The 144,179-nt window shown below is 41.4% G+C and overlaps 2 protein-coding genes and 1 long non-coding RNA gene across 13 annotated transcripts; 1 reads left to right on the forward strand and 2 right to left on the reverse strand.

Moving 5' to 3' along the window:
• Window positions 1–13,274: 13,274 nt before the first annotated feature.
• On the reverse strand, window positions 13,275–26,574 carry LOC135363812 (uncharacterized). Its single transcript, XR_010409922.1, has 3 exons — window positions 25,670–26,574; window positions 21,779–21,862; window positions 13,275–13,491 (listed from the first exon to the last, which is right to left on the reverse strand). It is a non-coding gene; the product is annotated as an uncharacterized LOC135363812 (long non-coding RNA).
• On the forward strand, window positions 24,445–34,612 carry METTL21C (methyltransferase 21C, AARS1 lysine). 2 transcript variants are annotated; one of them, XM_045869682.3, is made up of 5 exons: window positions 24,445–24,507; window positions 26,613–26,744; window positions 29,776–29,927; window positions 32,748–32,865; window positions 33,868–34,612. In XM_045869682.3, the coding sequence occupies exons 2-5, from the start codon at window positions 26,624–26,626 to the stop codon at window positions 34,260–34,262; spliced, it is 786 nt and encodes a 261-aa protein (XP_045725638.1). In that variant the 5' UTR covers window positions 24,445–24,507; window positions 26,613–26,623; the 3' UTR covers window positions 34,263–34,612. The 2 variants fall into 2 exon arrangements, with proteins under 2 accessions (XP_045725638.1, XP_045725637.1); XM_045869681.2 differs by lacking the exon at window positions 24,445–24,507 and adding an exon at window positions 24,598–25,203.
• Window positions 34,613–40,480: 5,868 nt separating this feature from the next.
• Window positions 40,481–110,748, reverse strand: TPP2 (tripeptidyl peptidase 2). 10 transcript variants are annotated; one of them, XR_010409920.1, is made up of 31 exons: window positions 110,494–110,746; window positions 103,175–103,303; window positions 94,282–94,377; window positions 92,416–92,520; window positions 89,477–89,601; window positions 86,074–86,237; window positions 82,880–83,034; window positions 82,167–82,243; window positions 79,740–79,867; window positions 77,580–77,679; window positions 73,716–73,864; window positions 71,798–71,913; window positions 71,084–71,252; window positions 70,222–70,379; window positions 69,634–69,710; window positions 67,823–67,929; window positions 66,005–66,159; window positions 64,764–64,880; window positions 64,423–64,523; window positions 63,709–63,805; window positions 62,771–62,908; window positions 60,776–61,020; window positions 60,440–60,518; window positions 58,056–58,094; window positions 52,475–52,626; window positions 50,278–50,374; window positions 48,930–49,071; window positions 45,144–45,351; window positions 44,979–45,050; window positions 43,226–43,345; window positions 40,481–41,422 (listed from the first exon to the last, which is right to left on the reverse strand). XR_010409920.1 is itself a non-coding variant. In XM_045869675.3 (31 exons), the coding sequence occupies exons 1-31, from the start codon at window positions 110,656–110,658 to the stop codon at window positions 41,333–41,335; spliced, it is 3,861 nt and encodes a 1,286-aa protein (XP_045725631.2). In that variant the 5' UTR covers window positions 110,659–110,746; the 3' UTR covers window positions 40,481–41,332. The 10 variants fall into 10 exon arrangements, 7 of the variants coding, with proteins under 7 accessions (XP_045725631.2, XP_054362379.2, XP_045725632.2 ...); XM_045869675.3 differs by having other exon boundaries at window positions 48,941–49,071; XR_010409919.1 differs by lacking the exon at window positions 44,979–45,050 and having other exon boundaries at window positions 110,494–110,745.
• Window positions 110,749–144,179: the final 33,431 nt, after the last annotated feature.

Consider the following 144,179-nt stretch of genomic DNA (forward strand, 5'->3'; position numbering starts at 1 on the left):
CCAACTTTTTTTTTTTGGCTACACACTCTTTGATCACTTCTTTGAAAAACAGTTTTATAATTTTTCATATAGAGATCAAAGGTAAACCAATCTTCTAGTGGTTGATCAAAATTTATTATTTATTACTGAAAATGTAGAAAATGCAGGCACTTTTGTTGACTCAGTGGCCATTTTTCATACCATTTCATCTGGAACCACCAGACTTCATTAGAACACGATACATCAAATCTATAAGATGCAAGCTGACAAGCCAAGATGTGTAAGGTGTGTTACATTACACACAGATGTCCTTGCTGTTCGTGGTACTGGTATTGGTTCGTACCACAACAGCAAACGGTGGTAAACTCTGTATCATGCAATCCCCATGAAAAAAGAAAGTATGCTAAATGTATTCTATGTTCTCTGCTCTTTTGAGTATATTCTTGTCAGAAAAGAATATCCTTTTTGACTAGGTGTTATAGAGAATGATTCATCAGCTTATATTTTTACATACCTGGTGGAAGATTTTCTATAGACCAGTTTCCTATACCTCCCCTCCTTGTCCCATTTTTCCTCTATAATGGACATTCCTCCTGCATGGGGCACTGTAGGAGGCTTTCACATGACCTTACCCCTGACTTCATGTCTCAACCTGGGATGTGTCCTCCACAGTGGGCAGAAGGATTCCCGGTACCCATTTCTACACTGGGATGGCTAGCATAACTATAGACAAAAGTGAATGTCAATCACAACATTTAGCTCCCCGAACCCAACCTAAATGCATCCTAACTCCACTTGCCCGGAGATGGATCCCAAAAATGTTTACAGCCTCTCTGATCTCACCAAACATGAAATCAAATATGATTGATGGTAAGGCAAAGTAGAAAGAGATAATATTTTTAACTAATTACAATTAAAATACCTCAAATATTTATAAATCTTTGGGGGCCCTATAGCTTAAGCTTCTTGAGTTTTTATGGTACATCTGCTTATGCAAATTAGATAACAGGAATTCATTAATTAATATCCATATTCTAACATCAAACATTTATTCAGTGTCTGCCATGGGCCAGGCCTTGTCCTGGGTGCTGAACTTAACAAAAATGAAGAAAGCACAGTCTTGACCTGGGAAGCTCACAGTTACGGATCAAGAAGAGATGATATTTGCAGAGCCCTATAACAGGCTCATACACGCACACATACATAAACACAGTTTAGTGGCAGCTCATTTCCCCAACACACAAGTATTTGTTCCTGCATCTTTGCTGGAGAAAACAGAAGCAGTTCTGAGGCCACAGTTACTTGGCCTAAGCCATCTATCAAGAACTACCCATTTGCAGTGGATGTTGGCAAAACGATTAACATCCAAGGCAAGTCTTCTGGTGACCCACGTGGCCTGGTTTCTTTTAGATACACAAGACTCTGGGGGAGCTGAGAGTCCTGTGTTTCCTTTTGGCTTTAAATACCTGAGTTATAACAGATGCTGATGGTGCAGCCAAGTGCCATTAAAACTGGGAAGAGAGATTTCCAAAGTTTCAAGGTAATGAGGGAGGGAGGATTTTTCATAAGCTATCTCATGCAAGACTTAGATTTAGGTGTGAGAATTTCCTAGTCCTACTGCACACAACTACATCCTTCAAGGGCCTTGACCCATTACTTGGAAGAAACAGAGGAAACAACAGGAATTCATCCTCAAATCAGAGGTTCCCAAACTTTCTCAGTGCCTTTAGTGTCTCCGATTACACCCCTAGACCAAAATAAATAGCTAATAATTCTTCATATTAAGTAGCTTAGGTCTAAACAACCTCATTATTACTCGTATCTTAACAACTTAGAAGTTGTTTGAAAAAACAATATAAATTAAAAATTTTTTGATTTTATTCTTAGATAACCACAATTACTTGCTGTTGGGCACTGCACAACTTTTCAAACTTTAGAATCAGATTGGACACTCCAACTGATTTTTGTGCAGTGTTTTATTTCAGCAAAAGCTAGAAAACTCAGCTTCACAAATAAACTGAGGAATGGACAGGAATGTAGAACCATCTAGTAACGAAAGTGTGAACTACATTGAGCTAGTAGTTCACACAGTGTCCAACAGATGTCGCTGCGTTTCCCTCACAATTTAAAAAATACTCCATGTGGCCACAGGGGGACATGTTTGGTACTGCCAACTTAAGTTTGTTGCAATGCTCTATTTTTGTAGTTTGTTCAAGAACAGGTCTTCAAGAATAATAGGACAATGAAGGTGATGTGAGTGGGGCAAAGGGATAGATTAGTGAGAGACTAAAGCTGGATGGATTCATTTCTTTCTCCAAGCAGATTACCCTACACACACATAGTCACTCTAATTTGTGTCCTCTTACTTTTGCAACAACAAAACTGGTGGGCCTTAGTACATTTCCATAATCCATTCACTCCCAGTTCTCCTGGCTGACTATTTTATACCTTTACTTCTCTCCTCACACCTCTAATTCCTACCCCATCCTCACAAGCAGATGACCTTGCTTTGTAGTTCACTAAGAAGGGAGGATAATTTTCAGACTCTCTTCCCACCTGCACCTACCATGGATGAACGATCCCTGCTGCTATCTCAAGCCAATGCCTCTGCACATTAGATCCCATTCCTTCCCATTTACTCAAGGGATCATTTTAACATTTTCCCCTCTCTGTACTATATCCTTGTTTTTTCTCTTTCTACTGGATCAGTCCCAACAGCATATATGCTATTATTTCTTCATCTAAAAACAAAACAACAACAACAACAAAACGGGTCACCTGGGGGTTCAGTCGGTTGAGCATCCAACTCTTGGTTTCAGCTCAGGTCATGATCTCGAAGTGGTGGGATTGAGCCCCATGTTAGGCTCCACACTCAGTGTGGAGTCTGCTTCAGATTCTCTCTCCCTCTCCTTCCTGCTCTCTCTTCTTTCTCAAATAAATAAATAATCTTTAAACAAATAAATAAATAAAATAAATAAAAACAAAAAAAACCCAAGAGATCAAAGCTCCCAAATCATCTCTTAACCTTTCTTCTGCTGCCAGCTACTTCCCCATTTAGTTTCTTCTCTTAGCAAGAAAAGTCCTCAAAAGAATTCTTCACTCATTATTCCATTCCTCTATTCCACTGTCTTATAAATCCACACCAATCATGTTTTCCTCACCACTCCACTTAAATTTTTCTTATGAAAGCCATGAGCAACCTCTGCATTGTGAAATTTAATGCTTTAAATCCAAATTACAAAACCTCTTCCATTAGCAATATCTGACCCAGGACCGAGGTGAGCTCTCCCTTTCTCTTGAAACAGTTTTCTTCAATTGGTTTCCATGATACCACAGACTTTTGGTTTTCCTCCTGCCTCACTAGCTCCCTCTTCTCATTTGCATCTGCTCATTCGTCTTCTTTTCCCTCATCTCTTAAGGTACTTGGTTTCCTTCCCACTCCCTCAGTGATCTCATTCAGCCCATGGCTTGAAAGATCTATATGTTTGATTACGCCAAATTTATATCACCTACTCAAACTCTCCCCTAAACCCTAGACTTAGTTGTCTAATTGCCCTTTCAATTTCTCCACTTGTTTGAGGAATAGATGTTTCAAACTCATATAACTAACACTGAAGTCCTGATCTTCATGTACAAACTTGATCTGTCCATAGCCTTCATCTCAGCTGATGTCGACTCTAATCTTCTAGTTGTTCAGATCAAAAACCTAGGGTTTGTGTCTTCTGGTTCCGGAGAAGATGGAATAACACATGCTGCCCTACTTCTTCCTTTAACTATAGCTAAAAACTCTGGACAAAATACACAAAACAAATACCAGAAGACTCTGAAAGGTGGCAAAATTAAGGCAAATTAGCCAGGGACTTTAGGACTCAAAAAAGGGTATGGAGGTCAGTTCTCGGTCTTATTTTTCCACCAACATATCCTGCTCTGGGGACTAGAGAATGTCAGAACCCAGAAACACAAGGAGCAGACAAAATAAAGACCTCAAGAAACAAGTTCTCCCTGTAACCTAAGGACCAGGAAAGGGGAAGCTGAGCAAGACAGAACCCTTTTGACCACACCTGTCCTACTCTTCACAGATATCACAAACTATACCCTTTCCTCTCTCTGCTAAGTATTCTAGCCAGCACTGGTACTGTGGGCCGAGCCCTAATTCCCTCCTTGTCCTCTAGTAATGAGGTGACACATCTTCCCCTTCCTACCAGCCTGTGGGTAAGGTTTCCATGGAGACTGTGGGTGGCACCCAGACTTCACTTCCACCATGCGGGAATGAGGTGGCATCAAGTGGGGAAATGATTACTTAGAGAAAAGAATTCCTTACATATGCCTATGAAGTACTGGGAGACTCTCAATCAACCTATTCATGAAATGTGCCAGAATCAAGCAGCAAAAGGTTTTAGAAGTGAATTCCCATGTGAAATGCTAACTGGGATTCAGACTTAGTCCTCTAAGTAGCACACAAATGGGGCAGACTAAAATAACAATGCAAAACCTTTGAAAATTCAGTTGACATTTCAACAAAAATGGAAGAAAGAAAAACAAAGCAAAAATGGGCCAGGATGTATGTTCTAAAGCCAGATAGGGTAGCTACCTGCCAAATTAGAAGAGTTAAAGAACTAGAGTCTCACAATACCCGAAAAGTCCAGAACACAATCAAATATTAGTTACAATACCAAGATCCAGGAACATCTGACCTCAGTGAGAAAAGCAAAATCTGTCAAAGATTTTAAAGCAATCATCGCAGAAATGCTCCAATAAGCAATTAGAAACAAATAAAAAAAAATGAAGTGTCAGAAAAGAAATAGAAGATATAATCAATTGAAATTTTTTAAACTGAAAAATAAAATTAACAAGCTCATTGAATGGGCTCAGTAGCAGAATGGAAATGACAAAGGAAACAGCCTGCGAACATGAAGGTAGATCAGGAATCTGAGGAATTCCTAAAGAAATTCATGCCAAGATATATCATCATAACGTTTTTGAAAACAAAAGACAAAGAGAAACATTGAAAGTATTCAGAGAAACGAAACTTTTTCTATAGGGGAAAAACAATTGGAGTAACAGTGTATTTCTCATCAGAAACCAAGAAGCCTGAAGAAAATGGCACCACATTTCCTAAGTGCTGGAAAAAAAAGAGCTTTTAATAGAGAATTCTGTATTCAACAATATCTTTTTAAAAAAAAAGATTTTACTTACTTATTTGAGAGAAGGGAGGGGCAGAAGGAGAAGCAGACTCCCCGCTGAGCAAGGAATCTGATGCAGGGCTTGATCACAGGACCCCAGGATCATGACCTGAGCTGAAGGCAGATGCTTAACTAACTGAACAATCCAGGCACCCCAACATGGGACTTGATCTCATGACCTGAGCCAAAATCAAGAGTCAGATACTTAACCAACTGAGTCACCCAGGTGACCCCTAAATGGTAAGGTTTCTATATTCTGCTATTAACTACTATTTAAATATGTTTGTGAAGTTCTAGGGAGACTCTCAAATGACTAAAGCATGAAACCAACCAGAATCAACCCAAAAAGTTTTGGAAGTGAACTTCAATGTTGCAAACACCCAGAATCAGATCCTGAAGTGTGTGTGTGCTATATATATATGTGTTTTTATTAAATATATTTTATTTTATTAATTTATATATAATATATTATAATTAATAATATATTTATTAATATAAAATATGTCAAGTATATTTTATTAAATATAAATTAAAATATATATTTTAAAATTATATATACCATAATGTATTTTAAGTTATATATATGAATACACACACATATATGATATGTTCAAAATAATCTTCAGAGAAATCAAAATTGATTACCAAATATCTTTCAAGTAATTCCCCAGAGGAATGCAGGAAAAGGGAAACGAACAAAACACAGAGGAAACATTTACAAAATACAATAAAATGGTAGAAGTAAGTCCTAACATATTATTTCAGCCATAAAAAAGAATGAAATCTTATTGTTTGTGACAACATGAATGGACCTTGAGGGCATTATGCTAAGTGAAATAAGTCGACAGACCAAGATAAATACTGGATGGCCTCACTTATATGTGGAATCTAAAAACAAACAAACAAAAGCCAAAAAAAGGAGCTCACAGATACAGAGAACAGGTTGGTGGTTGTCTGAGGCATGGGGTGGAGGTCGCTGATATGGGTGGAGGGGGTCAAAAGAAATCCGAAAGGGGGAGGAAGATGCCGGGAGAGCAACTGTGTTTCTTGCAGCATCCAGTGATAGCTCTATGCAATTTAACATTCCATTTCTTCTAAAATTCCCTACCACCAAAGCTAGATTCCTATATTTTTCCCAATTTCATTTTAAGACGCATACAAATTTCGTATTTAAGATGTTTGCTGGTTTTCTTAAAATACTGTCAAATATCTATTCCCAATCCCTTCTGCACAACATATAAACAATTCCGTGGCTTTTCCAGCAACTCAGATATGCTCCTTAAATATCCAGAAAAGCAGAATACCACATCTCGGCCAACTCATTAGTAGATTTAGAACATGCATATCATCATAGGATTACTAGGATTATTACAAAATAAGCCATATCACTTCTCCTTGCTGACAAAAATAGACTGGAACTCTGGAAAGGAAAGCTTGCCCTTCTTCCAAGAATCTCAACTGATTGTGAGCTACCGCATGCTGCATTTACCAGGCCTCAGCATTACTCTGTGTTCATTCTAAGTCAGTGTGTCATCAATTCTTCAAAACTCAGCTGTTGTGGGCATATCATTTTCTAAAGGGAGTAAATAAGTTGCAACATACATTCTAAACACTAAATAATACCATCCTGATGTACAAAGCAAAGCCATGGGACCAGCCACCATACCATGAGTGGCCATTTCATTAGGGAAATGCTGGCCCCACACATGAGCCAGGGAGAGCTCATCAGCTGACACGTATTAAGGACAAGGCACGCCAGAAACACATTATAGCATTTACTCTTCACACAGACCTAGTATTACTACCCTTTCCATTTTACAGATGTGGAAATTGAGGCTCAAAGTTTCAATGATTTGCCCAAAGCCACTGGTTAAGGGACAGCCCTCAACTTGTACCCTCAGTCTAATTTCAAAGGCTCATTAAAGAAAAATACGATTCACATTACCTTTAAAGATCAGGTATGAGATTTCAAAGGTGGCTACTTCAAGCTAGTTCGTCTCTGCTTAGAAAAGTTTGGGGAGCTCTGGTCTCCTCTCTGTCGCTCCCTGAACCCGGCCCTCCGACCTCCACACTCTTGTTTGTCCAAACCTGCTGCTCCTTCCAGGCCAGTGGAAGCTAATGGCTGTGTGGGGAAGCATGGAGCTGACCGCCAGGAGCCTTGGGTCGGCCCAGTTCTGCTACCATATGCTGAACCTCCCTGGGCTCTCCTTTATAAAATAAACACACTGTACTCGATTTGTGATCTCCCCTATCTATATCCAAGAGCCTCAAAAAAGATGCTTGACTTTTTAGTTAGCCTAATCTCAGCTGTCTCCTTTCAGCTTAATCATGATTTGCAGTGAATTCTCACAAAGCGTTTCTCGACAGCTCACACCAGCCCAAGTGATTTCTTTCTTCTCTGAATTCATGGCTCATCATTTGCCATGTAGAATGCTGTCCTGACATTATTCTTGCCCCAGGACCCAGGAGGAATACAAAAGGAGACCCACATACCATTTGTCTAAATATGTAAAACTTATAAATCAAACTAACAAGCTGTTATAAAAAATGTTCTATCCTTCTGCTGTGACAAATCAATCTTCATAATACCCTGGAAGCCCAGGCTCAAATTCAGAATTCTCAGACTTCTTGGAGATCTGCTCTGGAAAGTGACAGTGCAGAGAGGGCTACTCTTGATCCAGGATGCTGGCTCGCAACCCACCCCCCTTCCTTCCCAACCTGGCTCCGTTCCCACAAGGAAGGGGAACATCATGCTTATGGGTGTGGACACACGAGCACACACAGGCAAGCTTCATCAGCCTTACCCAAACACATACACACACACACACACACACACACAGGAGTCCCTTGCCCACCACTGGGTTCTGCCTTGTGTGTTCTTCCCATCGATAACAGACTTGGGAAGAAGCACATTCACTCAGGTCTGTTTGGACAAGGTATAGTGTAGTCCCAGGAACCTAGAGCACAGTTCAGAAGAAAGTGGGTGGTCATGACCCTTTCTCCCCACCTCCCATCACACACCCTGGATACTCCTTGCCTGGAAGGTGAGCTCTGCATGGAAGAAAGTTGGGTGCTCTAAGACCTGGGTGCAGAGCAGGGGACCCTCTTGTGGGTATCTCTGGGTGGTACTAACTTTGTGACATTCTTTTTATCCTTTCTTACTTTTATCTCTATTTCTTCTTGTGAGATAAAATCTTCAGATAGCTTTGCTTCCTGTGGGTCCCAGACCTTTCCTAACCATCATTTAGGTAAGATAATTGGATATTTTACTTCCAACCTACTGACAGGGTTTTCTTTGCACAATGCCTTTTCTATTACAAGATTCCCTATTTAGCACTTATACAGAATTCTAGAAACCTAAACAATCTATCATCAACCATTTGGAGTTAACCATGTATCCCTAGAGTCATAGCTCAAAAGTATTCTCCACTTCATATTTTTCCATCTTGAAGTTGATTTTCTAATTCATTATCATTTATTGTACCTAGCGTTCTGTAGTCTGTTCACCACATGGAGTGTGAGTGACACAGCCCGGAAACCACGTGTGCCCCCATCTGTGTTTCTGTTGCCACCTGGTTAGGTGCTACTTTGGCTGGATATGGAATCTTGGGTTGCAACCATTTTTAGCTGCAGTTCATAAATACTATCTGTTTCCTAGCCTCAAGTGATGACAGAGGAGACATTCAATAGTATTCTCAATCTTTTTTTTCAGTAAGTTTATTTTTTAGTGTGGAAGCTCTTCAGTTTTGCCTTTATCCTTGGAGTTCAGAGCTTTTCTGGGACTTGCCCGCATTTAGGTCTGCAGGCTTCCGTGGAGTAGGATAGTCCTCTCAATTCACAATTGGGGTCTCTCTCTTGTTTAAGGGTCTCAGTGTATATTCTGTTATTGCGCCTCTCTTTGCTCTTTGTCTCCTCTGGAAAACCTAATATTTGCACAGAAGGTCTTTTAGATGTGTCTCCCACGGTTCTCATCCTTCCCTTCATGCTTTAGACCTGTTTTTGAGACTATCTTCCACTTGATCTCCTGGGCTACAAATGTGTGTCTTAGCAATGAATAGCCTCTGATTCAATGCATCCACTTTTATGTGTTTTTTTAAAGGAATGGTTATTTTTATTGGTGGATTTTACAACATTTTTTTTTAAGATTTTATTTATTTGACAGAGAGAGACACAGCGAGAAAGGGAACACAAGCAGGGGGAGTGGGAGAGGGAGAAGCAGGCTTCCCGCCGAGCAGGGAGCCCGATGCGGGGCTCGATCCCAGGACCCTGGGATCATGACCTGAGCCGAAGGCAGTCGCTTAACCGACTGAGCCACCCAGGCGCCCCAGTATCAGTCTTTTAAATTTTACCCATTATCATAAGTGTTTAATGGTATTTCTTGGCTTGAATTTATGTTTAATTAATGACAAGTGATTTTGATCAGATTTTCATGTGCTTATTTGCTATCAGTATATCTTCTTTGGTAAACTGTGTTCAAGTCTTTTGTGCATTTTTTACTTTGTTGTTTTCTTATTACTGAGTTTTGAGAGTTGCATTTTGTAGAACATTTTGTAGAACTGGATATAAGTCTTTTATCAGATATTTGTTTTGCTAATATGTTCTTTCGTTCCAGGCTTGTATTTAATTATTCTAGTGTCTTACAAAGAACAGAACACCAATAGTCCCACCACTTAAAATTTTAACTTTGCCTTGATCATATTTGCTCCCAGGTTTTCTTCCAGATAGAGATACACTTAAAGGTCTCTTTCCACAGATGTAGTATGCCAATCTTGGACTTCCTGCCTCTCAGCTCCAAATTCACCATTTCTTGACTGCTCTGAAAATGTATGTGACTCCTCTATAAATTTTTCCTTTGTCCGCTGGACTGGTACTGAGCTTTGTCAGTAGAGAGTGCAGGAGGAAAGGGTTTTGCCCCCTCATTCAGGTGTGGCCCAGCAGTCTGGCAGACTTCCCTGGGGCCCAGCTCCCACGGAGCCTGCAGCTTCTCTGTGCTCTGCATGCAGTGCACATACTGGGGGGTCTGGCGCCAGCCATACCCAGCAGCAGCTGCCCCCAGAACCCTTGGGTAGTTTTGTAGCTCAGTCCTTCCCTCCCAACAGCCTTCTGCGGCACCCTCTAGGGCAGATTTCCAACGAGTATGACCAGCAGAACAACACTTGGACAAGTCTTCTGCCATCCAGCAAACCACAGCCAGCCGTGTCTTCTCATACAAATCTGGACCTCAGCCCTATCGGTTCATGGGTGAGGAGCATGGCAGGGAGTCTTATCCCAGCTCTCAGTGTCAGGGCTGCTCCTTATATTTGCTATTTCTATATTCATCAGAGTTCTCTTCTTACTAGCCAGTGCCTTATTATTCCAATCCCCTGCCACAGTTATAATTCCTTCCATTTCGCTTTCTTTGTTAAATTACTGTGTGGTTTCTTTCTCTTTATTGGACCCAAGCAGAAATAGGTACCAGCAAATGTCCCTTTCAACAAGTATCTTAAATTTATATTTTTCTAATAAGGTATAAAGTTAATTAATACTGCTGATGTAGCTGCTTTTACATCCGGGTGTTTGGTAGGGTGTTTACATTCTATGCTTGTGTTTCCCATCCCATAAGTGCCAAAGGGGATGGTTCTGATCAGGAAGAGCAGATATAGAGAAGTGACAGTACTCTTAGGGACTCACCCTCCCAATTCCTCTGAGCTGTATATCACTGTGACTAATGGATATGTCCAATGGGCAGAGGGACACAGCCTCCACCTCAATGCACAAACTAGGGGGGTGGGACTTGTGACTTCCCTGGTGTGACCACCAAGCACACCCCTTTTGAAAACTGCTATTGACTTGCTCTTGGGCTTTGAAACTGCACGCCTGACTCATGGAGACCATGTGACCTGATAGTCCCATCATGGGGAGGGGCAGGGGGGGTAAACCCAGACTCAGTGATGAACAGGACGGGAAGGACCCAACGAGTCTCGCTCAAAAAATGGCATCCAGCCAGCCTGGCCTGAGCAACATGTCAGCTTTATGGGAAAAGGTAGCTTCTAGCCCCCTGAGGGAAATGTTATTCCCACTTCACCACTGAAGCAAGCCTTCTGGCTCCATGGGGCCCTCAACTCACAAAGGGGCACAATTGGGGAATAAGAAACTTATAATCATTCAGTTCATTTAATGAGTTGAATATATGAGAGAGATACAGAGAGAGACCCAGCTTATTGGACATCACGGGAAGTACCAGGACACCAATTTCTTCCTCTGAAAATTGGCAATTAAAAGGAAAGAATTAAGCACTCGTCTTGCCTTTCAGGATAATCAAATAGCCCCAGTTGAAGAGAGAAAGTTCTTACTTACAGAGGAATTCCAGCTAATAATTGTGTAAGGAATGATGGAATCAGAAAATCACCACTTTGTCACCCCTAATGAAATAATTGAGTCATGCAACAATCATCAAAAGATAGTATTACTTGATCAATATTTGGTGGAAAGCTATAGTGGAGAGATCAGGGCTGTCACCACCCGAACCCTTTGATCAATCTTAGCATCACTAAAAATAGAAACCAGATGCCTCCTGATGTAATTCAATATGAAGAACACAGCACCAACTGTAACATATTCTTGCCAAAAAAAAAAAAAAGTTAAACCTGCTCTAGTCAATTCTCCCGGGTGAGCTAGAGGAAATACAGGGGATGGAGAAGAAAGTTAAGTAAAATCACAAGGAAGCAAAGAAACGAATCAGAACGTGGGACATTCTATGGGACAACTCATCTAACTTACTGAAGAAGCCGTGGCAGGAGAAAGGGCGGGGGGGATTCCATTTGATTAAAAGGGACTAAAAAAGCAAAACAACCAAGTGTAATGAGTGAACCTTGATTCCAACCTAATTTGAATAAACAATCTGTATAGATATTTTTCATACATTTGGGAGAATTTGATCATGGTCTGATTTTAAAATGATTCTGAAGAATTATTGCTGATTTCATTAAGTGTGATAATAACATTGGGTTAAGGAAGATAAAGTTCTTACATGTTAGAGGCTGAAATATGTGGGAGGGAAATGACACAATGTCTAGGATTTTCTTGAAAATAACAAAGGAAAAGGAAAATGGAAATGATAACATGAAACAAATGTGGGAAATCTCAGTGACTGTTGAACCTGGGCAAATGGTATGTGGGGATTCATTGTACTATTCTCTGCAGTTTGTGCATATTTTATGGTAAAATGATTCAAAGCCTTTTAGACCCTAGATTAAATAATATAACAAAATAGAAATTAGAAACCATGAAAATGAACAGCAAGGGAACCACATGTCAAAAATTGGGGGGAGGTGGAAAAAATATTCATAGGAAACCTTGTAGCCTTAAATGTTGCGATTATGAAAAAAATAGAGTGAAAAAATTAATAAGCATTTAAATGAAAAACTTAGGAAAAGTTATTCTTCTGCTGCTGGCCAAGACGGGGTAGCAAGGGGCTGGGTTTACCCTTCTGCCTGAAACAACAAGAGTGGCTCCCAAAATACTGAGCATCAGGCCACAAAAGAAAGTAATCCCAGAGAGACACCAAAGACGTGAGCACCCCGATTAACGCAGCTCACTTCCTGCATCAGACTTCTGGGCCATGAGTTGAAGAGACAGATATCGTTGTTGGAGAAAAGGCAGCCAAAGCTCAAAGAGCAGAGACACAGAGAGAAGAGAGAGCGGCATGGAGCTGGCAGGGGACAAATAGATAAAGGACCCACCTCCGTTCTTAAACAGAACAGGCAAAAATGGGTGAACTTGGAGCCAAGAGGCAGAAAGTCCATGATCTGCACAAGGTATCTGTTGAAAGGGACCTTTACTTGTATCTTTAACTTGAAAAGTGCCCAGGAACAAATATGATAAAAGGTTAACATTCTAAGTGGTGGGACTTTTGGTGTTTGTGACATGAGCTTTGTAACTTTCTGTATATTTCAAGTTAAGCAAAGAAGTCTTGGTGAAAAAAAGGGACTGATACATTCTTTAAGCTCGAGAAAAGTTGAGCTAGTAGTTCAATCCCCCTACATCTACAGAAAGTGATCTACCTCAACTTTTTACACTTTTGTGATCTGAAATGTGTTGAAGAAATAAAAAAGTTGTTCCCAATGCTCACTCATACATTCATTTACTCATCGAACATGTAATGAGTATCTTCTCGATGCCAGTAACCAGACCAAGTACAGGCTCTCTACCCTCAAGTTCCTCACAGTCCAGTGGGCAAGACGCAAACCTCAGACAGTTAAACTGGACCATAACCGAAGAGAATGCAAGCGGACTATTTACCAGGAAGAGGTTCTAGAAGTCTTCCCCGTGCAGGGATTTCTGAGCTGTGCTGAAGGAGAGAAGTAACGAGAGACAGGAAAGATTTTTCAGAGACAACAACTGTTTGAAAAAATAAAAAGTCTAGTTCAGTTTTCACCTATAAAATAATTAAACCAAGAGAATGGAAGAAATTAGACTCTACATAAGAAATGTCTGTAAGGAAGAGCTATCTTCTAAATAAAATAATAATTTTGATGGTGTTAAGGCATTTATAAACAATCTGTAATCCTACGGCTCTCATTGTGCCCACAGAGTTTTAAAAAAGGCTGTACTGGGGGTACAGTTAATTTTCTGGTTATCTGCGATGCTGAAGGTTTTAAGCGGTTGGGATAACTGAGCATGCATTTCAGACTGCAATCAACATATTCTGGGATAGGTGACACAGATATCATTCATGAAGTGTGCATTTTAGCACATTCATCTTCTCCTAAGTGAAAGTAGTATGACCTTTGCGTGTTCTCTCCTGCTTATCCTGGGTTTTGCGAAGAAATACTGCAAGTAAGATTGCTGTTTTCCATGTATGTGTAACTGAGAGTATTTCCGATCTCATTGTCTATGAGTTAAGGCATGCTGCATTCCTCTCCTTTGGGAGAAGTCACTGTGTTGTTGTTGTTCCAATACCTGAAGTGATTCACACGTCTGGAATGAAAAGATGATCCCATATCGGTGCCGCTGATAAAGCCATCGTTATTGCTGTGCTGGGCAGACAACCAAGGCAGTAACTAAATCAGCTGATCTTTGACACGTGTAAAGCACTTAAGCTACCCTGCAATTCAGGGTTTCAACTTGCACTGACCTGACGATTGAATTCTGATTTCCACTCAGGGCTTTCTATTAACACTGTGAGAAGCGATTGTAAAAGATTGACTCGTTAAATGTTTTCTCACAAAACTAACATGGAACCCACCCTAGTGATTGCGATTAAAGTCTCCTTAACTCACGAGAAATCTGGAGGACTTCTGTTGCCATTTACTTCTGTTAATTAGTACTTTCATTTGGGGGGTAGTTTTAGGTTCACAGCAAAATTGAGCCGCAAGTACATGGAGTTCCCATATACTCCCTGTCCCCACAGGTGCGTTGACTCCCCTACTAGCCCACAGAGGGGTACATCTGTTACAACGGATGAGCCGACATCGACCCATCGCCGCTACTGCCCAAAGTCCCCGGTTTACACGCTTGGCGTTGCACATCCTGTGGGTTTCGACCAACGTATCATGACATGTCCATTTTTTTACTGTGTCTATGGTTTTGCCTTTTCCAGAATGTCATGTAGTGGGAATTATATGGTAGGTAGCCTTTTCAGACTGGCTTCTTTTACTTAATAACCTGCATTTAAGGTTCCTTCATGGGCTTTTTATGGCTTGGTTGACAGTTCATTTCTCTTTATTGCTGAACAATATTCCATTGTCAGGATGTTTCTTTGCCCATTTACCTACTGAAGGACATCTAGGTTGCTTCGGAATATTGGCAATAATGAGTTTATGAGTAAAGCTGCGATATGTGCGTGCAGGTTTTGTGTGGACACGTGTTCAACTCCTTTGGGTAAATACCAAGGAGCACTAACTGCTGGAGAGCATGGTAAGAATATGTTTTGTAAGAAATGCCACACTGTCTTCCAAAGCGGCTGGACCCTTACGCATTCCCAGAGTTCCTGTTGTTGCACCGTCTGTCCAGCATGTGGCGTCATCACTGCTCTGGATTTTGGCCATTCTCATCGATGCGTAGTGATATCCCATGTGCAGTGTTTCTAGTGATCATTTCCCTGATGACATTCGGCGTGGAGCATCTTGTCATGTGCTTATTTGCCATCTATTTATCTTCTTTAGTGAGGTGACTGTTTAAGGTCTTTGGCTCATTTTTAATCAGGTTGGTTTTTTGTTGTTTGTTGAGTTTTAAGAGGTTTTTTTTTTTTTAATATTTTGGATAACAGTCCTTTATCAGATATGTCTTTTGCAAGTATTTACTTCAGTCTATGGCCTGTCGTATCTTTTGGCATATATTTTCTTTTGCAGAGTAGACGTTTTTAATTTTAATGAAGTCCAGCTTATTAGTTATTTCCTTCATGTTTGAATTTGTTTTTATTTGACTCATTATTTTCCTTTTTACTCTGATAAAGATTACTGTCCTATAAGCATCCTGCTGCCCTCGAAGAGATGACTAACTGAAACTTTCCTCCTCTTCATTCCCCTGGTATCCATGCTGATGCCTTTTCTGCAGATCTCACAAAATTGCTCTTAGCATTAAATGAGATCATGTTTATGAGTAGATTCTGAAAACCGACAGCAGCTGTATACATCGGGTGGCATGAGCGGTCTCTTGAAAACGCACGCACACTGACACACAGGCACACTTTTTTTCTTTCAGGACACCAGTTTAGATTTTTTTTTTTTTTTGACAGAGAGAGATACAGCAAGAGAGGGAACACAAGCAGGGGGAGCGGGAGAGGGAGAAGCAGGCTTCCCGCTGAGCAGGGAGCCGATGTGGGGCTCGATCCCAGGACCCTGGGACCATGACCTGAGCGGAAGGCAGACGCTTAACGACTGAGCCACCCAGGCGCCCCCAGGACACCGGTTTAAAAGAAACTGACTTCTCACTACAATTGACAGCAGTCTTTGGAATCTAAGAGATAAGAAGTGGCAAATGTCATTTTTGATCCCCGAAGTTGTCGACCTTCACTATATTAGGGAGACTGTGGGTCTTTTCCAGTGCTTTTGTCTCTGCAAGCACCAAGAATTATTCTGTGGTTTTGCAAGGTTTCCCCAATTTATGTTCATCTCCTGCTTCAGGTTTTTCTCTCCACTTGTTTTGATATGACTAAATAAAACTGCAGTGAACTTTGAATAATTGAAAACAACAAAAGAAAACAGAAATAGGGTGAGGGGATGGGGGGAGGAACAGAGGGAAGGGGTGAGGGAGAGAGGAAAGGAGAGTTTTCTTGCTGCCGATCTAGTTAACAACTCTAGAAAGGAAGGTGTCATTCTTGGCAAATGTCCTAACCAGGCGGTTTGTGATCCGTTCATGTCACCTCTATCCCATCAATTGTGGCAGTTTTGTTTAAGGTCAAAGCCAGCATTTCCGGGAAATTGGGACAGTTTAAACCTTGGTTAAGTGACTAAGTACTTGGTCTGGGGTGTTTTGGAACTGTGGCCACAATCTGTTTTTCCTTTAACAACATCTCCGTTTCCAGTATTTATACTGGTGTGTTCTCTCTCTCCATACATGTGAATGCGTGTGCGTGTGTGCCCCTGGTCCTTTGTCCCTTGTCACACATGTCCCCATAAGTGCATTAATGTTTTCTTTGTCTGCTTCTTGGAGTCCAAGTCCACAGTACCTGGGGCTCAAGTACTTAGACATAATGCTGCTACCACTTAACAAAAAGGAATAGATAATATGAAGAGATTGAGAAAAGAGATTAAACTTCTGTTTCACATGAAATACAGACACTGAAGAAGACAAAAATAAAACTTACAACCCATTACAGGGACCGGGGCATTGATCACATCCAGTGGGTAAGGGCCGCCAATTCAAACAATATTTATGATTCATCTATTAATAAGAAAAAATTACTTATTTTTTAAAAGATTTTCTTTACTTATTTGACACAGAGAGAGAGAGAGAGCACAAGCAGGGGGAGTAGCAGAAGGAGAAGCAGACTCCCCACTGAGCAAGGAGCCCAACATGGGGCTGGATCCCAGGAAAAGCCACTTATGGATCATGACCTGAGCTGAAGGCAGACGCTTAACCGACTGAGCCACCCAGGCGCCCCAGTAAGAAAAATTTAAATGCCTTGTGATCTTACAACTCATATAAGAGAAAAGCAAATTTGACAACAATCCTGAAAAGTCACGCGACATTGCCAGTTACGGGTTGTAAAGATAAAAGAAACTTTATCAGAGTATCACTAATTAAAATAAATTTAAATTAACCATGACATTAGAAAAAAAACTTCATTGATGGTTTATCTTTCCTACAGAAGTAGGATAATATATTGGTATCATATAAAGTAATGAAAAAATAGGGAGCCAGAATTTTAGGAAATAATATTTTAAAGCATTGCAGAAAGTTAATTGATATAACATCTAAAATACTATTATATCATAATTATTATATTGTTATAATTCTTATGTGATACGGTTATAAAATTATTTGGTAATATATTATTAGCATTATTTTAAAAATACTTTGTTATTTTTCATCTTTTAAAATTTTATTTTTGATGATTTCTCATCTTAAATATTACTTTTGTATCCAATTCTGTATTTGTAATTTTAATTTTTTTCTTTAAAGAGGATACTCCCTGCAGGTTTATATAAATTTCAGGCTTCCCAAAATGTAGATTTACTCTGGCCCCAGATCTCATGTCCTGTCAACCCAAGGACATACCTTTTGTCCCCCAAGTGCATCAAAACCCCAAAGTCTTTGGATTCCAGAGCCTACACACAAATCTGATATACACCCCAGGCTTGTGGTGGCATGAACTCATTCACTCACTAATGTGTCTCTAATTCTCTCCTTTTATGCTATTTAAGGCCTTCCCTCCTTTCAAGGTTGGACATGCATTTTTTTTGTTTTGTTTATGACAATCTATTTTTTATTATTAACATATAATGTACTATTTGTTTCAGGGGTACAGGTCTGTGATTCATCATTCTTACACAACACACAGTGCTCACCACAACACATACCCTCCCCAGTGTCCATCACCCAGCCACCCCATCCCTCCCACCCCCCGCACTCCAGCAACCCTCAGTTTATTTCCTGAGATTAGAAGTCTCTTATGGTTTGTTTGTCTCCCTCTCTGGTTTTGTCTTGTTTCATTTTTTCTCTCTTCCCCTATGATCCTCTGCCTTGTTTCTCAAATTCCTCATATCAGTGAGATCATATGATACTTGTCTTTCTCTGATTGACTTATTTCACTTCACATAATACCTTCTGGTTCCATCCACATCATTGCAAATGGCAAGATTTCATTTTTTTGATGGTTGCGTAATAGTCCATTGTATATATGAACCACATCTTCTTTATCTATTCATCTGTTGATGGACATCTAGGCTCTTTCCATAGTTTGGCTATTGTGGACACTGCTGCTATGAACGCTGGGGTGCAGGTGCCCCTTCGGATCACTACCTTTGTATCTTTGGGGTAATACCCAGTAGTGCAATTGCTGGGTTCAACTTTTTGAGGAACCTCCATACTGTTTTCCAGAGTAGCTGCACGAGCTTGCATTCCCACCAACAGTGTAGGAGGGTTCCCCTTTCTCCGCATCCCCGCCAACATCTGTCCATTCCTGTCTTGTTAATTTTAGTCATCCTGACTGGTGTGAGGTGGTATCTCATTGTGGTTTTGATTTGTATTTCCCTGATGCCAAGTGATGTTGAGCACTTTTTCATGTGTCTGTTGGCCATTTGGATGTCTTCTTTGGAGAAATGTCTGTTCATGTCTTCTGCCCTTTTCTTGTCTGGATTATTTGTTCTTTGGGTGTTGAGTTTGATAAGTTCTTTATAGATTTTTGGATACTAGCCCTTCATCTGATAAGACATTTGCAAATATCTTCTCACGTTCTGGACATGCATTTTTAAAGCATATTTGAAAACACTTTACCCAGTACCTTATGTGTTCAGAGTGGGAAGGAATGTGTCTATCAGCTTTGTCAGCTAACATGACTGGAGTGAACTTTTATTTTCTTCTGTAACTTTATGGATGCACACATATCCTAGGGTCCAAATTCCTCTCGAATGAACTAATGATAATCCCGACATAGTCCCTGTAATGTCCAAAAGTGTTTCATATGCTCTGCCTCACTTGACCTGTAAGAGAACCCGGGGCATGGTAGAGCTGTTCTCACCCCAAACAGACGGGGCAACAGAGCCTGGAGATGTGGCTTCCCTGCGATCGATCCCCCAGCTGGAGCCCAGGAGCTGCCCCGTCCTCCCTGCTGCTTTCCATCTGGACTGAGACTCAGATACCTCCGCCTGTTTCCCCCGAACCATGACAACACAGCTGCAGATGAAAACATGCCTTTCTCAGATCCAGTCCGCCCTGGAATGGGGGGAAAGAATGAAAGGAATTCCCCTTTTGTGCCACATCCCAGAATAGGGCCACCAGGTAAACATTCTTTCCTAATAGAAATCTGTTGGGAAAACATTATTACCTTCCTGAACGCTAGTCAACTGCTGTTGCTAAAATCGGAGCATGATTCATGACCACTAAGTCCCTCTAAAAAGTGCCATTTCCAAGCAGCTGTTGGCCATGTGGAAGGAACGGCTGGCTTTGGAGATGTCTGCCTCTGGGGGAGGGCGGCTGTCAGGCTCGTCACGGTCACGGTCACAGGAGCCTGGTGGTGCTGACAGGAACCCTGGAACTGAGGGGTGGCCTCTCACCCTCACTCTCCAAGTTCAATCACTGTGAGAGAGTTTTTTCCTTACTGATAGATTCATTTGGTTCCATAAGCCATTATTTACTAAATTGTATTGTATTTAAAAAAAATTTTTTTTAAGATGTATTTATTTGATAGACAACGGGAGAGAGAGTGAGAGAAAGCACAAGCAGGGGGAGCAGCAGAGGGAGAGGGAGAAGCACACTCCCCACCGAGCAGGGAGCCCAATACGGGGCTTGATCTCAGGACCCCGGGATCATGACCTGAGCCGAAGGCAGACTCCCAACCAACTGAGCCACCCAGGCGCCCCTATTTACTAAATTTTAAATTAGGAGGACTGTTGTTATTACCCAACAGACCCCAAATTCCTAGACATTTCAATGTCAGAATCTCCTATCTAAACCCGTTTCCCAAGCGTGACATCCCTCCCTGTAATTAATATCACAGGCGTATGGCTCAGCTCCAAGCGTTCTTGGCCGTGTGGATGACATGACCCCTGGCTATTACCAATTGTGATTTACACACTGTTGCAGGGGAAGATGCTTCTAAAATAAAAGAGAATTTCTTTGAGGGCGAAATCTGTCTTAAGACCTGGCTTGGGGAAAAATTAAAATAGCGACCAACAGCTCAGTGCATCTCCTCTCCAAAATGCTCCCAAGGCCGTCGAGGCTGCTCCTGGGCATCTGGTGAGAGCCGCTCTCTAAGGCCGATGATTTAGGCTCCTTTCCTTGTGGTGGGTGTGGGGGGCAGCCATGCGCTATTTTTAAGATAAAATGACTATAACTTCACTTGCCGTTTCCAAACGGATTGGATTCTTTCACTCGTATTCTCCTCCCTTGCTGGTAACATGATGTAGATTTGAAATGACACAGAAGGAAATTCTTCCATGTCCACCAACTATAAAATTTCTGATGGTGGTCTTTCTTCAGCGGGAGGAGGAAGCCATCGTGCTCATGCCCCAGGCAAACCCCGACAAGAAGAGTCGCATTCCTGTCCTGCCGCCTTGGCAGGATGTCCGTGGGTGGTGGCCGCACAGCTGGGTGCTCTGAATCCTTCCATCCTGCTGGCGGCGTTTTGGACCAACCCCCGCCCAGGCATTCAGGGGCTGCCCCCGATGGCTGGCAAACGAGTGGGCGTTGAAGCAGACCCTAAATCATTCGACAGAGAGGATTATGAACCCAGAGCCACTGTGTTGCCAGAGAGTTGAGGGACCATAAGTTATGGAATTACGTTTCACTCTGAGCAAACACACTGGAAACCCCACGCATCCCTGAGTGTTGGTTACCAGGTTGTTTCGAGAACATCAAGTTCTGCCATGACACCCCAGTGCCCTGGAAGGGGGAGTTCTTACACCGTCTCCCCTGTAAGTAAGTATGGTGGACATATCTTCTTTCGTCTGGTCAGCAACCCTTCCTTTGTAGAAATTTGGGGAAGGTCATGTGAAAAGCAGGGAGCCCCCACTTTGCATTCCCGGGGAGCAGCAATGCATCGTGAGCAGTGACGAAATAGCTCATCAGGTTCTTGTCCGTGGTCGCTGGGGAGCTCGTGCCCACTGAGGGAGAGGCAGGGAACCTCATCTGGAGGTTCTGAGTTAGGAACACCTCCGTTCCCTCCACAGGTGATAGCCAATGAGACTTAGACCATCCTCCGTCGTAGAGAGGATGGGTATCCATTTTGAAGTTGTATTTACGGAAATAAGAGAGAATGTACACACAGGGTGGCCAGGAAAGGGAAGAAGGCCATCCAGAACTCTTGCTTGTTGTGCAGCCAACAGCCCTCCTTTAGTTCCCAGTCCTACTCCTCATGATTTGCTGGGATGCTTCTCACATCATCCAGCCCTACCTCTAGGGCTAGCTTATGACAAAGTTAGACCAGTTGGAACCTTCTCCCCTGGATCTTGAAGCTGTTGGGCATCACTCACCTCTCTCAGACACATCTGCGTCCTCCAGCTGCTGGTTTCTGCATCCGTGCTGAGGTGTTGGAATCCTCCGGAAGCCCTCTGAACCTGGAATGGAATCGTTCTGAGCTGTGTATTTTTTTTTTAAGATTTATTTATTTATTTGAGAGAGCGAGAATGAGAGAGAGAGAGAGAGTACATGAGATGGGGGAGGGTTAGAGGGAGAAGCAGGCTCCTCGCCGAGCAGGGAGCCCGATGCGTGACTCATCCAGGGACTCCAGGATCATGACCTAAGCCGAAGGCAGTCGCTCAACCGAGCCACCCAGGCGTCCTTGAGCTGTGTATTTTGCCTCATCTCCCAGCCTTGCCCCAGGGGTGCAAGTGTTCTTGCCCCCTGCGGCAGCTGGCTGTGCAGAACACCCCTTCCCTGGATGATTCCCCCCCGCACCCCCAAATCCTTTCTCTCAAATCCTCATCTCCAGGTCTGCTCCCAGGAGAAATCTGATGGAGCCAGAGGGTGTGATGTTGGATCTCTCTATTGGACAGTCTGCAAATGCTAACCCACCCCATTTTATAGGCAAGGATACTGAGGCTGAGGAGGCAGGGATCACCCAGCTAGCAGACCGTGTCTGTAGGATGGAAATTAGAATTGACCCTGTGGCCCCCGGCTGGCTCAGGCAGTAGAGTATGAGACTCTTGATCTCGGGGTCATGAGTTTGAGCCCCATGTTGTAGGCAGAGTTTACTTAAAAAAAAAAAAAGTGTCCTGAGAATTCACCCTGCAACTCCGATCCCCCCCCCACAAGACAAGGGTTTCTCAGGCTTAGCCCTAGAGACATTTTGGGCAGGATCACTCTTTCCTGTGAAGGGTTATCCTGTGTAAAGCAGACCATTTGTCAACCCCCCCCCCCCCCGGCCTCTATGCACTAGATACCAATAGCTCCCCGCCCTAGCTGTGACGAACTACAAAATCTCCAAATTGCCAAGGGTCCCTGGGAGGAGGGGCGGATTCCTCCATGGTGAGGACCACTGGCTAAGAAAGTTAGGTTCAGTTGGAAAAACGCTGTGAGAGATCAGAGGTCTACACCGTTGAAGAAAGGCAGAGAGACCGCACACTCACGGCCTGTTTATTGACCCTGTATAAACCTCTGGTCCAATCTCGTGTGTTCTGACTCCAAGTCTGGCCCATTTTCCATTACGCTGGCTCCCTGAGATCAATTGTTCCATTGTTCTGCTTGTTAGAAAGTTCTTTCCTATTGAGACTAAATGTGCTTCCCAGGCACTTACTTCATCCGTGTGTCCTCCCAAGCCATGCCCCAAGCCTAATCCCTCGTCAGGGGCTGACATTTCAACTATGTGACAGTCAGTCATGAGTCCCCTCCCCTATAGATTGGCACTGGCCGGGCGCCAGGTGCTGAAAACACACAGAGACGGCTGTTGGACTTGGAACTCAAACGTCTGGAATTTCCAGGGGCCTGGAGTCTATGTGTTTTAAAGCTTCCAGGTAATTCTGATGTAGCCAGTATTTAGGGACACATTCATATACATTGCAATCAGTTTTTAAAAGTTATTTATACAATTGTAATGATGACCATCTTTTTGCTACTGCTTATATCTAGGGATGCTTACATAGCAGTGCTGACCCCTGGTGGAAACCAGTTACCCAACTGACACCATCAGAGACCTGGACCACTTGGGGAGTAGGCAGCATTCGAATGACACGTTTGAGCAAGGCTCCAGGTCACCTCCCCTAATTTAAGGGAATGGGAAAGCAAACCTAATGGTCATGGGACCACAGCACATCCAGATGAAGATCCTAACTTAAAAGAAATGCACATAAAGAAAAAAAAAGTGACAGCAGCGAAGAGAGTACCAAGGTGGGGTGAAAAAATTAAAATAGGCTCTTGTATGCACTCAAGCTCAATCACTATTCGCTCAGCCCCTCATAAACACGAGTGATTGTTTAAGTCCCATTGCCAAGGTTTTAATTTACATGCCCTATATTCTATTTTAAGGGTTCCCAGGCTTCCCAAATGAACACATGATTTTCCTCCTTCTTTTTTAACTGCCTTTTTTTTTTTTCAATGAAGGAAATTGCAATGGCTTGCTTTTTTCTTGGAAGAGTTTTTCCTGGTTTCCTGTTCATTGTTGCCCCAGCTAAATACTCCTCATGCAACCTTAAGCCTTTAACTCACGTCCCTTCTAGTTAGATGTTCTCCTGTCTTCTCTTGGTAGAGTCCTGTGTTATTTCCGCCTGCTCGGAGCAGGGTCCAGGACGGTTCACAGCAGGCACGACTCCTCCCTTCAGCCACAGCAGTTTGGCTGATGAGCACAGAGAAAGTCTGCACGTCTGTACAAAACCCTGACCAGCCCAACCCCCACTTCTTTTTAAAGTGAAATATGTCTACATTTCAAACTCCATCACAGCAACCGGATACCATGGAGGAGAGCCTCTGTCTTGCTGGAGGCATTTTCTGGATCTTTTGAGGGTGATTCCATTTCACATTGCAAGGATTGCATGTGGGTATGTAGGAAAGAGAGAAAGAGAACACTGAGAATTGAGAGAGGGAGAGAGAATGGATATTCTAGCAAAGTAATGTGTCGAGTCCTGGTGGGTCATGCTACCCTAAATAACTTGGGCTTGCACTGGCTGGCTTTTGTTCATAAAATGCTAATCCTTTCAGGTGCAGATCTATATAAAACATTGGGGAGTCAAGGGTGCACAGAAATCTCACCTCTCTTCTGCTACGTAAGGTAATGTTTAAGCTAACAGTTTGAAATGATTTTGAGGGGACTAACAAGACATTGTTTGAAAAACTTCCGGAATCTTTATCGAATACTAACACGTGCCATATGGCATATGTGATGTTAGACTAACAGCATCAGGTAGAGAGCACCGTCATTGTTTTCTAGATTGCCTTCCAGTGCACACATGTCAGGGAAAAAGTTAATTTCTCATGTCAACTATGATGATGGGGGAGGGGGTCGTTTCCTTTCATAAGGAAAAGCACACCTGGTATTGGAAAACAATTCTTTGCTTGCAGGCAAAATGAGGAAATGTCTTAAATGTAATGCCCAGAGTCCCCTGGTGCTGGATGGAGTGTGGCTTGAGTGACCGCCCTCCTCGCTTCGCACAGAGCGGTTGCTGTTGTTGTACGTGCAATGCTTTGCATGGCTTACCTCTCCTAATTCCCACAACCACCATAGGAGGTCGTATCCCCATTATCTGCATCTTCGATAAGGAACGTGCATGGCGGAGCTAAGATTCAGTGGAGGCTTCCTCCCTGAAGACGCAGTGTGTTCTCATCAGCAACCAGGCTGCCCTCAGTTTAGGGGAATAATTAACTTCCTGGAGTTGGGGAAACTTGAAAGGAATGCAGGAGGAAGTATCTGCAAGAGAAAGAACTTCCGGCGTGAAGCACAGACCCCCAGGGCACTCGGGCTGGTTTGGTGAGTTGGAGGAGTGGGACAAATATTTGGTTATTCAATTCTAGAGCCAATGAAAATGTTAAATTGCTTTCACAGAGATCTCATTTGTTTGCAATCCTGGTGCGCATTAACGTGAGGGACAAGCGACCTGCCCAGGTGTGCAGTGGAATGACATTTGCTTCAGGGGATGTGCTTTCTTGCATTTTGTCTGTTTGCTCACTGGAGTAAGCCAGTGCCCGAATGGCTCTTGGTCAGCTAGGCAGTGATGGTGTATGGCTGGCGAGTCTGGTTGCTATCCCCGGCTGGCTGGAACGATGGGATTGGGCAACTCGGAGACTTGGAGTGGTGGAGACTAACTCAGGGTGGTAAACAGCTTTTTGTAAAATAAATAAATAAACAAATAAAAGACTCGGAAACATCACTGTGGTAATTTCAGGGCAAAGTAGGCAACGGAACCCAAGGCTGAACAAGCCCACCCAAGGGGTACCTGCCGGGCAGTTAAAAGCGTAGATTCTGCAGCTGGACCTCCTGGGCTTGACTCCGCCTCTGCTCTTGGGCTGCTTTTCGAGCTCTCTGCGCCTGGATTGCTCGCATCTGAGAAGAGGCATAATAATAGCATCTACTTCATAGGAGCGATTGCTAGGACTAGATGAATCGATAGACGTAAAGCAGCAGAACAGGGTTTGGCCACGGTACACGCCCTGCGGTGATGTCCTGTGTTACTATTTTGATGCCGACCAGTGATCCCCACAGCCAGGTCTCCTTTTCTAAATCAGGTGGTTTTCTTCTCCGTACTTATCACTTTCACTCTCCTGTTTCCCACTGTGGCCCTGGGAAGTCAGCAGATACTATATTATCCCCTTTATGCTGATGAGGAAGTGGCGCGGGAGGGGATTATGTGAGTTGCCAGGTGCCCGGTCAGGCTCCTGGCTCAGTCCCCAGCACTTTCTACGATCTTGCAATAAAGTCTCAGAAGAGAAGGGAGCAGCCCTGTGTTTGGTCCAAATGCTGCCTTCTCATCCACGATATCATTAACCCCTCCATCCACATGGTGCCCCCGATGGTAGGATGTGCTGCTGGCTCAGAGTTTCTTCATTAAGGTTCATTTCCAAAAGCTATTAGAAAGACATTTTAGACCCCAGCCACATTGTGCCTGTCCTCCGGCGACACTTGCTCTGTTTTTGCATTTCTTGATGCAGAGAACAGGCGCGGTGATGGTTAATGGTCCCCCCTTCTCCTTTGCTTTGCAAAACTAGGAGGGCAGCTCCTTGGGTAGCTGCTTTGCTCACTGGGGGAAACGAAGCTGAAAAGCAGGGGTTCTTTTCGGCTCAGCAGATGCTAAGGCGATAAGCTGCACCTTTTAGAGCCTCCAGGAGGCTCAGCCAGCCTGGGCTGAGCTCGTGGGGCCTGTCTGGTTCTCTGCTCTCCAGTGGCTGCGGTTATGGACGTGTGTCTGAGCTCCGAGCTGCGGGAAGCACCGTGCACCCCAGATGGCTGCTTAGAGCCGGCGGCGGCGGCGGCGGGGTCTCTCCAGGAGGATGGCACCGGCGGACCCCCAGGAGGTAACCTCCTTCCTCACCGCCACACCGTGTCAGTTGCTTTCCTGGCCACGGCATTTCCCAGTTAACTTCAGTGACAAGAATTCCCATCCCCTTCTAATTCTAGATTGTTCCTATTAGTGAAGCTTAGTAGGAAAGTGCCTTTAGGCAAGCGTGAGCATAGCATTAAAAGTAACCTCTATTTTTTCATTCTTTACTTATCTAAATTTGTCTTGTGCTGTGTATAAATCTCAAATGGTCATATTTTTATCACAAGAACTTTTTAAAAAGAAACAAAATCTTGATTCGTGTCTGCTTTTCGCCAACATGTTCTCCTGGCACAGCTGGGTCACACGTGGGTTGCATTTCTGGACAGGGACTCGGTAGTAATAAATAATAGACCTAACAGGTAATGTCAGAAAAGCCGAGGTATGGCATTTCAAACATTTATAATCATTTAACATGGTAAAATTATGTTCCAACTCAACTAGGACGGGATGCTATTTATTTTTACTAAACTAGTTTACGTAAAAAGGCAATTCTGCCTCTAAAATCTGATCTCTCTAAACTCTCAGACTAGCATCGATACAATAAATGAAAACATTTAGTGTGCAATAAGCATACATTTCTTTATCTTTGTCGAAATAGAAGGGTCTTATGGGAGAATATTTATGTGCCCGCGTTTCTTTACGATGTTGGTTGGGAAAACATATCTATCAGCTCGTTCGCCTGTGAAATGATGAGCTGTTCCAATTCAGCCCATTGACTTTTTCTACCGTCTTGAGAGAAAAATAGGTCCCCAGCTGGTGAGACATGGGAGGAAGGGAAGAAGGACCTGCCTGAGCCACAGTGGGGAGGGAAGTCTGCAGGGGCTGGCATGGGTCCTGGCTGGTCTGGCTGCCCCCAGTCACCTACCCCAGGGACGAAACCTCAGAGGAAAAGGGGGCAGCCCTGTATTGACTCCTTGCCCCAACCGGCCTGTACCAGCCCCTGAATTTCAGGGATTTTTTTTGAGGGTTATTGTTAAACATGGCCATTATTGAAATTGAGTTATGAAAACTTACCACTAAATAGATGATATAAAAGCCAAAGATATATTAAAAAACCAAGGTAATGAATACTCACAACGCATCATGACTTACTTTACTACATTTTGAGATTATCTTTATGAGTACCTATGCTCTTCAGCTTCCTGGTGTCTGTTGCCCTGCCTGGTGGAAAGCACCCGTCTCAGTGGGCAGCGCACGTCCTTTCCTGGGGACGTCTGCGGAGAGTGTGGGAGCATTCCCACCGTGGTGACCATCAAACCCTACAGATCAGTGCTTCCTCCCCTCGCCCCAAGCTGATGGTTGAACATGTCCCAGCACACCTTTTTATCATCTCTCCAACAGTTCCATCAGCCTCTCAGCTCGAGGGGAGAGGCTAGGGCCTCTTTGGTCATTCACAGAAAATGAGCTGGTGGTGTTGGATGTTAGGAGCTTCCCCTAAGTGGTGGGTGCAGGCCATGTCTCCCTCCCGCCCCTCCTGCCTCCCCACAGCCCCTACCAGGACGATGTTTCTCGCCTTGGTCACTATTTATTAGCAGGTTCCTGCAAGCTCAGTGAAGTCCCAGGTCTCTGGAAGCTCCCCTTGCAGGTCAGGGCACAGAATTCTCCCCCCCGGGGGGTGGAACTCAGGCTACGTCAGACCCGGGGGCGGGGGAGGGAGGCGGTGGGGAGGGGGCAAGAGTAGCACCCTGGAGAGCTGTGGACATCCCTCATGCTCCTTGACAACCCAGTCACTGTGCTCAAAGACCATTTCTCAATCTGCTGCACACGGACACTTTTTGGGTAAAATAGAACAAAAATTCATTTCTAGAAAAACACAGTGAAAATACATGCGAAGATAAAACCCAAGCCCTGTGTTTGGATAAGGGGACGTGGTCACGTTGCTGGAAACATTTCTAAGAGCTGACTCCCAATGCCTGAGCTCTTCCGTGAGCGCGTTCGGGTTTGCAGACTAGCAGTACGGACGGCTCTGGTGCGGGTGCTCGTCGGTGACCCCCGGCGTCGCCTGCCTCTGAGGGGCGCGCTCCCGAGTGGGTTTCTCCAAACGCCCTCCACCCTCCACCCTCCACCCTGGATTCGCGCCCCGCCCCCGCCTCCTCTAACGCCTCGAGGGGACGTTCCTGATTAGAGCACCCCCAAGGTTAACGGCCCACTCGTTGCAGCTCTTTTCCGAAGCCCACATTCCACCTGCGGTTAGGAAGGTCCCGGGCGGATCTCGGGGAGCAGGGGCAGGTTTCACGCCGGCTCCCCGGCAGCTCCTCGCCGCTGATCCCCCCCCACCGCCGGTACCCGCCGCCTCTCTTCTGCGGGCGACCCCTAGTGCGAGTGCGCTCGGCGTCCCCACCCCTGACATTTCCCCACGCTGCTCGTGTTATCCTGGAGACTCAGCAGGATCGGCACAGTCTGTGCTTCTATGATGTCAGCCCCGGTCGGGTGCTCTTTCCTGCTCATTTTATATGACCTATGAGAGCGGCTCACGAGTTTAAAGGGTATTTAAAGCCGTTGTAACTTAATAGGCTGAGCTCATCTGGCCGCCTCCCCGGGCTGTGGAGCGAGCTCGTCTTTGGGTGACCGGTACCTTTTGAGGAGCAGCTGCAGGAAGGGTTTAAGGAACATGCTCCAGCCAACATGCGGGGATGTTGCTTCGCCTCAAGTCCTAAAAATAGCCAGGTCCGTGTGTGCCTAGGTCCTCATCTTGCCGTTCTGCGGTAAGCTGGCTTTCTCCGGCCACCAGAACAGAGGCTGGGGAGAGAGCTGTCCTCGGCTACGTCGCGGAACGGACCCAGGGCATCGCCGGGCGCTTGGGCATCTCACGGAAACACCGCGGCTGAACTCCGCGTCCCCAGCGCCCCGTGTCACTCGGCGTTGTGCCAGCTCGCGGCGGTCACTGCTGGCGTCAGCCCCTCTGGGGGAAAACCGCCCGGTCCGCTCCCATTTACCAGCGGCCTAGTGTGTGCTTGTTCGGCAGCAACAACTCACGGAACCTATTTTATTTTCTGCCCCCACAGATTCTAACAAGATAGAACCATCTCTGCATAGCCTCCAGAGATTTGTCCCTACAGATTACGCCAGCTACACGCAGGAGCATTACCTGTTTGCCGGCACAAAGATCGTCATCCAAGAATCCATAGAGAGCTATGGAGCGGTGGTGTGGCCCGGGGTGAGACAGCCATTACCCTCGGGATGTCGGGGCTGCTGGGGGCGACAGTTGCACCGTGGACAGGTCGCCGAGTGCGTTCACCTTCTGTGCTTCTGCAGGGGAGGACCATGTGTTGGCCCGGGGCCGGGGGTGCGCTTGGCTCCGCAAAAGCCCAGCATCTCTCCCAGAAGCATCATTTCCCTCTGTGCCATGTTTCCTGAAACATTATTTTTTACATCAGCTCAGCTTGAATATATCAGGAAGTAAGATGAAAAAATCATACGAATTTTGAGGAAAAAAACAATCGGAGCCGGGTGCTCGCTTCCCTTCCACGCCGTGGGTGTTCCCGCAGAAGCGGGTAGGAAGCCGCCCCCCTCTCCTCCCTGCAGCCCCCCATGCGAGGGGGGCATGGGAATGTGGGAGACGCTCTGAATTGCGAGCCAATCTGCTAGTTCCTGGCTGTTTGCTTCGCCTCCCCCACCTTCCCCCCCCACCCCCTGCACTGGGGAGGTTGGGCGGTGTGAGCACTTGTGGAAGCTGCGTGTCACGCCTGCCACCTGGGATTACCAACGCGCCACTGTTTGCACCTGCCAGTTGGGGAGGTGGGGGCTCAAAAAGTCGACTCATTTGGGAGAGCTGTGCCACCGGCTTTGGGACATTGGCCCTCCGATGCCCGCTGGGTTGTTCTTTGAGAGGCCTGGGCTCCAAGCTGCTCTGTCGCTGGCGGGGAATGGCCTGGGGTTTGTCTTCCAATGCAGACCTGGGACTCAGAGGTGCCGCCACTCCTGGGGGGGGGTGAGGGGGGCAGGCGCCTGCTCCAGGGACTGCAGCTGAGCATCAGGGGTGGAGGTGCCATGGAGCTCCCTGGGGCGGGGGCCTGGGTACCAGTGGCAGGTGACGGGGGACAAGGAGGCTGGACAAGGGGAGGGGCAGACAAAGGGCTCCAGGCTCCTAGAGCTGCCCACCCCCATCCCCTAGCTAAGGAAGCTCAGTGTTTCCCCCCATGCATGTTAAGTATGATTTCCTTCATAGGGAAATCCTCTTCTCTGGCTTAATAACAAGTTTGAAAACCACCAACCTGCTCCCCAGGTTAATAAATGTTACAAATTTATTGTAATAAATTTGGCAAATGGACAACCATAAGCAGGGCTACCAGGAGATCAGGAATGGAAGAGTATTTGTCCGCAGGACCCTTTTATTCCAAGGCCTCAACCTTCCGCGCACCAAACCCTGGCTTCTCCTGGCACCCCCATTTCCCGAAAGCTGCCAAGGAAGGGTTTACATACGTGCGAAAACACGCTTCCTCGTGGGACTCCAAGGGCCGCTGTCGGTGAAGGAGCTCACTCTTGCGCGTTTGCTGACGGGGCTGGGAAGCTGGGGGTGGCGCAGTGCCGGGCTTCCTGAGAAAAGCTTGGTCGCCAGGCTGCTCACCCGCCAGGGCACTGAGGGACGCTTGGAAAACCCCTCAAAGCACGTCTCTTTGGTGGCTCTAGGTGACACTCTTCCTCACAGGGAAACCCCTGCCATCACAAGTCACTGTCCTTCCTCTTCATCCAGAAGCTCCCTCCCCAGCGCCAGAGCTCTTGGCAATGCGCCGTGCGTGGCCGTTTCACCCGCCGCCCTCCGCTGGACACTCGGGGGGCTGGACACTCCCCATCCTTCAGCGCCTGGGGCACCCCCGCGCCCCCAGCGTGTGCCCCGTTGACGCCGCTCGCCCGTCTGAGTCGGCGCACAGGCCCCTTCCCAGCCCAGCCTGCGTCCCCTGGAGAGGAGCCGTGACCGCACGTTCGTCCGGGCGTGTGGCCTCTTCACTATGAACACAGGGCGGGGCGGGGCGGGGCGGGGCGGGGCGGGGGGCGACAGCAGCCCCTCCCCCCAAAACGTGGCGTCCCATCAAGTTCTGAGCAGCCACAGGAAGAGAAGAGCTGAGAGTGCACACAGACTAGAGCTCGGTTTGCTTTGTCATCTCAGGATTCACGTCCTCGTGCCGAACCCTCCCGATCTCTCACATCCGCGGCGCTGCTGAGACCCCACTGGCATAAAGGCGAACGCCTCATCAGTCAGTGCAAATCCGATACCCTTGATCTCTCCGTGGAAAGGTCAGGAGAAGGTGGAGGCAGAAGCGAATGAAGGGAGAAGGAAAGGAACGTTTGAGCTTCTGTCTACAAAGTTATCCCAATTCATTCACATGCTTTTTAGCATCTCCTCGCCGCTCCGCAAAGTGTGGTCCACGGACCAGCAGCACCGCCCTCGCCCGGTGCCCTGCAGAAACGCAGTCTGGAGACCCCCACCCCCGACCGCCCCAGAGTGTGCGCCCCTTAGAAGCACGGTATTGACAGTCTGTTTCTTAGATGACCGCTTAAAAAAATAAACTGCCCAGCCGTCCAGGGGAGCAGACAAAGTTCTAACCCACCCGAACTTCGAGAAAGGAGTCAGGAGGGAAGTGGGGAAGACGTACAGCAATGCTCTTGAAGCAGGTGGCGGCCGGCGGGACCAAACCAGAGCAAGAGGTCGCTGGTTTCAGGCCTCCTTCCCGGACTTGTAAGAGCCGAGGGGACCTTCCTCTTCCCGGACACTGACCCAGAGTCTTCAGATAGATAGAGGATAGAGGCGATTTAGCAAGTCTGTCTCCAGTTCCTCTGATGCGTGTCATACCTTTCATACTCCAGAGGTCCAAATAGGGCATTCAGTGCATATTTTGATTCTTCGGAGCCCCTCGATAAACTGCAACTATTAATAACATCTCTTGTAGTATTTCCCTTGGGGTAGGGAAGGGAGGTCGGGCCACCACTGTTTTCCAATGTTCCAATGCTCGGGTGACGCCTGCAAATGTTTTTTTAGGCTACGGCTTTGTGTCAGTATTTGGAGGAACATACAGAGGAACTGAATCTCCAAGATGCCAAGATACTTGAGATTGGTGCTGGACCAGGCCTTGTCTCCATTGTGGCCAGTATTTTAGGTTTGTCTGCTTATTCCTGACTTTGTTTCCAAAACACTTTGACAGCAATGATAGGGAGCGCTTTCTCTCTGGCCAGCTGTGACTCAGGTGCTTGGCCATGATTTCACTCACTGAATCTCCCAAAATATCATGAGCTAGGAATTAGTACTGTTGGCCCAGAAATAAGATAATCGCAGGTGAGAGAGAGGTTAGGGGACCTGCCTGGCCCACCGAGGACCGTGTGATGAAGCTGTAATTCTGGAGCTGTGACTCTCCTGTTGTAAACGGCTACGTTACGCTGTCTCCTGCTTTTCGTTGCGAATATTGTAACATTCTGAAGAAAAGTAAGTGAGTTAATCCAAGGTGGAGACAGGTTTATACACCAAATGCAGGTTGTGAGTTCCGGGCACTGAGCAAGAGGTGGGTACAGATGTGGCGTACTTCTGACTACACCATTACAGAGCTTCTTCTATTAAATCCAGTCTGGAAATGGGGTGGTCCACTTTGTGAACTCTTGTCACTAGCTTTAAAACGCCTAATGATTAATTTAAAAATTTAGGTTGGAGGCAGGCAGTCGTACAAAATAGATCAAATCTTCAGATAAGAGTTTTAGAAGGAAAACATGATTAAGCAGCTAATTATCCTGAAATCTCCCAACACCACACAACTATTTCTTAAAAAATGATACCATTATTCTATTTCAGTGGTTCTCAACCAAAGGTGATTTTGCCCCATAAAGGACACTTGGCCACTTCTAGAGACATTTTTGATCGCCAGGAGCTGGGGGTGGAGTCCGGGGGTAGAGACCTGGGACGCTGTGAAACAGTGGACAGTGCACAGGGCAGAGCTCCCCATGGGAAATTATCCAGCGGGATTGGGTCAAGTATGTCCAGTCCACGCGCAAATGTGGACAAAGCTGAGAAGCCCAGTTCCATTTCTTGTGTCTCCCTGAGTGTCTATGTCCACTGTGGCTGCCTGCATGTTTCCAGGTAATTGTTAAAATTTTTCTCTTTTATCTCTTAGGAGCTCAAGTCACAGCAACGGATTTGCCTGATGTCCTAGGAAACCTTCAATACAATCTTTTGAAGAACACATTAAAACGTGCAGCATATCTGCCGGAAGTGAGAGAGCTGGTTTGGGGAGAGAGCCTGGAGCAACACTTCCCCAAGTCGACGTTTTATTACGACTATGTTCTGGCCTCGGACGTGGTCTACCACCACTACTTCCTGGACAAGCTGCTCACCACCATGGCGTACCTTTGTCAGCCAGGGACGGTGTTGCTTTGGGCAAACAAATTCAGGTTCAGCACCGATTACGAATTCTTAGATAAATTCAAGCAAGTTTTTGACACAACACTCTTGGCTGAATTTCCAGAGTCATCAGTCAAAATTTTCAAAGGAATACTAAAATGGGATTAAATTAAACAGAATGCCTTTCGAAACATTAGTGTCTTTTGAGCAGTGTTGGAAACTGTATTGTCAATAAAAGACTTGTGAGATCGAGAAGGTAGTGCATAAAAACGACTTGTATGCCTAGATAAACATAATTTAATATTACAGCAGCTTTCTAAAATAACCTATTTAAGATTATCTGTTTAATCTAAATATCTACAAAGAGTAATATGAAAACTTAAAAGTAGCTGTGTTGGCTTCCAAAAAGTCTCAATTGTTTAACAAACTTTACGTGAATAAATTTGTAAACAAATGGATTTCCCCCTTGTTCTTTCTACTGCAAATCTGTCAATACTACACTTTGGTCACATGCTTTTTGAAACTGAGCTTGAAAGGGTCCTTCTTAGGGCGCCTGGGTGGCTCAGTTGGTTGGGCGACTGCCTTCAGCTCAGGTCATGATCCCGGAGTCCTGGGATCTAGTCCCACATCAGGCTCCCGGCTCGGCGGGGAGTCTGCTTCTCCCTCTGACCCTATCCCCTCTCATGCTGTTTCTCTCTCTCTCTCAAATAAATAAATAAAATCTTTAAAAAAAGAAAGGGTCCTTCTTAATTTTGAAGAATCTACTTATACAGATTTTAGCTGTAGCAAAAGAAGAGGCTACTGAGTGACAGTGTAAAACAGTAACATGGACTAAAAGTGAAAAATACGGGAATGGTACTAGAATAAGGAAATTGTCAAGGATGTTGTCTTAGGAACTTCCTAAGAGAATCCACTCTACGAATGCCCTGCTTCTGTGCCAATGAATTGCTGGGATCATTTCAAGTTAGATTTCTGGATTGTCTGTTTTCCCCCCACAAATTTATGATTAAAATTTCTAGAAAAGTAGAAAAGAATGGAATTTTTGTGTGTTCTGATAAAGGAAGGCTACAAAAATACCTAAAACATCATGATTATAAAATGTTAAAACAGCAGGGCGGCCTGGGTGGCTCAGTCTTTAAGCATCCGCCTTTGGCTCAGGTCATGAGCCCAGGGCCCTGGGATGGAGTCCCGCATCGGGCTCCCTGCTCGGCGGGAAGCCCGCTTCTCTCTCTCCCACTCCCCCTGCTTGTGTTCCCTCTCTTGCTGTGTCTCTCTCTGTCAAATAAATAAATAAAATCTTTAAAAAAAAATGTTAAAAGCTTCTTCTCTAATAGGGGAGAACAATAAAAAATCCAGCTACCACCATTTCTCAGCATTGTACTAGAGGCTTTAGCCAATGTGGGAAAGCAAGGGAATAAAACATGCACATTTAGAATGCAAGAAAAGGGCACTATTTGCGGATGATAACATTGTTTATGTAAGCCAGGGTCAGCAAACCTTTTCTGTAAAGGGCCAGCTAATAAGTATCTTCAGTCCACATACTGTTTCTACAGAATATGTGTATTATGTATATATTTACAGCCAATTACAAAAATTCAAGATCTACTCTTAGCTTGTTGACCCTGCAAAAAACAGGCTATGGGTTGGATTAAACATATAGGCCCTGGTTTGCTGACCCCTGGGACTATGGATAATCTACAGTGGAATTACTGGAATTCCTGAGTTTAGCAAAGTTGCCAAATATCAATATTTTATATAAAGCTCAGTGATGTTACAGCATGGGACCTGACCCTTAAATCTCTTCTTAGACTTATAAGTAGATTTCTTTCACATTTCCAGGACAAAAGGATATGATGATCATATGCTTATTTCATTATGTTCTAAATGGATACAGGTCTGCCCTTTTAGAAAAGCCAGACTGATCACAATTCTAAAGACTTTGTCTTCAAACTTCTATAGGAAAATTTAAATATATTAAAAGTAGACGAATCGTACACCTTAAACGTGCAGTTTATTGTGCAGCAACTATAATTCAATAATGCTGGTTAAATAAGTGGATGAAAGAATCATGACCTCCCCCCTCCCCAGCTGGCCGCCATGGATTTTCAATTCCTGGCAAATCTTGTTTTATCTGTACCTCCACCTACTTCTCCAATTCTGTATTAATTAGAAGGAAATAATAGATATCCGTTCTTCTGTAGATTTGGTTCATAAATACGATACACATAACCATAACTTTATCACCCTAAAAATATATTTTATGTAATATAAAATTTAAACTAAGTAATTTAGTATTATATATTTTGGAAAATCCAGGGTTCCAATTTCCATTTGTCTCCTAAATGCCATGACATTTATTTTTAGAGTTTGTCTGAACTGGGATCCAGATGAGGTCCACATTTGATTCACTGACTGGCTGGCATGTACCTGAAGTCTCTTTTGACCTGTAGCTTCTCCCTCCCTCTCGCTTTTTCCTCTGGCCATTTATCTGCTGAAGAATCTGAGTTGTCTGTCCGGTAGCATTTCTACCCGCTGCGTTATGTTGAACAGCATCATCAGAGTATCCTTCAAAATGTCCCTCCACCCTGTTCTTCCTGTAAATTGTACATTTTCATGACTCAGCTTTGGGACCACCCAGGCCAAGCGCAGCTTGGACCAAACTCCAGCCAAATTATACTCGTGAGTGAGAAGAAGTGGTTGTTAGAAGCCACCGAGTTTTGAGATGGCTTGGTAGACACATCAGTGAGGCATATAGGTTAGTACCTTTTAAAATCACACATAAGATGAAGATTATAGAAGATATTTCCGGCTGCTTTATATTCGACTCACATTTTGGATAGGACTTGGCATAGTCAGGTCCTAGAGCTTTCACGTCATGACTGGAAATGCAGGCAGTCCCGGACATCTGTCCCTGATCCTGGAACTGTAATTATTCATGTTTGACCCTTGAGAGCACATGGCTTCATAAATTAGACACTGGCTTGTTGAGTTTTTGAAATCCTCTCATAAAAGCAGGGCTTCTAAGCGACACTAACAAGACCTTTGCAGGAGGCGTGCAGCGAGCCTGTTGCCACACAGTGCACAGCGTCTAGACCGTCTCTGCCTCTTGCCTGGCCCGCCGCCCGCCGTGCACTCCGGGAAGGCCGCTCCTGCGGGTGAGACACCCTGGGGCCTTCACCGGAGAGCAGTACTTACACCTCCCGCTTCTTTCCTAGCTTCCTCCTTCAGTTAGGACTAATGCCGTTTTTTCCTCTTATTAACCATGTTCAGACTAATAACGTTCAGAGCTTATTCTTACTTTCTTATTCCTTAAGGAAGTCTCTGTTCAAGAGTTTTGAAGATTGAGGGAATGAAAAGGATCCCTCGTTTCCATCTCTATGCATGCTTCTCTGACTTAGATCCTACAGAGAAAGACAAAAACATACCTTTTAATGCTAGGCCACTGAGAGCACAGAGAATGAAATGCTGCAGAGGAAGACTCAAGTTAATTCAGATTCAATAAATTTTGAGTTGTAACAGACACACTGAATATACCGCCTGAATTTCTGGAATAGACCCATGGAGGTCTAGTGATGGGGCTCATCAGGGCCTGAGCCAGGACTAGAGAGCAGAGATCTGGGCTGGGATTCCAGCCATTCGGTCCAGACATCTCACTGTCAAGTGGGTAAGGAGGAGAGGGACCAAGTGGGAAGGAGGGGACCGGGCCGTGCTCTTCCAGGGTGATGACAAGTTATCCAAGGGAGGGGTGAGAAATCCCATGATGGCAAAGCTCCTACTGATGACAACTGGGGAGCTGTCACTGGAAAGGGGCCAGAGACCTGTGCTGAGCACATGCTCTGTACCATCTCTAATGTTTAAGAAGTACCTACCTCTTTCAGTTGTCTTCAGTGGACGTGGTACAAAAATTGGCTGCCATTACCTCAAACAGGAAAACTGTCCCTGGCTTTTTTTTAAGATTTTAGTTTATTTGAGAGAGAGAGCACACGCATAAGAGAGAGAACAGAGTCGGAGGGAGGGGCTGAGACAGAAGCAGGCTCCCCGCCCAGCAGGGAGCTGGAGATGTGGGCCTCCAACCCCGGAACCCGGGATCATGACCTGAGCTGAAGGCAGGCGCTTAAAAGACTGAGCCACCCAGGTGCCCCTGTCCCTGGCTTTTCTGAGTACTATTTTACATTCTACATTCACAGTAATGATTTTATTGAGGACACTTTCTTCTAGAGCTTATTCAGGTTCAGCTATCACCATGGAGGCAGTGTGATCAGGACAGAAAGCAGAGGCTGACAAGACAGCCACCAAGTCAGGGCCTCTCACCATTGGTTCCACAGATGGAGCTGATCTTTCTAGAAATCACAGTTCACAGCAGATTTTGCCAGTCTGTGGATGTATCTGCAACTCCCACAGCAAACTAACCAATCTTCATTTTAAAATTTTACATCTGTGGAAGACTTTAACCCCAATAGAAGAGGTAAGTTGGTAATTAGAGAAGTTTTTGTTACAACTGAGAACTTCCTAATGGCTTATAGAGCCTTAAAAAACAAAAAACAAAAAACCCCAAACTTGCCTGAAAATATTCATGCTTTACCGAATGTACTATTAAAAGCTCCATTATTTCACTACCTCCTTCTGAAAACACATAGCTCACTTGTTTGCTTTTCAGTACTGAAGAGAGGGAGGGTCAGGGGCCGCCGACTCACGACATCACATACAGCAGGCTGCCACTAACTGGCCTGCAGGGAGGGCCCAGCTGCTCCCTGTGCCTGGAGCTCCGCATTGTTCTTGAAAAGCGTATCCAAAATCCACCAGGGGCTGAATTCTTCTTCCACATTATAAAATATAGCACAAGGACCAAAACCTGAGAGAGAAAGTAAGAAATCAGGGAGCTCTGGATTGATGGTGTTTTTATATAAAAATAAGTCGTATTTGAAGGATCCTAGAATTAATTGTATCTTTACCTAACTCAGAAGATAGTCTTTCAAAATAAATGTACTACCAGAAAGTTTCTAACCTTAAATTTATATTAAAATTGGATGCTAAATTCATGTGCTTAAAAAAAAGTGTGATGTCCATGAAAATGGGGGACCCATTGTGTCAGTGAAAAAGCACTATTGTAAAGATTTGCTTTCTAAAGAGTAATGAGAAAACTGGCAAAAATTCTCAAAGGCAACTTTTTTCAGAAGTGTGGGAACTAACCAAAGGCCTGGAGCAAGCTGTGTGTTTTACTCAAGTAAGCTGGCCGAATCTCAGTAAGAACAGCATACTATGATGTTCCTAACTCTCCTGTTCCATCCCATCTCCAGCTCGACAAGTTACCTGGAAAACCAGCAGCCTGGGAATCACTGGAGGGAGCCCAACACGGGTGGGAGCTCTTCCCAAGCTTGTAGTGGTTGTTCCCTAGAAAACCGTCTTCATGAAGGCCATCTTCATTTTACTAGACTCAGCTCTCTCTCAGGCTGAGGGGTCTTTTCCTGAGGGGATGTTTGTCTAGATGATTACAGGCAATTGTGTAATTTTGTGGCTGCCTGAGATGGTGAACAGTTGGGGCTAATCCAAAGGCTTAAAAGGAAAAGCTGGGAAATGAGATGTTCACAGGGGCTTTGAAACCTGGTATCCAGAAGGCCATGCACATCCTAGGGCTGCACACATCCTCATGAAGAACCTGAGAAGGACCCAAGCTTTCACCTCTGGCTGCCCCTGGGGATCTATGCAAGCAGTCAGCACTCACTAGGAATGGCAAAACCTGCGTTATAAAACGGATTCTATAAAATAATCAACCAGTCAGTCACCCTACCCTTTCTGTGCCTCTCAATTTCTCCACTGGATGAACATGTATACATGGGAACCTGTATGACTGAGGATAAAAGTACGTGTTTGTGAGAGAATATACATGTGGTTGTTCGTGGACGGACTTTAAATTCTAGATGGCTCAGAAATTGTTTGCGTGCATATTTGTATTTTTTCATAAAGGCTCTTGTTTTTATCATATAAAAGGGTCAACTAACCCAGAAAACAGTTATGAGAGACTAGGTAAGATTAACTGGGAGGTCTTTTATAATAGCAAATTCTAAAAGAACGAGATTTGGAAACCACACACACACACACAAACACGTTTGCTGTCAGTGAGTAGAGGCTTTTCAATATTATCTATGTGTGTCTTTTTATTTTATGGAGGAAGGATGAGAGAAGCAAGTATAGTAGCCAGAAAGATAAAAATAATAAAAAGCCAAAAACATACACAAAAGTTAATCACGTAAGAATTGGCAATATATTCAAATAACTGCAAGCCTATAGGAAATATAAATTACTTCACGTTGAATTTTTTGTCTATTGATTTAATATATTATTTCTGTACTAACCCCAAACCTTATTTATGAAAAATTAAGACCAACTTTAAGAAGCTTCAATATTCACTTTTATTATTTATAAAAAAAATTAAGGTATCAGAATGCATATGGTATATACTGTGATCTTGGTTTTGCACATTTATTCACGTGTTTTACATTATTTCAACTTTAATGAACATACCATATGTGTATCTTTTACAATACCTGATAAAGATTTAGCTGTCTGGCACTTATACATGTATTATTAGTTCATTCTGATGCTCTGCATGTCAAGAGGATGTTAAAAATGATTGACCTGAAATAACGCCAAGATGAAGATGTAGATTTAGTGAAGCAGTTACGCTCCAGCAATTGCCACACATTTATTTGTGCCCGTTTTATTTTTTCCCCTTAATTGAGTGTAAACTTTTGCAAAAAGAAGAAATCTGGAAATGAAGTTGTGTTACTTTTTAGTCCAATAAATAATTTTAGCTACGCTTAATGTAGCTTTTTAAGGCCTTCATACAATTGAAAAAATTAAAGTTGAGCATGTTAAAACCCTGTTCATTTATAAAATAAAAAATAGAATTTTACAGGTTTGCAGTTAAAAGTCACTGTTCAAAACCGATCATGCATGTAATAGCTGCAACCCAACTGACAGTCCTCGGTGCTGGCAGTCAGGGCACAGCCCGCTGCCAGCAATGTGAGGCATTAAAAAAACACCATGATGTCAGAGGTCTAGGTTTACATGTATTAAGCCACACGCCAGCAAATTCTCTGATAAATACACATCATTTTAATAATCAGTATTTGATAGCGGATGAAAACATGCATTAGACTAAAAATGCCACAAATTTGTTTTTATATCCATTCACTATAAAACTTTCTTTTTTAAAATTTAAAGTCTTGGTTCCTATTTTAGAATACACAATAATCAGGAGGATACATGATGGGGAGCCAGTTTTCAGTAAAAGATGCACAATGGGTCCATCCAAGTAACTTCATCAGCTATAACAAAACACAAAAACATATTATTAAAGAACAGATTTTCTAAGCCCAATATTCAGGGTAAATTCTGTATTTAATAATAATGAAGGGTAGCATGCAGAACTTTCCTTCCCTCCAACCCACCCACCAACCACCCTTCCTACTAACTGATCTTCCTTACCATCAACTAACCTACCCACTTTCCTACCAACCAACCTCTACAGGCGATAATGACCATCCCGGCCAACCTTCCTTCCTTCCTGTCTTTCTACTAACCTTTCTGTCTTCCTTTCTTTCTTCATTCCGACTTACTTGCTCCCTTCCTTCCTACCAAACCAGTTGCCTATCTTTCTTAGTCTGACTGTAAGCCAAACACTGTTCTAGACATCGGGAAAACAGCACTGAATAAACTCACTTCCCACTTGCAGGAAAGTTGTGTTTGGAGTTTGGAGAACCAAAGAATAAATAAGCAAATCAATGAACAGATGAATAAATGAGTACGTACTTAAGCTGCATATATCAAGTATACAACAAAAATAAAACCTGATGAGATAACAGAGTGACTGGAAAATGAGATGGTCAAGAATGGGATCTCCGAGGAGGTGACATTTATGGGGAAATCTGAAGAAGAAACCTACTCTGAAAACCTGGGGAAGAGCTTTCCATACAGCTGAACTAGTTAGGTCCCCTGGCGGGAAGGGGCGGGAAGGGGCGGGAAGGGGCGTGGTCGCTGTTTCAGCCAAAAGCAGAGCCAATCCGGGAAGTGTGACAAGGGATGCGGCTGGGAAGGAAGGCAGGAACCAGATCACCTGGGGCCTTATGGGCCACAGGAAGGAGTCAGGATTTTATCCTAAATGTGATGGGGCTTCACCAGGAGGTGTCTAAAGCTATCTTTTCCAGCGGTGGTGTGGAGAACAGACAGTACGGGAGCAGAGTGGAGGGGACACAAGTTACAAATCCCCTGACGTGAACATGCAGGCCAGTCACTGGCTTTACCGATGCGGGAGCTCACAGATCATAGTCGACGTGGATGAGAATCACACTATACACATTAACGATTCGTTCCATAAAGAGTTCTCTTAACCTATTCAAAGATCTGAAGATGCTAATTTAAAATGTCTTACAATTTGGACTGACCAGTAAAGGTACACAGAAAAGGTCTAAGAGGGAAGATAACCTACAGTTTACTCTAATTATAAAAAATTTCCCCAGGAACTTACTGATTAGTTTTATATCCAAAGACTACCTTAAATATAGAGACCAGACCTTGGCCACATTTGGCATGACCAAGCTGCCCACCCAACCTCATACGCCCTTTAGGCACAAACCACCTGTGCGTGTCCACAGACAAGATGAGGCTACGACAACTTCTGAGAAGTTCATTAATTTTTACACTTGACAATTAACTTGTACAGGAGTTTTAAAAATTTAATAATAAGTTTAAAAAAGGTAAAGAGCTTACTGGCTGTCTCTCATGCTTTTTTTTTTTTTTTAATTTATTTATTTGAGAGAGAGAATGAGAGAGCACATGAGAGGGGGGAGGGTCAGAGGGAGAAGCAGGCTCCCCGCCGAGCAGGGAGCCCAATGCGGGACTCGATCCCGGGACTCCAGGATCACGACCTGAGCCGAAGGCAGTCGCTTATCCGACTGAGCCACCCAGGCGCCCCTCATGCTTTTATTTTATAGTTCACATTGCATGAATGAGAGCAGCAATCAGTCATGATAAAGTCAGTATCGCTAAATCACTACAATAAGGCTTTTAGCTATCTGATCACTATGTGATACTGAGGTGACACTTAACAGTGACAATTTAATACCACTTACTTGAATACAATTTTTCCAGTTTTCTTTTGTTGGTTTTTCTTCCACAAGTTTAGTTGCAAATTTAAGGCCTCTCCCATACAATTTATGTACTAATGCATGCTTGTATGCAAATGTTAAAACCTATAATGTAAAACAAGATAAGGCTTATCTGTGAAATATTTACATTTTATGGCTTATAGCTTTAATAATGAAAAAATTAAGGTCTTAACAGAAGTGTAGCTTTTAAAATGAACATTTTATACCAAGCAAATTTCAAAGATGTCTTAAAACAAAAGTTGAATATTCCACAAAAAAACTTATTTGGGGGTAAAAAATTAAACTGGGATAAATCACTAGCTCTTGGAATCTACATCAAAACACCTCTTCATGCAAAGGGGAGCTAACATAAATGATCACAAAAATGCAAATAAGGATAGCAGTACAAAACTATAAAGAGTCATTATAAATTACCAAAACTGCAAAAGGGGATGAAGTAAAAAAAATAAAAATAAAAAACTATATTGTATAAACGTACTCTTACTTTCAATTAATTCCTTTTGTGTAAGTTTGTACCTTCAATTAGTGCATCTGTCAATTATACTTGTAAGCACTTATTCATATTTTTGGTCTCCACTTTTAGAACGTAGAGGATGACCTCAAAGAAAGGAATCCTATCACGTTTATTTGTATTCTGGAGCCAAGCAAAGTGTAAACGGACAGGTAATACAACGCACGGCCCCTAGTTCGGTGCCGGTGTCACGGCAGACGGGGCTGCTGCGCGGTCCAGCGCTTACCCCGCCCCCGGCCCTCATTCCTGTGTTTCGCGCAGCAAGCCCAGCACTAGGCGAGCAGCAAACACGCCCCAGTCGTGTGTTAGTAACGACAGCAAATACTGCTCAGGTCAGTCCCTGTACTTAAGCCTCATTCACCAGAAACTGTGAGATGTCACTCTCCTCATTCATCAGGGAAGAAACGGAGGCATCAGAATTCAGTCACTTGCCCAGGGTCATACAGATAAAAATGGCAGAAGGGGGATTCGAACTCCAGGGTCTGATTCCAGATCCAAATTCTCACCCTCTGGTGCCACACTGACTCCTTCAGCTTCCTGACTCTAACTCCCTTCCTTCAGCATGAGCACGACTGCACTGTGGTGGGAAAACCTCAAGCATTTAGGAAACTTTTCCTCCTTTCTCATAGGTCTTCACTACAAATTATCGTAGTTTATCTAGAAAACAAGCATCTGTCCAGTAAAACAAAACTAATGGCTTGTGCTGGGTTAGGAGAATTCTACTGATTTCATTTACTTTATTTTTCTTTATCTTCAGAAGAAAGGAAGATTGACAAAAACTTGTAATTATATAATCCCTACTGTACGAATTATAGTAGAGAGCTATGAGATTTAACATGTTTTTATAGCCCAAATCCAAAAAGTTCGTCAATGTTACTTTTTCTTAACTGGGTCTTAAAACTGATGAGCTATAAATCCAGTTGATAATTATTTAAAAGTCAAAGAGCTTTGAGAAAAATAACATCTAAAGTAAACAGAATGCCCACCGCCCCGCCCCCCATCCCCGACAAATCAGTACATAAACAGATACGGGAAGGCATGAACACAATTTCTAGATGTTCTTAATTCTAGCTTCATACATAACTGGCTTAACCAAAAGGCACATTCTCAAACTGTTTTCCAAATTAGTTTGGCTAAAGAGCCACTGTGCAGATAGAGAAAATAAGTAAAATGGTTCTAAAACAGGTAAGACAAAGGAGGTCTCACTAAACACAATGTCTTCTTCAGAGCCCAGCTTAGCCACACTCCATATATTTTCTTCCTCTTCTGGCCAGGGAGCTGGGAAACAGTAAAGAGTAGGCAATGGGGCACAAGGGAGGTTTGTGAGGTAACCCCCAAGAACTGTGCCAGAGCAAGAAGCACAAAGATTACCTTATTGTCAAAAAGATCAGTCCATTTTGTAGTTTCCCAAAAAGTTTCCATCACAGAATCCAGAGTGTTTTCTCTTTCCTCCTCTCTTCCTTCGGTGTCGCTTGAGACAGCCCCGTCTTGATCTTGGGCGTGAAGAAGATGGTCGGCCAGGGCACAGCCTTTTCTACAAAGGGCATCCACGAGGGTAGATTTCTGTTTGTCCATATCACTGTGCGCCAAATCAAAAACAATGCACAGATCAGTAAAATTCCTTAAAAAGTACAGACTTGTCTGAAACTAATAAGCTCATGCATTCTTTGCGTCAGATTTACAATGCAGAAATTATTATACATCAAATAAGAGTCCTTATTTTTAATAAACATCAAAGAAGCCACTACATTGTACATACGGATTAAATGAGTTAGGAGAGCTGTCTTCGGTTGAAACAGAATACCATAAAGCAAAAGAAGTGAAAGGCTGTTCAGCTCTAAATTCCGCCAGCTTACATCAGAACAGCATCTTTTAGGTATTTAGATTTCTTGTAAATAGCAATCATCACACATTTATGCACCGAAGTACAGAAGTTCTTTCAGGGCTGAACCTAACTTTCATTTATAAATCGAGCACACCCTGTAAAATGCTTCCTCTATGCCAGCAAACTGCTTTAGCACTTTCACATATTAACTCATTTACAGTCAAAACAATTCTATAAGTAAGATACTATTAATTATCCCCATTTTGCAAAGGAGGAAACTGAGGCACATAGAGATTTGTTCAAGGTCCATCGGTTAGGAAGTAACAGATCCAGGACTTGAAGCTACTTAGGTCTGCTTCTAGAATCCCTGCTCTTAATCACTACGGTAAAATTGCCTTGCTGTATAGGGCAGGCATCTGGGTTGTTCTGATGTATTCCAAGTGCCCAGACAATGCCTGGCATAGGACAGGACAGAAACTCAATAAATCATTGCTGAATGAAATACAGTAACGACCTACACTCCAGGGGATAGTGGTAGTCTTTAGGATACTTGCTTATCTGAGGCATTTTGTCCAACTCATATCCCACATGTGTGAAGACAATGAGGATTAAAAGTGCTGAGAAGGTGCCCACAGGGCACTCAGACATGGAAACAGACTGTCTAACAGTAAGAACGATTCTGAAGGACTCAGGAGTGGAATGTGCAACATATGAAATCTGCTGGCGCCACGAAATCAACAATTAGTACAAAAGATAATGAAAATGAGAAAACAACAACTTGTTACAACCCAACAAAGTTACCCATCTTAATACGTTTGCAACAGATAAAATTAGGCCAAAAAAGATGCCTAGGACTTTCAGCAAAGAGTTTCAAAGCTTAAAAGAACTAACTTTCACTCTTTTTGGGGAAACGTGTCAGGGAACTGCTTGGTTACTTTGTGGACTCAGGAACAAAAGGATTTCTGAGTTGAAGGACATGTACATAGCTTCTCATTTACTAAGCGCCCCCCGCCCCCATCCCACCTTTTCTATGCCAGTCACCTTCTGAAATGTCTTACACCAGTATTTCATTTATGCTTTACAGGAGTCGGACACAATTATTGTCCTCATTTTGTGAAGAAGGGGGCCTTGGTACAGAACTGGATTGGCAAGGCGGGTTTGATCATCCATGGCAGTGCTGACTGATTGGTCCTAGCTGCCCAGAGAAGGGCTGGAAGGACGCAGAACTTAGGGGGTGACATAGGTGTGCTGTACGTGCCAGTCCTCGATTAAACTACCTGCCAGACCCAATAACCCAGTAACTCCACATATTTGGAATATTCCTTCCCTACCCTCATCTAACTCAGAACGGATCAGCTCAGATCAAATACTTTATCCACAAGGCTTTCTCCACTCCATTTCAAGTGAAATCAGCTCTCCTCCCTACAGGCTTTCACAGTTTAAAATATTCACTATAACTCTTAATCACATCCTAGCTAGTACCTTCACCTTCTGCATCAGAGGACTAATAAGATTGAAACACAGGTAGTCTTGGTCTGTGACTCACTTTAACCTGGAATTAAGAGTTTCCTCTGTGGAGAGGAAGACGTAGGAAAGACAGGCCAAACTACCAGCAGGGCTAAATGGACCTTCATATTTAAGTTTTAAACATTATTTCCTAGACACGTGAGTCTGAAGAGAGGACACCACTTTCACAAACTAAGAAATAACAGATGCTAGAAGGGACGGGGGCAGCTCCTAGCAGAGGCCACAGTGAGGTCAAGGCAGCCTCAGAGGGGCCACGGTTTCCCGCAATGAGTTTCTCATGGGCGATCCAGCCCAGACTCCTCTGGCAACAGGGTTAACATGGAATGGAATTCAGGAAGTAAGTGCAGTGTAGACTACTCCAGCCAGAAGCCAGGGGCCCCAGAGGGGACAGGAGACATCCGGATATGACTATTGGCTGAGGGGTGGACCCTGAAGACCAGGAGAAAAGGACTTGTCAGTGGAGGGCAGCTATGAAGGAAATGGAGGGGAGGATTCAGACCGAGACACAAAGGTCAGCCTCGGAGAGGGGTCCCTGCCCTCTCCGACACAGAAAGGAAGCATGAAGATGGGCAAGGCGGAGCTGATGCCCTATTTTTCTATGAGAAAGAAATGAGGCGTATGAATCTTCTCAAGATGGGCAGGAATGCAAGGGCTGCTTATCAAGAAATGGAAGACCTAGCTTGGGACAGACCCGGCGTGAATCTGGCTCTCCCGTTTCCAGCACTGGCACCCTAGGCCGGCCACGTATGCTCTGAGCCTGTTTGTTCTTCAGCAGATACGGGGTAAAAACGCCCGTGGTTGGCATGTTATTTAGAAGACTAAGTTTAAGTGAGATAATGTATTCAAAATATCTCAAATAATTCCTGGTACATAACTGGCACTTCACAAACGGACAATGACAACACAGCCATGTTTGAGATTATTCCTTTAGAAGGTGGGGAAGGGTGCAGATCATGCCAACAACCTAATTTGAGTAACTTTTATTCTGCTTGAAAACTACTGCTTGTAGACTTATAAGAGCTGTAGTATTAGTATAAACAACATAATATGCAGAGTTCTAGCAGTTTAGAATCAAGAACTTCAGAGAGAAAGAAGTGATCTGACTGAAGCTGCAGGAATCACTGTAACAGCTCTAAGAGGAGGCGATATTTCTACCCTCACAGGTAATGACCTCCGGGTGAAAATAAACCAAAGTGAGGGAGGGAAAGCTGGTATCGGAAGAGCTCCCACAAAACGGTCCTGAGAATTCACGGAAGGTGGAGGCTCCGGAGGCTGAGGGGCCATCACACTCCACACGCTCAGGTGCCACCAAGCGACGCCTGTTTCACGTGTTGCGCTGGGTTTCTTGAAGCGAAACCATTACCCCCTTCCCTTCACCCCACGTGATACCGTTATACCAGTTCCTAACTCAAGTTGCTAGGTGACAGTTTCAGCCTGACTTTATTTGTGTTACCAGGCATTACAAACTAAATCTGGGCTTTTCATGCTATTGGTCAATTAACATTTAGAAATTAATCTTTTTTGCCTTCTCCGTATGTCCAGTTCCCACAAATCCCCAAGTGGCGGGACTGTTTGATCACAGCTACTCAAGTCTCTCCACCACAACAGCACCTAACGGCAGCGAAAACAAACCCCTTTTCTTTTGCTTAATCTCAAACGACTGAAGAAAACTATTATGAAATATCTAAGGGTGGACTATCCAAATACTGATTAACTCCAGGGACGTAACAAATAGCAGAAAAGAAGAATATTCTCATTAATTTTAAAAAGTAACTAAGAAATGAGATGCAAGAAAGATTATTTACTGGTTAGGTACTTTTTTATAGTAGCTGCATCGGGCCTGGGGTCAGTCTTCATTGCCATATAAACTGCTAGGGCCGTTTGATCTATATGAGAAATAACAGCATCTGCAGCTTCAACAATTTCATTAAGTCTTTTCATCCGTTCCTAGGGAGGAAAAAAAAGAAATAAGGAATGGATGTATCAGCGAGTACACCAAAGTACCTTCATTTCTGTCGTCCTAACCGCGAGAGTCACAACTCCGGAGTGAGGGGGCTGGGCAGTCTCCTCGGAGCCCAGAGGGCTCTGTGCTGCCCGTGCTGTGATTTTGCCACGATGTCAGCATCGCGGACCTGAGCTCAGACGGGGAATACCCAAGACACATCCTCACTGCCGTTGGATGGTGAGGGTGGGCAAGATAAAGGGTTCACAGAAACGTAGTGCTTTCTACCAAGGCAACTCCTTTTCTGGGCATCTTAGAAACACGACTGGCTAGGTTACTCCAGTCACACACCACATGAAAACAGAATGGAAAAAAGCACCTGCTGATGAACATTCTTCCTAGTTTATTATTAAAACCACAAAGATGAGAGTAAACAAGAATAGACCCAACAGAGTCTAACTACAATCACCACGGTGCTCGTGGTGCTCTTAGTAATTTGCTCCTCTTGTGAGTCTTAGAGGTCTCCTTTCAACACCTTCAAGTTTAATCTGAACCCCGGATAATTTTTAATTGTTTATGGCTAGCACTTTCCTACTGGCAACATTAATCAACGAGAGCTGTTAAGACAGTTTGGAACGATGGCCAGTTCTTAAAAATTAGCATCAGTAACAAAGTTAATGCAAAGTAGGAGTTCTTTGTTTGCTGCAGGTCTTTAGATCTGCAGCAGGCCAGGACCTGTGCCCTGGAGGTGAATGTCAGAAAAGCAACCCTCAGGATATCTTACCTCCTTAGTCTTCCCACTGACCAAAAATATGAGCGGGAATTCTACGCTGAACTCAGAGTAATGGCTAAGTCCTGTAATTACCTTAATGAAAATAGTTAATATCTGAGAAACAAACTGAGGGTTCTAGAGGGGAAGGGGTGGAGGGATGGGTTAGCCGGGGGTGATGGGTATTAAAGAGGGCACGTATTGAATGGAGCAAACAATGAATCATGGAACACTACATCAAAAACTAATGATGTAATGTATGCCGATTAACATAACATAATAAAATAAAAAAAAGTTAACAGAACATGCAATTTGTAGAAACATGTTTTCATTTGGCAAGAACACAAGACAAATATAAGGCTGCATTTTTATTCAATGTATAAACTTTATCTAATGTTACAAACAAAATGAAATACTCATATTAAGAATGAACATGTCCAACCTTTTCAGCATCCAACTGATGAAGTCTTGCAACATACAGAGGAAGATAATTAGGATATGTTTCTTTCAATTCATTATAAATGTCACTAGAATCCAGCCTATGTATATAAGAAAGAGAGAAACATATTTTGTTTCTTTTAGAAAGAAAACAATTTCTGTCTTCCCTATTATTTAACACTGCTTTGAAGTTCCAGTCCATAACATAAGGCATCAATCTGAAACATGAGTATCATTACTGAGGATTATCATTATTTGCAGTAGTATAAATATGCTTAACCTAGAAAAACCAACTGTAAGAATCAAGTTTTCATACATGCTAGGTATAGATGTATAAAGAGGAGGAAAAAACATTCATATAGCAAGAAAGATGAAAAGATCTAGAAATGTCCAAAATGTATAAGAAAAATGTAAACTTTTCTGAAAAATCTGAAGTCTTGGATGAGTGAAGAGACATTCTGCGTTCTTGAATGGGGAAGCTGAATAAAGCTGACTAACTGGGTGATGAGGAGCAGTAGTCTGGGGTCTTCCTGGCTTGCCTTGCCTGCCCTGAAACCACCACTCCCTGGGCTGGGCTGGGGGGGCCCCAGTGTTCTCAGCAGCACCACCCTAAGGCAGGCCCTCTGTTCCGCGCCCCACCCCCGCCCCCCCACTGGCTCATCACTCCGCCTCAGCGCTTCTCCCAGGAGGAGAGTCCCCTGTCTGGGAGCTGAGGGGCGAGGGAGCCTGTATTCCTGGCTGCGAGTGGCCTGGATTCGAGGAGGCGTGTCCCTGAGCTGGCGGTGTGGAAGCAGGGAGTGGCCTGGGCTCAAGTACCACAGATTCTCACTTTTCTTCCCAAACTACAGATGTTCTTGAATAGGTGTTTCTTCATCCTTTGCTGTATGCCCTTACAATCATCTCCAGAGGTTTTAAAAGGCTGATTTTTTAAAAAGGATTTTCACTAGTTTCCGGGGGATTGGGTTCCTGGGACTCCTCACGCTTCTGTGCCAGAAGTCAATCTCTGCCGTTTCACTTTTGAAGGATTTACATTGTATTTTCAACTGTTTACAACATCTTACTATCAGCCAGAGACTGACTGACAGACAGACTTTGACTTCTGGTGGAGACGCAGTCTAGTTTTTAAGTGGAAAAGTTAAGTCTGAATGTAGACAGACCCTGTAACCGGTTCAATCCCTGGGAATTATTTTCACGATATGATGACGTCTGTTCTCTAGAAGAGCTCAAGACTGCAAGGATGCACACATGTTCAGCTAATGAGGACTCCCATGGAAAAGCAGTGGTCAGAGAAATACTGCATAACACAAATGGAAAAAGCAATCCATTTGATTAGAGAAAATAAATTTCTACTATGTAAAAAGTAAGCTAAAAGTAAAAAAATAAGCTGGGGGAAAAATGTGTACAAGTACAGCAAAGCATTAATATCTTTTATGTTAAAAAGTTAAAAGAAAAATCTGCTGTCCCAATAGAAAAACAGTACAGAATATGTTCAACTGACAGCACCTACACCAAGAATGCAATGACAGCATTTAAAAACCCCAAATGCAAACCAGCATTTCATAACTTAAGAAATGCAATTTAAGACCACGATAATGGCCTTTTCTTTTTTCGCCCTCTAGCAGCAAGGCTTTGTTTTCAATTCCACGGCGTAATAGGCTCCGCCATACACCACTAGAGGGAGTAGGAATTGTGACCTTCCCTCTAGAAGGCAATCTGGCAAAACACTTATCTAGGTGATTTTTTAAGTGTTAATAATACGGATTCAATAATTATACCTTTAAGATGCGATCTGATGGATATTTAAAGAAACTACATGTATAAAAATGTCCATCACGGCACCATAGAGAAAAGCTATAAATGTGGATGCCAAAAAGAGTATTTAAGTGGGTTATATTTCTTCAACAAGACCGCATACCACATAGTCATTAAAATGGCATTTTAAAGGACTATTAAATGACCTAAGAAACACCCAAAATCAAATAGTAATTAGAAAACTAGGACACAACATCATTTACACTGCTACATGCATAACTACAGAGAAAATAATAATAGGACAATGATTACCTTTGGAGAGTAGGCAAAAAATGGATTTTTATTTTTTTTCTTTTAATGCTTGTCAGTAAAATTCTCTTCCAAGAACAAATCAGAATTAAGTGGTTAAAATAAAAGCCCCTGTAACCTTACCACCCAGTTAAACTTACTTTGTCATCCACTGAATTTTAAGATCTCGTAATGCTTCAGTGAACTCTTCTTTTAAATCTTTCTCTTTTTCTGAATCTTTTTCTTTATCTTTGCTGCCATTCTTAGTCTTTGTTGGCGGAGGTATTAGGTAGTAATGAACAGGGATCACATCCTATGAATGTGGAGAGAGTCTCAGATTAACAGGCTTAATTTTACGTATTTCAAAATCATCTTCAGTACCTGAGTATCTCAGAACACGGGCTGCCCTGAGTTGTACTACAACATATTCCAGATCCTAAGGGCCACAAAACATAAAAAAATCCCAATCTGTGATCAAAGGAATCTTCTCCCAAACTTTAAATTACTGATGCTTCTGAATCTCCTTTAAAATAAAGATGCAAGGGGTGCCTGGCTGGCTCAGTCGGTGGAGCATGCGACTCTTAATCTTGGGTTGTGAGTTCAAGCCCCACATTGGGTGTAGAGATTACTTAAAAATAAAATCTTAAAAAAGTTAAAATAGAGGAGGTAAGAACAAACTTTCCTCCATTTGAGGGTATTTGGTATTCTTAGTTTAACTTGACAGACTGGATTACGGAAAATGCTAATTACCAAAGTCTACTGAGCTTTCATATCTTCTACTTGAAAAGGGAAGGAAATAACTTACAATTTTTAAAAAGATCCTCTTTTCTACATAAATTTAAAGAGAAATCTCTTCATTCCATCAAGAGGACTTACTGAGGCCCTGTGACGTGCTAGGTAATGCTCTAAGAGGTGAAGGGCAAAGCAGACAAGGCCCTCTCTTGCCCCCCGGGAACATATCCTAGTGGGGGAAGACAGACAACATATAGGCAGTGAATCGTTTCAGAAGACACCACATGATATGGAAAAAATGAAACAGAACGCAGGGACAGAGAGCGGCTGCCCGGTGAGGTGGGGAACAATGCGGGCAAATGGTGCTGGGAAGCCACTCTGAACAGGGAATATCCCATCTAAGTGAACGAACCTCTGTGGACCTAATTAACCAAACTGAGGTGAAGAAGAAGTGTCTGAAGACAGAAGACGGGCACATGCAAAGCCCGGAACTTGTGTACAGGGCAAGCGCAGCTGGAGACAGTGGACACGTGGGCAGCAACCACAGGGACTGGGGCTGATAGAAGGTAGTACCAAAATACAGATTTTATTCTAAATGCAACTGGAAGCCTACCAGGAGAGTTGTAGGCAAGGCAGTGAACACGATTCAAGATTTCTGCTTTTTGTTTCATAACTTCATGAAACATGTTCTTCCTACTATTTGGAGAATGGACGATAGAGGGCAGAAGTCGAGAAGGAAGAAGACAAGTTAGGAAGCGAGCCCAGACTCCCAGCACTGCTCTGATCTTTAGATCTGAAGAACAGGCTGTACAAGAGGAGGAAGTGGACGGATTTAGAAATTGTGACGGCAGAACCGACAGTACTTACTGATGGTGTTTAAAATGAGGGGCTAAATAAAACTGGGCAGGACTGGGGGAGGGGAAGAGGAAGCCCAGGCCTTGATCCAAGGCATTCTGCGGTCTCAAAGATGCCCAGCAGTGAAGGAGACAGACGCCAGACGGGCTCCGCGGAGGAGCCAATGGAAAGAAAGAGGAGAGGTCAACCAGTGGCAGTCGTGGAGGTGGTGCCAGGGAGAGGAGGGCGCGGCCACAGAACCGGGCAGCCGTGGCTGGTCCCCACGACAAGAGACGCGGTCTCTGTGCAGAGCGGGGGTGAGGGCTGACCGAGAAAGAGATGCAGAGAGAACAGGAAGTAAAGAAGCTTAGATAGTTCCTTTGAGAAGTTCTGCTTTGAAAAGAGCAGAGAAATGTGTAATTACATCTAATTACATCTATTTCCATCTATTCTGTTAAAGCACATAAGTCTCCACTTGCAAAAACTAACGCAGTATCTGGGAAATGAAATCCTGTTCAGACTCGCTAGATCTGGTTCTGGCACAATAACCAGGTATCCTTAATTAAATCGCGAAGTCAATTTCACCAATTCTAGCTTTAAGTTTACATTAAAAATGCTAAATTAAAACCTTTTTTGTTTTAATCAACAAAATTTCTAAAATCGGGGAAAAAAATACGTACCAAGACTTTTACTCTCCTAATCTCAGTAATTTCAGAAAAAAAACTTTACACAGGTTGAGACAAAAAAATAGTATTGTAAGCCCCCACCTTCCCCTAAATAGGATTTTTAGGTGTAAATACAGCATACTTATGCACATGTTAACAATTTTCACAACTAAATTTTATTTTGGGGTAAAATTATAATAGTAAATATAAGGAACTACTGTTGCAGTAGTTCTAACAGCATTCCAACATAAAACAGTACCTACTACTTCAGTATGACTCCTTTAACACACATAAAACCACTCATGTGACATAACCACACAAATCCGCTTTCAGCCATGTCAGTGCCATGCTCTGTCTGAGGCCAGGAGCCAGCGCCTGCAAGCCAAGGTCGCATGTGCAGTGTGGGATGGGGCAAAAGAAGCAGGGTTCTGCTTGGGCAAGCTCCTCAGGACCCTGCTACCCATCCTTCTTCCCTCCTCTTGAGTTCACTTTCCTAGGTGCTGGGGCGAAAAGTGTCTGCAAAATTGGGAGTTGCTAATTAATCACCAAGCTCTTATGGGAACAGATCATTTCCATATCATCTGTACAGCACAGATAATATACTGAAGAACTCGAGGGGCAGAGACAGCCCCCAACATTTACCCTCTGTTCATGTAGTCCTGTACTTCCACAGCACTAGAACAGGGACGACACTTGCCTGGAGGAGGAAACTCGGCAGTCCATGCTGATTCTAACCTAACGTGAGCCTCCCTTAGTCCCCCCATCCTCGACTGATTAGGGAGAGGGGCAACTTTCAGGATGGGAAGGAAGTCTCCGTTGCGAGGCAATTCCTCCACTGAAGCTCAAAGGTAAGGCATTTGCTATTATGTTTTAGTACAGAAGAGAGAAAACAGAATTGAATTTAAAATGAGCAATCCATTAAACTTAATTTATGATTAACAATAAACTCTAAGAAAGATCTATAAATAGAAAAAAACCCTGTACCATGGCAACCATAAACTGTCACTAAAAACTAAAAGCACAAGAGACAGGGAGAGTTTGTGATGAATGACCTTGTGTGTGCGGGGGCGGGGGGGGGGGTCAAGGTTTTGTGATCAGCATTTTGTATTTAATATATAAAATATGATATACTTAAATATATCAAATTAGCAATTATAAGTGTTACTATAATCCTAACAAAATATTTCAGGACAGTAATTTTTTATTATTAAAAATTACAAACATGGTAGTTTTAATTCCTAATCAAAAGAAAAATGGAGTTATTTTTTGTTTTATCATGTTCACCAGTTCTTTTTGTATTTTTTCAACTTGCTTCTTGAGGACTTAGTATAGGGTCAATTTAATAGAAATCATTTTGTACTATTAAGTCTTGAGAAACTTTGATTACGATTTAAAAAGATAGTCAACAGCAATCTTCAGAGCAGAAATGCTGAAGTTCTTTATAGTAGCTACTTAAGAGTAAGTTTTCTAGGGCGCCTGGGTGGCTCAGTTGGTTAAGCGACTGCCTTCGGCTCAGGTCATGATCCTGGAGTCCCTGGATCGAGTCCCGCATCAGGCTCCCTGCTCTGCGGGGAGTCTGCTTCTCCCTCTGACCCTCCCCCCTCTCATGTGCTCTCTCTCATTCTCTCTCTCTCAAATAAATAAATAAAATCTTTAAAAAAAAAAAAAAAAAAGTAAGTTTTCTAAAAAATCATATTATTTCTGCTAGTCACCGAGTATTCTGACAGTGTTTGGACAATATCCTTGAAAGTCAAATCTACCTGCAAAACTCATAATTATTCTTTGGATAACGTAACATACCGCCGTTTAAATTTTGGTTCAAAAATTACAATTTCCTTAAGTTCTTAAGTTATTAACAACTAAATTCAAAACTTTAATACCTTTACACAAACTAAAATAGTTATTTTAAAGATTAAAATCATACTGGAATGCTATTTATCATGTTAAAAGTAACTATACTCCTTCATATGATGATGAACTTAAAAAATGTAACCTGCATTTGCCAAATCGAAAGTCACTGAGACCCAAAGGACAAATCCATTGAGGATTATGCACCAAAAGCTAGTTGGTATTTTGTTCTGACAATAAATTAATATATAGATCTTTCTGGTAATGAGACTATAAAGCAGGGAGAACTGGGAAGAGGTAACTGTAGTTGCCCAAGTTCTTTATATATAAAGCTTTCCTAACCATCAAGTAATAATAACCTTCCTATTCACTTAATAGTTTCCTATCTTATACAATCTGATCCAAACAAAATCCACGAAAACTCCCAAAAGGTCAACCAAAATATACAACAGGAAGAAAAAACCCCAGCTATGCTTTTGTGATAAGCACCTTTTATTTTTAATGGGCTCCTAGAAGACCTTTTCCTCATTTTCTAAAGCAGTGGCTTTCAAGCTATTTTCAGGATGACCCAAAGATAAAAAATCTATAAATAAACAGAAATTTGTTTTATGAGTCTGATGAATGACATTTCCTACTTTATTGTTTTCATGTTAAAGCTGGTTATATTTCATGAATGTACACGGCCCACAAATGGGTCACAACGCTCAGCTGAGAAACACTGGCCTACGGTGAAGTAGATATTCCTTTAACTGGAGAGATGACTCCCAGTGGGGCATTTCGCTTGAACAAAGTGTTTACCGCTACATGACAATATAAAATTACAGAAGTCTTTTAAATAAAGGAACTTCATCTGTTCTAAAATGGTGATCCCCAGTTTCACATCACTGTGAATTAAGAAACAGAGTTATCTCTTATTTATACTTCAAAATAGAAATTCTCCTTGCAAAGCTTCCTGCCTGCAGAGGAGATCACTAACATGCTAAACGATGCCAGAGAGTGGAGTCTGTCTATCCCTTTCACTAAGTGCACTCGAAGTACAATTCTACTTTTTTTCGTTAAATTTGGCTCTAGCAGTCAATCAGAGATTGTCTAATAAGTTGTAGGAAGTTATGTTCTCAGTGTCAACTTTAACCCGGGGTGGACAGTCCTTGTGCCTGGGCCCCTGGCCACTGCTCTGTCTCTGCTCCCCCAGCACCACGACACAGAGCAGGGAATAAACTTTTTTTTCAAATTCCGTAGTAATATTTTAATAATCAAATCATCCAACTTAAGAATGTTTTTAGACTTTAAAAAGAATTGTTTTGGCTTATATAGCTAAGACAAAAAATTACATTCATTTCTCTGTAGGATTTTAGATATGCAAAATTTCAAATATTACTATTTGGTATCATATCTGTGACTAAGAGATGAAGAGCAATAATTTTTTTTTCTAGACACATGTAAAACAGGGGTCTTCCAGCGATTTATGGCAGGAAAAAAACGCTTCAGGAAAGCAGTATGTCAACACTGACAAGCTATAAGCACTATACTGCAGAACTTAAAGAAAGGAAACTAAGGGAGAGATTTTTTAAAAAAAGATTTATAATAGGTGACAGAAAAAAAAGTTTAACTAATATGCAAATAAGGCTTTAAGACATCTTTTTTAAGAACTGACAATCAGTACCTTTTTAAATTTTCCTTGTCGTTTTGCTGCAGACTGCCCCTGGGAGTTAGAAGGACATTCTGTAAGAAAACATGCACAATCTACACAGGATGGAGACACCACCTCTGTCTAATTGTCTTCCAGTTTACGTCCCACCTGTGTGTGTCTCCGTACTTAGAAGGGTCAGGTCTACAATCAAAATGGCAGGCTTTTAAAGAAAGCAACACTGCCACTTTCACTTTAATAAAAATGCAATCAAATAGGTTATTCCTAAGGGCAAATGTTTTTCAACTCTGTATTTGAAAACTGAGTACAGTAAAATCTATTAGTTATCAAAACACTTTTAAAAACATTAAATTTAGCTGACAGTCTAGAGTCGGATTTCAAGGACGTCACAACGATCACATATGCCCAGGCATCATCATTCAAGGTGACCGTGAGAGGCAGAAGTAAAACAACACTCACCTTCCCAACTACCAAACCGGTGAGAAATGCAAAACTATGAGATAAGATTAAACAAACAAGGTGCTGGCAAGTATAATTAACTCTATGCCTTTAGGTTTTTGCTCTCTCTCAAGAAAATCTATCCCATAAGTAATTACCTGGTAAGTAGTAACTCCAGTTAATCCCATACTTTTATAATTTATGCCTCTGAAAGAAGTAACTATCTCTGAATGGCTAAAAGTGCAGTTTTAATAACAATGCTTTTCTGTCATATCAATCCAAGGAAGCAGACACCTGAGAAGAGTTATCTGGGTGAGAATCCCATCTCCCCATCTAGGGAGCCCCACAATTGGAAGCAGCCCTGCTGCCCAGGAAGCGAAGCCTACAAAAAAAGACTAGGACTTCTTAAATCAGCGCATCTATGAATTCCAGTATCAGTGACTACTGATTCACTTCAAATGATACTAAAGTGTATATATAAATAAGTACAGTTGACCCCTGGACAACACGGGGGCTGGGGACACTACTTCACCCCCCAGCTGAAATTCCTTGTATAGACTCCCCCAAAACTTAATTACAAACAGCCTACTGTTGACTGGAAGCCTTAACGATAACATAAACAGTCAAATAACATATTATTTTGTATATATTCTTATGTTAACGTAAGCTAGAGAAAATGTTATTGAGAAAATCACAAGGAAGAGAAAATATATTTATAGTACTGTACTATATTTACTGGAAAAAAAACCCCACATATAAGTTGACCGCGCAGTTCAAACCCATGTTGTTCATGGGTCAACTGCAGTATCGACTGAAATGAGACTCAAGAAATGTCAGGGCAAACGATTTTTTCAAAGCACAGAATTCCTAAGTTATGCCTCTAAGACACCAGTAAGTGACTTCTGGTTCAACAGCGGCAAGAAGTAAGTATACTTGTTAAGATGCAAGAAATCCATTCAACTTGGTAATGGCATTTATGATTCCAGCATCAGGTAGTAGACCACTATGTAAGAACTGATGCTGAGGAGAAATGCAAAACTGTAAGAATGACAACTTTACTGGCATTGAACTAATATGATGACAGAAGGTGACAGATCCACATAAACACTATTCTCATAATAAATATATAATGAAAACAGATGGAAAAGTTAAAATAGGTACCTATCCAGTTGTAATGTTTATCTCTACAATGTAAAAACCAGAAACATGTTTTTAATAGCATGATTTTAAAACTATAAAATAAAAGGCAATGCCAAAAGAAATACTCCTAATTATCTACACAATTATGCAAAATTCCAACAAGAGAAAGGTCTGTACAAGTGAGGAAAAATACTGCTCGTTAGAAATGATATGACTAGTTTTCTAGAAGTAGCCCAAGAAGACCTGACTTATTTTTATATCCACAATATTATGTTGGTTAAAATCCTATAAAATGTTCTAATTTTAAACATCCCATTCACTTAAGCCAAGTTTAATCTGGACCTACATGTTTCAAGGGAAGTTCAAGTATATTAGTCATGAAAGGTAGGACCAGTTCAGGGCCAAGTACTTAGGTCTGGGGAAAAAGAATACTAAATATTTTAAAATACAATCAAATCTTAATTGACCTTTACTGGTAATTTGGGAAAAAACTACTCAATTTTTTTCCCCCAGGGAGAGCTTCTCTTTTACCCATTCTAAAGGGTTAGATTAATTCCCATCTTTTAAAGGAATGGAAATTTTGGAATAGGTAATTACAGTGTTTAAAAAAAAAAAAGAAAGGAGGGGGGCCTGGGTGGCTCAGTCGTTAAGCATCCGCCTTCGGCTCAGGTCATGATCCCAGGGTCCTGGGATCGAGCCCCGCACTGGGTTCCCTGCTCCACGGGAAGCCTGCTTCTCCCTCTCCCACTCCCCCTGCTTGCGTTCCCTCTCTTGGTTAAATAAATAAAATCTTTGGGGAAAAAAAAAAAAAGGATACTTACAGCTTTCTTCCCAAGTTCAGTCTTTGATAATGTTAAGGATCCTGCAAGGTAGCATCCAGGTCCTGCCCCTTTAGGTATTCTAGTAAGAAAGTTCAAAAGAGAAAAAAAGGAACTAAAGAGAAAGTCTCAGAAAGAAAATCAAGGGGCAAAACATCAAAACAATCGCATTCTGAAATAATTCCCACAGCTCAGATTTCCAAAATCAAAGGGAGAAATAATCTTAGTCTAAAATGGTAAGTGACAACATACCATAAATTTAGCCCAATGTAATGATCTCACATGAAAAGATTACAGTATTTAAGATACACATTAAGTGTAAGCAACACTGTCACTTACTTGTCATCAGGTAGGGAGGTAACAAAGAATGGTTGGTTATATTTGGGTGGTAATGTCAAATTACTTGATTTCTTCTTTCCTAGAAGTGCAAGGCTATGATTTTCATGAATATCTAAGCTCAAGGTATTAGACAACCTATGAGAAACAATGAATGGGAGATCTTTAAGACGTTCCAAATCGCTGATCTGCTCATGACGAATCTGTAGTCGAATTGTATAATCTCCTTTCTCCAGTTTCAAAGAATACTAAAAAAGACAAAGAACATTTGGAAAAAGGAAAGTTTAGCCAAGTCAACAGAAATTATAGTAAGAGGATAAAGAGGAACAGTTACTACATACAGAGTGCTTACACTGTGTGAGGAAGAGTGCATGAGAGTGTGCACGCCTACACACAAGGACCTGAGGGTGCAGGTGAGGAAGCAGGGCCAGGACATCCCGGGAATTGTCCAAGGCCACGTGCAGAGTAAAGGATAAGGGAGCTGAAGGCAGGTATGGCTCCAGAGCCCTCAATTTCCCACAATAAGCTATGCCCATAGTCTCAGCTAAATCTGTATCTGCTCAAGACTGATAAAAGCAATGATCTTCTAGTTCATGAGTCTTTAGAAACATGTATAAACCACCACCAAAACTAGCAAAATTGAGGTGCCATATAATATCTAAGACAAATATACACACACACGTGTATACACAACTGGTACTCTTTATGTTATAACCAAAATGCCACACCTCTTTATCACAGGAAAAATAGGGAGCCAGCAGAGACAAATCCACTCTGCTCCACCTAGTTAACCTGCTCAGGAGCATGGCACGCTGTATTCTGCATCAGCAGTATCTTCTGAGATTTTAAAAGCAACCAAGTAATGGCACTGCAATAATCCAGTCTGTACTGAGGAGATGTGACTTGGCTTGCTTTGAGGAAAAAAAAGAACTCATTCTCTGACTAGTTAACTGAAAAAAACCTGATGAATTATTTTCATTATTTGGCATAATATTATAGATGTTTACAGGAAATACCTCATTTCTTTGTAACAATATTTTATTCAGGGATAAAATTTCTACAAACCACTGATTAAGGGGCACCTGGGTGGCTCAGTCGGTTGAGCTGCTGCCTTTGGCTCACGTCACGATCCCAAGGTCCTGGGATGAAGCCCTGCTCAGTGGGGAGTCTGCTTTTCCCTCTTCCTCTCCCCCATTGCTTGTGCTCTCTCTCTCACTCACTCTAATAAATAAAATCTTAAAAACAAACAAACAACAAAACCCTGTATGATTAAGTTTTTCTCCCTTTAATACAACAGTGTGCCAAGCACAGTGATTGGCATACACCGTGTTGAGTACACAGCTGTCTCGGGAAGAAATAAATCTGAAGTTCTAATAAACACTTGGCACTGCTATATATAGTGCTTTTCGTCCAGTTCAGACCCGGGATCATTTCAAGGTGCTCATATTATCTTAGATGATTTGCTCCCAGCCATCAGATGTGTGGAAGCAGTGGGCAGGAAGAAGACATAATTAAAATAAAAAGCTACACTAGGGGTGCCTGGGTGGCACAGTCGGTGAGCGTCCGACACTTGGTTTCAGCTTGGGCCTGATCTCGGGGTCATGAGATCGAGCCCTGTGTTGGGCTCTGTGCTCAGCGTGTGGTTTGCTTGGGTTTCTCTCTCCCTCTGCTCCCTCCCCTTCAAATAAATCTTAAAAAAAAAAAAAAAAAAAAAAAGGCTACGCTGGCTAGGGTTCGCAAGCATCATCCATGCCCTCCTCTATCCCAAAACTTGATTTAGCAGATCTACATGGCTGAGAGGCTGTCATAGTCTGTTTTATAATAAGACAACTAACTGAGCTTCTAGTGGTATGTCAAAGAACTAAATACAAAACTATAGCGTTAAAAAAACTCCAAACAAACCCAGAAAAACAAAAATTACCATAAATAGCAAATCAGAGATTCATTAGTTCAGGAAACAGCCTCAGTTAATTCTGAAAATCACTGCCAATTTTATACCTGATGTGGATAGGCATCTCCTGAACCCATTTGTCTTTTGTTCTGGTCAAATATAATCCACAGTTGGCTGTCAAATTCTGATTCATATAATAGTTCACAAAGTAGTGGGCAGCTTGGAGTTACTTCCCCACTCTTGGGCTATAAAAAAAAGAATAATTACTTGATATAATTTATATGATTTCTAATGCAGATTTGTAATACTGCTGTTGATGAGATTTTTACATTACAAGTATTAAAAATATTTTCCTCTGGTAACCAATTTTAAAAATGCAGAACATCCAATATTTTGGCACTAATTAAAGGTATTTTTCTTTAACAAGTTTTTAAGAATACAAACCTAGCTATTTGTAAGCATTAATGAATACTATATATTCTTCAGTACCTCTAAGTACTTTATAAAACTGAAATTTGACAATTCATTGAAATCAATCATCTCCTGAACATTAAAACCAAATTCATATTATGCTTCAATAAGAGTTTCGCTGAAATCTTACTGATCCTACCTAAACTCTTAAGATTCTATATTTACAGTAGTCTCAACTACCTTTACTGCTCATTCAACCCAAGAGGTATTCTGACTTCTCATTGTTTTAACGCCTGCTTCAGAGAAAAGCAATCAGACCCGCTCTCATAATCAGACAGCATCTGGCGCTGATGAGACCTCTAACCACTGAACAGGTATCAATGAATACAGAAACTACGGCTCAAAGGCCAGGTCACCACTAAATTAGTTTATGACTTCGGACCCAAATAGTACTTGGACCATCAGAGATTATAATTTCCCAAAGAATAATTTCAAATTAACCAGTGTTAATCATTTGACTCTATTTCATACATATACACACACACATCTATACTAAACTGCTTGTCTTTCCGTTTTTCACTTTATGATTCATGAACAAAAAAGTTCATTTTGAGGTTATACTTTAAACACTTACCTGATGAAAGTTATAAGTCAGGATCATCTCATAAAGCTGACGATTATTTGGCAAAACATCTCGTGATCCTAAAGGTTTTGTTTTTGCACTCAGTGGGCTGTAATTAGACAAATGCGTAAGTAATTTGATTCAGGAGTTCATCTACTGAGAGAAAGGAAACTATAACCAAAAAAATCTATTACACAGTACAATAAAAGTGACAATAAGCATTCCTAAACTCTGTCCTTCTCAGTATATTTTATAACATTTTAATCATCAGCTTATAGAGTTCTTCACTGACTGACCCTTAGCAATACGTAGTGTTTAAAATTTGCAATATTATGGAAACATTTTCAAACGTAAACAAATAGTTCTTAACATAATCAGATCCCAATATTAGGGCAATAACTGCTAACAGTGTTAAGGACGGACAGGTTTTGACGTGCGCCCTCCTGTCCACAAACTGCAGATGGCAACGCACATGTCACAGGAGGGGTCCTGTAGGCGCCACACTGAGAGCTTCATCACATATGTTACTTAAGGCTCGAAGCTACTGCTGGGGCTGCCTCTTAAGAGAGCTGCCAGGATTGCTAGGCTGCGAAGTCAGAAACCGCATTTTCATCTCCAGCACTCAGATGATTTAAAAAGATGACTCTTTTCAAAGAGTGCAAGAGATGTCCCCACTCCCACCATGCCAATGCTCAACACCTGTAGCCCTGAAACACTAAATGATACCGGAGGGTCTGGACCCAGCTCTTCAAAGTTATGCAGGGAGCCAGATCTTCATACTTCAAGGAGGACTGAACATCAAAACGATTGATTCCTTCCGACGCATGCTACAAAGAATATTTATCAAATTAGGTTCTCAAGCTTTATTGATAATAAACCGTATTTTTAAACATTTGGACCTAAAATAAACTTGTCTAGTGCAAAGTTTATAAGCATCCATGAACAAAGACGACTGTTATTTTCAGAACCACAAGTAATCTGCCCATTAACACTTAAATCCAACCAGTGAATTATTTCTCAATAACACAAATAACTGACATTAAAAATGATGGAAAGGTGGAACTTACAATGTTTAACTGAGGAGCAGTACACACTATTCCATGGAAAGAAATGGTATAATCAATATTGACATCACTAAGACTTGCCCACCAACGAGCAATGCAAAACTCAATTGCTTTCCCACCCTGTAAAGAACAATAAAAATCACAAATGTGTAAATCCCTTTTCTCCTTTTCTTTCAAATTACTGAATATAAATAGTGTTTTAAAGCAATTCTGGCTTTTTGTACAGCCGTGTGTGGAGTTACAAAATTACAGTTGCAAAGACAGAGTACAGGCGTTTAAACACACGGTTATCCTCTCAGACTCCTACGGTGCTTGTCATAGAAGATCGGAGGCAGCTTTTGGGAGCACATACTACGAAATAATAGTGAAAACAAACTGGAATAAAAACTTCAGACCAAAGGAAAAATGGCAAGAACAATGATAAGAAAAGGGGTGGGACAGCTCCGTCAGGCAGAGTCAATACCCGCAGCTGAGTTTCAGGCTCAGAGCTGCCTGGCCATCAAAGCAAAATGAAATTATGGTCACTTACATCTTTCCCCCTCTTAAAAAAAAATTAAAAACAAACACCACTTTTAGTGCTGAGTTTTAAATTAGGTTTTCTAGTAACCAGTACGTTACGAAGTCTGTGGGGGGGTCAGAGGACACTAGCACAGACAAGAGCACCAGCCGGCATCGGAGACCCAAGAGACCCAGGAAGGCCGCTATCACCGCGTGAACACACGAGGCAGCAGGCTTAAGAAAGAGCATCAGTCCGCTCGGCTTCTGTGGAGGAAGAACCACAGCCCAGCGAGGGTGGGGACCTGCCACACGGAGGTCATTCCGGTGGAAAGCAGCAGCGGCCTCACCTTCACGGCAAAACAGCCTCCTGCAGTCTTCACGGCTGGGCATTAATAAAATAACAAGTAGAAAAATCTTAAATAAGGAAGTAATTTCCTGTGTGATGAGGAAACAATCCCAATCAAGCTCCACGGTATAAGCCATCAGAATCTAGCAGACCAGCACCTTCCTTTGACTACATTTATTGAAGAGTTCAAATGATTACTATTTACCTCCAACTTGGTCTCAAGTACCCCACTGAGACTACCCACCTTCCTACTTTGTTTATTTAGCGTTAATAAAATATTCAGCCCCAATACAGTCTGAATACAAACTATAAAATCAAATTCAAATACTGAGTCTTAGCCTATACCAAAAATAAAAAACGAAATCATTTTTGGGATTTCAAACCGGTAATTAAAACTTACTAAGACAGGAAAAGCTTCAGTCAGTGTTCCTTTTTCTGGAAGGGAACAAAACTTATAGAATTCATGACTTCGATACGCTCTTTGCTTCACAAGCTGCACCGCATGAAGAACAAACTTGGCTGACACCTCAGAAGAACACGAACACACAGTAACTTCTAAAATGAGAGGGGAGGAAGCCAAGTTTTAAACTGAGAGGATTTAAAACAGACATATGATTGTCTTAATACCAACTTTTTAGAAAACAACGTCTCAAGAAAAAAAAAAATGATCTATTCAAAGGAAATCTGCATATTTCCTTAAAAACAAAGAATCAACAGAATATTAATCAAGATGAAAGGGTAGGAAAATAAACAAATCAGTATTAAAATTAACAACTGCTATGCTGCAAACACCACGGAACAGCAAGCTGTCCATGGATGGACACAATTTTCCTAATCAGGTTATTTTCAAAACCCTTTGCCCCTCTGCTGCTATGAGGAAACTTGCTTTTATGAAAAACCAACCAATTCCTGATAAAGAGAATCTTAATTTTAGAAATTTCTATTTGTTATCATGCCTAAATTCCATTAGTGTCTACTTATTCAACTTCATTGATAACTTCCTAGTCTCTCCCTCCTGTCTACTTCTAGAAAGTATGACCATCAACTACACATCCTCAGCTTTATTCTGAGGCCGAGCTGGAGGCAAAACCAAAATCACCGTGAAGCAGAATCAGCATCTTATCTAATGCACACCCACTCTAATACAGAGAACTTAAAGCAAGGCTTACGTCTCTGGTTCACAAGGTCAAGTGGGCGCAGAGCTCTGTGAACCTAATCAATTGCTAAGAATAAAAAATCTAGTGTTAGGACAGTATTTCTAATTATTTGAAATAGGACACATCTGCAGTACATTTTTTTTTTTTTTGCTTTGATTCTTTATCACCCCCATTTTACTGACACGCAATTGACAAATAACATTGCATAAGTTTAAGGTGTACACTGTGAGGATTTGATATATACATATATACTGTAAAATCATTATCACAATAAGGTTAGTTAACACATCAATCACTTTACATTCACCAATTTTTTTTGGTAGTGAGACTATTTCAGATCTGACTTTTAACAAATTTCAAGTACGTAATACAGTAGAGTTAACTACAGTCAGCTTGCTGGACTTTAGATTCCTCGAACTTATTCACCTTATAAGTAAAAGTCTGTACTCTCTGACAACCATCTTCCCATTTCTTCCCCCTCCCCAGCACATTTCTAATCTAAGACTGCTGAATGCTCTGAGCTACTTCCATTCTGGATCATTCAATAAATTCCTATTTAAAAAAAACCTAATTATTTTCAATACCAACCAAGACAAATCATAATGAGAGCACTGTAATTACTGGCATTTACCGTTGAAAAGATACTAGATTCAATATTAATTAACCATAGATTTTCCTTCAGTATTATTAGTGTACATTTTATCAAAGCTCACTGTTCGACAACCCTATGGGGCCCTGTAAGAATTAGGTAGCCCAGAGTTGTTCAACAATACAATTCTGACTCTAATCATTAACAGATATGGTATTATTCTAAATTAAGTTAAAATCTTGAATGTTAAAACGTCTTAAGATAGCCTGAATGATCTGATGTGTCAACAGTGCAAAATAGTACGTGATCTTAACAATATTTCAAACCTAACAGCAAATCTAGGGTGTCAGATGTTGTACTGTTATGACAAAAGCGTGGATTAGAGACATACACACTTCCTGTGGTCACAATCCTAGCAGAGATAGAAGGTACATAAAGATAAGTGGTCAGGACAGACTCAAATGTTACTTACCAGCCCATGTTGCACCCTCAGGAACCTCAATAAAATGCCTTCGAATCTGACCAGGTTTAAAATGTACATCTGTCAAGGCTAGATCATAATGTGACGATTCGTTTACTCTGAAAATAAAAATAAATGGCCAAATGTGATGCTGTCACCCAGAGAGACTTTATATTATAAGCCCACTGGTACTCTAGATTTTAATAGTTCATCAGAAACAAACACAGGGATTTAAAAGTTGGTTACAAAACAATGTGCACAACATTATCTCATTTTTGCAACATGTCAGTGGTGGTAAGTTCCGGATAGCCCAGTGTAGATGATTTTTCTTTTTACTTGTCTATGCTACAATTTGTCTATAAGACACACATATACAGCTCCCTCATTCACAGGATTTCCCTATTATTAGAATCTGAACTATCATGAGTCCTAAATATTAAAATCAAAGGTGATGTTTTGTGTCACTGATTCGGTCTTATAGCTCTGAGACTGACTGGTATTAAACTCCTTGTATAGCTCCAAAATACCCCGCGCCATCATGACACAGGAAAGAAGAAAACTATTTCCATAGCATTTTTGTAAGAAACCAGTGACATATAAAGGTCAAATGTGTAATTTTCTACTATGGAGACCTAAAGAATATGCAAGGGACAAATTTTAGTCGGTATGACAAACACTTAATGAGCGCCCAGTATATATACGAGGTACTGTTGTTAAGAGCTACAAATACACTGAATACATTTTCCTTTGCCCTGGCCAATCTCAGGAGGACAGAAAAATCACCAGAAACATTTAACATAATATGCTCTGGGTGGACAGAAGTGTTAGTGGAAAAGACATAAAAGATAGGTGGTTCGTGGAAAAGCTTCCTGAAGGAGATGATGTCTCAGCTGATTCCTGAATCTTATAAATTATCTTGTCTAATTTCCTACTGGACTTCAGGGAAAATCTGAGAATTTAAGTGTTCTGCAATTTCTCCATGTGTGTGTCACTTTTTATCTCCTGAATCTCATCTTATGTTTCTTATGGGCTGAGACCTGCTGCATACTTATTATTTACCAGTTAACTAATTCAGTACAAACTATTAACTGAGAGCTCTCCGTTGTCTCCAGAATTCTCATCTCAATTTGTCCTTCATCTACTGAACAGTTTGTTTTGTTCTGAAGATACTGTATAATGGGCACCACAGAGGAACCTGTAGGGCACAGTCCCTGAGTCTTCAGTGGGCTCACAGTCAAATGGGGTAAACCAAAACTAACAACATCTTGGCTAAAGTCTGTACCGCAGACGGGGTGACAGGAAATGCTGGCTCTGAAGGACTGCTGTTTGCTATTTTAGAGAGCATGATTCTGGGCAGAGCCACCAACAGATCTTAAACAGGAAGCAGTACGACGGGAGCAGAGTTCCTCGGTTCTGGGATAAAAGACAAGAAGGGAAGGGAGAGTCTGGAAACAGTGACAGGAGAAGTGGAAGAACCAGAGAAAACAGTGATCCCACAGATGGGGTGCGACGGTGGAGGCGGGTGAGCGATGAAGAAGGGACGAAGTAATACTGTCCAATACTGCAGATGGATCAGACAGGGGCATTGTCATCCCAGTGGAATTTTGGCACAGGGAAAGGGCACGGGAGATGCCACCGGGGATTCTCACAGTCAACAAGCAATAGAAAGACCACATCGCACTTGAATTTTGTGAGCAAGAAGCAGAACTAAAGCCCAGTTACCTGATTCTGGTCTATTCATCCTTTAAAAGTTCACACTATTTCCATAAATAGCCATTAAAAAATTCCATGTAACAGTAAGCTGTTGGTAACTTGTTACTTACTTGGTTGCTATAACTGCAGTGATTGGAACTCTGAACAGAGGACCTGCATTAGGGGATGCTATATCATAGCCACATACCTTGAAAAAAGAGTTAAGTTTCAGTAACCATAAACTTTTACAAGAGAAAAAGAAAGAAAAAAAAAAGTGAAATCTATTCACAGAGTAAGTTAATCTAACATTAAAATGTAAATGTCTTGGGGTGCCTGGGTGGCTCAGTCGTTGTCTGCCTTCGGTGCAGGTCATGATCCCACGGTCCTGGGATCAAGCCCCACATCGGGCTCCCTGCTCCGCGGGAAGCCTGCTTCTCCCTCTCCCTCTCCCCCTGCTTGTGTTCCCTCTCTCGCTGTGTCTCTCTCTGTCAAATAAATAAATAAAATCTTAAAAAAAAAAAAAAAAAAGTGAAGATCTTAAACACAAGTTCACGCCAATTTTCTGACGTTGGGTCACATAATTAACAGCAAATAGCCTAAACAAATGCATGCATACCCACCCTTGACCACTTCAGACCAATGGGGAAAGAGACCACCACACAGGGCACTCTCACACATTTCAGAGTATTCAGAAAGTAGCACTGAAGATGCACCAATACCTCTGTATAATGTAATCCTTCTCTTAAGCCCCTGGGATCCACACGTATGTTTATGTGTCTACATTGATTCATGAGTTCCAAATGGCTGGGACACTGAACCCAAGATGAATTTGAAGTTAAAGCTAAATGAAGCTGAAGGGATATTTTTTCAGCGTTTTCTAGCATGAAAAAGACCAAAAATTAAAGATTAGTACTTTTTTCCTTTTCTTCCATTTTAAAAAGTTCTATCTTCTCATAAAATCTAGTAGATGAGTTTAATCAGCTGTAAAACACACTAGGGCCTGGGCTTCCAAAACACAGCTTAAATAAAGCAGTCACAGAACCTTCCCTATGTCTTAGGGCACTTGTGATCCATTCACACTTTTATCCAACATGGCTGTAACCTCAAAATAAGGCGTTTTCGTGAATATCTGTCATTACTGCATGCAGATAACAGCATCTGACTGAAAGGAAGGTGCCAAGTACACAGTGGTGACTACTTCATTTACACCTCCTTGAGCTGCGGTTTTCCCTGGCTGCTTCTACTTCCCATTCTCCAACCGAAACTCTCTCTTACACCCAAGTAGTAAGAGTGGTAAAGAAAAGGAACTGGATGCTTTACCATCCACAATTCGATAAAACCCTGGGTCACTGAAGGCCCAGGCTACTGCTTTCCTCAGTGGTCACCAGGCTGAGCTGCGACGATACTGGGATCCCTGCTTTGCTATCACATCCATCCCCCTTAAAATATATATGATTTAAAATAATATTGTTAACTCATGTTTTCTCTTTAGAACATTAACCCAAATGGCATTTCTCTCATACGACAGTATTCATTCAAACCACAAATGTGAGCCCTTCGGCTTACTGTCCAATTACTAACCGGTATTTTCCGGAAACACAGGTTCAACGCCAACGCCATGATCTGAAGGTGCAGCCACCTGAACAGGGTCTCGGAGGTAGATGCCGCGGTTATTTCCAACAGTAACAGTGAAACCTAATTTATTAGCAAATGATGTATTCTGAACGAGGTAGTCATAGGCTTTATCAACCTAATTAGAAGAATACAAACAGTAAAATATCAATGGTTCGGTCAAGAAAACATTTCGTTATAAATTACCAATTTGATTTCAGTTGTAAAAAAAGTACAGGCAAAAAGCTGGTTTCTACATTCACCTCTCTAAACTACGTGGTAACCCCACATGAGGGGGCAAGTCTACCTTTTCAGACAAAGCACCAGCCCGACCACTCACCTCCAACTCCGCTCTCTAGATTCACACAGCTCGTCCCAAGTAACCAAAATCAGGCACTCCTCCATACGCCATTAGATTCACAGGTTTTGCCCTCGCCATCTTCGCCTGGAATTTCTACCCTCTCTATGACTTAGGTTTACTGTATTTCTCTCTTACTAAAACAAATCTGTCTCAACTACAAAATCTGATTTCATATCCTCTTTGCTTACCAGTTCAGAAACTATTATGATCATATAACGAAAAATCAGATAAACTCAATCACTGTTACAACAGGAAATGTTATCCAGTAATAGCTAAGACCGTATCTTAATGATTAATCTATCTTTCGTAACAAACAACACTACCTGAATAATACCATGTCCTTGGGCAAATACTTCTATATTGTCAGCCTTTACTGCAGTATTTTCTAGAGCTCTTCTGACTGAATGAACCGTGTAGTTAACGTTATTAGCTTTCAGACCTGAAATGTGAAAAAGCAAAAGCAAGAAAGGAGTATTAGAGAGTTTGCTACTTGAAACCTTCTTCCCCTCACCAGTAGAGAGAACATGTACGTTCTCGGGCTTTAAGGTCCTGTGTTTCAACACTCGTTTCTTAATCTTTTTGAAAAAACTAAACTACAACAGCCTAGCTCAAACTGCTAGCATCACGCAAGGATCTCATTCAGTAAAAATCGAGGTGCGCCCGTTATGCAAGGGCACGAGTGTGCACTCTGCGAAGGTGATGCAAACGTGTGAAGCAGATACCTGAAGGCATTCGAATGACATTTTCTCTAAAACACTGCTGGTCAAGTGGGTACCCGGTTGGCTCAGATGGTAGAACACGTGACTCTTGATCTTGGGGTTGTAAGCTTGAGCCCCACGTTGGGTGTGGAGATTACTTAAATCTTAAAACACTGCTGGTCAAACGATATGGTCGCCAGGGATACTAATCAACCTGGCTGTGTTACAGAAACCAAGGGAACTTAACCAGCAAAAAAGATGCGCAGGCCTGACCACAGCTCAATTAATTCCGCATCTTTGAGACTGAATCCCAGGTACTGATACTGACTAAAAGCTTCCTGGGTGATGCCAGGAGTAGCCAGGCTGGGAATGACTGTTCTGTGGGAAGGGTATGGAAGCCACCAATTTGTCAACTTTGTGTTGAATACTGTTAGAGATAAAACAGTAATACCGCATTCCTGTCCACTCCAGAGTTCATCAAACGTATGCGCACTTACAATATGTTAAGAAACGAACAAAACAAACATGAAAGTATGCTGCTTTAGGAGTGAATCGAGAAAGGGGCGCCTGGGTGGCTCAGTCATGAAGCATCTGCCTTCAGCTCAGGTCATGATCCCAGGGTCCTGGGATCCAGCCCCGCACTGGGCTCCCTGCTCGGCGGGAGGCCTGCTTCTCCCTCTCCTACCCCCCCGCTTGTGTTCCTGCTCTCGCCATCTCTGTCAAATAAGTAAATAAAATCTTTAAGAGTGAATCAAGAAAGCGGCCAATTTTGTCAGTGAGAATCCAAAAGAAGGGGACGCTTTATGAGGGGAAGGAACAGGAGTCGAATCTTACCAGAATGTACGGGAATTTGCAAGGCCAAAAAATGGCACAAAAGAATTCTAGGCAGAGAGACTAAGCTGTACAAGGACGGGAGGCTGGAGCAACCCTGAGATGTGGTGAGGTTGAAGAGAACTAGAAATGAAGGCAGAGAGTCCTGGGACCTCATGAGAGGAACGCTCCTAAGGAGGAAGCTCTGTGACAACCTGGTGACGGTAACTGAGTCCCAGTCAATGCCAATGTCACCTGATCAATACCGTGAGCCTCGGGCGCACCACCCCAGAAACTCCCACCTCCCTTCCCACTTTAGTTATCCCCACAGCAATATTACCTTTTAATGTGTAATATAAACTAATTTTAAATTCTATTTAGTCTGTCTCCCACAGCTATGATAAATTCCACAGGGGCGGGTACTATTGAGCCAAAATAATGCTTGAGAGTCATTAACAGCAAATAAATGTATTTGTTGAATGAATGAATACACATTCAAATCCTTATTATCACACAATTATTCGCCATCTTAAACTTTACTTTGAGCCAGGACATGACCAATTCCACACATTTTCTCACCATGAGAACTTCAGAAAACACAAATATCTGTCTGCAATAAAGTAAGAGAAATGTATTCAGTTACTTTTTGTGACCACTGCCTGACTTCGTATTATGCTATAAACTGAAAACAAGAGTAAGTTAGACCAAGTAGAGCACTAAGCAATATCCTTACCCGAAAGTATCAGGGCGATGCCCCCACACGCATTGGGAGAAGACATGGATGTCCCGTTCATTAGCTGAGTTCCTCTCAACGTCCAGTTGGGAACAGAAGCAATGGCTCCTCCGGGCGCGCTGACACTTACTCCGAGGGCCCCATCAGCACTAAACGAAAAGCCATGAAAGTCTGCTTACGATGGTGAGAACTGGATCAACACGGGCATTCATAAGAAGGCCACTAGTCAAACAGATTAGAGCACAATACCATGGATAATTTGCAGTATTGGAATCAGTTGTAAAAAAAATACCCAGCACAGCTATTTCCCCGTTATGTAGCAATTATCTTCCTTAAAAGTGGGCAAAATCTGGTGTGTTTGTATGTATCTGGGATTATGTGCAAAAGGTATCGGGTATCTTTCTGGAGGGAAAATAAATTGTCATTGCTCAGACTCCTTGATGAATGCACTTTTTTCTTGTCTGCAACAAGTAGAAGCTTTGCCTTTATCTAAAGTTTAACATAGCATCGTCCAATAGAAATATGTGAGACACAGAGGGCATTTATTTATTTTTTAAATATTTAATTTATTTATTTGAGAGAGACAGCATACACGCTTGCATGTGCGCATGCTCAGTGGGGGGAAGGGCAGAGGAACAAGCAGACACCCCACTGAACTCTGAGCCCAACATGGGGCTCCATCCCAGGACCCTGAGATCATGACCTGAGCCCAAGGCAGCCGCTTAACCGACTGAGCCACCCAGGCACCCCCAGAGGGCATTTAAAACTTTCCAAAAGCTGCATTTAAAAAAAGCTAATGAGAAACTGGTGAAATTTCTTTTAATAATGTATTTTATTTAACCCAACATATCCAAAATATAATTTCAGTACGTTATTAGTAGAAATAAACGAGTTAATTTATATCCTTTCTTGTACTAGTCTTAAATATCTCATGTACATCTCACACTTAGAGCCTATCTCAATGCAGACTAACCTCACGTGACTCACAGCTGTCACACTGTATGGCTCAAGTCCATGGGCCCCCTCGTTGAGGGCTCTTGACTCCATAGGGTAATGAAATAATGTACACATAGTTCATCGCCATGTAGTCACCCAACACAAGCTCTGTCCCCGGCCCCAAGTAAAGGAATAACATGATGACACGCTAACTTCGTCTTCCCTGGAAGAGTGGCCGAAAGTTCCCCACAGAAGCTGTTGGCCCCTCCCTTCTACCACTCTTCTCCAACTGACTGGACTATTCTTATTACTGGCTAAGAATACTAGTGCACTTTGGTTTCAAATTTTCAGAGAGCTGAACTCAATGTAAATAAGATCCCCCTCCTGAAATGGGTTGGTGGCACCTCGTTTAGTGCTTATCTTAAAATAAACACTGTTAGATAAAGACATATTGAGCTGTAAAGACTTTCATACAGTATTATTGAGTGACAAAAGGTTACAAAGGTGCCTGAATACTGTGATCTCCCATTTATGGACACGACAATGACTAAAAGAATGTGCACCAAAATGTCACCCAAACACATCACAGACAATGAGATTTAGGGTAATTTTTACTTTCTTCTTTGCACCGTCTATATTGTCTACCAACATTCACAATGAGCACGTGGTATCTTGTAACCGGAAGAGTCATAAATTCTAACTGACTACCCCCTGTTGCTCTCTATTCATTTTACACTACTCTGTTAGTGATTAATCACAAAGCATTTACTAAGTGCTCTAAAAAAGGGTTCCATGACTCTGAGAAACAAACTGAGGGTTTTAAGAGGGGAGAGGGGTGGGGGAATGGGTTAGCCTGGTGATGGGTATTAAGGAAGGCACATACTGAATGGAGCACTGGGTGTTATATGCAAACAATGAATCAATGGAACACTACATCAAAAACTAATTATGTAAGGTATGATGATTAACATAAGGTAATAAATAAAATTAAAAAGAAAAAATAAAAAGGATTCCATGATATATAAATATAATTTTTATTAAAAAAAAAAACTGGGGGGTGCCTGGCTGGCTCAGTTGGTAGAGCTGTGTGTGACTCAATCTCAGGGCTGTGAGTTCAAGTCCCATGTTGGGCATGGAGCCTACTTAAAAAAAATAAAAAATATACAAATAAAGTAAAATTTTCTTTACATATAACTTTTATATTCCTTATTAAAAAACTTTACCTAAACATGATATAAGTTTCCTTAAAAAAGCTAGTGATGTTTTTCTTCTAAAATGCAGTATGTAATAAAAATTTAAAACATGCTTATGTAGACAGTATTTGGTAATCCGTCTTTAAGAAATATGCCATACTTGTAAACACCAGGAAGTCAAGTAAATTCTGTATGTCTGACAGTCTTTCCTGACAAAGAGGATTTTTCAAATAGTACACAGAATATGCCCCGTTCAGAGATCACTACTCAATGTTTTATACCCTAATAATTAAACAACATATTTGCAATAATATTCCATGTTTATAGCACAGTAAACATGAACAAATTCTCTCAATTCCTAGAATAACTGGTTTGCGAACCAAGCTTCCCCCGTAATTCATGAACTCATTTTTAAAGATTCTTTTTTTTTATTTATTCATTTGAGACACAAATATACACAGCGAGAGAGCACAAGCAGGGGGAGGGGGAGAGGGAGAAGCAGACTCCCGCTGAGCCAGGAGCTCGACGTGGGGCTCCATCCCAGGACCCCGGGATCATGACCTGAGCCGAAGGCAGACACTTAACAAACTGAGCCACCCAGGTGCCCATTCATGAACTCATTTTTCTTTCTTTTTTTTAAAGATTTTATTTATTTATTTGACAGAGAGAGACACAGCGAGAGAGGGAACACAAGCAGGGGGAGAGGGAGAAGCAGGCTTCCTGCCGAGCAGGGAGCCCGATGCGGGGCTCGATCCCAGGACCCCGGGATCATGACCTGAGCCGAAGGCAGACGCTTAACGACTGAGCCACCCAGGCGCCCCAATGAACTCATTTTTCTTGAAATAATTCTTTAAATGTTCTACGGGCAAATAAGACTAACAAAGGCTGGTTTAAACATTCTTTGTTACTTTGTGCTTATACTGACTGTACATAAAATATTTCAAAATCAATTTTAGAAGAGAATCAATAAGTTTAATAATTAGTACTTTTATTAACTGAATATAAAACATGTAAACCTTTGCCAACTTTGACTCTGAATCCTGGCCACTCTTATTCAGATGTGGAGTTTTAGGCCAATTAGTTGGGCTGATGTGGGCAGTATATGGTGATGATACAGGAAAGGCTTGATAATCCACATGGAGACCTATAGCCTGAGTGCTTTCACTAACAGTTATAGTAAACTACTGAAATAAGTTTATTTTTTAAGAAGAAATTATCTAGGAAAGAGTAGGAAGATATCTGTAATTCAGAGGATTAAATTTGGCATTACCACATTTGACCTGATTCCAACCAATTTTTCTCTTTTTTTTTTAAAAAGATTTTGTTTGTCTATTTGAGAGAGAGAGAGAGAGAGCACAAGCAGGAGGAGTGGTAGGCAGAGGGAGAGGGAGAAGCAGACTCCCCGCCGAGCAGGGAGCCCGATGCTGGGCTCGATCCCAGGACCCTGAGATCACGACCTGAGCCAAAGGCAAACACTAAACCAAATGGGCCACCCAGGTGTCCCCAATTTTGCTAATCTTATACTCAGAACAGTTATGTCATACATCTAACAATAAAAATATCTGTAATTTATTCCTTTAATTATGTTTCCCTGAAATTAGATTGTTCCTCAAAATGAAAAAGTTGAAAAGTAAAAACCAAAAAGTACCTGGTAAAGTTACCAAAACTTTGTCCCTTCCCACCATGTAGTTTAACAAAATAGTTGTAACAGACCCGTGTACTACTCTCAACCTACCTGGGGCCTCTTGAAGACCATGTGTACTGATTTGCTGGTAATTTCTCTCTCAGAGAATACTCAGCAACCATCATATCGGGAGAAACATATGCACCAACACCTGTGGGATGAAGTTCATCATGAACAAAAGGACATAAAATTAGATCCTAATTCTAAACCCACTGTTCACTCAGCTGTGTGACCGTGCGTAAATCACTCAATCACCCTGTACCACAGTCCTTGTTCATAAATGGAAAGAAAGAAAACTTAATAAGCAAGGAAAGTTTACTATGTACCAGACATTAAACTAGGTGCTTTGGTTTTGAATATAAAAACACCTACCAGGATTCTCATGTAGATTAAAGACAAAAATATACCTAAAACTGTGTGTAAAAGAAAAAGAGAAATTTGTTTTAAACTATAAAATATAACTTTAGGAAAATAACGGAATTAGTTTGCCTTCATTTTTAAATGACCATTGTATCCAAAATTCTACCCATAAAGTTGGCAGTATCCCTCTTCCACAAAATGGCTGTAAAAACGAGCAAACAGCAAAGACATTTAACATGCTGCAGTCTTCCAGATAAATATGTAAAGGCAGACTAGTCAAAAAGGCTCTAAATTCATAGACTTACAGGGATCAAACTCAGTTTCTTCATCCTAGAAATCTGGAAATGGCCTAGAAAGGGCTGAAAAAAATGTACTAAACGTATAGTGACTGGCAGAGAAAAGACTTAGAATCCAGGTCGGCCAGCTCCTAATTCTTTACAACATACATACATGCAGAATAGAAGACTGGATAAAATATGTGAGTTAAGAGGATTTAGGTTAACAGTGCTTGCCACTGTTATAAAAAAATTGTAATCACTTGTAAAATGTAGTTTAAATTTTTCAGTGAGTCTGGGGATAAGAAAATGCCAAAACACCGAGTACTGTGGCAGAGGGGTGGATTTTGATCTTTAAGTACCTTTCAGTTCTATTTTCTGTTTCATTTTAATTTGTGTATTTAAAATATCTAGAGAACCGAAATACAAAGGACAGATCACTGGTAGGCACTACTGTCTCAACACACGATTTAACAATTACTTCAGCAAGAGGTTTTAAATTACACAAAGCAAGCTACACCTTGCTTGAGATTTAGAAGCTATAAATAAAAGTATGCCCTATAAGCTAAGATCCCGGTTATTTAAATTTTTTAAAGGACCAGTTTCTAAACTTGGATACCCAAATATTATTATGTATCTGTAACATACAATATCTGTATGCCTTTAATAATAACTATAATATGTATACATTCAAGCGGTTAATGATGTATATATCAGAAAAATTATTTGGGACCAAACAGCATTTCTTGTCATGCAACCAATTACAAATGTTAAGAGGTATTAGCCTTATACTGATCTCAAATTTAAAAATAAAGGAAAAAATTCTAGGCATCAATTATGACCTATTTGTTCTCTGAGTTCATTATCCTCCTCATTCATGCCTTGTATTAAAAAACAGGGGTGGGTGTTACGCTTTGTGGGTGTTTTCGCACAAGTTGGGAGCTACAGCTAATTTTATCATTTTCATATTATGTATGAAACTCATTTTGATCTCCCTTAACTCTTGTTGAGGGGCATCTTCCCCATCGAGTGCAGTGAAACAGACACCACCACATCATACCCGACAGACCGAACGGTGGAAGAGAAGCCACGTTCATAGAATAAATGTGTTTCAGCTGCTTTTCTTCTCATTAATAAAGCTCCCTTTCTTGACATCTGATTCTCTCTGCATGACCCAAGAGAAATTAAAGGAGGAAACTATTCTATAAATAAGCAGTCATATACTATAAATAAAAAGTGAAGCAAGTCTCTGTGTTTATGTTGCTCACTTAGTCTGGAAAAGCCTTTCCTTGCTCATTTCTACCTATCGAAATCCTCACTGCCACGCTTCTTTCCGAAAGCCTCACCTGGATTCTTGAATCAGAAGTACCTGCACTTCTGCTAAGCCAGACTGCCCCTGTGCCTGCCTCACACCACTTCCTCCCACCCGCCTCAGGGTAGCAGCTCTCCGCCAGACTCTGCCTTCCTGAGGGCACACACTCAAGGTCCAGAGGGGCTTGCATACAGCAGAGATACAATTAACGTCAGATTCCCTGCTTGTTTTTAAATAAGTCTATTTCTCAAGCAGGAAGCTAACCTATGACACTGGATGTCGTTCCACCCGGACAGCCGACCGTAGAAAGACATGGACCGTTATTCCCAGCGCTTGAAACGTAAATGATGTTATGCTTCCACACTGCTTCACTGATTACTTCACAAATTCTCCTGAAACACAGAGAGAATTTCTTTGAGATAGAAAACAGTCCCATTTTTCAAGACATGTATTATTATACTGTGAAGAGATTTTTAAATACAGTTTTCATAAAAACCAAACTAAAAGATGGGTTCTTAGTAGTAGAACTCAAACAGCGGCTACAAGGAAGAGGTGTGCATTAGAAGCAAGGGACATTCGCAGACTATAAATGCTTAGCCTTATTCTCGGTGTGTATAATACCAAAATACTGTTAGAACGTGTGGTTGAGTAACTTTTGGCACATCCACCGTTGGTGGAACATGACAGCCAAGCCAAGCGACACACCTCCGCTGGATTTTAGTGTAAGGAAGGAGTCATGGGACCAAGGTCAATGTGGGAAGAATGCCAGATTCAACGTGGAATATAGGTAGGGCCCAAAAGCAAATACTGCAATAATAGAAGGGATTTGATTAGCTAGTGGGGAAACAGAGAGTTTGTCTTCCACCCTCCTCTTAATATAATGTATTTAGAAATGACTCCGCAGGGGATTCCTACATATATTTATGATTAGTGGCAAAGGTGAAGGGGAACTAAGGAAATAGGGAGAACTTCAGAGTAAGATTTAAAATACAGGGTCTCGTTAGAACTGGACAGCAAACAAGAAATGTACTGGTATTAAATAAAGGAGATGAAGTTAGACCATTGAGAAAATGCAGTCAATAGAAAAAAGGCATACGGCCAAGAACGCCACAATCCTGAGTGGGAAGGGAAGAACATTAGGGAAAGAGGACCTTAAAAGGATGAACGTCAAAGGAAGAAAGAAATACACTTAGGTAAAAAAAGGTACTGAGGCAAGAGAAGAGGGCAAGTTTATGTTCACAAAAGAAATGAGTGAGGATGGCAGGGTGATTGTCACAAGGGCAGGAAAGTGATGTGTCACAAGAAACCTAGTCCTGATTATCGGAGAAAACTGAGCTATTTGAAAACAGCAAACTATAGGGTCTGGCTTGGTAAAATTTTCATCTTGGCAGAGCTTTATTAAAGAGCTTCAGAAACTGGGTGACAGGTAGATATGGATGGCCTAGTGGGAATGGGGGAGAGGTGACCACTAAGTAAACACTCTAAATGAAGTCATTTCAAAGTTATTATTGTGAAGAAAAAAAAGGTGAAGTAACATGAGTTCAAGGCTGAGCCGCTGAATTTAGCAGGAGGACACCATGACACAAGAAGGCAGGGGGTCATGTGACACACATCAAACTGCACCAAGGAGCTTCAGCAACGGTGACTATACCAACCAACCACGCTCTGCTGGAGAAGTGAGGGAAAGCAGTGTGAAAGGAAGAGATCTGTCTGTCTGGGAGCAGTTTTTAAGGAGAGGAAATGGCAACCAGACAGCCAGTGCCTGAGTGACTTTTAACCCTGAGCACTTCATTTACTTTATTCATTTATTTTAATCTTTAAAGATTTTATCCAGTTATTTATTTGAGAGTGTGTGTGCATGCACGTGGGTGAGCACCAGATGGGGGAATAGGGATGGGAGGTGGGCAGAGGCGGAGGGAGAGAAAGAGGCATAAAATCTCAAGCAGACTCTGTGCTGAGCACAGTGCCCAACACGGGGCTCCATCCCATGACCCTGAGATCATGACCTGAGCTGAAACCAAGAGTTCGATGCTTAACCAACTGAGCCACACAGACGCCCCCGCAAGCACTTCATTTATTACACAAGAAGGGAAGGCAGAGAAGGTGGGGTCAGAGTAGGCTGTAGGAAGGTCAGGAGCCCCCTCTGAGGGCTTCTATCTTCTCTGGGAAAGAGGTAAGAACATTAGCTAAAGGAAGAAAGGACAGGTCGCTGAAGGTCTTCGAGGAGAAAAGAAGGTGTAAATGACCATACAGGAGTGAAAGAGTAAATGCAGATGATCGAAGGCAATGCTGAGTGACCATCTGAGATTCCTGCTCACGAACTTAAAATGCAATGTGAGTCTGAGTATCCAACTAATAATAAGTTCAGCAGGTCAGGTGGGATCACTGAAGAGATCAGCAGGTTGCAGCAAGTCTAGCATTCTGTCAGGTCAGTACACCTGGAAGAGCTCAGGCTGCTTGTCAACGAGGAGCTGTAATGAGGGATGGGGCGGTGAGTCTTCCTGGCTAGGAGGGAATCACGACATCACAGACAAGACCGTGGGAACAGGGGCCGGGGGTTTACGAGATACACACTATCATCTAACCATGGGACTGCTCGTTTTCAGTTGTGGTGTACGATCCAGTTATAAAAACACTCCGTACTCTCCATCAGCTAAAGTCTACGGCTCACAAGTATCCGAGAACACTCACCCAGAATTTGGCCAGTGAGTTGCTTCTCCATAGCTGTAGTTGACAAGATCACACTTATGATTTATGACTTCTATCATCTATTAAGGAGATGAAGAGTCTAGTTTAGGCAGCAATTTATACAAAGATCAGCCAGTAAAATAAAGGCATGGAATCCCAGTTTCTTAACCAATCATCTTCTATTTCAAATCCAAATGTATCTGTTACTTCCAACTTTTAAGTTGAAAAACTTAAAAAAACAAAAAAACGTAGGCAGAGACACAGAGTATAGTAAATAGTCAATAAAAAACACAACTAGCATGTGCAGAATGGAATGGTTCTTACTAAATTCTAAAATCACTGAAGTTAAAGTAAAATCTAATTCATACGTTAAAAGGAAACACAGACTGTAAATGAAATCCTTTCTAGACTGATGGAGCAAGCTGGATAAAAGGTCGGTGTGGGTTTTTTTTTAAAGTATCTCAAAATAGTGTGCTAGGGGACTTAATAGAAATGAGAAGTATAATATAATATTTTTGTATTTTCTAAAAAACTGCATCTTAATAATTTTTAATAAAAATAATTTAAAACTGCATTAACGTTTTAGCTTCCTCAAAGTCCTGTATACCAAATACAGTCCAACATTTCTCAGTAAAATCAAGAACAACTTATAAACCTAGACCTACCCACGGTCACCCATCCTTTTTCTTCTAAAGCAACACCTCCCCAATACTCACGGCGCGTATGAGGCCCGTGCCTGTTTCCATCGTGCTCAGTCGGGTATCACCGATCTTGATGGAAAGAATCTGAGCACCGGGAGCTACACCATTCCGTTCAGGTTCTTCTGGAAAATGCCCAGCGGCTATACTAGCTACGTGTGTTCCATGAGCTCCTAGAGGCAAAAAGAGGGGACCACGACGGAATATTTTCAGAGATTCTAAGTTTTAACCATTCAATTTACATATCACTAAGCATGATGAAATAAAAATATTCTCTCACTTTAACACCTAACTATATATTATTAAGTCTCATCAATAATTCACAAAAAATGAAACTTTTTCAACTACATACACTATTCTGCTACCCTGGATTCTATCCTGTTCATTGAAAGCAAAATGCAAGTTACAAAGGTGAGAAAGGATCTGCAACATACACAACTGACAAAGTGCTTATATCCAGATTATAAGCTTTCTGATCCAAGAGAGAACCCAGAAGAAAAATGGGTAAAACACTTGAAAGCATTTCACAGAAGGGGGATAACCAATGGCAAATAAATATATGAAAAGATGTTCAACTTCATTAGTCATCTGGGGAACACAAATCAAAGCCACAATGAGATAGCTCAGCGTACCTTTCAGAATGGCTACGCCTTTATGGCCGACAACAGCAACTGTGGAGGAGGACGTGCGCTCACTCCTACATTACTGGTGGGAGTAGAGACCGGCATTTTGGAAAGCTGAACACAGGGCATACCTACGATCCAGCAATTCCACTCCCAGCCTTACCCCCAACAGAAATGCGTGCACATGCATGCTAAAAGACACATGCAAAAACATTCATGGCAGCACCGCTTGCAAAATTCAGAAACTTGAAACAACACCAAGATCCATCAATAGTAAATGGATATATGGTGCATTCATGGGTTAAATATTATACAACAATAAATAGGAACTACTTCTAAACATTGTGAGATGAAGCACACAAAAATAAGGTTGATCTAAAGAATTCACACACAGAAGGATATATACTGAATAATCCCATGTATATAAATGGAAACACATCACCTTGGGTTGAACTATATGAAAGTGCCACTATTTAATAATTTCTGACCTATAAAAACAGCAATATTATTGGGTGGTTCAAACTAATGCAGTGATAGAAATCAGGACCGTAATTAACTCTGGGAGGACTGAGGGTAGATTACTGTTTAGGAAGAGACAAGATGGGGCTTTGACAATGTTTTATTTCTTGACCTGGTTACACAAAAGTATCCACTTTGTGAGAATTCAATGTGTATACAATTTGTGATTTGCATACTTTTCCATAGTATGTCATATTATCAATAAAGCAAAAGCAAAACAAAACAGCTAGGGTTTCTTTTTTTAAGTGAAAAATTTTCTTAAAAGACATGGGTAGAGAGAAATCTCCCACTACTGTCAGATAAACAATAAACGCCTACTGGCACCAGGCCTTAATGTTTGGGTAACGACACAGTCGTCTTAGCTCCAGAAGAAATGGGAGCACATGACCCTTCTGCCTGCTGCAATGCTCAGAGTCCCATGCTCTAGACACCTGCTGTCACACAGGAATATGGACCCAATGTCACCAATTCTTCCTTTCTTATTTTTTCCAATGAAAAATAGGGAAGCTGGATTTTAATGTCACCCCCTCCCCCAAACCACTTGCCACCACCAGTCAGAGTGGATAAATGTCAGCAGGCTGTCCACCACCACATGTGGACGAGAACGTGGAGCTCTGGAGTACTCGTAGTCTGCTGGTGGAGTGTGAAAGGGTGCAGCCACTGTGTTTCTTAAAAGGTTAAATACATACCTACCACATCCAACCAGTTCTCCTAGATACCAGTCCAAATTAAACAAAAACATATTTGCACAGAGACTTGGACCCAAATGTTAGAACAGTCCAAATGTCCACTGATAGGTGAATGGATAAATGAACCACGGTGTATCCACATAATGAAATACTACTCAGCAATAAGGAACAAGCAATTTATAACCATAATATGGATGAATTTTATACTGTAACTATTCTACTTATACAAAATGTCAGAAAATGCAGTATCTAGACTGACAGCAAGCAGTTCAGGAGCTACCTGGGGCTGTGGGTAGAGACAGGGCTGGATTACAAAAGAAGACAAGCAGACTTACAGTGGGGATGGATATGTTCATTATCTTGACTGGGATAATGGTTTCCTGGGTATACATATCTATCAAAACTTATCAAATTGTGTATATATACATGCAGTTTATTGTACTTCAACTATAACTCAATAGTATTGGGAGAGGGGGTGATAAGAGTTAAAGCTGTCCTTGTTTCCTCCCTAGAAGTAACCACTATCCAGAAGCTGGTGTGTATATTCTTCCCATCTATATTTTCATCATACACACACACACACATCCATGAATACTGTATAGTATTATTTAGCATGTCTTACAATTTTACACAAATGTTTTATCAATGTATTTTTCACTAAAATTTTGTATTTGAGATTTATAAATATAGGTATATGTAGATCTATTCATTTTGTTTGCCATATAAATATTCCACAATGAATAATACAGTTTTAAATTAACCTGTTCTTTTGGATATTTGGAGAGTTTCCAACTTTTTTGAAATTACATAGACTGCCGTATGAGGATCTTTTTTTTTTTTTTAAAGATTTTATTTACTTATTTATTTGACAGAGAGAGACACAGCGAGAGAGGAAACACAAGCAAGGGGAGTGGGAGAGGGAGAAGCAGGCTTCCCGCGGAGCAGGGAGCCCGATGCGGGGCTCCATCCCAGGACCCTGGGACCATGACCTGAGCCAAAGGCAGATGCTTAATGACTGAGCCACCCAGGCGCTCCCGTATGAGGATCTTTTTACCTGACTTTGTACTTGTAGGTGAATTGCTTAAGAGGTAGTATGTGGAAGTAAAGTTCCTTCCAAAGGAATTTCCATAATATGAATTATGTTGATGATTTTTTCGTGGCTGGACCATGCCTGTACTACTCTTGGAATGGATCCTACATCATTATGACTTTAAAGAAAACAATACCTTACTAAGGGGATCAAATCCCATTTATTATCCTATACCTAGTTCTTTAGGTAGAATTGCTAAAGTTCTCTCTAAGGCTGCTTTAAGACTATAGTAGTTCAATACCTTACCATGTCAAAAGTTTATCTCTAATTAGCAAATCTGAAACAGAATACCTCCACTGGTCACAATGGAGAGCAGGTTTCCATCATCATATATATTAACAGAGTAATTTAACATCTCAGCTGTGCCAAAGGAACCATATTCTTGGGCCTCTTTGTAGTTTCGCAATACGGTAGATTTACTCAAATCCCCATCTTCATTCGAATCAATGCAGGCTCTGTAAATTGAGAATAGAGTAGATAGTGAAATTTACCTATTTTCTTTGGCTTTCTAAAAATAACGTGGTATGGTTTATTAGGTACCTTCTTACTGTCTTGTCTGTTTTGTCACAACAAACACAGTAACTGCTGGCTTTAGAGTCTTCTGTTTCAAAGTCACCAGTAAAGACTAGGTAAGAAGCTTAAAGGAACCAGCCTTTAAATGAAGGCATGTATAAAGGAGTTTAGCAACACCGTCCGTCACAAAACTCCAGGCAGAAAACCATCTAGCCACTTAAGAAATTAGACCAAAGCTTAGCCTAGAGCTTTAGACTAGTTCAGGATGATTATGACACATAGCCTAGGCCTTATTCCCTTCTGCTTCTATTAGAATTGGTTTCATGAATACAACAGTGTATGCAGCCTCCTTGAAACTAGATGAACTATAGACTGTGCCTCATCCCCATAGTTATAACAGCCTTAGGCAAACATTTTTTACACAAGTACTTTCTACACAGTTTTATAGTTGTCCTCCTGTTTGTTCTTTCCCCATTTTATTACCGCTATAATTTTTAAAGTATATATTCCAAATACTACAAAATATCTGATTACAGCTAAATAAAATAAAAATCATACATGGAATGCACATCACTTAAAGGTCAACATTATGTTTTTAGCTATTAGGCCTTCTGCAGATTTGCTAGATAAGAAGAACGGTGCTTTAAACAAGCTAGAGTCAATCACAATTGCTATAGTGAATTAATGGAAGCCCACTAGTATAGAGAGGGCATTTCTTATAGATACTATTTTATTAACAAACTATGACAGTTTGGACAGAACGATCTCTGAAACTGTCCGTTTTTTTTTTTTTTTTTAAGATTTTATTTATTTATTTGACAGAGAGAGACAAAGCAAGAGAAGGAACACAAGCAGGGGGAGTGGGAGAGGGGGAAGCAGGCTTCCCACTGAGCAGGGAGCCCGATGCGGGGCTCGATCCCAGGACCCTGGGATCATGACCTGAGCCGAAGGCAGACGCTTAACGACTGAGCCACCCAGGCGCCCCTGTCCGTTTGTTTTTATGTAAACCCTCATCAATGTGGGCTAAAATGATTTATGGCATTTCAAAAAAAGACACGCAATATAGGAAAATACAGGAGACTGAACACTAATGGCGAAAATGAGACAAACAGAAAACAAGTAGCATTATCAAATGGAATTAGGACTGAGATTAACAGGTAAAATATATTCCACCAAATGTCCCCATTTGCTAGACAGAGTAGCACTTTTGGTTCCTAAAAGCATGTAACTGGCCAGTATCCATCCTGGCAATCATCTCTGAGGTCCTCTGTTTCTTTCATCCAGCCCATCAGACACTCGAAATTCCTGGCAGTTCCTCCCTCATCCTCTTGACTTTCCCCTCTACCTCAAGCCCTGCCCCTACCCTCTCTGCTAACTTGAGCTGATCCTTCAATGAAATCTTTCATGATGCTTCTGAGATGGGCTCAGATGTTCTCATACTTGCTTCCAGAGTCTAGAGTCCATGGAAGAGCTTCTCTAGAATCTGCCTGGTACAAAGAAGGTACAAATACTTGCCAAAGGATGAAAGAACGAAGGAATCAACATCTTTAACAACATTCTCACAGCAAATACATTGACATATTCCACAGATCAGTTTCCTGTAACCACCATCAATATGAAGTGACTCAACATTCAAGCACTATATCAAAATATCAATAAAAAATTGAGAGACTTCCCTCAATAATGCCACAGAGGGCAAGTATGCATAAGGTACAAGGGTACGACTTTCTGAAGGTGGCTGGCTTAGTTCAAGGACAATTGTCAGAATAGCAGAAAGGGAACATGGAAATGAGGTTCATGGGTAGGATAAGAGTACCTGTGTGTGTGGGGCGGGGGGGGGGGGGGCAGGACAGGGGGATTGGGTTATAAATTCCTGGACATTTGTAATACATTTCTTTGTCCAATTTTCTATGGAAAAAATCCACAGCTTTCATCAAACTCAAAGGAAATCTGAGATAACAAGGTCAAAAACCACTGGAAAAAAAAAAAAAAACAGTTAATGGCCTTTCCTTCATGTAATCCTCCACAAATACTGTCTTCTCAACCAGTGTTTGCTCCATATTGAGTGACAAACACTTAAAGAGTATGGTTATGCTAGGTTACGGGCTAAGGGCAGTGATGTGGGTTTAAATCTTTGTAAAAACAAAAGCCAAGGCGCTTAAGGTCACTTCAGCTTCCCTCAGAAATGGCTGGCATTTCTGAAATGACAAATCTGAAGATTTGCTTTAGGATCTCGAAGATTCTCCTCAAAAAATTCTGGCTCTAACTCTGAGATGGGGTGGGGGAATCAAAGCCCCACATGGTATACAGTACCATGCAAACAAAAGTTAAATTATTTCCAGTAATACCTGACAGCGTAACTCTGCTGCATTTTTCATGGATTATAACATTCTCTAAATTGTTACTCCAGTGACTTCAGCTTTTATCAAGACATTTACTAGCCAATTACAAGAAACACAACTGCTGTGTATAATTCACTGAGAAAGAAACTGACAAGTGTACATGACAGGTAACCTGGTATACACCACCGTTATTATTAACAATAGTAGCAGCAGGAGGAAGAGCTTACATTTATCAAGTGCATACTGTGTCTAGAAACATCAAATTTAATTTTCCCCAAACCCTCTAGGGATGTACTACTATTATTCCAATTAGCAGACGAGGAAACAGGCTTGGAGGTATAGACAGTGTTCAAGGTCACATAGCTCGGATTCCATCTCAGAGACTGAGCTCTTCACAACTGTATTATACGGCCTCACTGCGACTTAGCTACCTGGTCTCTATTTGAGAAATCATCACTCAACTGTACTCCTTTGTCCTTAAAACATGAGTAACAGATGCTCTGCAGCACTCTCTTGCGGTTACTTTCCAAATTGCCCAGCCCCAATCAGGAACATTCCTATGTCTACCAATGATTAACATGGGCTAATATCTGGTTAACAGTTACTGTCTGTTAATGAAACAAATTTCTTTAAAACACATAAGGGTTAGGTTTAGTATCTAAGAAGTTCAAAGGGCTTATCCAAAACTACCCAAAAGCCAATTTGGCTCTCAAATAGTTCCGATTAGTGATATTAATGTCACTTAAACAACTCTCTGGACAGTTCTGGGAGTTTAATGTTCTTCAGAGTAGATAAAAACATATTTTTAAGTGAAGATCTATATAATACATGAAGTTTACCTCCAGGCTTCACCGTCATGCCACACCAAGCAGTCATACACAGGGCCAGGATCACTGTATTTTTTCTCAAAAGAATTTAGCAATTCTACTTGACTTTGAAGTTCCTCCTTGATTAGTTTATTTGCCTAGTCAATTAGAAAATATATTAATATAGTACATTTTGTGCTCTTGAAAAGTTCTATTAACATACAACCAAAGACACAGACCAAAAGTAAAGCCATTTATCCTGGAAAAATGTAAGAAAGTTTTCTTTTTATATCTATGCAACTTGTAATTCAATTTAATGATGCAGATATCAATTAATATAGTAAACATTTAAAAAATACTACTACTTCTATTCAATACTTATTTATTCTATCCACTTTGGGAAAGACACTGTGCTACATGGTGATGATATCATTTGGCTAAGACATGTTACTCACATATCTATAATCTATAACTGAGTTCCAAAAATAACTCTAGAATTACTACAAAGTAGATTATCTACTGAGTTTTAGATTTTTTATCAGGATGGTTTCCATTTATTTATTTATTTATTTTTAGCTTTCTCATTTTTTTAAAATTATGTTATGTTAATCAACATACATCACATCATTAGTTTTTGATGTAGTGTTCTGTGATTCATTGTTTGCATATAACACCCAGTGCTCCATTTAGTACGTGCCCTCTTTAATACCCACAACCAGGCTAACCCATTCCCCCACCCCCATCCCCTCTGGAACCCTCAGTTTGTTTCTCAGAGTCCACAGTCTCTCATGGTTTGTCTCCCCCTCCGGCTTCCCCCACTTCATTTTTCCCTTCCTGTTATCTTCTTCTTTTATTTTTAACATATAATGAAGGGAAGGACTGTTTCCATTTAAATTTGTTTTGCTTTTTTTTTTAAAGATTTTATTTATTTATTTGACAGAGAGAGATATAGCAAGAGAGGGAACCCAAGCAGGGGGAGTGGGAGAGGGAGAAGCAGGCTTCCTGCCGAGGAGGGAGCCTGATGCGGGGCTCCATCCCAGGACCCTGGGATCATGACTGCAGCCGAAGGCAGACGCCTAAAGACTGAGCCACCCAGGTGCCCCTCCATTTAAATTTGTTTCTTATGAATCTAAATAAACAAGAGAAACCATGAGTTATCTTCTGTCCTTTAGAATATGCTAATAAGTTAAATACATACCATATTCATGACCTTGTACAGATAAGCTGCTATTTAGCCATTTTGATCCAAAAAAAATGAGAATTGTCTACGCTCCAAGTGAGATTTTTTTTTTTAAACTACATGCTACATTAGACTGCTCTACATTCACCTGAATAGTCCTACTGAATTAAAACTCAATTTCCACAAGTTCCAAAAATCTTGTTACACTTCATTTTTAGTTATTCAACATGTTCAATATTCACTCCTCCTAAAGGAAAAAGACAATTATATAGACATTTTTGGTAAACAAAATAAAATGGATAATTAAATCCAGATCCCTCTTTTTATAAAATTGGCTGTCTATATGTGGCATCTGAAATACTACACTTAATGTGTCTAATAAAAGGCTAAAGGACAGTGATCTAAAAGAAAATATTACAGCTAAAGAGGATGAATTATACAGTTAAAGAGGACGCTGTACACAGATTAAGTAAATGCAAGTTAAATGTGTATGTAGATCTATTCAGGCCAGGATTCCTCAACCCTAACTGTGTATTAATTAAAGCTCCTGGGAGCTTTTAAAAATGCCAGCCTTCCTGCGAAGCTTTAATTTAATTCCTCTCTAGGGCACAAGCACTGGTAGTTTAAAGCTCTTCATGTGATTCTAAAATGCAGCCAGGACTGAGAACCAGCAATACCATTCCATTTTTGATTTTAAAAAGGTACATACATGCATTAAAAGAAAGATTCAGAAGGATTAACATCAAGTTGTTGGTACCATCCCTGGGGGAGGGCGGGGGGGGGGACATTTTGGAGGCTCTCACTTGCTATGTTGTACGCCCATGTGATCCAAAAGTTTCTGCAACAAGCACGTACTATTTTCATAATAAACCAAAACGTTATCTTCATTTTATTAACTGATTAAAAAAAATGTAACGGCTGCGGTACCTGGGTGGCTCATTCGGTTAGGTGTCTGACTCTTGATTTCGGCTCAGGTCATGAGCTCAGGGTTGTGGGACTGAACCCCATGTCGGGCTCTACGCTCAGTGGGGAGTCTGCTTGAGATTTTCTCCCTCACCCTCTGCCCCTCCCCCTGCTCGTACTCCCTCACACTCTCTTGCTTTCTGTCTCTCAAATAAATAAATCTTAAAAAAAATGTAATGGCTATTTAAGGACGTGGACGATGGGAGCTCTCACAGTATTTCTTGTAGAAATATGAATTGGTGCTAGCATTTTGTGACCCACCAAAAACATGCGTGAGAATGTTCAAAATAGCATCTTCCATAAGAGCCAAGAACTGGAATCAAAGCAAATATTGATCTGCAGAAAGGACACATCAATTGTGGGCATCCATCATACAGCAACAAAAGTGAACAAACTACAACACCCACACATGGATGAATCTTGCGAATACCGTATTGAGTGAAAGGAGCTACTCATAAAAGAACACACTGTAGGATTCCATTTTACAAATTCCAAATAGGCAAAATCTTTCAATAGTGTTAAAAGTCAGGATGGTGGTCGCTTTTGGAGGAGGTAGAGAGCAATGATTAGGAAGAGGTATGGGAGGGAGTGTTCACTTTGTGTTAATTCATGACTACATACTTAGCATTTATGTACTTTTACATATGTGTACTGTATGTTCATTGAGAGGTTTTGAAAAATAAATATGACTTGATTTCAGAATAAAAGAAAAATTAGTAAAATTAAACAATTTAAAACTTGAGAAAAAACCCCAGCCTATTAACTCTCTAAGAACTCTACAGTAACATGGTTCTGTGGTAATGTTTAAATAAAAGCGACTAGCACCAACTTGAGAAGGGCAATTGTTGGCAACATCAAATTCTTCTTGTTTTCTACAGGCTTCTGCAAGGGCCACCCTGTGAACAGGATCCCAGATTTTTTCCTTCCGTTCTTTCTGCAAAGACAGAAAAATTACCTTACAATGAGGTTGACAAATATCCTGGTAAACCTAGACAGTCATTTATATATGGACCTAGTTGTTATCAGTTGTGATGCCACACAATTTTCACATAGGAGCTTAAAAATCATTTATAATCAAGTTGATTAAGCAATGGAGCAATTATTGACAACAAGCTAACTCACTGTACCTGGGTTTTAAGAGAACATATTTACCAAGGCACATCCAAATGTATTTTGATACATATGCCCCAATTTTAACCCATCCAAGAATAAAAATAATAGCATGTGACATAACAAACTGAATTCCCAGTCATTTACAATTAAAGCAAATACTGTGTCCTGGGTCGTTATGGAACTGAGAACTGCCTTAAGCCACATGCAAGTGGGGGGCGGGGGTAAGACTAGCGGCAACGAGGGACATGCAGGCTTCCTCAGCTTCCTCCCTTTCTGGGCTTATTTTGTCCCTATCCTCTTTGATTTGACAGGGTTCTTTGGCACTGAAGTTGGTCTTACCGTCACCCCTGCTGTCTTTAACCCCTAGGGCCACCCAGTGGAGGTCTGCGACTTAAAAAAAAAAAAATCCTTTCCAGTAAAATAATCAACTCCCCTGAACTAAGGAGGGGGTTGACATTAACTTACTCTGTTTGCATGTTAATTTGCACTTTATCATACAGTTGATAAAATTTAATATAGTGCCTAAGAATACTGTGCTATGTGTATTTCAGCTTGAAATTTTAAAATAAGATAGTACCCAATAAGTTATATGCATTGTCATTTTATTTTTTTGTAGAATGATTAGAATCTGACAAATAAGTAAAGGTTCTATGTGCAATATGCTGAGTAGCTCTTATGGTGTAGACGCCTGGAGAAGCAAATAACAGTATTATGATTAGATGGAAGTGCCCACAGGTCTTACCCATTGGGCTCATTTTCAAGAATCACATCATCTTTTACAGCTGAAACTCTGAACCTGTGTCAGCTACCAGCGGTACAGCAATCCTCTAAAGTGGTACTGGCAAATATGGGAGACACATGTTGCTATTTAGATTTCAATTTTAGAATATTACATACAATTAAATTTCACACTAGTCACATTTCAAGTTCTCAACAGCTACTGGTGGCCAGTGGCTACCAAAATGGGCAGACAGTGAACATGTCCATCATCCCCAAAAGGTCTACTCAGTAGCACTGTTTTAAAGCAGGCTCCTTCTTCCTCAGTTTGCAACTCTTATTTCTCTTATGTGTTTCCTATACTTCAGCGCTTTAGGTCTGAGTAACCCTTTCCTTAGTACTGAATGATGACTAACCAGGATAAAAAAATCTAGTTAAACGGTAAGAAAAATGGGACAAATTATCATAGAAGCTATAGGACCGGGAATAATTAAGTTAGCCAGGACTTTAAATCAACTTTAAATAGTCTTTAGCCTTTCGGAGGTAAAAAAAAAAAAAAAAAAAAAAGTCCTTCAAAAATCCATTGAAAGCTATATTCCAGCTCCCAGAAAAACACAAATATACAAAAACTTGAATACAATTTCAGTGTATTCACACATTCTCTAAACTTATCCATGTACCCAAGATTAAGAACCGTAACTTTAAATGGCTAACATTCCACTGAACAGAACCTTGAAACAGTCATTGTCTGAAAGCCTCCCAGCCTCCAAAATAATTAGGAGTTCATGGGATCTTATGAAAAATTTTTTTCTTCAGTAGGAAACAAATTTGAGGAAGAAGTCACTGACTCTAGACTGTACATTACCTGTATCCTTTCTTTGAGTGCCTTTGGATAGAAATCATAGCCATTTTTGATGCCAATATGATATTTGCCTGAGGGATTTGTCCAGCTCACAGGAATCTATAGAAAAGAGGTAAATTGTTAACTCACTAAATGCTTCCCAATTCCAATGATTTAATACTAGGGAAAACGGTTACTTCACTTCTATTCCGATGGCTCAACTTGGATAAGCAAGGTTGCGTATTAGAGCAGTATTTCTAATATTCGAAGGTGCCACTTAGTATCTGTCTGGCTTTTCTTCTTATCCCTAAATAAGATGGTTACCTGGGGTACCTTTCATTTACACAATGCTTCATAGTTTATAAAGTGCTTTCAACATACACTACCTCATTAAACTACTACAATCTTTAGTTCTCAAACATCAAGGACATATCACCTCTCCCTCCTCAGACCTACTGCCAAACTAGGGGGGAGGGGAAGCGGTTTACAGACCCTCTTTTTTTTTTTAATAGATCCTCTTGACGACGCTTATATTTCCTGTTAAGAAATGCACTCTCTACAATCAACAGGGATAATCCCTAGATACTTAAAACAGCTCTTGAAGAAAAAAGTTCTATAAAATCATGTTAATTATATATAACATAATAGTCTTTCCAAATATCTCAAAGTATTTTAAAGCTTCTAAACAGAATGATGTAAAGAGCATGCCCAGTGTACAAACAGAAAAAGCAAAGAAACAAAAAGAAATCAAACTGCTTGCCTAAACCACAGGAAGGGTGAAAAGAAAGCTAAAATCTAGCTCTATCATGGAGACCAAAAAATTCAGTTAAAGAATATGTGACTTAGGTAAACCTGGCTGTGAATCCAAACTCTACCACTAACCAGAGGTCGGGACCCATAGGTCCCTACTGTGTAAAAGGAAGAAAATAATCCCTACCTTCTGATTTGCACAGATGCACTGAACATCAATCAACTTCAAATATCCATCCAGAAAATGTGGAATATTCACACTCTTTGTAATCACAGGACCCACGATCATTAAAAACAGTTTTCAAATGTGTATAAAACATGAGGTTGAACTATCAACCACTCAGACTTGGCTGACTCATCAATTCTCACTTGTGCAGTGTCTTTAACTGGCTCACCTCCATGTCCCTCATCAAATTATTCCCCAGGTAAGAAACTTTTGGATGAAATTTTCTCACAACTAAATAGAGAAAAAAACACCATTCACAGAACTTCAAAGATCTACTGATTTTTTAAAAGCCTGCCTGTATCAGTAATCACTTCTGAATCAAATGGACATTTGGAGTATGTGAAATTTCAAATATGTTGGCATATAAACTAGTCCTTTTCATTCAAAACCTACCACCCTCTTTTAGAGAACAGGGATTCTTAACTCTAGCGTCCCTGTATAGCCTGTGACATAACAATACAGTGCTGCAACAACAAAAAGGTTGTCCCAGTCACTAGCTGGGACATTCAAAAACTATTTCATCATAGGTGTCCCACTACACAGATTTTGTAACCCTAGGCTAGTGGCAAATTCTTTGTACAAGGAGATTTTATTTTATTTTTTTAAAGATTTTATTTATTTATTTGACAGAGACACAGCGAGAGAGGGAACACAAGCAGGGGGAGTGGGAGAGGGAGAAGCAGGCTTCCCGTGGAGCAGGGAGCCTGATGCGGGGCTCGATCCCAGGACCCTGGATCATGACCTGAGCCAAAGGCAGACGCCTAACGACTGAGCCACCCAGGCGCCCCTATACAAGGAGATTTTAAAAGGCTGTGAAATGCCGAAGGATTAAACGGAATAACTGATTAAAATAACTGCAAGGTAAACAGGTGCTAACACATATTTAACCACAGTTACTTACAATATATGTAATACAATGAAAATAATCCACGAGACATAATGTATATTTAATTATAAATGAGATAAAAATCTGCAGGGTCCACACAACCAGATACTTCTCAAATCACTATTATGTATTTTCCTCACAGTAGAGGCAGACTGGTTAGTTACAAAAAATTAAACTAAGGAAAATCATAAAATAAATGTTATAATCACGGTTCTGCTATCTAGCGTTAACCAAATTTGAGTAATTTTACTCTATGAGGCAATTACGGAATATGTCATTTTGCCTATTTGAGTATTTCATACACACGAACTTATTTTCAGTTTTTGTTTTTTTTTTTTTTTAAGAATCAAAGCTTTATATTTTGGCCGTTTTAAGTGGGTATCTTTAAAATGGTTTTATTACCTGGTAACTACTGTGAAAATTAATAAAAAGAAAACTTGGTTAGAATGGAGTCAGGAGGCCAGCAGGGGGCGCTCTCACGCCCTACCACTCATCAGTTGCAGACCCAAGAGGAAGAGAGGGACCTTGCATGCCCACGCTACATTACCACCGGAGCAGGAGGCAGTTTACTCCAATGGGCTTCCTGTTTGTAACAGCTCTTCCACCATCCCCTTTTCCTCTATATAAAACAGTGGTCCTCTCCTTTGTTCTGGGTAGGGACTTGCCTATGACTTTGCCACAGGCTGCTTGCTCCAGACTGCCATTCTCTGCTATTCCTGAATAAACCCACTTTTGCTGGTAAAATAACTGAGTTTTATTTTTAAGGTTAATACTACAATGGAATAAGATGGATTTTCATATGAGAAACAGAATCTCTTTGATTACTAATTACATCTCTTTTCCTTGATTCTTTTAAAGAGGGGATGCCTAACGAATTGAACATTTTCTTAACAAACCAAATGTCATCCTGAGTGTTAATGTTCCACGCAGTAATTTTTTTTTTTTTTTTTTTTGCCTCAAACTATGTTTCAGCCTTGTCAGCTTCATGGTAAAGCCTGTACACTCCTTTAGCTACCACTGCATCTCAATATGGGGCCAAATTTGGCCAAGTCATTCACTATGCCTGGACTTAACTTTTTTTTATATGTAAGAATAAATATTGATGATTTAAAAACCAACTTCAAGTTGAATGTAGTAGAATTTTAAAAAGCACCATGCTCCGTTCCAAATGTCTACTAAAATTAGAATTAAGGAAAAGGAGGAAAAAAAAAACACCCAAAGGACACAGAGAACTGGAAATGATACTCAGAAGCTGTATCATCCCCATTTTAAAGGTTGCAAAGTAAAAGGCAGCACTGAAAATTTATGGGGAGATTATGGAATTTTAATAATTGGTGTTGGGGCAACTGGTCTTCAGATGGAAAAGAGGATCCAGGATCCGTTTTGAATTAAGCCTAAAATCAATTCCAGTGAATTCTAGAACATGAAATGAAATATGGTACAAGTTTTTAGAAAATGATAGAGGAGCATATCTTCAGGGTCTTGGGGTCAGGAAGAATGTCTTAAGACATGAAAAGTCCTAACCAAAAAGGCAAAGACTAATACCCAAATACGTTAAATTTAAGAACTTTTACTCATCAAAAGACACCACAAGGGAAGTGAAATAGATACACAGAATGGGAAAAGACACCAGAGACATCCCATCAGAGGACAGGTACTTAGAATGTGTAATGGAATCCTACAAATTAGTGAGAAACAAGACAACTCGGTAGGGGGACAAAGAGAGCAAACGGACTTGAATAGGCACTTTACGAAAGAGGAAATCCAAATGTCTAATCAACATAGGAAAAGCAGCTCAATCTTATTGGTAATTTAAAAAATGCAAATTAAAACTACATGATAGGGGCGCCTGGGTGACTCAGTTGGTTAAGCGACTGCCTTCGGCTCAGGTCATGATCCTGGAGTCCCTGGATCGAGTCCCACATCGGGCTCCCTGCTCGGCAGGGAGTCTGCTTCTCCCTCTCCCACTCCCCGTTTGTGTTCCCTCTCTCGCTGTGTCTTTCTCTGTCAAATAAATAAATAAAATCTTTAAAAAAAAAAAAAACAACAAAAAACTACATGATACACCCAGATTCCCAGCATATTTGCAAAGATTAAAAAGCCTTAAGAATACGAAGTGTTAGCTGTGAAACTATTAAAATTCTTATACACTGCTAGTGGAAATGCATTTTAGTACAAATACTTGGAAAATCTGTTTGGCATCACCTGGTCAAGTCGTATCTCTACGATTCAGCAATTCCACTCCTAGGTACACATCCTGGAATTATCTATACACATGTGCACAAGATATGTACACAAGAATGTCCTCTAAAGAGCTGTTAGTAACTCTCAAACTGGAAACAACTGTTCATCAGCAGCAGAGTGGACAGAATGGGGCACATACAAACCATGACATCTTGCACAGCAATGAAATTTTAAAAAATCACTACTACATGCAACATCATGGCTGAATGGGAAGAATCTTGCAAATACCTGATGTAAAATGATACATAAATGAAGTCATTCATATAAAGTTCACAAATAGGCAAAACTAACAATTTATTTCAGGTATCCACACAGAGTTGGTAAACCTATAAAGCAAAGCACAGAAATAATTATCACAAAAGTCAAAGTAGGTTGTGATCTGGGAGAACACAGGAAGCCTCTGAGGTATGGCAATATTCTTTGTCTCATCTGGGTAGTGGATAAAAAGGCATTCACTTTTTATTCATCAAGATGTACGTATGTGTTTTATGCATTTTCCTTTATGTCTGTACACTTCACCATAAGGATTTTAAACTTCTGTTCACTTTTTTGCTTCTACCTGCTCATGGGAGTGTCCCTGGCCAAAGTAACTCACCACTAGTTTCTCGAGAAGGCCTATGAATAGACTCCTTAGAGAATGAGATTACTGGAATGTTCAAAGCACTTAACTAGTAGTTCATCTTAAACTGGGAGAAGAGTAAGACATTAACCACCAGCAGTTTATAGGCTATTTTGAAGAAGCTGAAATACAGATATTTAATTCATCTTAAAGCATGGTTAAGTCAAAGAAACCTGAACACTTTACTATGTTGCTGTCTGAAAACTGTGTGCTCATGAGTTCTGAGAGATCCAGCTAGCCAGAATCCCAGCAACTAATAACATTCTTCTTTTTCATGACCGCTGTAAAATATCTGAACATCAGCACATCCTTGAAAAAAAATTGTCTGAACACCTATGTGGGTACGTTCTGTGTTCTGATGGAGAAGGGAGCTAACACCAAGAAGACTGGTGGAAAGTCTGTATGAGGAACAATCAGACTCCTGCTGCCCACCCCATATCCTGCCCAAACCTGACCGGCCAGGCAACTGGACATGGAACCAGAGAGACACTGAAATGTCAGCTTTCTAGAGAAGTTCACATAGCAGAGGGGAGAGGTGAGACAGAGAGAAGATCCTGCAAGAGATCTCCCTGGGCACTAGGTGTGAGCCCCTGAACACAGACAGCCAGGCTTCTCTCTCACTCTCCCCTCAAAGCCCAGGCCAAACATGTTAAGGTTCTCTTGGAGATAACTGAGCATCCCAATGGGAAAAGGTGTGCCATACACTGCCACCTTTGGGTCATGACAGCACCACTGCTCTCATCCCAAGACCGTGCACAAGCAGAGAGCACTTCCATCACCTTTACGTGCCTTGCTAATAACCAAGGGACAGCCAGGATAGCTAGATACCTTGGAAAAACTCTCAGGTAGAAAGCAGAGCACAAGGAAGGAGGAGAGGCAGAGGAAGGAGGAGGTGAAGAAAAGGAGGAGAAAGGGAAGAGGGAAGAGGTAAAGAAAAAGGGGAGAGCAAGGAAAGGGGAAAGGAGAATAGGAGGAAGAGGAAGGTGAGTAAAAAGAAGAAACCACTAGAAAAAAAATTTTTAGACAATATTCTCACAGATAAAATGTTGCATACATGGCACAAAAATATGCTGAGTGAACATGAACAGAATTGCATTTAAAAATAATAGGCAAAATTTAACAACATTCAAGAGAGGGCTAGAAAAGAATATTGAGAAATCTTAGAAATCTTTCAGGAAGGAAAAAAGCAAACAAAAGCAATGAAGAAAAGGTGGAAAAACGTAAGAAAATTGGAAGATCAACTCAAGAGGTACACCGTCCAATTAACAGGAGTTCTAAATAAAAGAACAGCAAAAACAGTGGGAGAAAGTAACCCAAGACGCCACCAGACAACTCAAAAATGAAGGACCTGAAAGGTAAACTCTCTTCTTCCACAGTGCTATTTCCACAGATAAAGTCTCAAACCACATAAAAACTCAAGAAATAAAAAGAGTTAGTATGTTACTTAAAACCCCGAAGATAATGTCAAGATATCAAAACTTTATCTCTTGGTGAGTGGGAACTGTTGGTCAAAGGGAGAGGTATGGCTTAGTTTTTCCTGTTAGGAGCCTTGAAGAAGTAGTTGTCTTTTTAAACTATGAAGACATGTTGAATACAATTAAAACTTAAATTAAAACCTCCCACTATAGGGGCGCCTGGGTGGCTCAGTTGGTTAAGCGACTGCCTTCGGCTCAGGTCATGATCCTGGAGTCCCGGGATCGAGTCCTGCATCGGGCTCCCTGCTCGGCAGGGGGTCTGCTTCTCTCTCTCTGACCCTCCTCTCTCTCATGCTCTCTCTCTGTCTCTCTCAATAAAATAAAAAAATCTTTAAAAAACAAACAAACAAACAAACAAAAAACCTCCCACTATATTGATGGGCTGAGAATACTTAACAGTAGAGCTAAAGAAGTATGTCACCAAACTGAGAAAAGACTTAAATATCTATCAATTTTCTGATCTTATTTCACAGCCTGTATATGTAATTCTACCTTTGAGCAGCAGTGATGCTATCAGCCCATGTGGTTTATCTAAAGCACAGGCCACTACAGCTATTTAAAAAAACAACTGAGGACACTATAGGATTCTAAATCTGCAGGACTTACTAGGAGTGTTCCCTAGTTTCCCAGAGCAATGTAAACTCACAGGAATCCCATGGGTCTCTCTGAAATATACTCTAACAAGGCTGACTTGGGAAGACAGGCAAAACCTTAGAGTAATTCAGATGTGCAGAAACTCATTTCCCTCCAGTTTACAATCTTTTTTTTTTTTTTAAGGCCCACATGGTCTTAGCTTGGGTCCCATAAGAAAACACCACAGACCCCAGGAATTTATTTTCTCACGATTGTGAAGGCTGGGGGCATGAGATTAGGGTGCCAGCATGGTCAGGTTCTGGGGAGACTCTTCCTGACTTGTAGGCACAGCTTTCTGAGTCCTCACATGGCAGGGAAAAAGCAAGCATAGACTAATCCCCTCATGAGGGCCTCACCCTCATGACCTCATCCAACCCTAACACCATCTCCAAATACCATCAAATCGGGTGCGAGAGCTTCAACATATGACTTATGGGGTCATACAAACAATTCAGTCCATAAAACCTGGATGTTCATGCCTGCTGTCTGCCTGGGGTAGGCAGATTCTAAAGATAACCCATGCCCTTGTATAGTCCTCTCCCCTCAGTGAAGGCAGGGTCTGACTATTGTGAAGGGATTTTGCAGATACAATTAAGGTCTCTAATCAGGTGACCGATTTAATAAAAAAGGACATGACCCTGGTGGACCTGACCTCATCAGGTGAGCTCCTTAAAAGAGAGACTGGGGCTATCCCAAAGGTCAAAGAGATTCTCCTGCTGGCTTTAAAGCAAGCTGTTGTGAGCTCTAGAGGTGCAAGAAAAATGAATTCTTCCAACAACCACGTGAACTTGGAAGAGGATCCTGAGCCTCAGATAAGACCAGGTTCCAACCAACACCTGATTACAGTCTTGTGAGACACGAGCAGAGAGCCACGAAAAGCCAGATTCCTGACCCACGGAAACAGTAAGATAATAAATGCAGGAATGTATGTGGCTTTAAGCTGCTAAGTTTGTGTTAACTCAGTAGCACAGAAAACTAATATACTGCCACAACAATCTTAGCCAGAAGACAGTGCCTAAACATGATTCAGATAGATGGTAAAAGATGGGTAAAGTTCCATATAGCTCTTTAGACGCAGATAAACACAAATTCATCTTCCAAACTAATTCTGCTTATTGGTTTAAACGATAAAGAGTACTGAATCACAATAAAATTCCTGACATCTAACAAGCTCATTAGCTAACATCTCATCAACTGCTTTTAGTATTCTCATCATTTTTCATGTTAGCTTAACTTTCTACCCAGGTCTTTCTACCAAGTACATAGAGTAACACAAAGCCAGTCACTTAAGTACACAATTATTAAAGCCTAAATATTTCATATTCCAAGTTCTCAGAAGGGACAGGAAAAGATGAAGGCAAAACTACAATCTGGTCACTTTTCCTGCCTTTCTATCCAAAACTTAAAATTTTTAGAATTTGGCAATCACATTGAAAAATATATCCCAATTCTAAGCTCACTATCAAACAAACAAACAAACAAAACACTGAATTTTTCTAAGACGGCCCCTAACGACCCCCACCTCCTGGTATTCATGCTCTCGGTAAAATCCCCTTCCTCTTAAGCATGTGCTGGATTTCATGGCTCATTTCTACTGAAAACAAAATGGCAGATGTGATGGGATGTCAATTCCAAGATTAATTTGTGAAAAGACCATGGCCTCCATCCTGGGCACTCTCTCTTGGATTACTCTCCCAGGGGGAAGACAGCTGAATGGTGTGACACAGCCCCATGGAGAGGAACCGAAGCCTGTCAGTAAGTACCTGAGCGAGCTTGGAACAGACTCCCCTTCCCCACTCAGGCTGAGCCTTCAGATGAAACCACAGCCGTGGCCACGGCAAGCTCAGGAGAGATCTTAAACAAGAGGCACCCAGCTAAGTCACACCCAGATTATGGACTCACAGAAACTGTGAGATGATAAATGTTTGTTATCTTAAACCATGAAGTTTTGGGGTAATCTATTAAAGAGCAAGAGAGGTAACTAATAACCTACCACCAAACGTAAGCTAAAACCATTAGATGCTTTGAGGCAACAGTATAAAAAAAAGGAAAAAAAAATTCGATAAAAAGATAAAAGTTCTAACCTTGAGTGCTCTTCCTGAAAGACCGACAACCTCGCCATCTTTGGGCTCCACCACTGTAGCAGTATTCACATCACCACTTCCTGTGGTATCAATGATATCAATGATTTTTGGTTTTCCATCAGTTGTAACCTGAAAAGTAAGAGATAATTAAAATATAAATTATAGATTTAATTTTTTAATCCTTAAAAAAGCAATGCCAACCTCCATATATGTGCATACACATACATGAAATACTCTATGAAATCTGCATTCATTTAAAAAAGAAAACTGAATTGTTTTAAGCCAAAAGTGGGACAGATACTTACAAAAAATTTAGTCATGGAAAGCACCAAAGAATCCTTCAAGTGATTTTATATATTCAGAATAAATATTTACTAAGCATTTACTAAGGCCGGTGTTGGGGACATACAGAGAAATGATCAATACACAGAAGTCCCCGATCTCACAGATCTTATGTTCTACTCAGTCAATAAACACGTCAAATACGTAACACGCCAGATGGTGATAATTACTATGGAGAAAAATTAGGCAGAAAAAGGAGTTAGTGTAGGGGTTTCAACTTTAACGAGGTTGGTCAAGAAAGATCTCACTGAAGGTTAACATTTGAGAAAAGATCTGAAGAAGGTGAGCTTTGGGTTGGACAAGCACAAAAGTGTAGGGAGAAAACATGTAATAACATGTAATTATGGGATGTCACACTAGCACTCAAACTTATTAAGTTCTAAGTTCAAACTTAACATTCAAACTTATTTCTCTCTAGGCTTTGCCATCTCAGGAATTGATACATACCCAGATATTCAAACCAGAAAGTCAAAAGTCCTTCTTCTCTGACTCTTTATTCTAGTTTACTCCTCACGTCCAATCTCTCAGGAAGTCATCTTCATTCTACCTCTAAAATACAGTTCAAGTCCATCTTCTCCCCTTGATTTTCCCCACCAGTATCCAGACTCTCTCCCCACCATCACCCCCTTGCCTTCATAATGCTGATGCTCCTTTCAGGTCTCCCACAGTCTTGGCCCCCACCAAGAGCAAGTCAAACAAGCTGTACGATGCCAGTCTTCCATGTGGTATCCTACAATGGATCCCAATGCACTCACTACAAAAGTCTCTGCGTGACCTGGCCCTGCCACATCCGGTCCTGTACCACTCTAACCACACTGGCCTCCTTTCAATTCCTGCCATGTGCCAAACTTTTTCCTGCCTCTCAACTTTGTACCACACAGTCCTTCCGCTTGAATCCTCTGTCTCTTCAGCTGTTCCCTAGACATCCCAATCTCATCTCTCAGTTTCCTACTAAATGTCCTCTCTTCAGAAAGGCCTCCCTGATGACCTCTTCTGTAGTTGCCATCCTAAACCTGAATCTTTTTCTTCCTCACTGTACCTTGTTTCCTTCACAGAACTTCTAACTATACAGCTGGCTGATTCCTGATCTATTTCCACTAATTAGAAGAGAAGTTGTATTAAGGGGAAGGACTATGTCTATTTCACTCACCAAATTCCCCCAAACCTAGCAGTGCCTAGTTGATACTCAATACATATTCAACGACTGAATGATCGTGCTAATTTACTCAGCATTAAGAGTGATCTTCCTAAGGCCTGGTCTCTTGGCCAGTCCAAGAAACAGCAGTACTGTATTTTCATACTGCTTTTGTTGGAAAAATCATTTCTGGGCTCGCCTTGCAAAGGGAATATCTAGCATTCAAGATATATGTACTGAGTTATTAGCAGGAAATCAGGCACGGAGACACAAAGACTGAAAAAAGAAGACAGCTACTCTCAAGGAAAAAAAAAAAAAAGCAATGTAAAAAATGCCAAGAGTATCACAAAAGCACAAGGTCTTCCAACTCCTTTTCCACCTGGAAAACTCACACTCTAAGTTCAAGCTTAGCATCTCTTTCTGTGTTTTCCCAGGCATTGCTTTCTTCCACCCCCACCCCCCAAATGCATGTGTCCTTAAAGCTCTGCAGTTAAGGGTTACCCAAGGGGGGAAGAGGGCAAGTCACCATGTGAAGGAAACAAAGGCACACATGGTTTTCTTTATGAGGCAGAAGCAAAGGGGTTCTTGATGGGCCCCAAATCTTATTCCAATAACACTGCCATAGAACCACCAGGGGCCATAAAGGCCTTCCAGGCACAGCTGTTTTTTGTTTTTAATGTGTAGTAATTTTTAAGCTAGAGGTCTATACTATTTTAGATTTTTTTTTTTTTTTGAGAGAGAGAATGAGAGACAGAGAGCATGAGAGGGAGGAGGGTCAGAGGGAGAAGCAGACTCCCTGTGGAGCAGGGAGCCCGATGCGGGACTCGATCCCGGGACTCCAGGATCATGACCTGAGCCGAAGGCAGTCGCTTAACCAACTGAGCCACCCAGGCGCCCCTGGATGTCTATACTATTAACAAAATAAGTAATATACTCAGAAGGCTCAAACTCATCACCAAAAAATTATTGTGGAAGTCATACCAAACTCTAACAAGATTATGATAAAACTTAAATCAGTTACTGATTTTGAAGGGATTGGCTAAATATCTTTAGAAGTAAAATGAAGGAAAATGTAAGAAAATCTACCAAAATAAAAAATGGAAACAAGAAGAAGTTAATACTCCCCTATAAAATTAAAACTAGCCAAATCATGTACTAAGAATTTAAGAAAACAATTGATTTTATATTTTTATTTTTTTTTAAAGATTTTATTTATTCATTTGAGAGAGAGAATGAGATAGAGAGAGCATGAGAGTGGGGAGGGTCAGGGGGAGAAGCAGACTCCCTGCTGAGCAGGGAGCCCGATGTGGGACTCGATCCCAGGACTCCAGGATCATGACCTGAGCCGAAGGCAGTCGCTTAACCAACTGAGCCACCCAGGCGCCCGAAAACAATTGATTTTAAAAAGTATTCCAAATAAGTATGAATTTGAAAGCTAGGCCACAGCTCTAAGAACACAATCACCTATCTTTATCTTCTCATTCAATGAGCAAACAACTTCAGTGACCTGAGATTAAAAAAATCACAAGAGATCACTAACAAGCCAGACATAGATCCCTCTCATTAGAAACCTCATTATCAGTGTGTGAGCAAAGAAGAAAGCCTAACGGGATTTACTAACTTATCTACCATCTACTATTGCCACAAGCTTTACTTATTAGCATCTCTCTTTCATTAAAAATTCTTATACATGCAATTTTCTATCCCTGTACCTCTTTCTTCTCCTTTAGGTAAAGGCAACCACTCCACTGGAGACAGGAAGACAGAAGAGGGAGTTTGGAGTTAGGAAGAAGAGGTTTTAAAAAAGGCAAACCAGCTGAAGATCGCAATGGGAGCTTTGGGAGAAGAAAGAAACTGAACTGCTACCATCAGAACGAAATCCCTCATCTTTGTGGGGGCGAGGGGGCTGTATTACAAGACAAAGAGGGGACCGGACCACTGCCAGAGTTGTGAGTAGAGCTAAGGTAGTAATACAGTCCGTGTACTGGGGTGGGGGGTACTGAGAAGTGCTTACAGAGCTATGTTGGCTGGACAAAACAAACTGCCCAAAGATTTTCCCCAAAATTTCAAGAATCTGAGTTACTTTGTGTCTCCACTGAATTGATTATGGTCAGGGAGCTGGTGAGGGCAGTGAGATATTCATTAAACATTAGAGAGTCAAAAGAAAGGGGGGAGGGGAGTTGCAAATTATCCTAAACAAAACAAAGTGAATGTATAAGTATTTACTTGAAAATATTCTTTTAAGCAAGGGAAGATATTTCATAAGCAAATACTATTAAATGACTATTATTCTCAATAATAGTCTGTCATAAGAGCCTGTCTGATGAATGACTCAGACAGGCTCTGCTTTCAGAAAGCTTACAATCCAGTTGGAAAACAAATCAGTAAAGCGGTAAGTGCAACATAACAATAAATAAAAAAGGTAAGGACAGTATCTATGAAAACATATAGAACATAAAATGCAGCGTCAGGGAATTCAGGAAAACTAACCAAGAGAAAGGTGATAAAAATTAAAGTCCACTGCATAGTACCTAATATTAACAACCAATTATATACCTATAATTTACTTACTATACTCTATTATTTTACTAAATGTAAAAAAACGGAAACATTTTTATAGTGCCGCTTGTAACCTTCTTCCCCCAAACCACTTTTCCTCCATGAAGATATGCTGCACCATACTGCACACACATATACATTTTTTTCCATTCGGCAAAAATATTTAATGTTGTGAGTACATTTCATACAAAATTAATCTGGATATCTGCTGTCAAAGAATTTTAACTTATGCAGGAAAAAAGGTTATGTAAACAGAAATATTAAAACGAAACATTTAGGTGATGTGGGGGAGGGAGGGATCTGAACACACTGCTATGAGAGCAAAAAAGAAAAGAAGCACCGAAGTAACTGTTGGCAAGAATTGGGCCTTATTCATCTTGAACCCTCAAGTCCTAACACAATGGTGGACACACACACATAAATATATGCTGGGGGTCTGAATTAAATCAGTAGATAGCCGAAAAGCTAATAGGGTCAAGACCCGAGTGGGTCTTAAAGGATTAAGCAGGAGTTTACAGGTGATGGTGGAAGGCTTGCAGGCAGATTAATTTATATGTTGAGGAAAGACCTGAGGGTGGGTGAGTGGAAAGGGTGGACTGTTCAAGATGGAAGCAAAGGGTTGACAGCAGGGTGGACAGAAGTAGGGAGGGGAGAGTGAGAACCAAGGCACCATAAGGAGGTCAAGCTGGATGATAAAGGGCTACACAAAATTCAAATTTTGGAATTTTTATGCAAAGGCAACTAGGACATCAAAATTTAAAAAGTTTTGTTTTGTATGAAACAAGGGTGTTACAGAAGGTGTTTTCTTTCTTTTTTTTTTTTTTTTTTTGGAAAAATAATTTGGCAATGTGAAGGATGGAGCAGAGAAGACTGGTGGCAGGGAACCAACTGGCTACTGCATATTCTTTCCAGGTCCACTGCAAGTCCCACCCTGGCCGTGAAGCCAGCTCTCCTGCTACCCCCGTCCCCCAACCTTGGTGACACTTGCAGGAGGACATCTTTTAACTCAACCTTAGACATGTGCCTGGATATCTGCTGAGGAGAGATGTAATCATTTATTACTCCTCTCATGCTCTCCACCCTCTACTTTTAACAAGCCCAGGCAGCTGTCACAAAAGAGCACTGGGCCCAGAGCAGTCACCAAAGAATGACACCCCACTGCCTTCTCCAAAGTGTTCATTTGTGCCTCGAGTCCACTACGCAGACCCATCTGGCTTTCCAAATGTCCACTTTGGCCTTCTTTTTTCATTCTTTCCTTCCCTTTTATTTCTATCCACCTTCTTATTCTAATGATATATACAGAGATCTATAAAATACATTTGCTAAAGCAGGGAAAAAATCTTAAAAAAAAACTCCCTCACATGTGCAAGCCACCTTAACTGAATTTCTTTTAACTGGCCGTATTTATGTCAATATCTCCATTAAAGTTGTTAGAAGAGTTACGTTTTCATTTTATTTCAATATTTTATTGCTTGAACATTTGTTATTACATGCAAATATCTAATGCACATTTATCCTCCAGACAGTTGACTTAAATCCCAGCATAAACTCCTTCTAAATAAACCTGCTTAAAAAAAATTAGTGTTTACTTAACACTTTTCTTGAGCGCTTTAAAAAGTCACATGTAAATAATCCTCTCAATTAATTTTCATAGCAACACTGGATGAGAACTGCTATTACTTTACAGAGAGTAATGGAATGATATGATAAGCAGATTGGGAAGTTCAACAAAAGCATTTTTACTGAGACAGTCTCCTCCAAACTCTCCTGATCCTTTCATTATCCTGACAAAAGAACCAGTAAACACTTACCCAGCTGTTCTCCTCCCACTTACCCCTATAAAAAGTAAACATATACTACAACAGAATGGAAACCATCACTACTCTGTAATAAAGCCTCAATGAGGGGATGGCTGTCACTGCTGTAAGTCTTCAGAGTTATTAACACAACAGCTGTACCACTTGAGCTACCAGCAAGGAACACATCACTTGCTCTTCTGACTCACCAAAGCTGCCTGGCCTTGCCAGCCTGAGGTGTGTGGTACTCCAGAGTGCTGCTTAAGAATTAACAGGAGGAAGCAAGATTCCTAGAGGGATTCTATACAGTCAGCCAGCCTGGTTCCCTTTTTACCCCCAGCATGACATCCTAACGTCCAAAACTGCTACCTTAATTATTAGAAAGCACAATAAAGGATCCAGAGGCCAGAGAGAACTTGGGAGAGGAAGAGAATTATTAAACTTCAGCGTTTAGTGTAGAAAGGAGGATAAGATACACAGATGAAGGACTGACAAAAGGGAGAGCGCTGCATATCACAGGATTAGCCACGTTCGATTTTTAAGAGAGGGATCTTCAACAACGCTATTTTATGACTGTAGTTCAGTAAAAGGCTAAGGCTAAATTTACAAAAGCCAGACTCTGAAGACTCAGAATACTTTTAATCAAGAGACATTTTTGTAAAGTTACCTTTTGGTATGGTACTTTAAAGATTTCAAAGGTGCCTAAGGCAAAATTAAGTAATTTTTTAAAATCGTAATTAAAGTATGTTGTCTTACACGTCGAGGCTAAAAAAAAATACAGAAGCCTCATTTAATAAAGCCCGAAGAGTTCGCCAAAAACAAAGTAAATTAGGTTCTTATGTAAAATAAAGACTAAGCCATGCGTTCCAATGACCCTAAACAAGTACATTGCAGAAGATGGTTTAAAAATAGAACACATAAAACTACCAGAGGAAACAATTCCGGAAGTTGACCGAGTTATCTTCTTGAAACCCGGCTTTCATGTGAAAGATAAAACAATTCTCCCCAAAACCAAATCTCCCGAACGACAGCAATAAAAATGAGGTTCTGATTGGTCATTTGCCCCTCTTCTGTTTCCTCCCCACCCCCACCAATAATAAAAATCGTAAAATCCCCGTTTGAAGAGAGCAGACACGGGCCGGTGCCGAGACGCGAGGGACCTGCGGAGGAAGGCGGCGTGGTGGGAAGGGGCCCAGGGCCCGGGCCTGGCAGCACCCGGGCAGGAAGGGGATTCCTGGGGAAAGGCGGACCCAGGCACCCCCGCCAGCCGCGCCTGGCGCGCCGCTTTTGTCTGGGCCGGGATGACGGCCCAGTCCGCGCCCCCCGCCCGCCCTGCCCTCCGCCGCCTGCGGGTGCCGGCTCGGGCTCGGCTGCAGAGCGGGGTCCGGCCTGCAGGGCTCCGAGGCTGCGTCCCCTCCGCGCCCCCTGGCCGGCCCGCCAACCAGCCGCCCGCGCCCCCGCGCCCGGGCCCTCGGCGGCTGCCGCACCTGCATGCCCGGAGCCCCGGGGTCGACCCCCGTGTCCAGGACGGCGATGAGCACCCCCCGCCCGTCATACTCCGGGTAGCGACAGAGGAAGGAGGCGGCCCCGGTCTCTTTCTTGGGCAGGAGGCCGTGGAAGGGGAAGGGCTCCTCGGCCGCCGCGGTGGCCATGAACGCAGGCTGGAGGACGAGGAAGAGGCAAACTGCCAGGTTGCGCGCGGACGAGCGGCGCGAGGACACCGGGGCAGCCGCGGGCCTGGGCGGGGGCGAGGGGCGGGGCCGGACGCCGACCAATGCCGGCCGGCCGGGGGGAGGCGACCAATCACGTACAGCCACGTAAGCCAAAGGCGCCGCTCTCGGGAGCTTGGCCGGAGTGTTGCGCGGGCCGCAGTGTAGGAGGCGGAGTCTGAATATCCTGGTGGAGATTTTGGTTCTCGAACCTAGGGGTCTTAAAGAGGCCGACTCTTGGGAGTTTTAGGAGAGGACTGGGCTCGGGGTGAAGGGTCCATGTGCCCCGGGAGAGGCGCTCGCCGAGGAACAGGGAAGGAAATGAGCCGCCAGCGTGGAGTAGCTGGAGCTCGCTCCGGGCAAGTGATGGTTTGCGAACTTGAAGTCGTGGACGAAAGTTTTGGGTCGGCTGCTGCAGGAGCGCCCCCGACCCGACTTAAGGGAGGCGACTCTCGAACGCCAAACCCTCTGGGGTCGTGGGATATCGGCAGTTTGCCCGGACGTCGATTTTTGAGAGACAGTTTTTTGAGTCAGTCGTGGCGGGTTTGGGTTTCCCTGCCTGTCTTCCTGTGTACCCCTCTGATCGCGGCCAGGCCTGGGAGGAATGGGTGGGGAGAGACCAGCGCTTCAGACAACAGGAAGTGGGTTCTTGGGCGTTCGGTTGGCCTCGTGGGCGGTGACAAAGCAGGAGGCTGAAGTGGGCCCCTCCTGTCCTCATTGCTTCCTTATCTTTGACTCCCAAGATTTCTAAAATTTTTTTTTTTTTGGCCTTTAAATGGAAGTTCCTGGTTGTTCCTTTAAGGCTCACTCAATCATCGAGCCATAATTTTCAGTTTTTCAGACTCACAGTGACTATCAATTGCTCCATGCCGCACTAGTGGTTCTTTAATGGTCTGTGTGTCTGTATTCACGCCTGAGGAATCCTTGGCCTTTTCGTCCGCGCCCAAGACCCTTGGCAATCTGGTGAAGACCCTTGGCAATCTGGTGAAGCTTCGGGACCCCTTCTCAGCAGCGTTTTTAAACGCATAAAATGAAAAATATAGGATCACAAAGGAAATTAGGTTGACATACAGTTATAAAAAATATCAAAACCAACTTGGTTATAGAGCAGTAGCTTTATATCTGTGTGTATATAGTTATAACATGTGCTTCCTTGCGTGAAATAACAGGAACTAGCACAGTAAGCGAATAAGCTCGCATAACTTCAAAATGGTGAAGAGCGTAAGTGGTATTTTGAGATATCTGAAATAACTGTACTGTGATAAGAAACTGATTTGTATTGGTGAGAAAGTAGCAAACAATAACTGCTATTACTACCCTGGTTATTGCCTACATCTATAATTGAAGAAAACAAATTTAAGAGGTTAGTGAAATAAAGATAATGTTTTTTTCCTTTTTCCTACACAAGTTTTTGAACTCCTTGGATTCTATCATGGACCCCAGGTTCACAATGCCTGATGGAAAGGGAAGCCCTATTTTTGCCAGTTTCCAATCCACAGGATTTAGGAAATCCTCCATGTGCTCCCAGAAATGACTATAATGGCTGTGTGATTGTTTTAATGATTACTTTGACCATTTACTCATTTCATGAGGCTTAGAGAACTTTGTTCTCTTTAATGGAGAGAAAAAGGAGAATAGTCAATGCTTCCCTTCCTATTCCCAACTGTGTTTATGTTCCTTCTAGAGAAGAACTTCAAATTAATAGGAAAGAAAAGAGACAAGCCCTAAGAAGATAATCAACGTAGAGTATATAGGGACAGAATGAAATAGCTCCCAGCTTAAAATGAACCGTAGTCTAGTCATGTCATTTTACAAATGAGCAAACAAAGCCGAACAGGTTAACTGACTGCAGTGAGTTACAAAAAGAGTTCATGATGGGGGCGCCAGGGCAGCTTAGTCAGTTGAGCGTCCCACTCTTTTTTTTTTTAAAAAAAGATTTTATTTATTTATTTGATTATTTATTTTTTAAAAGATTTTATTTATTTATTTATTCAATATTTATTTGAGAGAGAGAGAGGGAGAGCAGGAACACAAGCAGGGGGAGTGGGAGAGGGAGAAGCAGGCTTCCCACCAAGCAGGGAGCCCGATGCGGGGCTTGATCCCAGGACTCCAGGATCATGACTTGAGCCCAAGGCAGCCGCTTAACGACTGAGCCACCCGGGCGCCCCACTGTAGGTAAACTTTAATTACAAATTACAGAACTTTAGAAAGAAAAAACTTACTTAAAATGTGGCTTTTAAAAAGATGTGTGAGATTCATGTTATTGGGCTTTGATTAAAGATAGTTTTACTGACAATATTCCAAAGTGTCCCTTTTTTGATACCCCAGAAGCTATTTCACCGCAGACAGTGCACAATAGTAAAATGGCTCTTTTTTTTGCCAAAAAGTGGGAGACCCAGATGTGACAGGTGCAAAGGAGAGTAGGTATATCCTTCCACCACATGCACGTCTTCAAGCAGATAAGTTTAGAAAAGAGTAGATATGACATTAAATGTCTGGATATTGATCGTGTTGAAAATTATCTGTGACTTTGTACTGCAGTTATAACCACTATTACTTATAACCCCTGAAATCACTTTAACTCAGCATGAAGTCCTTTATTCTTTGTCTTCAAACCATAGTATTCATGCTCTGTGTTTACGTTCTTCCTCCTTTGATTTAATGACATTCTCAGCTAAGAGGAATCTTCCGATGCTGAGTCAGTTTGCAAAACTTGACAAGCAGCTCAACAGTTCTTCGGATATGGGAAGGAAACAAGTAGAGGATACTTGGAGGGAACAATGAAGATACAGATAAATAAAACAAGGGCTCAGGAATGGGAGGAGGAGGAGGGGGAAGATAGGACACAATGGGGTCAGACAAAGGCGTCACTCACCTTATCTGGGGCAAAGTAATAGGCTGGACACGCGAAACCCTCCCACACAGCATTATTCAAAGCTCGAAGTGCTGAGCCAGGTGTTCTTGATGTCCACCTCCCCTTCCATCACCTGCCCACTTGAGGATGCAAGCCAATGCAAAGGGGCCACGAGAGCAATAGCTTCCCATGAGTCACCTTCTTTGCAATGATCGTGGCACCACATGTTTTTTAATTGAGTTTCTAAAACTGTGTAGAGATTTTGAAAGCATCCACCTTGTCCCAGCTGCTGGGTTTTGAAATCCTGTGTGGCACGTGCCATGAGGCTGCTCTTCCCAGGGGCCCAAACTTGGAGTGCCAGAAAAACATGTTAGATTTAGGATTCCAATGAAAGGCTAATCCTAATGATGATCCTGAATATCCTGGCTTGAGCAAGAGAGGCAGAGAATATGCTAATAAAAGCACTTAGAAGTTGAGGGAGTTTGTCCTCCAGGACTAGTTCTGCCTCTAATTAGCTTCATGACCTTTAACAAGGCCTCAGGGTCCTCAACTACAAATCTGGGCGTTTTACCAGAACTAAATGGGGAAAAGTATCTCCCACAGAGGCAATCAATAATCGCTGTCAGTATAGTGTAGCTGGTATGCTGTAGAGATTCAGTGCATCAAGGCTGGTCATCTCATTTGGTGTCCTACTCCCTAAAATTCAGACTTAGATAAAGTAGACAAAGTGATTTTTTTCGAAGGATTATTTGGTTTGCAAAAAATCAATTTAGCATATAGTAAAACCTTAAAGCCTGTTTCCTCGAAATAAAGAGATCAAATAGTTTGTGAATTTGTGAAACATAATATGGACAGATAAGTCTGAACTATTTCTAGGACTTAATTTTTTCAACAAAATATATCTCCAATCTTGTTGAACTATTCCTTTTCCTTTAATAAGAGAATACAGAGAGCAGTTTATAATAATGTGTGTGTGTGTATGTGTGCATGCGCCCACATATACTGGGGTGGTAGCGCTTTGAGGTGCCAAACTGATAATTCTCTGAAGTCTTCCGAAACTGACTAAAATCTTCTGGGGGAAAAAGAGATTTCCAATAAATCATAAAGCATGTTTAGCTCTTCTGGGCTAGCTTTGGTGAATATAAAAGGCAACGAGAAGAAAGGAAGAAGGAAGAAGAGACTTTTTTAAAAATTAAAGTCTTTGTTAGTTAACTGAGTTCCTAAAGCTTTTGAATACATATTTGTTAGGTTAAGATAAAGGGTTTAACAGAAGTACATCATATGGATAATACTTATATGCTCATGCACACACACACACACACACACACGACACACACATTTAAAGTCAGGAAGCAATTACCACATGAAGATTGAAAGAAAAATTTCCTCAACAGGTGTCTCCAAACTGGTCCACTGATCTGAATCATCCAGTGCTTTTGTTAAAAATGCCGATTACCTGGTGTCTACCTCAAACTCGTTGAGTCAGAATGTTTAGCAGGGGGTACCCATGAGAATTTGTATTTTTAACAAAGACCCAGGTGATTTTTCTCATCAGGGATGTTTGGAAAACTACTCTTCTGTGCAGACTTTCCTACTCCGTTCTAAGATAGCTCTGTCTACAGAGAATTAAAATGGAAAAGTTTCTTTGAGATGTTTATTCCACGGGGTAGGGTGCTAGCTGTCGATGTATTGCCTCTCAGGTTGAGATCCACCCTGCTCTGCCTTGCTTTGTGATACAGGAGCTGAGCCCCAGAAGTATGTTTCCCTTGCCAGTTGCCACAGTTTTAAGCTTTGCCAGATTTCTAGTGTGTGTTCTCCAAGTTAAGTCCTCCCATCTCCTTAAGAACCCACTAGGATTAGGATTCTCCCCCCACCTTTGAAACTGTACGTTCAAGGACCTCCACCCAGCAAATGAAGGTGGATTCCTATCTTTTTACTTGACCATTACCAGCAGTTTTCAACACAGCTGCCCGCGGCTTGACAGACTTTGGTCTTATCCTCCTTGTTTTCCGGTTTCACTGTGTGTCTCCTTTGCTGGATCCTCCTTTGCTCCTGACCTCTGGCTTGGAGATGCCCGACAGCTCAGTCCATGGACTTCTCTTTTCTATCTACACTGAACTCCCTTGATGATGAAATCTTGTGGAATGGCTTTCAATATCATCTATTCGCTGAGGATTCCAAAATTTGCGTTGCCAGCTTGACTCTTTCTCCTAAATTCCATCTGCCTGTTTGATATCTAACATCTGATCCCTAGTCGGTTATGGAATAGAAACATCAAAACTTTACATGCCCCAAAACTTAATTGCTGGTCCCCCCAGTGATCCTCTTCTCATTACTGGAAGCATCATGCTTCTAGCTGCTTAGGTCAAACATCTTGGAATCCTTCCTTGTCTCCTCACTCTTCATCATGCATCCGGTTCAGCAGCAAACGCTGTTGGCCTTATCTTCCAAATGCACCCAGAATCTGGTCCCTCTCATCACCTCCGCTGCTAACTCCTTCATCCAAGCCAACAGGATGTGTTGTCCAGGTTATGCAATAGCTTCCTCTGTCATGATAGGCTAGATTACACTATTGTCGTTCCGTCCTCACCTGCTCAGGGTGCTATGACAAAATAACGGAACACCATAGACCGGGTGGCGGAGCGCTAGCTTTGGTCCTGGCAATGGTGACAATGCGGGGGTGACGGCATCACACCGATTGGTTGCTTAGAGCTCACCGAGGGGAGAACGTGTCACTCTTGCCGCGGTGACTCTCGTCTACCCTGGCAGTCCACCATCCGCAGAAAATGCTTTACCCTGAGTAAGATGCTGCGCCTAACGCAAGACAACAGTATGTAGCAGGCGCTCTGCAAATGGTAGTTATTACTAAGGACGAAGTAATTAGATGCTTTCTGCTATCACTCCGTGTGGGGCGTCCTAACCATCTTATCTAGACCTGTTGAGAGGGTCAGGTCTTTCGGCAAATATTTACCGAGCATCTACTGTATGCAAATGTTCCATTAGACGCAGCGGGGAACACAACAGCCCCTGCCCTCAAGAAACTCAAGAAACGTGAGTTTCACGTTTCCTGCCATACAACGTGAGGAATCCAGGGCTGTAAACCAGATACACTGTTCAGCAAGGCAGAGTATTTTTCCTTCCTTTTGTCTCAGCCATTAGAAGGTTCTTTGTGAGACGGCTCCAGGAACACACCGAAGCTGCTCTAGACAAGCTCCAGAGACTGGCTCAACCGTCTTAACAAATTTATAAGTGCACAGTACGTTATTGTTAACTCTAAGAACTATATTGTGCAGCACATCCCTGGAACATAGGCCTCTTGTATAGCTGTAACTTCGTATATATATATATATATATTTTTTTTTTAAGATTTTATTTATTTATTTGAGACAGAGAGAATGAGAGAGAGAGAGCACATGAGAGGGGGGAGGGTCAGAGGCAGAAGCAGGTTCCCTGCCGAGCAGGGAGCCCGATGCGGGACTCGATCCCAGGACTCCAGGATCATGACCTGAGCCGAAGGCAGTCGCTTAACCAACTGAGCCACCCAGGCGCCCTGTAACTTCGTATATATTTAACAATAGCTCCTCACATCCTCCTACACCATCTGGCCACCACCTTTCTGCTGCTTACTTCTCTGTCTTTGACTATTTTAGTTGCCTCATATAAAAGGACTCATGCACTCATGCAGAATTTGTTTTCCTGTGGTTGGCTTAATTCCCTTGACATAGTGTCTTCCAGGTCCATCCAGGCAAATGGCAGAATTTCCTTCTTTTTAAAGGTTGAACTATATTCCGCTGTATGTATATATTACATTTTCTTTACCCACTCATCTGTCAATGAACATTTTGGTTATTGCCATATCTCAGCTGTTGTCAACAATGCTGCAATGAACATGGGAGTGGAGATACCTCTTTAAGAACTGGATCTTAATTCTTTTGGATATATACCCAGAAGTGGGATTGCTGGGTCAGGTGGTAGTTCTATTTTTAATTTTTTTGAGGAAGCTCTGCACTGTTTTCCATAGTGGCTGCACCATTTAACATCCCCATCAAGAATGTACACGGCTTGGGGCGCCTGGGTGGCTCAGTTGGTTAAACGACTGCCTTCGGCTCAGGTCATGATCCCAGAGTCCTGGGATCGAGTCCCGCATCGGCTCCCGGCTCAGCAGGGAGCCTGCTTCTCCGTCTGACCCTATCCCCTCTCATGCTGTTTTTTTTTCTCTCTCTCTCAAATAAATAAATAAATAAAATCTTAAAAAAAAAATGTACACGGCTTCTACCCTCGTGCACTGTTGGTGGGAATGCAAACTGGCACAGCCACTGTGGAAAACAGCATGGAGGTCCCTCAAAAAATTAAAAATAGAATTTCCATACGACTCAGTAATTCCACTGCTGGGTACTTACCAAAGAATACAAAAAAACTAATTTGAAAAGAGATATGCACTCCTATATTTATTGCAGCATTATTTACAATAGCCAAAATATGGAAGCAATCCAAGTGCCCATTAATAGATGATTGGATAAAGAAGAAGTGGTATGCTTATACAACGGAATATTACTCGACCATAAAAAGAATGAAATCATCTTGCCATTTGCAACAACATGGATAGATGTAGAGGGTATAGTGCTAAGTGAAATAAGTCAGTCAGAGAAAGACAAATACCATATGGTTTCACTCGTATGTGGAATTTGAGAAACAAAACAAACAAAAAACAGACAAAAAAAAAACACAACAGACTTAACTACAGAGAACAAACTGATGGTTCCCAGAGGGGATGGCAGTGGAGTGGGGCAGGGGGCGGGGAATGGGTGAAACAGGTGCAGGGGATTAAGAGTGCACTTGTTGTGATGAGCACTGAGTAACATATAGAATTGTTGAATCAGCATATTATACACCTGGACCTAATATAACACTGTACATTAATTATGCTGAATTTAGAAGAATAAAAAAATTCTGAGAAACGAAAGAGTATACACTGATTCCAACTTCTCAACATCCTTGCCAACATTTATCTTTTTTTTTTTTTTTAATATCCTAACGGGGTGAGATGATACCTCATTGTGATTTTGAGTATAATGAAAAGGATCCTAATTCCATTTCTCTGAAATAGAACTCAATGGCCAAAATTAGACTTCTTCTGTTTTTAGAATTTCATATACAAACTTTTCATTTAACATTATATTATTCACATTTTCAGAGTTTAAAAACTTATTTATAAAGATTTGTACATAGTTCAATGAACATACCAAAAAATTTTTAATCATTTCCCAATTTTTGAATATTTAAATTGTTTCTAAGGTTTTGCTTTTTATAAGTAATGCTATAACAAACATTCTTCCAAAACCAGAATCTTGATTGCATCTCTGATTATTTTCTTAGAAAAAGTCCCAGAATTCTGGAATTTCTCAAAGTGCATAAACATTTTTTTAAAGATTTTATTTATTTATCTGACAGAGAGAGACATAGCGAGAGAGGGAACACAAACAGGGGGAGTGGGAGAGGGAGAAGCAGGCCTCCCGCTGAACAGGGAGCCTGATGTGGGGCTCCATCCCAGGAGCCTGGGATCACGACCTGAGCCGAAGGCAGACGCTCAATGACTGAGCCACCCAGACGCCCCAGCAATTTCAAGCTTCTTAGTCAAAAATGCATGAAAAGGTTTTCAGATTTGAATTCTGAAAACCTGAACATGTGGGGAAAAAAATGTTCATGAATCAACAAGAAATGAATATATAAGCAAACAGGTTCTAATTAGGTGACTCTACCCAAATAACCTTAGTGGCCAGCTTTTTTGAAAGAATTTCAAGCCAAATGGACCAAGGTCATTTTCAGATACTAGAATACAGCTCAGCAGGTAGAGTGGAGCACTTGGTAGAGAACAGCGAGAGAGTGTCCTCACGAGTGTCCTCAGCAGTGGTCCATCCTAAAGATTAACTGACTTTATAAAAGATGCTTAGAACTATTCCTGGCACGTGGTGAGAGATAGAGAAGTGTTTACTGCTTTGCTTAAATGCTTGTCATATTTACAACTGGAAACTGGCTACTGTGGACAGTAAACTGCAAATCTACATATTGTAGGAAAGCATGCTGTTAGGGTCATAAACTTAAACTGTATGTTCAGTTTTACAGTTATAATTCCACCATAATTATCCTTAACAAGAGTAAAAGTTTCTCAGTTTTCTTATCCATATAAACTTTGATTCAGGATCTATTTGTGTGAGTGTGTGAGTAGCTCCTTGGAAAATACCATCTGTCGAAAGCAATTGGTTCAGGTTTCTCTACTTGGCATCGGTTTTGCAATAGTGCCACCTTCTGGTTAGATTTTGCTTTTACAAGCAGGCATCTTGTGCAGACTCGTTCCCATCGTGTCTGGTACACTGTGATTATGTTCCAAGGGATCATTTGAGTGAGCCATGGTAAGTCAATCTCAGCAGATTACCTGCTAAAGGTGCTGTCCTGATGGGTGCTATAGGATGAAAAAGCATTCAGAATACAGGAAACTAAGAAGTGATGCTAAGCATATAAATAAACCTCTACTGTGTCTAAACTTGGAATGCTTCTTTGCCTCTGATGGAATGATTTTCCTTTAGAAAGATACGATGGAACTGAATAAGTTGCAGAAAAGGCCAGATGAAATGATTGTGTCCAAAAGTCTCTCTCTCTCTGTCTCAAAACCTGGCGTGTGCATAGGTCAGGAACCCCCTAAGGTGGGTCTTTGGGCCAGTAGGGGGCCTACTTAGCTTTAACATGAGCATTTGAATGTAGCCATATGAGTCCATCTACAGCGATGGTTCTTGAACCTATCCCTCACCCTGTCCCCTTTTAAAGTAGGAAGTTAAAATTTGAGACAACTGCTGTCAGCAAACCCAGATTTTCACAAAACTCCTCCCACTTCTATTTTGGTAAAAATAATGCCTTACAGCAATTGATATTCAACACAACACAATCTGTATTCAGATTCAATAGTCAAGATCACTTACTGCTCAATTCGGGTACCTTTCTCACTCTCATTCACTTTCTCACTCAGAGAAGCTTGTAGAATGAATGGGAGTCTTCTTTTTGTTGGAGGAAAACCCTTGAGTTCCCTCCAAGGGGTAAAGCTCAAGGACTTTTTTTCACTACCTTTGTTCTTGGATCCAGCCTCAGGGTAAAGAAAAGAAAATCCACTCCTATCAAGCAGCTCCTGGTTAACATAAAATTGACAATTTGTAAGCTTCAACAATTTACTTGAGTCAAACGTCACACACGCGATGAAGACAACTTAGACTGAGCCTCTTGGGCTGAGAATCTCCCATCTCGATGTCCCAAATTCAATGACTACATGGATGTACATGATTTATTCTTGTTTATTCAACCTTCCACAATGGATTGGAAGCAAAATCTTCCTCTGGTAAGGCCACAGCTTACTGAACTAACATCTGGTTGTGTGAAATCCTTTGTTGTATTGTGATACTTTTAAGCAAAAAACGTATACTAATTCTCAGTTATAGAAAATAATTCAGAGGTCTTCCCTGAGATAAAAATGACACCTAAAGGAGTAACTGGCTTGTTTGTTTGTTTGTTTCTAAACTTGTTAAACAGACTTCTCAACAGAAAATAAAGCTGACTTAAAGGGGCTGTTGATCTTATTTGAGGCACAGAAACCAATTTAGTCCTGAATTGATACATGAAAATTAAGAAATTGATAATGATTATTTCCCTCTATTCCTTCTCTAAAGCTCTTAAATCTCTGTCTTCCTCTCCCTCCTCCCCACTCTTGTGAAAACTGTTCCTGTCGTCTGAATCGCAGTCACCCCAACTAAAAGTAGATTTGACAGACTAGATCTGGTGGCTTGTAAATATAGGTTTCCCTCAAAGAACCAGGACCTGAGTGGTGGTCCAAACAAGGAAGAACCCATCGACATCTCCGGTTCACCTGCTATATTTGGGTTTGTGAGATCATTAGTCAGAGGCTTACTTATCTCCTACACAAAAGTATTTCAAGGTCTGTGGGCGTGTTCTCCAGTCAAGGTTGATCAATCTTTATTACTTTCAATTTATAGCTTCCCAGATGCTCAAGTTGGCAAAGACTTTTTTTAATTTTAGAAAAGCAAGTTCCTTGATTATAGTTAATAATACTGTATTCTATACTTGAAAGTTGCTGAGAGTAGATTTTCAATGTTCTCCCCACAAAAAAGGAAATGGTAATTATGTGATACGATGCAGGTGTTATCTAATCCTAGGGTGGTAATCATTTTGCAATATATAAGTGTATCAAATCAACGCCTTAAAGTTACACAATGTTATATGCCAATTAAAAAAAGAAAAGAAAAGCGAGTTCCTTATCTGCCCTTCTTTAGTCATTTTCAATGACCTGAATTCATGTGGTTGTTAGAATTAATAGCAGAGAGACTTAAAGAGATTTTCTTTGAGAGTCTCTGAGAACATCTAGAGTATAGCATGATAAAATAAGAGAAGGCAGAGGGGAGGGGGTAGGGGGATGGTCAAGATGGTGAAGGGGAGTGGGAGGAACAGGCTTCCCGTTATGGAAGGAATGCGTCAGGAGGCTAATAGAGTCCATAGTCCTGTGATAGGGTTGTATGGTGACAGATTGTAGCCACCCTTGTGGTGAGCAGAGCATAATGTATAGACTTGTCACTTGTCGAATCACTATGTTGTACACCTGAAACTAATGTACCACTGTGTGTTAACAATACTTAAATTAAAAAAGGAAAAAAAAAGAGTGAGGGCCGACTGTTAACAGGTGTAGGTGTTTGAACCCAAGATGGCTGCCCTGAACCTTTGGAAAACCCATAAACTCTCCATGTTTAAACTGAGGGGAACTACAATTTAATTTGTTCAGCTAAATAAATCATTTATATGGGAGGAGAGATTTAGTGCTTAAGACCTAATTGACCATAAAACAAAGAGCTAGATTTAATATAATTGTGTTTCTGCTTATAATAAAATCTCTCTATAAATGTTATCCAAACAATGAATTCTTAAACCCGTCCCTGGCCTTCCATGGGAGTCTGGCTTGTTGTTTCCCAAATGCTCCACCTGCAAGTCTGGTTTCCCCACCTTGTATTGTTATCCTCCAGTACTACCTCTGCCAACATTTTCTTCAACATTTCTCACCCGTAAATGTTGCACATGTCTATGATCCATGATTTCTCCCGCAGTGAACCATCCCATCTGTGGTTCTTTGCCTGGTCCTCCAGGGACTCCCAGGGCATCGTGGCTTATGTTGGTTGGTTTCCTGCCCCACCCCTGGGTATTGGATTCTGGTCCCTGGCTCTGGTGGTACAGTGCTATCTTGTCTGCTCCCTGCCCCCCACCCCCCCACTGTCCTCCATCTTGTTTCCCGCAGGTCCCTTTCAAGACCCTTTCTCTGTTATCAGCCAGACAGCAGCAAAGGAATCTCAATTTTTATATCCATGCCTGACCCTAATTCCACTTTGCAGCGATCGCTGGTGTTTGTCTTAATTTAATCTCTACATTAACCTGCTCAAAATTTTTCCAAAAGTTACTACTTGCATTTGCATCAATTCTGCCAATCAACAAATATCCCACAAATTTGGCATTTAAAACCTCCTACAAATGCAACTCAAATAAAGGGTTCAGTTTAGAAAGAGCTTTCAACACACCATCTCAAGAGATCAGTAGTCAACTCTAATGGAATAGACATCCATGCAGTCCACAGTAACAGCTGCCTACTATGAAGGCTGTTCAACATCTTCAGACTGAAAAAAATACTGTATGTGTAGAATGATTCTTTTCCATGACTGTCAAGGAGAAAGGAATGGCTAATATTTCTGGAGAAATTAGCTCTCATCCTCAATGAGTGTGAAGATTGGAGGAGATACTTTCTTCCAATACAGTAAATAGGCTGGAAAAGTGTGATTTGTTGGGACTTTTCTTTCCTTTTAAAAATAAGACACTTAGATGCTTGTAAGCAGGTATATGCGTAGGTGTGAGTTAAGGGCTAAGAGTAGGGGGGGAGTAATGAAAAGCAGGAGGTAGACCGACTCTATTTTCCTTTTAGTATTTAACAAGTATGGGTGCCCCAGGGGTGACTGCACTGGGAGAGGCCAGCATCAGAGGGGGGCGCTCAGTGTCAGGAACAGCTGGGACCAACAGTCCTTGAACCAGAGAGGGACGCCGTGTGTGAGATTTGCATGTGTAGCCTCAGCATATGCTCCTTTGTAGACTCTCAGCCACAGTTCTAATGTCTTTTCTGTCACTTACAGCCCTTCACTGCTGGGAGATTGCCCTCCCTCTCCCCCAGATTTGACCATTTCACCGAATTTCTGGGGATGTACAGGCTCCTTAGCTGAGGACTGAGGAATGCGCCTTCCATGGCAGATGACATGCACAGAAAAGAGTCTTCTTTGCTAGGCAAAACCACACACTATAGTAAGAGTGGCTGGTGATGGAAGAAGTCTTTGATATAATAGATTTTATCCCTCTTTTTTTAAAGATTTTATTTATTTATTTGTCAGAGAGAGAGAGAGAGAGAGCGCGCACAAGCAGGGGGCGTGGCAGACAGAGGGAGAAGCAGACTCTCCACTGAGCAGGGAGCCAGATCTGGGACTCGATCCCGGGACCCTGGGATCATGACCAGAGCTGAAGGCAAACGCTTAACTGACTGAGCCACCCAGGCATCCCCCCCCTTTTTTTTTTTTTAAGATTTTATTTATTTATTTGTCAGAGAGAGAGAGACACTTAGGTTTTCTGAGCAAAGTGATTTGAGCACAATAGGTACTTCATAAGTATTTATGATTAATATTTTCCAGGACTTAACATTATTCATACAAGCCCACCATTCTGGCTGGAGAAATGGACATTCTGAGGAAACAAGCCAACCCAGTATTTCTACGTATGAAAAAACCTAAGGAAACAATCTAATATCATAAATTTCCTACCAGACTGCGATTTCCCAATTGTTTATGCTGAATTCTGTTAAGCATACATATGTGACGACTGCTCAGACTACTATTCCCCGTGACGCCCCCTCAAATGGGAAGGCATCTGTTTGGTCTCGGTTGGGAAAGCATGCTAAAAATGTCTTCACTTTGGCATTAAATCAGCTTATTGGAACAGGGTATACTCCAAAGTAAACGTTTCTTACTTTTCTTTTTTAGTAAGGTATTTTACATTTATGATCTATCTCCCGAGGATCTAGGGACTTCACTCATTGCATTTTTTTAAACGTAAAGGTGAGGACATAGTTTTGGTCGTGAAAAATAGTAATGTGTTATTTATCAGAGATGAGAGTATAACTAAATATTTTTAAAAACGTATTCCTGAGATGATGAAGACACATGGAGGTATTTAGTTTAGCAGAAAAATCAACTCCCACCCTAAGCCAAAAATATGCCATCTAACAAAGTTTACTCCAAAAGGAGGATTTTCATAATTTGTTTGGTAATGAACTAACATTTTACTTTCTAAACAATAGAGAACGATTCAAGCTCTTCATGTCTTCAAAAAACAAATTCACTTACTTAGAATATGTAATAATCTTCGATAATGGAGCATTAACAGGTCACTTTTCAATGCTTTAGTGACCCATGAGAATTTACTCCAAATTGGTATCTGGAATAGTCACACTGGGGCTTAGTGCCAGATGAGAGTTATTCTGTGACGAGGAGAATGTTCATGAGCTCGTAACTGGTGATATTGTAAGTGGAAATGGCGGCTAAAATAATAGTGTTGGAGTAACAGATATCTTCATAGTGGAAGGTCTCTCTCCAAGGTAGCCCTGGTTGTCTAGTTTTGTTTGCTGTCATGCGAAAATAGGCATTGACATAGAACCGTGAACTCACATTTCATAATTGGGTGGGTGATTTCACACCCTTCTGGTGTTTCTACCAGATTTGGGGCAGTTTTGGTTTCTCCCATTGGGGCAGCTGTGTTCCTTCAATAACAGGATGAGTGTCCTATTTACTAGAGTTGAGATGTAGGGGCCATTTGCGGCAGGAAAGGTCCAGGGCTGAAGCCGATTGTTCTGGTAGCGGTGGGGGGAGTGTGTTGAGATGAGGGAAGCAGTGGTTGGAGTCTGTGGGAAGAAACCCCCAGGGGGAGGCCAACTTGTCTGCCGTTGCTGCACAAGGACATAGATGACTTTTGCCATTTGGGGTGCCTTCAACCATTCTTGATTTCCCCAGCCACCCTGGTGTCACAACTATGGTGAGACACCCCTGGATGTGCCTCTGTTTCCCTGAGGTGTGCACAAGAGAACTCTGAGCTACTTAGGACATCATTAGATTAAGGTGCAGTGGCTTCTATGGTTAGTTGAGGGCTGCAGGGCCCAGAGGAATCTAAGGAAGTGTCGACCATATAAATCTGGGAAAAGGAAGAGAGGCAGGGAAGCCTGAGGCCAGACTGGCCCCAGGGACACAAATACCACCAGGGCCCTTTTTTTCCCAGCTCTTGATTCTGTTTTACTCATTGTGTTGGCTTCATTCTCTTATTCCATACACTTCCTGCATTTGATGGACGCATGGCCCCTGAGTTTAATGCCTCATGGTTCCACTAAGGAAGTTTAACCTTTAGCTCTCTTCAGTATCAAGTCAAATAACTTTATAATAATGCTGGAGGAACAGGAAGGTGGCAGTTAGTTTGTATTTCTGAGTCCGACAGTCAAAAATCCCAAGGAAATCCCACTGGAATAGCTCAGCTCACAGACCCATCCTTGCATGCGTCAGCTGGGGTTGGAGGGGTGGGATCACTGAGAACATGGAACCGCCATTCCAGCTGGGTGGATGGAGCAGGCCAGCTCTTGGGAAGAGGGGCATGTGCTTGGAGGACACATCATGGATTTTGAGCACAGGAGTAGGATTTCCATCTAGTTGTGAGTCAGGAGTCAATTCCTTTCATTATTGCTGTGTGAATGTCCCCATTTTTTCCCCACCGAATTCCAAGCTTTATTTCTTGTTTCTCTTGTTCTTTCCCAGAGTCATAGTGCCTAATAGATGTTCAAAAAGATATTTGCTAAATTGAATGGGGTTTGTTTTCATGTCAACGATGGCATGCAACTACACTTTACGATTTTCAAATACAGAGTTGAGAATTCCAGAAATTAGTATTCCAAATTTCCTTTCCACATCTGTCACAAATGTTTTATTTTGTAAGGCGCCTTAGTCACTACCCTTGGCTCTTCCTTCATGTACACCAGTGAAGTTCAGAGATTACGGAGAGTATTTACCTCCTTTCTTTTTGAAATCCACGGTAAAGTGGTTGTACAAAGTGCAAAATGGCTAAGGTGTTGTCCCATTTGGGTGTCCCTATCATACAACAGGGCTCATAATGAATTACATGATGCCACTTCATATAGAAAAGGCTTTATTAAACAAAATAAGGCAGAGCCATCATAAAGAGAAAGGATGAGTCTCCCATTCTTATTTCTCTAGTTATCCCAAGAGAGATGAACTAGAGCCATTGGACACACACTGTGGGTTTGAAGTTCAGTGGAGAGACCATCCTACTAGGGGTTTTATGAGGCCAGAGTAAAAGCCTTTAGGTCAATGAGGAACACAGCATCTGCTTGGAAGCCAAACAGTCTGGGTTTGGGTGCCAACTGATTATAAGAGTTTTCTGAGGGTACCAGTTGCTCAGAACCTGATAAATAACTTTGGAGGGCATGGAGGAATGGAGCCACCAGAACTATGGGAAGATGTGCTTAGAAACAGCTCTTCCTGATGGAAGAAGGGGCCATGCTTGCTGCTTGTGGAAGCTGGCTCATTACCCTTGGAGTCATTTTGGGGGGTAGGGCATATAGGGGTACAGAGGAGAAAGATTGCTTTTAAACTAGGGGGCCAGTATGCACTGGATATTTTCCATTTACTCCTCCAAGGCCACTTTCCATTCTTCTTTGCCCTTCTCTGTGCTCCAGGAATTAGACCTTATCATCCACATGCCCCGTTCCTCTCTCTTTTGGCCAGTGGGAAGCCTTGGCCAGATGGGATGGGGAGAGGAGAGGATGACCAGGGTATCCACTTCCACAGCTTCAGTCTTTTTGTGAATTGGCCTTGTCCCTCTATGGAAGGCTACAGCTCCCGTTGGTTGTCACTCTTCTAGTATAGCTGGTCTCTGGTTTTCAGTACATGCTCCCTGACCTTGCCCCTTTGACGATGGTGATAACTACTCCTAAAATGTGACAGCCCTGCCATTGGCTGGGCCAAAGTTTCTTCACTGAAATGGGACCTTTGTGGTGCATTATCATGTCCACCACAACCTTATGGCTTCCACATCTGTATTTAACTCCACCCCCCCAGTCTTCCAAGTCTTTTCCAAATTAGAATTTTATTGGTTCTGCTTTTAACTTTTTATTCATATTTAATAATCTGAACTTCTGTATACCCAAACAACTTTAACATTTATTGAGGGCCAGCTATGAATCCAATACTTTATCAGACATTTTCATAAATTGTCTTTTATTTTTTTCATGGTAACTATGTAAGATATATTTTGCATCTCATTTTTTTTTTAAAGATTTTTTATTTATTTACTTAACAGAGAGAGAGAGCATAAGTAGGCAGAGCGGCATACAGAGGGAGAGGGAGAAGCAGGCTTCCCACTGAGCAGGGAGCCCGATGCAGGGCTCGATCCCAGGACCTGAGCCGAAGGCAGCTGCTTAACCAACTGAGCCACCCAGGCGCCCCTATGCATCTCATTTTGAGGCTCAGAAAGACTGAGCTTAAGGCATCATGTCTGTTTGGCGTGGATATCTACATCATAACCACTATGCCACACTTCCTAAATCCTTCATGTAGCAAGGCAAAAATAATTTACTAATTCAAGTAGAAGCAAGAACATATCCCACTCTATTCTTTGTCAGTTCTGTCCATAAAATGAAGATGACGTTAAGACCAAACAACCATGTTAGAATCAGTCAGTTGTAAGCTACCCATTTAAAAATGCTAATTTTTTTTCTTAAACTCATATTGAGTTTTGTCCCTAGAGAGTCTTCATCTGTTGCTTCTGCTTACCTTGGCTCTGTCCTGACCATCTACTCATCTGTCTTAAAATCAAGTCACCATGGCTTCTGCATTATTTCCTTCTTTTTTCATCCTAAGCCCCCAATCTGTCTGCTGCTGATTCCAACCCTTCTCCCTTCCTTGGCTCTGCTCTGCTTTAAAAAAAATTTTTTTTTAATTTAAATTCAATTTAGTTAATATATACTGTATCATTAGTTTCAGGGATAGAGTTTAGTGATTCATCAGTTGCATATAACACTCAGGGCTTATTACATCAAGTGCCCTCCTTAATGCCCATCACCCCGTTACCCCATCCTCCCCTCCACCCCACTCCAACAACCCTCACTTTGTCCCCTAGAGTTAAGAGTCTCTTATGGTTTGCCTCCCTCTCTGTTTTTATATTATTTTATTTTTCCTTCCCTTTCCCTATGTTCATCCTTTTTATTTCTTAAATTCCACATATGAGTGAAATCATATAATAATTGTCTTTCTCTGATGTCGTATTTCACTTAGCATAATACCCTCTAGTTCCATCCATGTTGTTGCAAATGGCAAGAGTTCACTTTTTTGGATGGCTGAGTAATATTCCATTGTATATATATACCATATCTTCTTTATCCATTCATCTGTCGATGGACATTTGGGCTCTTTCCATAGTTTGAATATTGTGGGCATTATTGCTATAAACACTGGGGTTCGGGTACCCCTTCGAATCACTGTGTTTGTTTCCTTTGGTTAAATACCTAGTAGTACAATTGCTGGGTCATTTTAACTTTTTGAGGAACCTCCAGAGTGGTTGCACCAGTTTGCATTCCCAACAACAGTGTAAGAGGGTTCCCCTTTTTCTGTATCCTCACAAATATCTGTTGCTTCCTGAGTTGTTAATTTTAGCCATTCTGACTGGTGTGAGGTGGTATCTCATTGTGGTTTTGATTTGTATTTCCCTGATGCCGAGCGATGTTGAGCACTTTTTCATGTATATGTTGGCCATTTGGATGTCTTCTTTGGAGAAATGTCTGTTTATGTCTTCTGACCATTTCTTGACTGGATTTTTTGTTTTTTTTGGGGTGTTGAGTTTGGTAAGTTCTTTATAGGTTTTGGATACTAACCCTTTATCTGATATGTGATTTGCAAATATCTTCTCCCATTCTGTCAGTTGTCTTTTGGTTTTGTTGACTGTTTCCTTTGCTGTGCAAAAGCTTTTTATCTTGATGAAGTCCCAATAGTTCATTTTTTGCCTTTGGCGATGAGTCTAGCAAGAAGGAGCTGTGGCTGAGGTCGAAGAGGTTGCTGCCTGTGTTCTCCTCTAGGATTTTGATGGATTCCTGTCTCACATTTAGGTCTTTCATCCACTTTTAGTTTATCTTTGTATGTGGTATAAGAAAATGGTCCAGTTTCATTCTTCTACATGTGGTTGTCCAATTTTCCCAACACCATTTGTTGAGGAGACTGTTTTTTTTTCCATTGGATATTCTTTCCTGCTTTGTCAAAGTTTAGTTGACCCTAGAGTTGAGGGTCCATTCCTGGGTTCTCTATTCTGTTCCATTGATCTATGTGTCTGTTTTGGTGCCAGTACCACTGTCTTGATGATGACAGCTTTGTAATAGAGCTTGAAGTCCGGAATTGTATGCCTCCAGCTTTGGTTTTCTTTTTCAACATTCCTCTGGATACTCAGGGTCTTTTATGGTTCCATACAAATTTTAGGATTGTTTGTTCCAGCTCTGTGAAAAATATTGGTGGTCTTTTGATAGGGATTGCATTGAATGTGTGGATTTCTTTGGGTAGCCTAGACGTTTTAACAATATTGATTCTTCCAATCCATGAGCATGGGATGTTTTTCCATTTCTTTGTGTCTTTCTCAATTTCTTTCATAAGTATTGTATGGTTTTCAGAGTACAGATCATTTACCTCTTTGGTTATCTTATGGTTTTTGGTATAATTGTAAAAGGGATTGGTTCCTTGATTTCTCTTTCTTCTACTTCATTGTTAGTGTATAGAAATGCAACCGACTTCTGTGCATTGGTTTTATACTCTGTGACTTTGCTGAATTCCTGTAACAGGTCTAACAATTTTTTGGTGGAGTCTTGCTCTGCTTTTGCAGTTCCTGGACTTTCAGGTCTCATATCACAGCCAGTTTGACTAGCCCTCCTTCAAGTTTTGGAGGGAAAGAAGGCACCTCGCAGGGGTAGATGCAGTTTCCTTGGCACTGGGCTTGACTAGTGGATGTCGCCTTTGTGCAAATAAGACACAGCCCTGAGCTTGGATGGCACATAGTTTGGCTGGAGGAGCATGAGCTGAAAGAGCATTGGTATACTTGGTGCAAGGCAAAGGATTTAATGTGACCAGAGCCTACAATGTGAGATTGTGGGGTGGAGTGTCAGGACAGGCAGAAAGAGCCATAAGTAAGCATAATTATGGTAAATCATTTGTAGCAAAGTGCTCAAGTTGGCGGGGATATAGATCATTAAGCATAAATCCCAAATACATTTGATTATGTTGATGAAAGTTATCTTCAGCACCCATTGCCTGTGGGCCCCTTCCACCCACCTGTGTTTACACATGCTTTTCTAACAGAATAGAAGTTCTAGTTAATAGTAGGAATTTCTGATCCCTACACAGATAACAGTTTGCTATTATCTGAGACTTCTGCAAAATAAACACTCAATTTTTTTTTTAAAGATTTTATTTATCTATCAGAGAGAGAGAGCACAAGCAGGGGGAGTGGCAGGCAGAGGGAGAAGCAGGCTCCATGTTGAGCAAGGAGCCTGATGCAGGACTCAATCCCAGGACCCTGGGATCATGACTTGAGCCAGAGGCAGACGTTTAGCCAACTGAGCCACCCAGACATCCCTAAACACTCAATGTTTTAAAAGGGCATATGTAAATAAAAGCAATATGTCAAGTTTCACTAGAAATGACTTGTAGTGGGTTGAATGGTGTTCTCCTAAAAGATATGTCCAAGTAGTAACCCCTGGGACCTGTGAATTTGACCTTATTTAGAAAAGGTCTTTGCAGATGTAACTTAGTTAAGGATCTGGGGATGATGTCCTCCTAGATAGAGGGGGGGCTAATTCCAATGGCAGGTGTCTTTATAAGAGAAAGAAGAAGGAGCTCTGACATGGAGACATAGGGGGAACACCATGTGAAGACAAAGAAAAAGACTGGAGTTATATAGCTACAAGCCAAGGAACGCCAAGAAATGCCAGGGACCCCTAGAAATTGGAAGGTGCAAGGAGTGACTTTCCTTCAGTCTTCAGAGGGGGTGTGGCCTATGGGCACCTTGATTTTACTTCTGGTCCTCAGAACTGGGGGAGAATACATTTCTGTTATTTTCAGCCACCAGGTTTGTGATAATTTGTTACAGCAGCTCTAGGAGAGTAATATATAGCTTTTAATTAAATAGGGTAGAGTCTTCTCCATAATCATATGTCTCTCTAAAGTAGAGTACTATTTTCAGAATTATATGAATTTGTCATCATCCTGGCCATATTCAGAAGGTATAATCTCATGACTAAAGTCATTTTCTCGATATGGTCAACTAGTCTTTTGTAATGGTTTAATATTTAGCCAATTTCGGATGCACATCAGACATTTTAAATCTTTGATCTCTGCAAAGATTTCAAGGTGGTAATGACATTTTTTTCACATGAACTATATGGTTTTGATCAGGTTTCACCTCATGTACTCATAAAGTCTACTCAAATTTCCAGCCAACGTTGAGCTCTTCCCAATGGCCTACCGCCCTGCAGTGTCTGTACTAAATATTTTGGCATATCAATTAAATTTGATTCTATTTTATATTACCTGGTACAGGTTAATCCTGGTTGCATAACAATAGGTAGCATTTTTGAGCATATAGTTTTTGTGTGTGCATCGTATGTATCATTTCTAAACCCTTCGGCAATGTTGCAAGGGAAGTATTAACCATATTTTATAAAGGAGGAAGCTGAAGTTCAGAGAAAGTAACTGACATCTGATTCAGGGCAGAATCACTGCGGGAATTTGCTGTCTCTTTGACTCCAAGGCTTAACGCCTTTCTACTGGGTTATTCTGCTTTTTCAGAAATTTCTGTAAGTCAGTAAGTTGAAATTACATTTTTTTCCCAGAGAAATAGTATCTCCCATATATTTATTTAACCAACATTGTATCTGTACAACAATCTATATAGCCATAAGTGAACGTTCACAGATGAATTCCAATTGGAATCCTTTCCAGTTGGGTCAGCATAATTTGGGAACTTGAACCCTGGATTACTGGAGGCCATCTGAGAACTTGGTAGGATTGGCTTGGTAGGATTTCTGATGAGGTAAGGGCTTAAAAATGAGATAAAAAAGATCCAAGGTTTGTGGAGCAAAATGCTTTGGTGGGGGCACTTTTGCTAGATTGGACACCTAGGGGCCCAGACTTTTTTCCTTCTGCCTCTCACTTTAAGAAGAGTTTCGTGGTACAGAGGTTTTGTCTGCAGGCTTTCATTTCCGTTGCATTCAACAGTTGATTTTGTTGGGGGTTTCCCTCCTTGGGCCTCCTGCTGAGTAGAACAAAAGCTCACAGTTTTACCTAAATTGTTGAAATAAGCACAGAGCCCTCTAAGTATATTTTATGGTTGCTATCCATTAACATCTGTGGAGAATTATGAGGCAGAAGCAAGAAAAAAGTAAAAATTTTCAAGTTAATAAATCTCTCCCCCTGCCAAAAGTTGCCCCTGGTGTTCATTGGATGCAATGAGCAAAAACTTTCTCTTATTTTTCCTTTGCTATAAACACTTCTCCACTCTTAGAAGTACCAGACAACCTTATCTTCCTTTTTTTTTTTCTTCCAGAATTAGTGGGCTTGGGTCCCACTCCTTAAAAAAACAAAGCTCCATCCATCTTTCCTTCTTAGTTACTTGGCTCTTGAAATGAAATGTCATCCTTTTTTTATTTTGGAGTTTTCTGATTAACCTCTTGGGGGCAGCAACTCCTTAGTACTTAATGTCATTTTCCCAGATGGGATGATGTAAATTTCCAGTGAATCCATGTTGGCTTATTTGTTCTGTCTTCTCTACTGAAGTGTGTTATGATGTCACTGTTTTAATTCTATGCTTCCTTCCATTAACTAAAATAGTAAACATATGAATCAAAGTCATATGTCTTTGTAAATTAAAAGAGGACAAATTTGCATGTTCAATGAAAGAAGCAGTTGATAAAATGGCTCACAGCTTAATTTAGCTCACTTTTCATTTTTCTGAAATCATGGTGAAAAATTCATTTTTCCCACTAACTCACCCAAAATTGGATTATTCTTTTTTTTTTAAGTTTTTATTTAAATTCCAGTTAGTTAATACAGAGTAATATTAGTCTCAGGTAAACAATATAGCAATTCAGCCCTTCCATACATCACCCAGTGCTCATCGTGACAAGTGTACTCCTTAATCCCCATCACCTATTTAACCCAACCCTCCCTTCTGGTAACCATCAGTGTGTTCTCCATAGTTAAGAGTCTGTTTTTTGGTTTGCCTCTCTCTCTTCCCCCCTCTCTTTATTCATTTGTTTTGTTTCTTAAATGCCACATCTTAATGTAATCATATGGTATTTGTCTTTTTCTGACCGACTGATTTCATTTAGCATAATACACTCTAGCTCCATCCACGTCACTGCAAAAAGATTTCATTCTTTTTTATGGCTGAGTAATATACCATTGCATATATATACCACATCTTCTTTATCCATTCATCTATCAGTGGACACTTGGGCTATTTCCATAATGGCTATTGTAGGTAATCCTGCTATAAACATTGGGGTACAAGTATCCTTTTGAATTAGTATTTTTACATTCTTTGGGTAAATAAAAATTGGATCGTTCTTTAACGGTTTTATGTGTTTTGTTTCCATACATGATTGTAACCTCCATTTGCAGGTCAAAGGCTACAAGTTACACTTTTCATTTATTTTTTAACTAGCCCAGTGCTTATGAATATATTTTTATAGGTACTTAATAATGTGAAAGCTATTGGCTTGAATTGAATTAAATTATTTTAATGAATATTTAAGGGTCTGTTTTAGAGAAGGCATAATTCCAGGTAATGAAGACACAAGGATAAATAAGATATGATCCTTTTATTCCCAAGGACCTCACATGTCTTTTTTTAAATCTTTATGTCCAAGTCTTTATGTATTGTTTTGAATAGGTAGTAGAGACACGTGGTTCCAAGTTAAAGCAATGTGTTGAGATTGAGAAGTGTAGCTCCTATTTATGTCTCTGCCCTTCCTCCCTCCAAGTCTAGTCAATTCCCAGTTGTTAATCATTTTCATTAATTCCATGTGTCCTTTTAATGTTTCTTTATGTAGATACAAGCAAATACACATATACATGTATTTTCCTATTTTCTTTCTTATAAAAAGTTAGCACATAAGCCATTCTTATCTTGCTTTTTCCACTTAATGTCTTCCAAAGACCTTTTTATTTCTGTACATAGTGTTCTTACCCTATTTAAAAAAATGACTGCTTATATCCAATAAAGTGTTAGCATCCAAAATATATAAAGAACTTACACAACTCAACACCAAAAAGCCCCAAATAATCCAATTAAAAATGGGCAGAATGAACAGTCATTTTCCAAAGAAGACATCCAGATGGCCAACAGACACACGAAAAGATGCTTGACCTCACTAATCATCAGGGAAATGCAAATCAAAACCACAATGAGATATCACCTCATACCTGTCAGAATGGCTAAAATAAAAAACACAAGAAACAAGTGTTGGAGAGGATGTAGAGAAAAAGGAACCCTCGTGCACTGTTGGCGGGAATGCAAACTGGTGCAGTCACTGTGGAAAACAGTATGGAAGTTCTTCAAAAAATTGAAAATAGAATTACCATATGGTCTGGTAATTCCACTACTATTTACCCAAAGAATATGAAAGCACTAATTTGAAAAAAATATATGCACCCTTATGTTTATTGCAGTGTTTTTTTTACAATAACCAAGATATGGAAGCAACCCAAATGTCCTCTGATAAAGAAGATGAGGTATGTATACATACACAATGGAATATTACTCAGCCATAAAAAGAATGAAATCTTGCCATTTGCAACAACATGGATGGAGTTAGAGTATAATGCTAAGTGAAATAAGTTAGTCAGAGAAAGACAAATACCATATGATTTCACTCACATGTGGATTTAAGAAATAAAACAAATGAATGAAAAAAAAGAGACAACCAGACTTAACTATAGAGAACAAACTGATGATTATCAGAAGGAAGTGGGGTGGGGATGGGTGAATTGGTGGAGGGGAATGAGTACACTTATTGTGATGAGTATTGGGTGATACATGGAAGAGCTGAATCACAATATTGTGCACCTAAAAACTAATATAACACCCTATGTTAACTATATTGGAATTAAGTTAAAAAATGGCTGCATAATATTCATTATGTGTATAATTGTTTAACCCAGGATTTTCACCCTTGACACTACTGAAATTTGGGGTGGGATAATTTTTTGTTATGGAGGCTGTCCCTTTGCCCACTAGAAGCCAGGACCACACTACCCCTGGTGTGACAGCCAAGAATAAATCACCCTCGTTGAGAATTGCTGGTTTAAACAATCTTCTAATGAGGAACACTTGGGTTCCTTCCAATCTTTTATTTCACAAACCATGCAAGAATGAGTAATCTTATACATATGTTATTTTGTATGTGTGCAGGATATAAATTACTAGCCATGGGATTGCTGGTTGAAGTGGAAGTACCTTTGTAAATTTGGAAATATTGCAAAATTTCTCCCCCTTGGGCCATGCCATTTTGGAGACCCAGTGACAATGTATGAGATGGTGATTATCTTTGCATGTAACAAACTACAACATAAAGAAACATGAAGAATCATGACAGGCCTGGTACACTCAGAGCTTCAGTGTGGCAGAGGTGTGGGGCTCATAGAGAGAGCATAGACTGGGAACGGTCTCCTATGACAAAGAAGAAGGTAGGGTTTTATGAACTAGAACATGGAGCTCACCACAGCTGTTTAGCAGGAGAGTGGGGATAGGACAGAGCTTGGTTTGTGTTATGACAAAGCTGGGGGTACATGGGAGACTCACCAGAGCTGGAAGGGCTTTGTGCCTAGATCTCAAAATCCACCGTTGCAGTCATCCAGAGAGAGATGGTGGGGAATGGGGTGGCACAGGGGACAAACAAGGGCAGAGACTACATTGGGGAGGTTCCCCTAGCTCTCCATGCTCTGCCCTTGCTCCCCCTTCATCTGAGGTTACCCATAAGTCAGATCACCTCTCTTCTCTGCTTACACCCTCCAGTGGCCCCTAGTGCATTCTGAGCAAACACCTAATTGCTTAGAATGGCCCACAAGGCCCTATGTGATCTGCTAGGCTGTGACTCTGGGGGAAACTGAGGCTTTTCAGGAATTAGGGATGCACACAGGCTCAACTTCTCATTCCTCCCAACCCCTTCCCCCATTCTCCCCCCTACCCCACCCGGCAGAGGCTTCTCTCCTTCTCTCCTCTCTATCTTTCATTCCGCAGGCCTGGCAAGCACTGGGGTGGGTGGGTGGGGTGGGGTGGGGTGGGGGTGGGGGCTGGTTTGGGGGCACTCAAGGCAGAGGCCCACATGACTTGTCAGGGGGAATGGTGTGTGGGAATTTGATGTGTGTCTATAGTTTCTACCCTAGCCTTTAATGTAGGTGGCATTGATGAATGTAGCAAGGAGAAGCAAGCAAATTAATTTTGCTTCTGCAATTGTTGAGTTTCTTGGCATGTTATTTCAGCTAATATAATATATTATATTTTCTTCAGCCCTTGATTGCTTCTAAGTCACCAATATACATATGTTTATTTGTAGTAAGCTTCTTACCTAGGTTCCTTTCATATTTATTTTTTTTTCATTCTCGATGATTTGTGATTTCTTTTATCTTTCTTGTCCTTTTGTGGTAGGCTGAATAATGGCCTACCAAGGATGTCCACCTAATGCCTGGAACCTGTGAATGTTACTTTCCATGGCAAAAGAGACTTTGCAGATGTAATTAAGGTTGTCGAGATGGGGATTGTCCTGGATTATTTTCATGGACCCAGTGTAATCCCAGGGTCCTTAGGAGTTGGATGAAGGAAGAGTCAGAGTCAGAGAGAAGATGTGACCGCAGCACCAGAGGTGGGAGTGATGCATTCTGGTGAGGAAGGGGCCACAAGTCAAGGAACACAGGTAGCCTCCAGAAGCTGGAAAAGGCAAGGAAAGGGATCTGCCCCACAATGAAGTCTCCAGAATAAATCAGTCCTGCTTCAGCCCAGTGACTTTAGTCCAGTGAAACTGACTTCAGATTCCTGGCCTCTAGAGGGTAAGATAATCAACATGTTGTTTTAAGCCTACATTTGTGGTAATTTGTTATAGTAGCTACGAGAAACCAATAACTATTAAAACATCTTTCATTATTATCAATCTCAGGAACTGTAGTCTGGTGATCAAGAGCATGGACTTGAGGGTCAGGCTACTGGCTCTATTATTTACTCTCTCTGTAGACTATCCAGGTGGTTAAATCCCACCAAGCATCATCTTCCTCACCTACAAAATGGGCATATTATTCTTCTTAGTTTCATTTACAAGACCTTTATTTAGAAAAAAAAACATTTAATGGAACCAGAATAATCTGAACATAATTTAAGTGAAACCATAATAATATCTGTATCTTTTAGGAGTCTTTCAGCATCAAGTAACAGAAATTTAATTCAAGCAGTATGTATGGAAATCTATGATCTGATCATGACAGAATGTTCAGAGGCAAGATGGCTTTCAAGATTTGGTCCAGTGGTTCTGAAATCCTTGGTGTTGGCTTCATCACCAGCCTGGTGGCATGGTGGCTGTTCCAACCTCCCCCCTAGTCCCCCAAAGGTCAGAATCCTGAGCCAATTGTTGGCAAAGAGAAAGAGATGGTACTGGAAGAGGGGTGGAGTCAGCTCCCCTGGTGGCCCCTGGCTGGGGGGGAATGGCATATGTAGGGATTACTATGGGGGTCTCTTAGGGAGGAAGAATGGGGAGTGGCTGCTGGCTAAGCAACAATGATCATTATAGAGGTGATTTTTTTTCTCTCAAATTGAATGTCTCTAGAAACTGCTTCAAGCTTTTCTTAGATGTCAAAAATGAAATATTTCTACTGAGATATTTACAAATGGGAAAGCATACAACTTCTAAAGACAGAGTTTTAATCTTCAGGCTTTCTTTTAGTGAAAAAAAGACAACCATATTTTCCAAAATTTAAAATAAATTCTTTGGGTTGAGATATACTATAGAAAGTTTCATGTGAGCATGTGATTTAAAAATATTGAAGAGTTTGTTGAACATCTTACTACAAATCTTTGTTAGCCATTGTATTAAAAGAATCCCACTGTTTAATTAAAAAATCTGTAAAATTTTCTCTGTGCAACTGGTAAGTGACATGATAGTGAGGTGTGTGTGTGTGTGTATATATACACATTATATATAATGTATGTGTATAATGTATATAATGTATATGTCTGTGTATATATGTGTAGGTTGTTATATAATGTAAATAAATGTGTGTGTCTATGTATATATGAATATATGTATATATAGTTATCTATCCATGTATGTATATTTATGTAGAGGGTACATATGTATTTCTGTAGGTATGTTTGTATCACTATAATTCCATTAGAATGTTAATAGTACTCTATGTTCTCATGTTGACAAAATCATATTTATTCTCTCACAAAGCTCCCATAAAGCTGGCAAGCTTTAATTTTCTACTTTGTGATTTTTTTTTGGAACTGTTCCTCCTATTGCTTCTGGTTCTATTTGCCTCTATCCCAATGCTTGCTCCCTTTGGACTATATCCTAAGGCTGTCATGGTCCTTGTTGCTCCATTTATTTTAAGAGACAAAGTGGCTATATTTCACTCAGAAAAATAATGTTAAATTGCCAGGAGATATTAATGAGAATTGAAGAGATGTAAAACAAAACAAAACAAAACAAAACAACATGTTTGGGGATATTGTTTTTCTTAAATTTACTAGCAGCCCCAAATTATTCTTCATTTTTCTGTAGAGGGATTATTTAATCACAGTAATTGAGATTTTCATTTCCAGGGCAATTTGAAGTTTTTTGTGAAGGTTTCACATTGACTCATTATTATTAACCTCAGGGAGCAGAGACATGAAGAGAAACAACGTGTGAAGGGAGAGAGCTCTTTAGAGGCAGAGAGACTTAAACATAGGAGAATATCAACTATTCCAAAAATAAAGTGTTTAATATAAACAGCCTTGGGAGATTCATAAACACAAAAACTTGACTCATAACAAGGCTCACTCAGCCTTTAAATATTAAGAGGGTAAAATTAACGTGTTTAAACCCGCTCAGGTTCAAGGATGTCTTTGTCACTTTCCGCGTACTTTCCCTTCTTAAAATGAATTAGCCATGTCAATAGATATATGATACCCCTTTACAATCACGCCTGTGAAAGCCTCAAGGCTAATTATATAGTTCCTATATCCTGCCATCTTCAAGCTCTTTCCCCCCTTCTCTACTCAAACCTCATTTTTCTCAACTGTCCCCCTGCACAGAGCACTTTAGGGACCTCCAACTCTACTCCTAAAGCTCTCTGGGCATTTTTGTGTATAGTTGTAGTCAGCATCTACACTGATTGGTGTTTGCCTTGTCCGTCTTCCTACTAGAGCACCAACTATTGGAAGACAACGGCTGGCTGTACCTTACTTTTGTGTCCATCATCATGGGCACAGTTTGTGACATGTCCTGTTCTAAACATGTATTAACAACACAAAATAAAGGAAAGCATGATGTACTTTTCCCAGCTCAGTTTTCCTTTAACAATTTCCATGGTTATCTTTGAAATATTTACATGTTAAATAGTACCAGGATTTCCATGTCACTTTAGTCAGTGCTAAAAATGTGGCTGGCTCTTTCTTGTTGAATTCCTGTGTTGGAAGGAGACTGATGGAATGTGGAGCCTCTCCCAGGTGGTCCACAGTCCCAGCTGGAAGTAGACGAGGAAGGGGAATTGTGTAGAAGGTTTAAGACAGAAAAGATCTTCTTCAAATATTCAGACAATGGAGTCGAGCGCATGTGAGATGCCGTGGGGAAATGTAGATTAAGCATTATTGGTTTAATTTAGATTGAGTAGACAGGGCAAATGGCTAATTCAAGAGAAAATCCACTTTGGGTATTGTAATGCCCAAATTCCTTACTTTATTTTGTTAGCACAGAATCACCAAGTCCGGTCTCTTTTCTATTAGGTGATACAACTGAAGCATTTGTTTGTTTTAGTCAAACAGGTAATTGTCTTCAAGTTCTTTTCCTGATCAGGAAGTTTCAGGGAAATTAAATTCACTTTCCATGTCTAAAGGATAACACACCAATTGGTCAGTTGGTAAGGGGAAAGGGGAGAACTCTACAACAGACATTTCAGGGGAAAAAGAAGCAGTTGAACGATTTGTGCAGAAATCCCGGTTGTGAGACTGGTCTTCCTGCTGTTATTGAGAGCCTCATAGTCACAGGAGTTGAGGGGTCCCTTTGGCTGTCCAAAGTGGTGTGAGGCTCAGTTCTGTATAGATAATGGCCTAAGGAAAAAGCCAAGGAGAGCCAGGGCTGGAAGTAACTTCCTTTAGTGCAGACCATTGAAGAGTGCCTTGAAAATGCACTGATTTTGGAGAGTAAGTAAATGGACTATGCAGTGAATTTATTTAAAAGAAAAAATTTTTTGCCATTTCTACTTGGGGCGCCTGGGTGGCTCAGTCAGTTAAACATTTACCTTTCAGGGTCCTGGGATCGAGCCTCGCACCCCCTCATCGGGCTCCTTGCTCAGCAGGGAGTCTGCTTCTCTCTCTCCCTTTGCCCTCTCCCTGCACTCTCTCTCTCAAATAAATAAAATCTTTAAGAAAAAAAATTCGCACATTTTCCTTGTTTTAGCCTTGAGTCATTTTGCTATTTTTTTCATATACAACGTTCAATTAATTGTAAGACATTTGTCCTGTGCCGTTATCCTTTCAATCATGTATGTAAACATATATAGGCTATAATTGCATAATCACTGGTTGTTAAAATGTTAATGCTTAGTTTTTAAAATGTTAAAAATTAGATCCAAAAAGGAAGATATGCAACAGAAATGCATTTGTTGTATTTCAATTAGCACCATCAAAATAAAATAATTTCTTTTCTTTTGTTAAAGTAAAATCATTTATCACATCACACAAACCTCACTTTTTTTTCTCTTTGAAGTTGGAACAAATAAAGTAACTGTGTCATCCATTTTTCTCCTAATAACTTCAAAATGTTTCAAAATCTATGTGACTGACCTACTGACTATCACTTTAAAAATATAGAGGGAGGGGGAAAAAAAAACCCAGTGAAATAATATTTTAATAAGAAAATAAGAATTAAATTGCCAGCTTGCCGGTGTGAATGAATCTAGTTAATTAGCTGTTCAGTTCAGACAAAACTGAATCAGAAAATCATCTAGACTCAAATTCTAAAGCAAATTTTGTCCAAAGTAAGAGAATTCTCTTAACTATGCTATTCTCTACTTTAAATTTTAGGTATATCCTTTATATATTTTATATTAAAAAGGAGTACATAGGAAAAGAAAAAGTAGCATTTCTTCACAGGCCACCCTTCGATGTCAATCATTTTGTTTCTAAAAATTCAGAGAAGTTTTATATACATTATGCATCTTCAATGACATAGTTTGAATGGAAGCTGAACATCTGTGAGCTTCTTGAATAGGGCTGGTTTTCTTTGGTTTATAAAAGGAATTGATTCTGGCCTCTTCTGTTCTCTAAATTTCTTTCTATTTAATAATTCTGTTTTGAAGAATTACCGGCTTCATCCAGGCGATGCGTCTCAGAGTTTAATGGATGTGACTCTGCTGGGAATCTTGGTAAAAGGCCGATTCCAATTCAGTAGGTCTGGGTTGGGCCTGAGACTCTGCCATTTCTAAGAAGCTCCCTGGTGATGCTCTTGCCGCAGAAGCACAGTTTAAGCAGCAAGGGCTTAGAAAAATGTTTTATTTTCAAACCTTCAGTTTTCTCAGTACTCCTTGAAAACCTGCTTGCAAGGCAGACTCGAGGCCTGTCTATAGGGACTGGCTATGATATGCACATTATAGGGGATAATTCCCCTTGGCTGATCTTCCTACTGCTTTAAAAGTACTTACTATGGACACTTTTTTTTTAAAAAAAATTGTTTATGAGAGAGAGAGAGAGAGAGCACGAGTGGAAGGGGCAGAGGGAGAGGGAGAGAGAATCTCAAGCTGACTCCATGCTGAGCGTGAGCCTGACATGGGATCACCACCTGAGGAAACCAAGAGTCAGTGGTTCAATCGACTGCACGGCCTGGGTGCCCCCTATGGACACTTTTCTTAGCATTACAAACTTCAAAATCTTTGAATAAAAGCCAAGTCATTCTTTCATGAAAAATAATCTTCCTTTAAAAACAAATCTTACCTTGAAATGCAAAATTCTAAAAATGAATCTCAGAGTTATAGAACAAAAATACTTTAAAATAATTTAAAAATGTATTTTAAAAGAAACTAAGAAGGTAGTTTTTGTACCTCTTGAATGAAACACATTAAAATCATTAAAATCCAGGAAGTAACAAAATAGAATCTTTTATCCACAGGAACGCATTTGTTTTAGCTTCTCAGGGTCAACATCTATCAAAAAATTCTATGCCTGGGACTTCAGGATTTCTGTCTCTCTCACAGAGTGTTTCAAATTCATTATAAACTGTGATCTTTTCCATAGTTGTGGGAGGGAGAGTATTATTCACTTTAACTCTTGATCTGGCCTGTTAACTCTCATAACTGTGGTAAGCAAAAAAGAATGAGAATGTCATCTTTCCTGTATCATGAGAGATTTGAAGGTCTCATAAATTTTAAAATTTCATAAAGAGATGTGGGAAGTAAGAAGTATGAGGGATTTTCCATTCAGCAGCATAAGAGTGCTTTTTGTTTTATAATATTCAAGGGCCATGTGTTAATAATGGAAACCTCATCTGAGCTTCCATTTCAGCTTGGGTGTGTGGGAAGAAGTTGTACATTCAGAACTACCATGCCATGGATTTGCTTGTTTTGATTTTTTTTTTTGTAATGAAATATTTTCAATAGCAAATACACACAAATGGTTAGGCAGGTGGTTCTCAAAGTGGGGGCCCCAAACCAGCAGCATTAACATCACCTGGGAACTCCAGTTAAAGATGCAAATTCTCAGATGGCGCCAGATCTATTGAATCAGAAACGCAAGGTGGGGCCCAGCCATCTGAAGTTTAAGAAGGTCTCCAGATGATTCTGATGGGAGTTTAGTTAAATTACATCAGTTGTTCTCAACGGGGGTGGATTTGCCCCCCACCCCTCCTCCTGGAGACATTTGACAGTGTCTGGAGATATGGTTGTTTTAACAACTGAGGGAAGGGTGCTACTGCCATCTAGTGGTTAGAGGTCAGGGATGCTGTTAAACATCTTAACAATGGGGGCAGGGGTTGGGGCGGGGGCGCACAAGGAAATGCCCAGCAGCTCAAAATGTCAATAGTGTCGAGGTTGAGAAACTCTGGGCTAAGTCCTTAAAGAAATCAATGAAGAAAGTAGCTAAAAGTCAACAGAAAGGCAGGATGGATTAGCGACTGAGCAAAGGTGTGGAATTTAGGTTT

Source organism: Mirounga angustirostris, unplaced genomic scaffold, assembly GCF_029215605.1.
Source record: "Mirounga angustirostris isolate CCGP_5_RB_7025 unplaced genomic scaffold, mMirAng1.0.hap1 SCAF_3, whole genome shotgun sequence".
Lineage (NCBI taxonomy): Eukaryota > Metazoa > Chordata > Mammalia > Carnivora > Phocidae > Mirounga > Mirounga angustirostris.

Coding starts and splice junctions, on each gene's coding strand:
- METTL21C (XM_045869681.2), top strand. CDS start 25,128: ATGCAGGAGGAAGTATCTGCAAGAGAAAGAACTTCCGGCGTGAAGCAC. Junction 25,204..26,612: donor AGGGCACTCGGGCTGGTTTG/GTGAGTTGGAGG, acceptor TCTGCTCTCCAG/TGGCTGCGGTTATGGACGTG. Junction 32,866..33,867: donor CATTGTGGCCAGTATTTTAG/GTTTGTCTGCTT, acceptor TTTATCTCTTAG/GAGCTCAAGTCACAGCAACG.
- TPP2 (XM_045869675.3), bottom strand. CDS start 110,658: ATGGCCACCGCGGCGGCCGAGGAGCCCTTCCCCTTCCACGGCCTCCTG. Junction 69,711..70,221: donor AAGGATTACATTATACAGAG/GTATTGGTGCAT, acceptor TCTTTTTTCAAG/GTATGTGGCTATGATATAGC. Junction 66,160..67,822: donor TGAGGGTGCAACATGGGCTG/GTAAGTAACATT, acceptor CTCTCATTTTAG/AAGTTACTGTGTGTTCGTGT.